We start from the raw sequence: 102,974 nt of genomic DNA, 5'->3' as shown, positions 1-102,974 counted from the left end.
TTTTGTTCATTGATTTCACCTGTGTTTGTTTCTCACCTGGTCTCATCCGCTCCCTATTTAGTTCAGTTCTTTCTGTTTGTATGGTTGTGAGGTGTTGTTTGTTTTTGACTACCTACCTGTGACCATGATTCCTGCCTTCTGCGAAGGCTTAATAAACATCTGCACATCTTTTTCTCCCTGAGTATTCATTACAATTGTGCTGCCACAGAATGAATTTTGAACAAAGCCTCAAAAAAGCTTTATATACCAGAGCTGCAAGAAAAGTTATATATATTATTGAAACAAAGTTGCGATTGTTTGAGAATGCCAACAGGTGTGGTTCCCATGGGGGAAAGATTCTATTGGGGAAAGGTTACATTACATTACATTACATTTAAGTCATTTAGCAGACGCTCTTATCCAGAGCGACTTACAAAAAAAAAGGTTCCCATGGGGGTTGCCATGGAAGCCAAGAAGGGGAGTGAGGTGTGTGTGTGCTCAAACACACATGCACGTGGGGGTCTGGGAAAGGAAGTGTGTCCATCTGATGAATGGGCATGTGCCTGAACTCAATTTTATACACTAATTGTAGTTTCACCCATTCATTTCTAATGACCGGTCAGTTTTGACCGGGAACACCACAGGTGTACAAAGCTACATGGGGCGGCAGGTAGTGTAGTGGTTAGAGCGTTGGGCAAGTAACTGCAAGGCCAATGGTATTCCAAGGTGCATTCTCAGTGCATGCGCAAAACAACTGGTAGGCATATTCACAGTTATTTTCAACCTCTCCTTGTCCTAAGTTGAGTACCATTATTCCTGTTCCCAAGAACTCTAAGGCATCATGCCAAAATGACTACCGCCCTGTAGCACTCACTGTAATCATGGGGCTTTGACAGGCTTGTCGTTGCCACATTAACACCATCATCCCAGACACCCTAGACCCACTCCAATTTGCACACCGTCCCAACAGATCCACAGATGACACAATCTCAATCGTACTCCACACTGCCCTTTCTCACCTGGACAAATGGTACACCTATGTGAGAATGCTGTTCATTGACTACAGCTCAGCGTTCAACACCATAGTGCCCACAAAGCTCATCACTAAGCTAAGGACCCTGGGACTTATTAACACTTCCCTCTGCAACTGAATCCTGGACTTCCTGATGAGCCGCACCAGGTGGTAAGGGCAACAACACATCTGCCATGCTGATCCTCAACACTGGGGCCCCTCGGGGATGCGTGCTTAGTCCCCTCCTGTACTTCCTGTTCAACCACAACTGCGTGGCCAAGCATGACTCCAACAATTTGTGTCGTAAGTTTGCTGACAACGATGAGACAGCCTACAGGGAGGACGTCAGAGACCTGGCAGTGTGGTGCCAGGACAACAACCTCTCCCTCAATGTGAGCAAGACAAAGGAGCTGATCATGAACTATAGGAAAAGGAGGGCCAAACAGGGCCTGATTAACATCAACAGGGCTGAAGTGGAGCGGGTCGACAGTTTAAAGTTCCTTGGTGTCCACCTCAGCAAAGAACTATCATGGTCCAAACACACCAAGACAGTTGTGAAGAGGGCACGACAACACCTTTTCCCACTCACAAGACTGAAAAGATTTGGCATGGGCCCCCAGATCCTCAAAACGTTTTACAGCTGCACCATCGAGAGCATCCTGCTCGGCACCTGACCGTAAGGCGCTACAGAGGGTAGTGCGTACGGCCCAGTACATCACTGGGGCCAAGCTTCCTGACGTCCAGGACCTATATAGGCGGTGTCAGAGGAAAGCCCAAAAAATTGTCACGCCAGTCAACCCTAGTCATAGACTGTTCTCTCTGCTACCGCACGGCAAGCGGTACCGGAGCGCCAAGTCTAGGACCAAAAGGCTCCTTAACAGCCATAAGCAGTAAGACTGCTGAACAATTAATCAAATGGCCACCCGGACTATTTACATTGCCCGTCCCCCCCCCCCCCCCCCCCTTGGTTTTTACACTGCTGCTAGTCGCTGTTTATTTATGCATAGTCACTTTACAAACTAACCTGTACCCCCGCACATTGACACGGTACCGGTACCCCCTGTATATAGCCTCGTTATTGTTATGTAATTTTTACTTGAGTATATTTAGTAAATATTTTCTTAACTCTATTTCTTAAACTGCGTTATTGGTTAAGGGCTTGTAAGTAAGCATTTCACAGTAAGGTTGTTGTATTCTGTTGTATTCGGCGCATGTGACAAATACAATTTGATTTGATTTAACTCCTCAAACCTGCTTAGTAGAATACCCATCAGGTGTGGCCAATTATTAGGTGTGGCCAACACACCTGAACACACTCAAATTGGTCTATGTTCTAGGTTAGTGGTTTTCTATGTTCAGTCTAGTTTTCTACTTCTATGTTTAGGGTTTGTTGATTGACCTTCAATTGGAGGCAGCTGTTCCTCGTTGCCTCTGATTGAAGGTCCTATGTATAGGGGTGTTTTTGTAATGGGATTTGTGGGTAGTTGTTTCCTGTTTTGTGTCTGTGCACATGACAGGACTGTTTAGTGGCGTTCGTTGTTTTGTATACGTGATTTGTTTGTTTGTCCTTCTTTTGATTTAAAGAGGATGAGTATACGCGTTCCCGCTGCACCTTGGTCCAATCCTTACGACGCCCGTTACAGAACTACTGACTGTTGAGAATGAAGTTGATGGTAAATGTATACATATATGGAAAGGTTTGAATAATAAAACACAGTTTTGGGTCCAATTAAAACAAATTTAAAACACACATTTAAAATGTGTAGGTGAAGATGCATTGAATTCAAAGACATGCCATCTTCTTTCTCTCACACACACACACACACACACACACACACACACACACACACACACACACACACACACACACACACACACACACACACACACACACACCACACACACACACAGGCTACATTAGATGGGCATGGCCAGGGAGTGGCAGCAGAAGGTAGAAAAAGCCATAGAGTATACATACTGTAGTAGGCTATAGGCTTGATCCTGGATGTAGTGTGTGACGAACTTTAACATAAAATACAATGACTTCATCATTATTTTACAACCTATGCCTAGTCATCAAATAAGAGGGAATCTGTTTTAATTCCACTATGATTATTAAAGTGCAATTGTTATTTGATACTAGACTAATCAACTCCAAGTGGCTTAGCAACCACCAGATCACCGTCCCTGATTATGTGGCCTGATTACCAAAGCATTTACACCCAAAACTGCTTTCTCTCTCTAATGCTGCTGTCGATGAAACTCATTTAAATTACTCAAGTTGCCCAAGGGCAATCATTAAAAAGGGATTGACTTCCCCCAGGCAGATAGAATGGTGATTTACTGATTTTCTGCACTGAAATGAGGAGTCGTTTATGGAGATGAAAATTGTAGTAACTGTTTTCTGCTTTACAGATTATACATCTTGATTAGTCCTGGAGATCAGAATGCATTCAATGCAGTTTGAGATATTGAATTCCCTCAGAAATATACACTATAGCTCTGGTATTAACGATGACATCCAATCCACTACAGTTTTATTGACCTAAGTTGCTCATGCAATCTCTTGTGATGCCTTTCTATGCTAAACTATAAGTGGTGTATATACAGTACGTACTTGGCTGTAGATTGCATTTGGATTACTGTTACAGTGCTATTTGGGTTGTTAATTGGACTTGTTCTGACATTTCTAGATTTCTTTGTAAAAATAATATATATATATATATATATCACTGTATATATATGTATATATATATATACAGTCCCAGTGAAAGGTTTGGACACACCTACTCATTCAAGGGTTTTTCTTTACTTTTGCTGTTTTCTACATTGTAGAATAATAGCGAAGAAATCCAAACTATGAAATAACACATATGGAATCATGTAGTAACCAAAAAAAGTATTAAACAAATCAAAATATATGTATATTTGAGATTCTTCAAAATAGCTACCTTTTGCCTTGATGACAGCTTTGCACACTCTTGGCATGCTCTCAACCAGCTCCATGAGGTAGTAAAGATACCTTAGTTGAAAATGACTCAAGTAAAAGTGAAAGTCACCCAGTAAAATGTTACTTGAGTAAAAGTCTAAAAGTATTTGGTTTTAAATCTACTTAAGTATCAAAAGTAAATGGAACAGCTAAAATGTACTTAAGTATCAAAAAAAATGTATGGAGTACATTATTTTCTTAGTACAATATGCATAAGACCAACATGCAAGAAATAAAATAATAATATTAACTATTATTATTATTATATTAACACATGCTTATTAAATCAAAAAACAGTTTATTGGTCACTTACACAGTTTAGCAGATATTATAGCGGGAGAAGCAACATGCTTTAGTTACTAGCTCCTAACAATGCAGTAAAATGTCAAATATTTGTGAACTTCCCACTTCAACTCTATATCAATTATCCAACAAGTTAACATACACTTCGGTTGGTGTCATTAAAACTCCTTTTTCAACCACTCAACAAATTCTTGTTAACAAACTATAGTTTTGGCAAGTCGGTGAGGAAATCTACTTTGTGCATGACACAAATCATTTTCCAACAATTGTTTACAGACAGATTATTTCACTTATAATTCACTGTATCACAATTCCAGTGGGTCAGACATTTACATACACTAAGTTGACTGTGCCTTTAAACAGCTTGGAAAATTCCAGAAAATTATGTCATGGCTTTAGAAGCTTCTGACAGGCTAATTTACATACTTTGAGTCAATTGGAGGTGTACCTGTGGATGTATTTCAAGGCCAACCTTCAAACTCAGTGCCTCTTTGCATGACATCATGGGAAAATCAAAACAAATCAGCCAAGAACTCAGAAAAAAATGTGTAGACCTCCACAGGTCTTGTTCATCCTTGGGAGCCGAAGAACACCATCCCAACCGTGAAGCACGGGGGGTTGCAGGATCATGTTGTGGGGGTGCTTTGCTGCAGGAGGGACTGGTGCACTTCACAAAATAGCTGGCATCACGAGGAAGGAAAATTATGTGGATATAATGAAGCAACATCTCAAGACATCAGTCAGGATGTTAAAGCTTGGTCGCAAATGGGTCCTCCAAATGGACAATGACCCCAAGCATACTTCCAAAATTGTGGCAAAAAGGCTTAAGGGCACCAAAGTCAAGGTATTGGAGTGGCCATCACAAAGTCCTGACCTCAAACCTATAGAGAATGTGTGGGAGCAAGGAGGCCTACAAACCTGACTCAGTTACACCAGCTCTGTCAGGAGGAATGGGCCAAAATTCATCCAACTTATCGTGGGAAGCTTGTGGAAGGCTACCCGAAACGTTTGACCCAAGTTGAACAATTTAAAGGCAATGCTACCAAATGCTAATTGAGTGTATGTAAACTTCTGACCCACTGGGAATGTGATGAAAGCTGAAATAAATCATTCTCTCTACTAGTATTCTGACATTTCACATTCTTAAAATAAAGTGGTGATCCTAACTGACCTAAGACAGGGAATTTTTATTAGGATTAAATGTCAGGAATTGAGAAAAACTGAGTTTAAATGTATTTGGCTAAGGTGTATGTAAACTTCAGACTTCAACTGTATTATACCAACCTGGTCTCAGCTATGCAAGTATGATATGTTCTGTTTCGTATGGTATGTATTAGTTTGTAGATGTCCATCACCCATTTAATTTAATATGATGAGAATTACAATTCGTATAATACTATACATTTCAGAAAGTATTCCAACCCCTTGGCTATTTCCACATTTTGTTGCGTTACAGCCTAATTCTAAAATTGATTAAATTGTTTTTTTCTTCATCAATCTACACACAATAGCACATAATGACAAAGTAAAAACTGTTTTTTAGAAATGTCACATTTACATAAGCATTCAGACCCTTTACTCAGCACTTTGGCAGCGATTACAGCCTCAAGTCGTCTTGTGCAGGACGCTACAAGCTTGACACACCTGTATTTGGGGAGTTTCTCCCATTATTTTCTGCAGATCCTCTCAAGCTCTGTCAGGTTGGATGGGGAGTGTTGCTGCACAGCTATTTTCAGGTTTCTCCAGAGATGTTCGATTGGGTTCAAGTCGGAGCTCTGGCTGGGCCACTCAAGGACATTCAAAGTCCTGTCCTGAGGCCACTCCTGCGTTGTCTTGGCTGTGTGCTTTGGGTCGTTGTCCTGTTGGAAGTTGAACCGTTGCCCCTGTCTGACATCCTGAGCGCTTTGGAGCAGGTTTTTATCAAGGATCTCTCTGTACTTTTCTCCGTTCATCTTTCCCTCAATCCAGACTAGTCTCCCTGTCACTGAAAATCATCCCCCCAGCATGATGCTGCCACCACCATGCTTCACCGTAGGGATGATGCCAGGTTTCCTCTAGACGTGACGCTTGGCATTCAGGTTTTTATCAAGGATCTCTCTGTACTTTTCTCTGTTCATCTTTCCCTCAATCCAGACTAGTCTCACTGTCACTGAAAAAATCTCCCCAGCATGATGGTGCCACCACCATGCTTCACCGTAGGGATGGTGCCAGGTTTCCTCCAGACGTGACGCTTGGCATTCAGGCCAAAGAGTTCAATCTTGGTTTCATCAGACCAGAGAATCTTGTTTCTCATGGTGTGATAGTCCATTAAGTCCCTTTTGGCAAACCCCAAGCGGCCTGTCATGTGCCTTTTACTGAGGAGTGGCTTCCATCTGGCCTCTCTATCATAAAGGCCTGATTGGTGGAGTGCTGCAGAGATGGTTGTCCTTCTGGAAGGTTCTCCCATCTCCACAGAGAAACTCTAGAGCTCTGTCAGAGTGACCATCGGGTTCTTGGTCACCTCCTTGACCAAGGCCCTACACCCAATTGCTCAGTTTGGCCAAACGGCCAGCTCTAGGAAGAGTCTTGGTGGTTCCAAACTTCTTCCATTTAAGAATGATGGAGGCCACTGTTCTTGTGGTCCTTCAATGCTGCAGAAATGTTTTAGTACCCTTTCCCAGATCTGTGTCTCGACACAATCCTGTCTCGGAGCTCTACGGACAATTCCTTCGACCTCATGGCTTGGCTTTTGCTCTGACAAGAACTGTCAACTGTGGGACCTTATATAGACAGGTGTGTGCCTTTCCAAATCATGTCAAATCAATTGAATTTACCACAGGTGGACTCCAATCAAGTTGTAGAAACATCTCAAGGATGATCAATGGAAACAGGATGCACCTGAGCTCAATTTGGTGTCTCATAGCAAAGGGTTTGAATACTTAAGTAAATAAGGTATTTTTGTTTTTATTTGTAATATATTTGCACCCACATTTTTTTAAAATAATATTTGATATAATGGGATATTTTGTGTAGACTGATGAGGATTAAATATACACTGCTCAAAAAAATAAAGGGAACACTTAAACAACACAATGTAACTCCAAGTCAATCACACTTCTGTGAAATCAAACTGTCCAGTTAGGAAGCAACACTGATTGACAATAAATTTCACATGCTGTTGTGCAAATGGAATAGACAACAGGTGGAAATTATAGGCAATTAGCAAGACACCCCCAATAAAGGAGTGGTTCTGCAGGTGGGGACCACAGACCACTTCTCAGTTCCTATGCTTCCTGGCTGATGTTTTGGTCACTTTTGAATGCTGGCGGTGCTTTCACTCTAGTGGTAGCATGAGACGGAGTCTACAACCCACACAAGTGGCTCAGGTAGTGCAGCTCATCCAGGATGGCACATCAATGCGAGCTGTGGCAAAAAGGTTTGCTGTGTCTGTCAGAGTAGTGTCCAGAGCATGGAGGCGCACCCAGGAGACAGGCCAGTACATCAGGAGACGTGGAGGAGGCCGTAGGAGGGCAACAACCCAGCAGTAGGACCGCTACCTCCGCCTTTGTGCAAGGAGGAGCAGGAGAAGCACTGCCAGAGCCCTGCAAAATGACCTCCAGCAGGCCACAAATGTGCATGTGTCTGCTCAAACGGTCAGAAACAGACTCCATGAGGGTGGTATGAGGGCCCGACATCCACAGGTGGGGGTTGTGCTTACAGCCCAACACCGTGCAGGACGTTTGGGATTTGCCAGAGAACACCAAGATTGGAAAATTCGCCACTGGCGCCCTGTGCTCTTCACAGATGAAAGCAGGTTCACACTGAGCACGCGACAGACGTGACAGAGTCTGGAGACGCCGTGGAGAACGTTCTGCTGCCTGCAACATCCTCCAGCATGACCGGTTTGGCGGTGGGTCAGTCATGGTGTGGGGTGGCATTTCTTTGAGGGGCCGCACAGCCCTCCATGTGCTCGCCAGAGGTAGCCTGACTGCCATTAGGTACCGAGATGAGATCCTCAGACCCCTTGTGAGACCATATGCTGGTGCGGTTGGCCCTGGGTTCCTCCTAATGCAAGACAATGCTAGACCTCATGTGGCTGGAGTGTGTCAGCAGTTCCTGCAAGAGGAAGGCATTGATGCTATGGACTGGCCCGCCCGTTCCCCAGACCTGAATCCAATTGAGCACATCTGGGACATCATGTCTCGCTCCATCCACCAATGCCACATTGCACCACAGACTGTCCAGGAGTTGGCGGATGCTTTAGTCCAGGTCTGGGAGGAGATCCTTCAGAAGACCATCCGTCACCTCATCAGAAGCATGCCCAGGCGTTGTAGGGAGGTCATACAGGCACGTGGAGGCCACACACACTACTGAGCCTCATTTTGACTTGTTTTAAGGACATTACATCAAAGTTGGATCAGCCTGTAGTGTGGTTTTCCACTTTAATTTTGAGTGTGACTCCAAATCCAGACCTCCATGGGTTGATAAATTGGATTTCCATTGATTATTTTTGTGTGATTTTGTTGTCAGCACATTCAACTATGTAAAGAAAAAAGTATTTAATAAGATTATTTATTTCATTCAGATCTAGGATGTGTTGTTTAATTGTTCCCTTTATTTTTTTGAGCAGTATATATTGTGTATATATATATATATATATATATATATATATATATATTTATATATATAATTATTTTAGATTAAGGCTGTAATAAAATGGCCGTAATAAAAGGCCATAAAAGGCTGTAATAAAATGTGGAAAAAGGAAAGGGGTCTGAATATTTTCCAAATGCACTGTATGTTCCGAATTTGAAAAATATACAATATGTTAGGAATTCTCAAAACGTACTACATGTTACGAATTTGCGAAATGTATGATATGAATTCTAGATAGGTGGCTAGGTGGCTAATGTTAGTTTGCTGGCTAAAGTTAGCTAGGCTAGGGGTTAGGGGCTAGGGTTAAGGTTAAAGTTACATTTAGGAGTTAGGTTAAAGGGTTAAGTTTAGGGGAAGGGTTAGCTAAAACAGTTAAGGTTAGTGTTAGGGGAAGGCTTAGCTAACATGCTAAGTAGTTGCAAAGTAGCAAAAAAGTAGTTAGTAGTTGAAACGTTGCTAATTAGCTAAAATGCTAAAGTTGTCCATGATGAGATTCAAACTCAAATCTTTTGAGTCGTTAGGCGTTCGTGTTATTCACCCACCCATCTACAGCTGTGCTGTCTTAATTTGACCTGTTTCTCACAGCAGGAAAATAATCCTGCAGCAACAGGAAATGTGAGTTATTATGTGCATTGTAATTCATGGAAATTTTTGTATGGGTTGATATATTTTATGTCAGGGCAAATCAAGTCTGACATTTTTAAGTGGAAATTACAAACCTTGGAAGCCTTTTTAAACACTACCTGCACCGCAGAAAAATTATCTGTGACAACAGAGTGATCTAATTACGATAGCAGATTAGTAATTGCACAGACATTGAAGTTGCATTAGGCAGATTGAAAAAGCCTGATTAACAAGAATCACTAAAATGTCCCGGAGTAGCACTTTGCCAAAAAGCTGCCTGTCGCACCATCTGACTGAAATAACGAGGAACAACCAACAGCTTGTTAATTGCATAATCTATAATATTAGTACATGCCAGATGTGACGGGTTACTGGTGTTCCCATCTCTCTCTTGTTTCCAGGCTGACGATTTGCTGCTGCTACACTATTTGCAGACACAATGGGTCATTTTCCATTTGCAATTTTAGAGCTGAAGTGAGTTGACAATCAGTGCGGGGACGGCAGGGCCATGCTTCTCTAGACTAGCTCTGTTTCTACTCAGCGGGTAATGAGGAACTGTGGTTGTAATCGACCCCAGTGACTCCCTGGTACTGAAACCCAACTAGTTCCAAAATAAGGAAGGGAAGTGATTCAGTAGAGTTCTCTCGGCAATGCTTTTGCTCTCGAAAAACAAACAAACAAACCAACAAAACAACGGGAAAAATTATCGCAATAACAAAACAAACTTGAGAGTATTCTGTTGTGAAAGATCAGGTCCATCTGAAAGAGGAAATTGCATCCACAAAAGGTATGATGGGTATTGCACTGGTAATACAGAGGCTTTCCTCAAAGATTAAGTTGTTATAGTGACTAGATAGTGACTATCTGGCATGAAGTATAGTCATGTGAAGTGTACAGTACACCTGCCGATAGAGAATTGACCATTCTACTCAGGTAGTAGTATCTTCTGTCAGATATCGATTCACTGGGAGATGCTGATATGTGGAGTCTCTTGGTAGTTGATACAGTCTCAGACCCACCGGGGACTGCAGAGTCAAAGCTCCCACCCAGAATCTGTCCAGAATAAATTAACATTCAGCAGCTTTGTCCATCCTATACTGTATCTTCCCTGTTATTGTCTGTTGGAGGTTGTGTTGTGTCTACTGCACTGCCTCCCATATAGCTCCTTTTAGTTTGTGTGGCTATCTATCCACATACCGCCTCCTATGCTTTTCTGCTAACCAATGTGTATTCCTATAAAATACCAGATAATACAATATTTACTGTGACATACTGTACTTTTTAAAAATGTTTTACAGGTAACTGGCTGCCAGTAAATTCCCTGAAGAAAAAAAACTGGAATGTGTTACAGTGTAGAATATGACACTTCAGAGTGCTGGACAATGGAGTGAGTGACAAAAATCATGAAGAATATCAAACAGATGCAAGCAGAGCTGCCTATTCCTCTTCTGTATTGTGTCTAGTGCAGCTTGGGCGAGCCGCCGTCTGTCGTTTTACTGTAAAGGAGAGCCTACTTAATTAAAAAACATTTTTTGTTCCACAGACAGCATTTGCTTCCTTTCTGTCACTGTGGTCCCCTAAGCTTGTAATATAATACACTGCTGAAAAAAATAAAGGGAACACTAAAATAACACATCCTAGATCTGAATGAATGAAATAATCTTATTAAATACTTTTTTCTTTACATAGTTGAATGTGCTGACAACAAACTCACACAAAAATAATCAATGGAAATCCAATTTATCAACCCATGGAGGTCTGGATTTGGAGTCACACTCAAAATTAAAGTGGAGAACCACACTACAGGCTGATCCAACGTTGATGTAATGTCCTTAAAACAAGTCAAAATGAGGCTCAGTAGTGTGTGTGGCCTCCACGTGCCTGTATGACCTCCCTACAACGCCTGGGCATGCTCCTGATGAGGTGGCGGTTGGTCTCCTGAGGGATCTCCTCCCAGACCTGGACTAAAGCATCCGCCAACTCCTGGACAGTCTGTGGTGCAACGTGGCGTTGGTGGATGGAGCGAGACATGATGTCCCAGATGTGCTCAATTGGATTCAGGTGTAGGGAACGGGCGGGCCAGTCCATAGCATCAATGCCTTCCTCTTGCAGGAACTGCTGACACACTCCAGCCACATGAGGTCTAGCATTGTCTTGCATTAGGAGGAACCCAGGGCCAACCGCACCAGCATATGGTCTCACAAGGGGTCTGAGGATCTCACCTCGGTACCTAATGGCAGTCAGGCTACCTCTGGCGTGCACATGGAGGGCTGTGCGGCCCCCCAAAGAAATGCCACCACACCATGACTGACCCACCGCCAAACCGGTCATGCTGGAGGATGTTGCAGGCAGCAGAACGTCTCCAGACTCTGTCACGTCTGTCACATGTGCTCAGTGTGAACCTGCTTTCATCTGTGAAGAGCATAGGGCGCCAGTGGCAAATTTGCCAATCTTGGTGTTCTCTGGCAAATGCCAAACGTCCTGCACGGTGTTGGGCTGTAAGCACAACCCCCACCTGTGGACGTCGGGCCCTCATACCACCCTCATGGAGTCTGTTTCTGACCGTTTGAGCAGACACATGCACATTTGTGGCCTGCTGGAGGTCATTTTGCAGGGCTCTGGCAGTGCTCCTCCTGCTCCTCCTTGCACAAAGGCGGAGGTAGCGGTCATGCTGCAGGGTTGTTGCCCTCCTAAAGCCTCCGACACGTCTACTGATGTACTGGCCTGTCTCCTGGTAGCGCCTCCATGCTCTGGACACTATGCTGACAGACACAGCAAACTTTCTTGCCACAGCTCGCATTGATGTGCCATCCTGGATGAGCTGCACTACCTGAGCCACTTGTGTGGGTTGTAGACTCCGTCTCATGCTACCACTAGAGTGAAAGCACCGCCAGCATTCAAAAGTGACCAAAACATCAACCAGGAAGCATAGGAACTGAGAAGTGGTCTGTGGTCCCCACCTGCAGAACCACTCCTTTATTGGTGGTGTCTTGCTAATTGCCTATAATTTCCACCTGTTGTCTATTCCATTTGCGCAACAGCATGTGAAATGTATTGTCAATCAGTGTTGCTTCCTAAGTGGACAGTTTGATTTCACAGAAGTGTGATTGACTTGGAGTTACATTGTGTTGTTTAAGTGTTCCCTTTATTTTTTTGAGCAGTATATATGCCATTTAGCTTGGACACTTCTATCCAAAGCAATTTACAATCATGCACGAATACATTTATTTTAATGTATGGATGGTCCTTGGAATCGAACCCACTACCCTGCCGTTACAAGCGCCATGCTCTACCAGCATAATACCTCAGGAAGCTATCTAATTAAACATACAGTATATACTGTCTGCTGGAAACACTGGGGAATAGTCAGCTAATCCATCCAAGCATGGTCTTTCACTTCAATAAAAAAATAATCAGCCCGTAGTTATACTCTGCATTATCCAACAGTACAGTGAATCGACCTGTCATTAAATAGTCTCCCTAGGCGAACAGGTTGCCCCCCCAACCCCCTATGTAAACAATGTTCCAGCATAGGTCTGGGATTTCCGAGACTAGTCGTTGGCAATCATGAATTCCCTATTTGGTATATATTGTTAGGGATGTGTGTTGTAAAGACAAATATATGATATTGTCACAGTCAGTTTGAAGAATGATGTTGTTTTGCTGCACAAACATGTGAATATGTCAGAGAGAGAGAGAGAGAGAGAGAGAGAGAGAGAGAGAGTGTGTGTGTGTGTGTGTGTGTGTGTGTGTGTGTGTGTGTGTGTGTGTGTGTGTGTGTGTGTGTGTGTGTGTGTGTGTGTGTGTGTGTGTGTGTGTGTGTGTGTGTGTGTGTGTGTGTGTGTGTGTGTTTATCTTCTACTTCACAGCATTGACTGTACTCTTGCCCCATATGACCCTATCAGGGAGATGCAGAGCCAGAAAGCGTAGTGGAATAGAACTGGGAATGCAACCCATTTGAGATCAATAAGCCCAAAGCATGGTCTCTCCCTGTAGATTTTCTTGTGTGCTGCATGTTCATGTGGCCTTGAAGGACCTTGAAACCGGTGTGGTATAATTTATTCCCACCCAATTGAATACAGTGCCTTGCAAAACCCTCCTTGGATTTCTTCACATTTTATTGTGTTACAAAGTGGGATTAATATGAATTGAATTGTAATTTTTTTGTCAACACTCTACACAAAATACTCTGTAATGTGAAAGTGGCAAAAAATAATATTTTTTAAGATTAACCGAAATGTTATAAGTAAAATATAGGCGTTGCATAAGTATTCAGCTCCCTGAGTCAATGCATGTTAGAAAAACCTTTGGCAGCGATCACAGCTGTGAGTCTTCTTGGGTAAGTCTCTACGAGCTTTAAACACCTGGATTGTGCAATATTAGCCCATTATTATTTTCATAATTTGTCAAGCTCTGTCAAGATGTGTCTGTTGGAAAGCAGACTGAACAAGGTTTCCTTTAGGATTTTGTCTGTGCTTAGCTACATCCTGTTTCTTTTTATCCTGAAAAACTCCCCAGTATTTGCCCATGTCAAGCATACCCATACCATGATGCAGCCACCACCATGCTGGACAATAAGAAGGCAGTTACTCAGTGATGTGTTACATTGTGTTAAATTTGCCCCAAACATAAGGCTTTGCATTTAGTCCAAAATGTGTACTCCTTTGCCATCTTTTTTGCAGTATTACTTTAGTGCCTTGTTGCATACAAGATGCATGTCAATCAAGTCATTATTGTGGAGTTACTACAATGTTGTTGATCCATCCTGAGTTTTCTCCCATCACAGCCATTGCTCTGTAATTGTTTTTAAATCACCAATGGCCTCATGGTAACATCCCTGAGCCGTTTCATTCCTGTCCTGCAGCTCAGTTCAGAAGGATGACTGTATCTTTGATGTGTCTGGATGGTTTAATATATAATCCACAGCATAAGTATTAACTTAACCAGGCTTAAAGACATATTCAATGTCTGATTTGTTATTGTTACCCAACTACCAATCACTATCCTTCTTTATGAGGATTTTGAAAATCTCCTTGGTCTTTATAGTTGAATCTGTGCTTAAATTCCAATACTTAACTGATGGTATAGGGGACAGAGGAAAGGTTAGTCATTCAAAAATCATGTCAGCCCCTATTATTTCACACAGAGTGAGTCAATGTCATTTATTATGTGATATGTCAAGCCAAATTTTACCCCCTGAACTAATTTAGGCTTGCCTGAGCAAAGGGGCTGAATACATATGCAATTACTATATTTTAGTTGTCAAATTTTTAGAAATAAAAAATATATATAATTTTTCTTCCACTTTGACATTACAGAGTATTTTGTGTAAATCTAATAAAATCTATTTGAATCCCACTTTGTAACACAATATAATGTAAACAAATCCAAGGAGTATGAATACTTTTGCAAGGCACTGTATGTCCCCACTGGGCACACACTGGTTGAATCAACGTTGTTCCACATCATTTCAATTAAATTACGTTGAACCAACGTGGAATAGACATTGAATTGACGTCTGTGCCCAGGGGGTCAATTGTTGAATTGTTTTCTGATGTGACAGTGTCCCTGTGGCTTGCCAACAGCTAGCCAGGACAATAGCTTTTCACAGGAAGAATGAACAGTATTTTTCACTTCCTGCAGTGACATCTTCTCCATTAACCTCTACCAGTCTCTCTCAGGTCCTATTCATGAGGTTCGTTTTGGGTAATTTTCATGTGCCCTTATACACCCTTTCATCATTAGTCATAGTGGAATGAGTGCAGTGTTAAACCAGTTTGAATTAGCTATGCGTACAACACACTGGAGCCATATCCCTTCCAGACCAAATGTCCTTAGACATATCAAAAGATATGAAATAAAATGAATGTGTGCATGTGAATATAAGACTTTGAATAGTACTAATTACACTAACCCCATGCCGATTACACTAATTAGGGCAATGATATTATTAAAATGTACATCTATAAGCCAAACTGAAAAGAGACCAAACAATGACACACACTTTTACTACTTTAACTTAGGCTAATGCATTGTTTTCTATTGATATTTAAAATGACGTTGTTTGCCAGTGGCACCTCCCTCAAGCTGAAGGCCACTGTATCTTCAAACTTAGGTGAGCAGCTTCAGACTAGAATTCAGCTTCTAGCAAATCTGCTCTCCCATGGGGATCTCTGCTCTGGTTACCACATTTAGATGAGAAGATGGTATGAGGCTATACAAATTAAATGTATTATCATTATTATTGTATTATCATTTATCTATTCACATTGGGGCTCCCAATGTATTTTGCATGGCAACACTTGGCAGGTGACTGGAAATGTGTACTCTTGTTGAGACTACTCACAGACAAGAGGTCAAGACATTTATGGCACAGGTAGTAGTGGACACACAGGTGGTAGTGGACACACAGGTGGTAGTGGACACACAGGTAGTAGTGGACACAGGTGGTAGTGGACACACAGGTGGTAGTGCACACACAGGTGGTAGTGGACACACAGGTGGTAGTGGACACACAGGTGGTAGTACACACACAGGTGGTAGTGGACACACAGGTGGTAGTACACACACAGGTGGTAGTGGACACACAGGTGCTAGTGGACACAGGTGGTAGTGGACACACAGGTGGTAGTGGACACAGGTGGTAGTGGACACACAGGTGGTAGTGGACACACAGGTGGTAGTGGACACACAGGTGGTAGTGGACACACAGGTGGTAGTGGACACGCAGGTGGTACCACAGAGTTGCTAGTTCAAGTCCTGCCCATGGTGCTCTCCCACTACCTTATGCCTTATGGTTACATAATTAAATAAATAAGAATAGCTAGTGTAAAGTATAGTGTACCTATTACCTATTATGAAATAGTATCCCACAATCTGGTTGTTTGGCTATAATATAAAATGAAAATGAATTAAATAAACATGATTCTACATATTTCCATAGCCTATACATTACATACCCTACACCTATTCAATTTCATTATTCATCCTTCTTTAAAACCACTTCATTAACTGTAATTAATAGCACATAAACTCTTTGTTAATACTGACGTTTTTATTTGACCTTTATTTTAGCAGGGAGTCCCATTTATATCAAGGTCTATTTTATAAGGGAGCACTCCATACACAATTTCCAAATACAACATAATACAAATATACAAGATTTCAAACACACTCAAGAGAAACAATCACATTCCTCAGTAAAGAGGTCCCCAATCAATAATTTGAACTATAGGAAATTGTACCATACTTGAACCCTGCGTTCATTATGACCATGCGGAGTTACCGACTGAGCGCTCTGGATTCTGCGAGAGGGAAGAGAAGTGATTACTGTATCAGCGCTAGCGCTAATCCGCTACATTGAGGCATGCGCTCCTTGTCACTGGTAGAAAGTCAGGTATTATTTGGCGCAATCGTGGACGGGCTGCAACGTTTTCAGCAACGTGGATGCTCGGGCTTCTAAACCGTGATGTAAAGTGGACAATTTACTGAGGACATCCACAAAATGAAGACACTAGTGGTAGGTTTTTTTTTAAACTCTTGGAAAGATCGAAGTTAAGGGGAAAATAGACATTTAGCCTACTTCTACAGTATCGTGCTGCTAGTCTTGTCTACTGTACTCTCCTGTTTAAACATTTTCCTGTCTCTCTGTAACAATGGGTTGGATGATGGATTTAAAGATTATAATTTAAAGAGTTCCAGAGTGCACAGCTGTCATTGTTTTTAAATCATAGAGCGCATCTGTTGTTTTGAGTAGGCCTAGTGGATGAGATGAGAAATATGAAATGTAATCACAGAAAGAAGATATATGCTGTTATTTGTCATCACACAACCATTTTTCTAAGCTGTTAACAGAGTTTAAAATGTCTCATTTGTCATTATATTGTACAATAGAAATGCTATAAATAAGTCACTAAAGCTGCGATATGTAGCTTTTTGGGGACCGGACAAAAATGAACATAGAAATATGTGATGGATCTGTCATTCTCTTTCAAAGCAAGTCTAAGAAGTGGTAGAGCTGTTCTGTGTGCACTATTTATATGCATCACGTTCTTAAATTGAGTTATTTTTCGGTTTTCTTTAGGCCTAACAGCTTCAAACAGCTGAAAATACAATATTTTTGGTTATTGAAAATATATTTCACAGCTGTTTAGATGGTACAATGAATCTCTACACTATACATTGACTTGTTTTGTCACATAAACTGAAATTAGGCGAACTAATAGTATAGTGCTTTTTTTTCTTCTTCTTGCAAACCGGTGGAGTACCTCATGATTTTACCAATTCCCTCCATATTATAGTGCCATGGGGTTATCGGCATTATCGTTATTACCATGGGTACCATTCTTATGGTTGTGTACAACAACAGCTTCGCCGACACGTCAGAGTTTCACTCAGAGAAGCCCGGGAAAGCGCAAGCTAAACCACTAAGAGTCCTATCATCAACTCTAGAGGGCTACACTGGACTCATCAATCAACAGGTAAGCAGTAGGCTGACTATTAGGGCTGGGTGATATGGCCAAAATATCATATCACTATATATATATATATATATATATATATATATATATATATATATATATATATATATATATATATATATATATATATATATATATATATATATATATATATATATATATATATATATCTTTTTTTAATTACAGTATTGTGGTATTTGGCAGTATTTTATGTTTTTGAATAATAAAAGTTCTAAATATTCTTTATGAGTAGTTCATGACCCTAGGGTGGAAATTCTAAGTGATTTCAATAGGGCTTTCTCCATCCTGAATGTTTTATATTGTTCAATCCAACTTCAAACCAAAAAAACGTTCAGCATTTCAATACATTTCTGCAGTTCCTGCACTTTTGTTATCATTTCCACACTGTACCCCACAGAGATGCATAATATGGGCAAAACGATCTAGGTTTACTTAATTGGTGAACTATTGGAATCATGGAAATAGAATGTTTAATCTAATTCTATAGTTGGAATATAGTGGGAAGCACCTTAAATACAATGTTTGACATGACAACGAATGAATACACCAGGAAGGAATTATTGACAGTGTCAGAGCTAAAGTGTTGGTCAGTGTTTCCAGGGAAACCTAATTAGATATTATATGACATGTTTTCTTACCTCATGTAGCTAGGTAACATACTCATGCTTCGACTACTCCTCTCTGATTTGGAAGATACCATCGCGCAAAAAAACATGCTTATCTAGGCCTACACCAGCACGGGTACCAGGCTGTATTAGCTAGATACGTTTTCTCTGACTTAGTTCATTTAGCAAGCTAACAATTTATTCTAGACAGAACTTGCTAAGAAAAGACAAACAAGCAGACAGTAGTTTTCAGACAGTAAGATACACAAACGAATAGTGTCATTATAGAACGCTTGTAGAAAGCAGCATCGTTGTCACCAACGTCTTTCTGCATCTGACCATGCAGACGGCAGAATGAATGACAAGAGAGTGCTCTCTCTTTGAGTGACAAGCGGCGGGGCTTGGTGTGGGATGCAAGCGTGCAGCAGGAGAGGGAGAAAGAAGACTCAAGTAACAAACGGAGTAAACCATAAAAACGTCCGTTACATACGCCTGATTTGCATATCACATTTAACAAAACAAACATTGAAATACCGTTATGCAAGGTAAAGTAAAAACCCAAACAGGTTCCTGCATCAATACTGGTATATAGTAAAATAAGGTACACTGCCCAGCCCTACTGACTAATAATGTGGTTTTCTGTAGAAAGAATGTATGGACAACCAATGCTGTCAGCAGACAGAGGTTGTTGCATGTATCATTTATTCCAAAGGCTTTGTAGCCTAGATATTTCAACATTTTCGGTATTCAGTAAATCCTATCTTCCAAAGCACTGTTTACCGCATGATCACTAGACTTTTCAATTCCCTGAGGCCCTTCGTTGCCACACACATCTTCATACAGTCTGTTTAAGGTTCAATCAATTGGTATTGGTGTTTTGGTATTATATTAGGAGTCCGATTAGCTGTTGCAATAGCAGCATCTACTCTTCCTGGGGTCCACACAAAACATGAAACATGAATACAGAACATGAATAGACAAGAACAGCTCAAGGACTGAACTACATACATTTAAAACAAACTAAGACGAGGGCTAATCGATTCCGTGTCTTTTGAGTACAGTTGTTATCTGTGGCCTTACCCGATATGTTGGGCATCAGGCACCTGAGAGGCACATTGATTGCTCTAGTGATGTTGTGCATTTATAATTCATGCTGCTCCCCCTGATATGTATTCAGTTGTCGTTCAGGTAATGCTGGCAGGTCAGCTCACATGAATATGAATAGCCCAGGTACTGTAGGCTACACTTGAAATGGCTTCTTGCTAAAGCTTTGGGGAATTCCCTTGAGCCAGACTGACTGGGTATAGGCCTTTGATAATGGTAACCGTTTGCAGTGTGTTTGAGTTCTGTTTCCAAAGCAGTCAACTAGGATGATTGGTAGTCAGATTAATTGTATTTATTTGTCGTGAAAGCAATGCAATTATAACAGGTTGTAGATTATACAGGGTTTGGTTTGGGGCCAGTTTAGGGGCTGTCAGTGTACTTTGCTGTATTAGTGTACTTTAGGTCTATCTGTCCAATATACTATGTGTCATTTCTTCAACTATTTTCCTTTTTGATGTACAGGTGGAGTATCTTAATTTGGTTAATGTGTTGTCGCTGAGAATTTTTCTGCACTGCAGGAAATTCAAATGAGCCTTGTGATTTACATAAAGTCACTGAAAAGCTGCAGATCTCTTTCTCGCTCGCTTAAACACTAAAGCACAAGAGAGAATAACTGTCATATTACTGTAGATCCTACTTTGACATTACAATGTACAAAAATGTATTTGAAATGCAGCCGTACACATCAACAACCATTGTTTTATATAGCTTTATAACACAAGATAGATATTGATCTCCATTACGACATACAAGTGTACACCTAAACTATAGCCTATTGTAGCCTATCACAACTCATTTCATGTTAGAATAATTACTTTTTTATAATCAAAAACGAAACTGGTCAAATTAAGATCCTACATCTGAACTGTGCACTGTTTTGACCATCAGAATATATTTCAGCTATGCACTTTTTCTTCAATTCAGATGTGAATTACTTACTTTTAGTAGTTGTTATTTGAATTGGGAAACAAATGCATGACAGAACTGAATATATAGTTTTCTTTCTTTATGATAAGTACTTGAGTGTAGTCTAGACAATGTTGTCTCCTATATTACTGCAGTATTCTCTTCGAGCTTGGCCGTATAGGTCTCGACAGGGAAGCCCCATCTCCAAATTCTCTCTGTAGTTTAATACGCTTTCTCCAAATTCATAATTTATGCGTGTGCCTGACATAAAATATTTAATGAGAAAACGTATTTTAAGGAGAAGCATCCTGTGCATAAAAGCTTCCCAAGTAGTCTCATACAAGAGCTAACCTAACCTGTATATCATATACAGTAGCTTTATTCATATACTAGCCTACTTTTCATTTCTCATACTCACAGAGCTATGGCGGAGAACACAGTGTTGACCTTAAAGTGGATCAAAAGGCTCATGATGTGTTTTGGTAACCATCCCCTGTAGGAGAAAGCTATTGCTCCTTTAACTTCAGGCTGTATAACAATCAAGCTGTGTATTGTTCCAAAATATCAAATGAAGCCATTGATAGTGCCTTTCATAATGCTGTCTGATTAAGATGGCATCTGCCCTTTGAACAAACAAACACACACACACCAGCAGACCACACACACACACACACACACACACACACACACACACACACACACACACCCTCTCTCTCTCTCTCTCTCTCTCTCTCTCTCTCTCTCTCTCTCTCTCTCTGACATATTCACATGTTTGTGCAGCAAAACAACATCATTCTTCAAACTGACTGTGACAATATCATATATTTGTCTTTACAACACACATCCCTAACAATATATACCAAATAGAATGTCATTTTATGCCGTAGTTTTAAGATTTCCCTGCACTGGAACTAATGGGCGTAGCCCAAACCATGTAAAACAGCCCCGGGCCATTATTTCTCCTCCACCAAACTTTACAGTTGGCACTATGAATTGGGTCAGATAGTGTTCTCCTGGCATCCGCCAAACCCAGGTTCGTCCGTCGGACTGCCAGATGGTGAAGCATGATTCATCACTCCAGAGAACGCGTTTCCACTGCTCCAGAGTCCACTGTCGGCGAGCTTTACAAGCAAGCATCCCAGAAAAGTGATCAAAATAGCCCACGTTAACATATGTAGCTTAAGAGACAAGGTTCATGAAATTAATAACATGCTAGTAACAAATGACATTCATATTCTGACTATCTCTGAAACTCACTTAGACAATACCTTTGATGATACAGTGGTAGCAATACAAGGTTATAACAGAATGCCAGTGGTGGAGGTGTTGCTGTTTATATTCAGACCCACTTTCCTGTAAAGATTAGAGAGGATCTCATGTTCAATACTGTTGAAGTAATATAATACAGGTTCATCTGCCTCACCTAAAGCCCATTATTGTGGGAAGCTGCTATAAACCTCTAAGTGCTAACAGACAGTATCTGGATAACATGTGTGAAATGCTTGATTATGTATGTGATATCAACAGAGAGGTATATTTTCTTGGTGATTTAAATATTGACTGGCTTTCATCAAGCTGCCCACCTAAGAAAATGCTTCAAACTGTAACCAGTGACTGCAACCTGGTTCAGGTTATCAGTCAACCTACCAGGGTAGTTACAAACAGCACAGGAATGAAATCATTAACATGTATTGATCACATCTTTACTAATGCTGCAGAAATGTGCTTGAAAGCAGTATACAGATCCATTGGTTGTAGTGATGGCAATATAGTAGGAAAACCAATGTTCTAAAGGCTGGGCCTAATATAGTGTGTAAGAGGTCATACAATAAGTTTTGTAGTGATTCCTATGTTGTTGATGTAAATAATATTTGTTGGTCTGTGGTGTGTAATGAGGAGCAAACAGACATTGCACTTGACATGTTTCTGAAATTGCCACTCCTATTTGCTATAACTTCAATTTAAGCCTACTAGAAAGTATGTGCCTTCAGGCCTGGAGGGAAGAGAAAGTCATTCCGCTACCAAAGAATAGTAATGGCTCAAATAGCCGACCAATCAGCCTGTTACCAACCCTTAGTAACATTTTAGAAAAAATTGTGTTTTACCAGATACAAGGATAATTTACAGTAAACAAATTGACAACAGACTTTCAGCACTCTTATAGGGAAGGACTTTCAACAAGCACAGTACTTACACAAATAACTGATGAGTGGCTGAGATAAAATGATGGTAAAAGATTGTGGGGGCTGTTGTGTTAGACTTCAGTGTGGCTTTTGACATTATCGATCATCGTTTGCTGCTGGAAAAACGTATGTGTTATGGCTTTACATCCCCTGCTATATTGTGGATAAAGAGTTACATGTCTAACATAACACAGATGGTGTTTTTTAATGGGAGCCTCTCCAACATAATCCAGGTAGAATCTGGAATTCCCCAGGCTAGCTGTCTAGGCCCCTTACTTTTTTCAATCTTTAATAACGACACGGCTTTGAGTAAAGCTAGTGTGTCTATGTATGCGGATGACTCAACACTATACACATCAGCTACTACAGCGACTGAAATGACTGCAACACTCAACAAAGAGCTGCAGTTCGTTTCAGAATGGGTGGCAAGGAATACATTTGTCCTAAATATTTCAAAAACTAAAAGCATTGTATTTGGTACAAATCATTCGCTAAACCCTAACCTCAACTAAATATTGTAATAAATAATGTGGAGATTGAGCAAGTTGAGGTGACTAAACTGCTTGGAGTAATCCTGGATTGTAAACATGGTCAAAACATATTGATACAACAGTAGCTAAGATTGGGAGAAGTATGTCTATAATAAAGTGTTGTCTACTGTACCTTCTTAGTAGCACTATCAACAAGGCAGGTCCTACAGGCCTTAGTTTTGTCGCACCTGGACCACTGTTCAGTCGTGTGGTCAGGTGCCACAAAGAGGGACTTAGGAAAATTGCAATTGGCTCAGAACAGAGCAGCACGGCTGGCCCTTGGATGTACACAGAGAGCTAATATTAATAATATGCATGTTAATCTCTCCTGGCTCAAAGTGGAGGAGAGATTGACTTCATCACGACTTGTATTTGACATGTTGAAAGCACCGAGCCGTCTGTTTAAACGACTAGCATACAGCTCAGACACGAATGCATACCCCACAAGACATGCCACCAGAGGTCTCTTCACAGTCCCCAAGTCCAGATCAGACTATGGGAGGCGCACAGTACTACATACAGTAGAGCCATGACTACATGGAACTCTATTCCACATCAGGTAACTGATGCAAGCAGTAGAATCAGATTTAAAAAACAGATAAAAATACACCTAATGGAACAGCGGGGACTGTGAAGCAACACAAACATGCACACACACACACATAATAACATACGCACTATACACACACTTACACATGGATTTTGTGTTGTAGATATGGGGTAGTGGATGAGGGGCCTGAGGGCACACACTTAGTGTGTTGTGAAATCTGTTATGAATATATTGTAATGTTTTTACAATTGTTTAACTACCTTAATTTTTCCAGACCCCAGGAAGAGTAGCTGCTGCCTTGGGGATCCATAATAAATACAAGTACACCACTCCAGCCGTCGCTTGGCATTGCGCATGGTGATCTTAGACTTGTATGCGGCTGCTCGGCCATGGAAACCCATTTCATGAAGCTCCTGATGAACAGTTCTTGTGCTGAAGTTGCTTCTAGAGGCAGTTTGGAACTCGGTAGTGAGTGTTGCAACCGAGTAAAGAATTTATTTTGGTGCTACGCGCTTCAGAACTCGGCGGTCCAGTTCTGTGAGCTTGTGTGTTCTACTACTTCCTACCACTGTGAGCAGTTGTTTCTCCTAGACGTTTCCACTTCACAATAACAGCACTTACAGTTGACCGGGGCAGTTCTAGCAGGGCAGGAATTTGATGAAACTGACTTGTTGGAAAGGTGGCATCCTATGACGGTGCCACATTGAAAGTAACTGAGCTCTTCAGTAAGGCATTCTACTGACAATGTTTGTCTATGGAGATTGCATGGTTGTGTGCTCGATTTTATAAATCTGTCAGCAACGAGTTTGGTTGAAATAACCGAATCCACTAATTTGAAGGGGTGTCCATATACTTTTGTAGATACTGTATAGTGTATCATAATGCAGAAAAGATAGGTCTCCTCTGCCTGTCTTCCTGGCTCCCTCAGGGTGTGAGTGATACAGGAGTAGTGAACCACGGCACCGTGAAAGGACACTGCGTCTCTCAGGTGGCGCCGGACAAGGAGAGGCTACAAAGGACAGGAGTTGAGAACAGGATAAAATCAGGAGCTGTGTCTGGAGCTGTTCTGTTCACGGTTGAATGGTTACAAGCTTCAGAGAGTTTTGGCTGCTATTGTACTGTACATGTGCAGCACAACTAAGTCCTCTGTTCTTCCAGCTTCCCAAACTTTTCCAGAAAATCAGAAGCAATTTAAAGTCCACTCCCAGCCAAGAGCTAGAATGTGATGGATGAAAGAATTGAGTAACTTGGACTAAACAGGATAGAAATACGTTTTTGTGTTATATTTGGTCTAAATCCAAGAAAAGACAGCACAGTGAGCACATCTAGTTGTTGTTCTCATTCTCCCCATCTCATAATATTGTGTCTGACACACATGTAGGATCTTCATTTGAGTCAGTGTGCTACAGCAGGAAAAGAATCCCGCAGCAACAGGAAATGTGAATTATTATGTGGATTATATTTTATGGATATTTTTGTAGGGGTTGATACATTTTTCATAAGGGAAAATCAAGTCGGAAATTACAAACTTCAGAAGCCTTTTTTATACATCAAATACCCTACAGGTTTTATATTTCCTGCATTGAAGGAAAGTTCTCCTGCAACAGGGTGATCAAATTAAGATGCAACATCTGTATTTATTATGTATTGAAAAATCTTCCCTTTTGTTGTCCTCTGCCATCCTATTGACAGCTGGCAGTATAGCTGCATGATGTATGCTGTACTTCATCAATCGCGGACTGCCTTATCTCAGAGTCTGCTCTCCCCCTGTGGGGACTCTCAACTTTAGCTCTGTACTGTAGCTTCCATTAGATCCAGAAAATCACTATCTGGACTCAGAGTCTTTGAGCCTGGTATCAATCACTCTCTGCACTCAGAGTCTTTGAGCCTGGTATCAATCACTCTCTGCACTCAGAGTCTTTGAGCCTGGTATCAATCACTCTCTGCACTCAGAGCCATTGAGCATGGTATCAATCACTGTCTGGACTCAGAGTCTTTGAGCCTGGTATCAATCACTCTCTGCACTCAGAGTCTTTGAGCCTGGTATCAATCACTCTCTGCACTCAGAGTCTTTGAGCCTGGTATCAATCACTCTCTGCACTCAGAGTCTTTGAGCCTGGTATCAATCACTCTCTGCACTCAGAGTCTTTGAGCCTGGTATCAATCACTCTCTGGACTCAGAGTCTTTGAGCCTGGTATCAATCACTGTCTGGACTCAGAGTCTTTGAGCCTGGTATCAATCACTCTCTGCACTCAGAGTCTTTGAGCCTGGTATCAATCACTCTCTGCACTCAGAGCCTTTGAGCCTGGTATCAATCACTGTCTGGACTCAGAGTCTTTGAGCCTGGTATCAATCACTCTCTGCACTCAGAGTCTTTGAGCCTGGTATCAATCACTCTCTGCACTCAGAGCCTTTGAGCCTGGTATCAATCACTCTCTGGACTCAGAGTCTTTGAGCCTGGTATCAATCACTCTCTGGACTCAGAGTCTTTGAGCCTGGTATCAATCACTCTCTGCACTCAGAGCCTTTGAGCCTGGTATAAATCTCCAGACCCACCCAGAGACGGTTGGAATGGGCCTCTGCTGCAGGGATTCTTGATCACACACATACACACGCGTGTGGTGTACACAACCCCACAACTAACCCCAATACAGCCCCAGCTGCATGAGACATCTCTTTCAACCTGAGGACAGAGTTATACAGTATTTACTGAAGGAGTCTATTTATGACTCCTTAACTTATGTGCATACCTTCTTTCATTCCACTGAGCTGGGTGGTGGTGGTGGTGGTGTTGGTAATAGTGGTGATGGTGGTGGTTGTGGTGGTGATAGTAGTGGTGGTGGTGGTAGTGGCGATAGTAGTGGTGGTGGTGGTGGTGATAGTGGTGGTGGTGGTGGTGGTGTTGGTAGTAGTGGTGGTGGTAGTGGTGGTGGTGATAGTGGTGGTGATAGTAGTGGTGGTGGTGGTGGTGGTGGTGATAGTAGTGGTGGTGGTATTGGTGGTGGTGGTGGTGATTGTAGTGGTGGTGGTAGTTGGTAGTAGTGGTGGTAGTGGTGGTGGTGGTGGTGACAGTATTGGTGGTGGTAGTGGGGGTGGTGGTGGTGGTGATAGTGGTGGTGGTGGTGGTGGTAGTGGTGATGGATCTGTGAGCTAGGTGGTGGTGGTGGTTGTGGTGGTTGTGGTGGTAGTGGTGGTGGATCTGTGAGCTAGGTGGTGTTGGTGGTTGTGGTGGTGGTGGTTGTAGTGGTGGTGGTAGTGGTGGTGGTGATGGTGGTGGTGATGGTGGTGGATCTGTGAGCTAGGTGTTAGTGGTGGTAGTGGTGATAGTAGTGGTGGTGGTGGTGGTGGTTGTAGTGGTGGTGGTGGTGGTGGTAGTGGTGATAGTAGTGGTGGTGGTGGTGGTGGTGGTAGTGGTGATAGTAGTGGTGGTGGTGGTGGTGGTGGTTGTAGTGGTGGTGGTGGTGGTTGTAGTGGTGGTGGTGGTGGTAGTGGTGATAGTAGTGGTGGTGGTGGTGGTGGTTGTAGTGGTGGTGGTGGTGGTGGTGGTAGTGGTGATAGTAGTGGTGGTGGTGGTGGTGGTTGTAGTGGTGGTGGTGGTGGTGGTAGTGGTGATAGTAGTGGTGGTGGTGGTGGTGGTGGTAGTGGTGATAGTAGTGGTGGTGGTGGTGGGTGGTGGGTGTAGTGGTGGTGGTAGGTGGTGAGTAGGTAGTGGTGGTGGTGGTGTGGTTGTGGTGGTGGTGGTGGTGGTGGTGTTGGATATGTGAGCTCTAGCTTATTTATGTCTGATCCTGGAGGCTGATAAAGGCCACACATATTTTGGTATTTGTTTCATTAGTCCATTGTTAACATAGTTTCAAAATGTTTTCATTTTGCATCTTATGATGCTGCATTTTGCGTCATATGATGCAAAATGCATCAACGGGTATCATTTCTGTAGTTTGAAAGTTATATATCTTGAAAACTCGATTGATGATAAGCAAAACATTTTGGGACTATGTCAACAATGGACTAGTGAAACAAATACCACAAGATTGTTTTTGGGTTGAGTTTTCCTTTAATCATGATGAATAACAGGAGAGGTTATTCCTTTTTACCTCCTACGTACCACGTACCACACAGTTCCTGCCCCACTGTCTGTGCTTTAGAGCTTTAGAAAATGAATATGACGTGTTTCCTCTCTAAGTCCCAGGAAGCTCCGATTCAGACTTCCAATAGACAGCTCTGCAAGCGTTATAACGTCAAAATACGTTCATTACTCACCAAATACAGTATGGAGTTTCGATGAGCAACTATCTTCATTTACTCCCGTTTTGACCGGTATGTACATCCAAAAAAGTTCTAATACACATTTACAAGCTACCGAACAAAAATGCCTATTCAGCACCTCCAGTGTATTGAGCTGTTGTAGACTTCCGACCTGTGTGTGGCAGTAATGAATGATTTACATTGGAGGTGCAGGAATAGGCATCTTTTCAGATGCTTGTACATTTTTATTTCAACCTTTTTTTGGAAGTTCCACCTGGCCGTAACGGGAGTAAGTGAAGATAGTTGCTCATCAAATCTCCATACAAAGGTTGGACCTTAACTTGATCACTCTTTTGTTGCAGAGAATTTTCCTGCTGCTTCAGGAAATTCAAATGAGCCTTGTGAATCCCTGAAAATGAGCAGTTCTCTTTCTCTCCATTTCGGAGCAGTCGAGTCATTGGGATCAGTGCTAGCTATCAAAATAATTTTGTCTATCGCTCGCTCAAATGCTAGGCCTAGGTCCTATTACTGCAACATCCAAATATACAAAAATTCCCGACTCATGTCCGTTACGTACAGTACCAGTCAAAAGTTCGGACACACCTACTCATTCAAGTTATTTAAAAAAAAAAAAAAAATTCTACATTGTAGAATAATAGTGAAGACATCAAAACTATGAAATAAAACATATGGAATCATGTAGTAACCAAAAAAAGTGTTAAATCAAAATATATTTTACATTTGAGATTCTTCAAAGTAGCCAACCTTTGCCTTGCTGACAGCTTTGCACACACTTGTCATTCTGAGAGTCCAGCCCAACTTGAGTTGATTTACAGTGGCGTCCATAATTCAAACCATCAGAAATGAGAACAGGTATGCAACTATCTAATGACTATTTTAGCATTACAGTAATGTACTGTAAAATACGTATGACTGCATAGTATTGCATAAACATTTGTAACTCTAAGCCATCCATTTACTGCACTGCAATGGATGAATGAGGTTGGTTATCAGGCTGTACTACCCTTTTTTGTACATTGTTTACAGTTCCTATGCTGAACACATACTGTGTTTGAATTCTGTACAGAGTGGAAAGGCAAAGACATCATGGAGGACGAGGACGCTTGTTTACAGATGTACAAGAGACTGCAATTATAAATATGGTTTTGGCCAACAATGCAATTAGGATTAGAGTGATAAGAGAGCATATCTTGAATAATGACACCATATTTAACAACATCAATGCTGTAAGCCTGTCGACCATACAACGCATCCTCCAACGGCACCGAGTGACGATGAAACAACTTTACAAGGTGCCATTTGAGAGAAACTCTGACAGAGTCAAGAATATGCGACATGACTTTGTAGAGGTATGTATGCAACACTACTTCCAGTACTTCAGACATACCATATTTACTCATCTGTATATCCTTTTGTCTGTTACAGAGAGTATTGGATCTGGATGCCCATGTAATTCGCCATGAATTTATTTATGTGGATGAGGTTGGCTTCAACCTCACCAAAACCAGGCGCCACGGAAGAAATGTAATAGGACAGAGGGCAATTACCAATGTCCCTGGACAGCGTGGGGGTAATATAACTATGTGTGCTGCCATCACTCAAAACGGGGTCCTCCATCACAATGCCACACTGGGTCCGTACAACACCGGCTATACAGTATGCTCACTTTTCTGGATGCAATTTACACAATGCTTGTCCCTGATCCAGATCAGGAGCCTGCTAGATTTGTGGTTTTATGGGACAATGTTAGTTTTCACCGGGCTGTTCTGGTCCAAAACTGGTTTGCCACCCATCCATAATTTGTAGTTTTGTACCTACCCCCATATTCACCTTTTCTAAATCCCATAGAGGAATTCTTCTCAGCCTGGCGCTGGAAAGTGTATGATCGACAACCCTATGCCCGCATGCCCTTTCTCCAGGCAATGGAGGACGCATGTGTGGACATAGAGGTTGCCTCTGTCCAAGGTTGGATACGCCATGCTAGGAGATACTTCCCTCGATGTTTGGCAAGAGAAAACGTATCTTGTGATGTGGACGAAGTATTGTGGCCAGACCCAGCCCGGAGAAGAGATGAAGCGTAGCTTAGCACTGGTGACTGCCCCCCCCCCCCCCCCACCAATTCCTGGACAGCCCCCCCCCCCGGGACCCCACACACACAATTGAGTTCTTTACTGTATTCTAAAGAATATACTTTTGGTTTACATATGTTTATGGTTTTGTTGTATGCTACTGTATACAACACTAATGTTTGGCCTAATAAATATTTTCTGTTTCTACATTGCATTGGTGTTTACAGTGTACTTGTTACCCCTCTCAGCAGATTACTTTCACTGTAGAACATTGTATTGAAATGTAGATATAAGCCTATGAAAGACCAAAGAGCTTTAGATTTAGAACAACAGTGTTTACATGGTATATCCAAAAATGTACTATTATGAAAGCAGTGTTTGCCATTTGATGCAAATGCTTCATTCTGACATGTGTTTATGGCATTTTGAATGCAGTGTTACATTTTGAAGGAGATGTGAGGCATTTTGCATTTTGTGTGTGCAGTTTTGGGAATTGTGTATAGAGTTTTGAAAAAAGGAGACCAGTTTTGGAAACGTGTGTAAGCAGTTGGAAAAAACTGTAATCAGATGTTATAATTAATCGATGCTCCTCCCATTGTTATTTTTCTCCTCGTTCTCTCTGTTTGTATCTATCATTCTCCTCCACTGCCACAGTGCCTTCTTTTCTGAGAATATCCCTCCCTCTTGCTTTCTCAGCATTGACAATCTGATTATAGCTGCAGAGTATCACACACAAACAAGCATGAACACACACACACACACACACACACACACACACACACACACACACACACACACACACACACACACACCACACACACACACACACACACACACACACACACACACACACACACACACACACACACACACGGTAGACTAGATACATTTAGTGACAACATCACAGTTCCATCCTCTGACTCACCTCTTCTCTCTCCTATCCTCCCTCTCCCCCTCTCCTCCCCTCCCCCTCTCACCCCCCTCTCCCCCCTCTCCCTCCACCACTCCTCTGTTGCTTTGCCTGTTCCTGTTAAAGAGATGTTGACCTTTAAACAGTAGTGAGCAGCATCCATCTGCACTGGCCTTTACACATGGTAATCACAAAACCTGTCTTTTCTGTAAATCTCCCTGCTAACACGTGTGTGTGTGTGTGTGTGTGTGGTGTGTGTGTGTGTGTGTGTGTGTGTGTGTGTGTGTGTGTGTGTGTGTGTGTGTGTGTGTGTGTGTGTGTGTGTGTGTGTGTGTGTGTGTGTGTGTGTGTGTGTGTGTGTGTATGCGAGTCTTTGTGTGTGTGTCTTTGTGAGTCTGTGTGTGTCTTTGTGAGTCTATGTGTGTCCATGTGTGTTTTCGCACGTGTGTGTGCATGTGTGTTTTCACACATGTGTGTGGGTTCATGACTCATTATTCCAGCCTTTTTGAGGCTGTAATTATAAGAACTAGCCAGAAACATGTAGATAACCAAAGAAAACCAGAAGTGACTTATTGTTGAGACTCCCTGTCAGTGATGCCCTTTACCCGTTTTATAGAACGCCAGACAAAACTAGTACATGTAGAATTCCTAACAAAGAGAATCAGTGTATTCCTGCCTAAGATATCAATCTGATATCGTAGCCCTTTCCTGCAGTCAATGACCAAAAGCGCCCTCTTTGGCCTCATGGGTGGAATGTTAATATTTTTCCTTATTTCTTAATTAAAGATTTTAAAGATTATTCGTAAATTAGTAAAGATTATTAGTAAAGATTATTTTTTTAAACCAGACAAAAACCTGGTGTTTCTTTGTCAAACAGTTTTGTTATATTTCAGTCTTCTATGATGTATATAAAGTGTAATATTGGGGTGCAAACTCAAAATGTAAGACATTACAACTCTATGGTACAGGGGTCTTATTTTTTTAAGCCCTTAACCATGTGTGTGAGGTGTATACTTTTGTTTCAAAAGTAAATTTGTTTAAGACTACCAAGAATCACTCTTTGTGACTGTGATTTGGCCCACTGCAGGAAAAGGTTAACCACATAACCTAAAGGTCTAGACAGAGACTAGCTAGATCAATGCTCAACCGAACCACGGCTAACCTTATTGGACATCATCCTCTGGATGTCATTAACACACGTAACCCATTGGTTGTGCTGCTGCTGTACTTCCTCCTCACTGATAGACATTTTTCAAAGGATCCAGTCCTCATTAATCCAAGAGCACCACTTCTTCATGAACTGATAGATAGACGGGGCTGACAGGAAGCTGACAGGAAGCTGACAGGAAGCAATGAATATCATCAATTTATGAGAGGCAACTGTGTTCTCTATCTTGGATCTAAGTGGAAACCTGCAGTTTTTGTTTCAAGTTTTAATATCATGTGCACAAGCAGTGGTGTAAAGTATTTAAGTCATTTTTTGTGTAGCTGTTCTTTACTTGAGTATTTATATTGTTGACAACTTTTACTTTTACTCCACTACATTCCTAAAGAAAATGATGCACTTTTTACTCCATACATTTTCCCTGACAACCAAAAGTACTTTTTGCATGATGAATGCTTAGCAGGACAGGAAAATGGTCCAATTCATGCACTTATCAAAAGAACATCCCTGGTCATCTGATCTGGTGGACTCACTAAACACAAATGCTTTGTTTATGTCTTGGAGAGTGCCCCCGGCTATCCGTAAATTAATAAAAAACAAGAAAATTGTGCCGTCTGGTTTTCTTAATATAAGTAATTTGCAATGATTTATACTTTTACTTTTGATACTTAAGTATATTTTTTCAATTATATTTACTTTCGATACTTAAGTATATTTTTAAAACCAAAGACTTTTAGGCCTTTACTCAAGTAGTTTTTTACTGGGTGACTTTCACTTTTACTTGAGTCGGGAAAGTAAGAAGCTATATACAGGGTCTGTTCCAATACCATATTTACAATGTGTAGGGATGCTGGAGTGATAGAGGCAGATATGTATAGCGCTAAGGTGACTAGGCATCAGGATATATGATAAACAGAGTAGCTGCAGTGTATATGATGATTGAATGTGAGTGAGTGTGTAGACTCAGTATAAATGTGTGTGCATGTAATTAGTGTGTTGGAGTGTCAGTGTGCTTCTGTAGAGTCCTGTGAGTGTGCATTAAAATAAATAATACAATATAGTCTGTGTAGCCATTCTGTTAGCTATTTATCAGTGTTATCACTTGGGGATAGAAGCTGTTCATGAGCCTTTTGGTGTCAGACTTGATGCACCGGTACCGCTTGCCATGCGGAAGCAGAGAGAACAGTCTATGGCTTGGGTGGCTGGAGCCCTTAACAGTTTTCTGGGCCTTCTTTTCTACCGCCTGATATAGAGGTGGCCCCAGTGATGTACTGGGATTTCCCAATCACCCTCTGTAGCGCCATGCAAACGAGGGCAGTGCTGTTGCCATACCAAGCAGTGATGCAGCCAGTGATGCAGCCAGGAAGTACAGGAGGGTACTAGGGAAGACACAGCCGTGATCTGCCCAACGATGTCTTTGTTCCAGGTGAACTTAACGCATTTTATGCACGCTTCGACAATAACAACACCGTACCATACGTGAGGGCCCCCACCGACCCAGAGGACTGGGTGATCTCACTCTCCAAGGTCGACGTGATCAAGTCAACACTTGCAAGGCCGCGTTTTCAGATCATGCGTAGATCAGCTGGCAGGCAAATTGACAGTAATTTTCCCCATCTCCTTGTCACAGTCTGTGATGGCAATTTGAATGCACAGAGATACCGTGACGAGATCCTGAGGCCCATTGTCGTGCCATTCATCCGCAGCCATCACCTCATGATTCAACATGATAATGCACAGCCCCGTGGCGCAAAAATCTGTACACAATTCCTGAAAGCTGAAAATGTCCCAGTTCTTTCATGGCCTGCGTACTGACCAGACATGTCACCCATTGAGTGACATGTTACATTCTAACAACATACATGTGGTGAAGAGACATATTTATAAAAAGTCGAGGACAAAAGGAGTTTTGATTTAAAAATTTGAATTTTAAATGTATATGCAGTCAAAATGACTGCTTCTGTGTTTCTTGTGTTAATGGAGCTTTGAGAATGCATGTGCTTTGATCAAACGTTATGTATTACATTAGATTAGAAGAAACAACTGTATTAACAATTGCCAATCCATCTTAAAGGGACATTACAGTAAAACAATTTTGTTTGTCAGATCTTTTCAAACCTCAAAAGTGGTTTTATGTTGAGAGAAGTCCACGTCCCAGACCATCTGTTTTGTAGATCAAGCAATATTTCACAATAGCAAATTAATGGAAAAGATAAGTACCGTATGATTTCCAATTAAATTTCCCCCCTCAGTGCATTGTCTTCAAAGTCAAACGGCCTTCGCTGTTACACAAGTTCTGAATATTGCTATTTTTCTGAATTTTTCTTAATCTGATCTAAAACATATTGCTTTTTCATTTTTTTATTGAACCTTTATTTATCCAGGTTAGTGTCATTGAGATAACATCTATTTTTCAAGAGAGGCCTGGTCTAACCAAGACAGCAGCATAGCGGGGAACAATGTTTATTAAGACAAATATCAGACATACTGTAACAATTTACTGACAAAGACACCCCCCCCCCCCCACACACACATAAAAAATTATTTGATGTAGACACACATACATTTCAATTACATAAACATATAAGCGTCATAGATCAAACAAATCATAAAGGAAGGGCTCTGTGCTCTTAGTCTCACAAGTCAGACCATTGTTTCTGAAATATTACATGTACCAGAACTGCAAGACTGGAAATTGAGACATCTGTCTACCTCGGGTGCTGTGTATGAGTATTCTTGGAGGTAGCTAACGGTAGCTAGCTAGACAGAAAGAATGAGAGAAGCTTCAGTAAATGGATGGCGTCGTTCTCAAAGCAATTATGACCCTGGTTTCCTGGGTAGAGTAAGCAGGATGATAGTGACCAGTTGCTTTGTGCGTGGTAACTGACTGAGTGCTGTGAGCTCTGTGGTCTATGTATTGTAGCTCAGCTAATCTAATATACTCCACATTAGAGTTATATGAAGTCTGAACCTGCCAACGTCCCACTACCATGCTAACTCTGGGACTGTATCCTAAATGGCTCCCTATTTCCTATGGGACCTGGTCAAAAGTAGTGCACTATATAGGGAATAGGGTGCCATTTGGGACGTACAGTTTGAGTGAAATACGAATCGTTTCCTTTTATGAATGATGGGTGAGACAGACGGTCGTATTAGTCAAGTTCCTACTGCATACTGTAGGTTGGTGTGCTCATATTGAACATCATAGGAGGTTGGTGGCTCCTTCATTTGGGGAGAATGGGCTTGTTCTAGACTGGAGCGAAATAGATGGAATGGTATCAAATACATCAAACACATGGTTTCCAGGTGTTTGATACCATTCCATTTGCTCCATACCGGCCATTATTATGAGCCGTTCTCCCCTCAGCCAATCCTGTGATTGAAATTGGTTCATAATGTAACACATCTAAAACTAACATGTTGAAAATGCATCGATCTGCACAATTCTTATTACTTCCTGTTTAATTTCAAGGCTTCAATCAGGAAACTTCCATAATGATGAATCTATGTAATAACATTTGATTCAATAATGTGATGTTAGGTTCTAATCTTTTATGGTCCTGTGTGGCTCAGTTGGTAGAGCATGGTGCTTCCAATGGCAGGGTTGTAGGTTCATTTCCCACCGGGGACCTGTATGAAGAAAATGTATGTTCTCGCTACTGTAAGTCTCTCTTGATAAGAGTGTCTGCTAAATGATGAAAATGTAATCAGATATAGGTGGAGACTGACAAAACTAAAAACTGGAGTTATTCACCCAGCTGAATAGCAAAGTCACACAGTTCTTCCTATATAAAGGGAAATGGCCCAGGAAGGGCTCTATGGCTCTTCCTCTGCATCCTGATATTTTCACTTTGACGTTGACTGCATTCTCCCCGTTTCGTACAGAAACTGGAACTTGCTGTACAGTAACTCAACCGTGACTTTGACCTGAACCATCCACTTGTGCAAAACATGTTTATACAACCCTTGCAGACATACTGGCACGACAGAGACCATCTCCTTCTGTACTGTCCCATTCGTCTATTTGTAACACATAAGTTCAACCTAGCCCATAACAAGATGACTACTACTGATAAGCTAGTTGTACCGGGAAAAGGGCTTAGCTCACACAGATTCTCAACAGTGTTGTTTGAGAATACTTTTTGATGAGGTTTCCCCTCTTAAAGATTCTCAGTTTCAACCTTTTCCTCAGAGTAAAGGTTGATAAGTCATTGCTATTTCCGCGTAGAATCATTGAGCTGACAGAAGCTCTGGGCATAGACTGTCAAAGACAATTTAGTCTTCCTTGCAAAAACACTTAATACTGGGAGAATTTCCCTGATGCTCCAGGCCACAAGGACGATACATTAATAGAGTTGAATGTTCTTGCTTTTACGTTTAAAAAAATATATAAAAACAATTACATCATGTCAAATCCAAATATCAATCTTATATCTTGACTCGTCAGAGGAGAAATGAATGTGCTGGGAAATGTTGACAGATAAACATACTCAGTTCAGACAAAGACAGCAGCACAGCCTCAGAGATGCGAATAAGCTACCAGGAGAAAACTGTTGCGCTTCATCAGAAGTGACACGCATGTAGACCTACCGACAGTGAGAATAATGGAACTAAACCAACATGAATTGCACGTCTGCCATCATTTTCTTGTATTGCATTGTGCTGCATTAAGTATGGATTAGTAAAAATAGTGGTTTGTCTTGCCATGGGCAGTGTGTGTTCCATATCTGCAGACATTAAGAAGAAAGAAGATATGTCTTCCCTAGTTATTTTCGTAGCATGGCAAGAGATTGGGTAGGCTATAATTGTGTGGCGGGGCGTGTAATTCTTTCTTGTCTACTTGTAGGATGTTTGGCTAGCACAAAGGAACGATACATCCACACTATTGCTAGGAAAAAGGCTATAGTTTGAAGTTTGAAATTAAAATTCACATCCTGTGATGCATGTTACCATGATAGGAGTACCCTGATCACTCATCCGGACACATCGGGACAGAAAAGACAACCTTAGGCTGCAGGGATTTCATTATTATTATGTTTTTTAATATAGTACATTTTTATTATTATTATTATTTTATTTTTTATCGATATACAAACTTATACATACAAACAACAATTTACAGACAAACACAAACAATCACTACATCTCATCTACCCAGACCCACATGCTCATACCCCCATCCCTAATGCCTGCATTATTGTTTGCCACTTGGCCTTAAATTGTATCCATTTGTTTTTATTTGTCGTCCATGCTTTTTAAATATTTTAATAATAAATACTTCGGTGTTTCCATTGTGTTAATGATGGCGGATTGATTGATTTCCACTTTTTTAGTATACGTTTTTTCAAGATGGGTGATGAAGAGAATCATCCAGCCCATTTGGTATCTCACTAAACCTCCATATGCCATGTCTTGAAATATGCAGACAGATGGATTAAAAGTAAGTTTACATTGTAATATTTCTGAAAGCCAACTTTCTGGCTCCGCCCAAAACTTTTTTTCTTCTTCGTTATCTTCTGTCTTCGTTATCTTCTGTCTTCGTTATCTTCTGTCTTCGTTATCTTCTGTCTTCGTTATCTTCTGTCTTCGTTATCTTCTGTCTTCGTTATCTTCTGTCTTCATTATCTTCTGTCTTCGTTATCTTCTGTCTTCATTATCTTCTGTCTTCGTTATCTTCTGTCTTCGTTATCTTCTGTCTTCGTTATCTTCTGTCTTCGTTATCTTCTGTCTTCGTTATCTTCTGTCTTCGTTATCTTCTGTCTTCATTATCTTCTGTCTTCATTATCTTCTGTCTTCATTATCTTCTGTCTTCATTGTCTTCTGTGTCTTCACACACACTTCCCACATCGTGCTCAGGGCCATCTCCATTTCCTCTAAGTTTCCTTGGTAATTAATATGTGTGGAATCACAGCGATTAAAGGAAGAGATGTGTAAACAGTAGAATGGGATCAGGAGGCAGTGAGGCAGTGAAGTCGGTAATCTCACCTGTATGTATACAGTAGTATATGAATGTATGCACAAACCCCACAGCCCCACTCAAGCATGAAGTCCAGAGTACAGCTCTGAATGCCAATGGACCTCTGCATTAAGCCTTAGAATATTTCATGAGAGGGTCTCAGGGTTTTTACTATTAGAGATGGATGCCCTTTTGTCTAGCCTTCTACTCTGTACTGTTGAGGGTATTGATTGTGCTATTGGATTTTGGGAAGTACAGTTTTCCTCTTGGCAGGGAGATTTGAATCTAATGCCATGGATCTCACTCCTCCATGTGTCCATTGACCTCGATGACAGAGAGGGAGGATTGCATTCACTTTTAAACACTTGTAGTTATTTTGTTAAAGGCATAGGAAGATACTCAGGCAAAATGTCCTCAGTGAATATGGTCTCACATTCTATTGAATGATAATGGATTGTGTGATTCCTGTATAAGACCCTTTGTGTTTTGCTCAGCCCCAGAGAGTGCAGATTCTGTTTGAAAGCTTGAGCAATGTGGTGGGTACCGTGCTGTCACTTGTCCAATGGTGTTAGCCACAAAATTTCAGGGCAAGGAAAGAAGGAAGCATGCATTTTTATGTTGTTTAAGGGCCAGTGTAAACCCTGACCTCACTGTACTATACCATCTTTGACCTATTGACCTCCCCCCCAGCCTCTGAGGATGCACTGTAACTGCTGTGCCCTGGTGTCCAGCTCGGGCCATCTTACCGGCAGTAACCGAGGGGACGAAATTGACCGCACCGAATGCGTCATCCGCATGAACAATGCCCCGAACGGAAACAATTTCAAACAGGATGTGGGCTGGCGCACTAGCCTGCGCGTCATCGCCCACTCCAGCGTGCAGAGGGTGCTGCAGAGACGGCAGGAGCTACTCAACGCCAACCAGGACTGTGTCTTCCTCTTCTGGGGACCCACCAGCTCCATGCGGCGCGACGGCAAGGGCAGGGTCTTCAACAACCTGCGTCTGATCAACCAGCTGCTTCCCAAGCTCAAGGTCTACGTCATCTCCCCCCTCAAGATGCTGGAGTTTGACGTGCTCTTCAAAAATGAAACGGGAAAAGACAGGTAGGATTTTGACATTTTGACCATTGGGTCAATAATGTCATTGGGTTTCAACTTTGTGAGTCTGGCTGTCCAATTCTGGTCGAGGATGACATCTGAAGAATGCAGTCATTGTGTTTGAGAACTTGAATCAGGATTTGCCAGGGAAGCCGAATGCATTGTTTTCAGAGCTCTTGAGTATACATATTATAATATACATTTTAATACACATGCATATGCTAATACACATTTCAATACACATACACATTTAATACACATATATATATATATTATAATACACATTTTAATACACATACACATTTTAATACACATATATATATATTATAATGCACATTTTAATACACATGCATATTCTAATACACCATTTAATACACATACATACTCTAATACACATAATAATACACATATATAGTATAATTCATATTTTAATACACATACATATAATAAACATTTTAATACACATACATATAATACACATTTTAATACACATACATATTCTAATGCACATTTTAATGCACATATATATTCTAATACACATACAGTTGAAGTCGGAAGTTTACATACACTTAGGTTGGAGTCATTAAATCTCGTTTTTTCAACCATTCCACAAATTTCTTGTTAACCTGTCTGGGCCAGTGGGACATTTGCGTCCCACCCTAGTCAACAGCCAGTGGAATCGCGTCGCGCGAAATACAAATACCTCATAAATGCTATAACTTCAATTTCTCAAACTCATTACTATTTTACACCATTTTATAGATACACCTCTCCTGAATCGAACCACGTTGTCCGATTTCAAAAAGGCTTTACAGCAAAAGCAAAACATTAGATTATATTAGGAGAGTACCCAGCCAAAAATAATCACACTGCCATTTTCAAAGCAAATAGCATGCATCACAAATACCCAAAACACAGCTAAATGCAGCACTAACCTTTGACAATCTTCATCAGATGACACTCCTAGGACATCATGTTACACAATACATGCATTTTTTGTTCGATAAAGTTCATATTTATATATAAAAACAGCAATTTATATCGGCGCGTGACGTTCAGAAAATATTTTCCCTCAAATGCTTCCGGTGAATCAGCGCTACAATTTACAAAATTACTATTCGAAAACATTTTTAAAATGTAATATTGTCATTCAAAGAATTATAGATTAACATCTCGGGAATGCAACCGCATTGCCAGATTTAACTAACTTTACTGAGAAATCACACTATGCAATAAACAAGATGCTATGCTCAGAAAAATAGGCTAGGCGATACAGGTTAGCGCCATCTTGGAACCATCTAAAATCAAATATACTATTGTAAATATTCCCTTACCTTTGATTATCTTCATCAGAAGGCACTTCCAGGAATCCCAGGTCCACAACAAATGTACTTTTGTTCGAAAAAGTTAATAATTTATGCCCCAATAGCTCCTTCTTGTTAGCGCGTTCCGAAGGCTACTCATAATGTACGAGGCGCGCCGGACTTGCCGTCACGAATGTGCAAAAAAATATATATTTACGTTCGTTCAAACATGTCAAACGTTGTATAACATAAATCTTTAGGGCCTTTTTCAATCAGAGCTTCAATAATATTCAAGGCGGACGATTGCATTGTCTTACTAAACGTTTCGGAACAAAAGGGTACCCATGGGCGCCCGCGTTATAGTAGTAATGGCCCTCCCTCTATGACCAACTTTCCAAGCCTCCCAGGTTCCCAGACAGGCTAAGGACAACAAGGTCAAGGTATTGGAGTGGCCATCACAAAACCCTGACCTCAATCCTATAGGAAATTTGTGGGCAGAACTGAAAAAGCGTGTGCGAGCAAGGAGGCCTACAAACCTGACTCAGTTACACCAGCTCTGTCTGGAGGAATGGGCCAAAATTCACCCAACTTATTGTGGGAAGCTTGTAGAAGGCTAACCGAAATGTTTGACCCATGTTAAACAATTTAAAGGCAATGCTACCAAATACTAATTGAGTGTATGTAAACTTCTGACCCACTGGGAATGTGATGAAAGAAATAAAAGCTGAAATAAATCATTCTCGCTACTATTATTCTGGCATTTTACATTCTTAAAATAAAGTTGTGATCCTAACTGACCTAAGACAGGGAATTTTTACTTGGATTAAATGTCAGAAATTGTGAAAAACTGAGTTTAAATGTATTTGGTTAAGGTGTATGTAAACTTCCGACTTCAACTGTACACATTCTAATTTTAAAGCTGCTGTTGAGCATTTTTGAAGCTCTTAACAAAAGACTAATTAAGAAATCCCAACAACCACCAAACATATCACAGTATCATTAAATGGGATTTAGTTCAAAGCACTCTGAATATATGTTAATACTCAGGAGGATTTACTGTAGAGCCAATGGAATATGAGAGTCCAAATGAAGTGTACGATGCAGCTAGAGAGGGATTCTAAGACTATCTGAATGTACAATAACACTGTCCTGAATATAAAACAGTGGCTGGATCACGTTGGGAATGGAAGAGGTAGAAGAAGAAACAAGAACAACATTGAGACAACCTGTAGAGCCAATGTGCTGTTTTTACCTCAGCACAATGTTGCACACAATGTTGCGAAAAGTTAACAGCTACAGTGCATTGCAAAAGTATTCATACCCTTGGATTTCTTCACATTTTATTGTATTACAAATGGGATTACAAATGATTTAATCGTAATTTTTTGGGTCAACATTCTCCTCTAAATACGCTGTAATGCCACAGTGGAAGTTTATTTTCTATTTTTATTCAAACAAATTTGTTATCTAAAATATAGTGGTTGTTTAGTCAAGCCTAAATTAGTTCAGGAGTAAAATGTGGCTTAACAAATCACATAATAAGTTACATGGTGTCACGCCCTGACCATAGAGAGCCTTTCTATTTCTCTATTTGGTTAGGTCAGGGTGTGATTTGGGTGGGCAATCTAGTTTTCTTATTTCTTTGTTTGGCCGGGTATGGTCCCCAATCAGAGGAGGCTGTCTATCGTTGTCTCTGATTGGGGATCATACTTAGGCAGCCCTTTCCCCACCTGTGATTGTGGGATCTTATCTATGTGTGGTTGCCTGCGAGAACTACGTAGCTTCACGTTTCAGTTTTTTGGTGCTTTTTTGTTTTCTGTGTGTTTCACTTCTCAAATAAAAGATGATGGAACCATACCACGCTGCGCTTTGGTCCGACAATTCTTATATCGGACGTGACACATGGACTCACTCTGTGTAAAATAACAAGGGTTGAAAAAATCATAAAAGCCTGATAAAGAAGAGCAGTGATTGGTAGATGGGTAACAATAACAAATCAGACATTGAATATCTCTTTAAGCCTGGTCAAGTTAATAACTATGCTGTGGATTATGTATTAAACCACCCAGACAGATCAAAGATACAGTCGTCCTCCTGAGCTGAGCTGCAGGACAGGAATGAACTGCTCCATGAGGCCATAGGTCACAGTTACAGAGTTCAATGGCTTTGATGGGAGAAAACTGAGGATGGATCAACAACATTGTAGCGACTCCACAATAATGACTTAAAGGACAGCGTGAAAAGAAGAGTACAAATATACTGAATAGAAATATTACAAAACAAGCATCCTGTGTGCAACAAGGCACCAAAGTAATACTGAAAAAAAAGAAGAAAATAAATTCACTTTTTGGCCTAAGTGCAAAGCCTTATGTTTGTGGTAAATCCTATACAACACATCACTGAGTAATTGTCTCCTTATTTTCAAGTGGCTGCATCATGGTATGGGTTTGCTTGACATCGGCAAATACTGGGGAGATTTTCAGGATAAAATTAAATGGGATGGAGCTAAGCACAGTGAAAATCCTAGAGAAAAACCTGCTTCATCTGCTTTCCAACACACTGGGAGATGAATTCACCTTTCAGCAGAACAATAAACCTTCACACAAAGCCAAATAATCCCTGGAGGTGCTTACCAAGAAGACAGTGAATGTTTCTGAGTGGCGAAGTTACAGTTTTGACTTAAATCTGCTTGAAAATCTATGGCAAGATTTGAAAATTGCTGTCTATCCATGATCCCCAACATCTTGAAGGAGCTTCAAGAATTATGAGAAGAGTAATGGGCTGATACTGCACAGTCCAGGTGTGTAAAGCACTTAGAGACTTATCAAAGAACACTCACTGCTGTAATCGCTGCCAAAGGTGTTTCTAACATGTATTCACTCAGGGAGCTGAATACTTGTGCAACGACTATATTTTAGTTATTTAATTTCTATTCATCTTTAAAAACAAAATAATAATACATTTGAATCCCACATTGCAGCACAATACAATTTGAATACAGTTGAAGTCAGAAGTTTACATACACCTTAGCCAAATACATTTAAACTCAGTTTTTCACAATTCCTGACATTTAATCCTCGTATAAATTCCCTGTCAGTTAGGATCACCACTTTATTTTAAGAATGTGAAATGTCAGAATAATAGTAGAGATAATTATTTATTTCAGCTTTTATTTATTTATTCACTTTCACAGTGGGTCAGAAGTTTACATACACTCAATTAGTATTTGGTAGCATTGCCTTTAAATTGTTTAACATGGGTCAAATGTTTCAGGTAGCCTTCCACAATTTTGGCCCATTCCTCCTGACAGAGCTTGTGTAACTGAGTCAGGTTTGTAGGCCTCCTTGCTCGCACAGATGAACGTGGTACCTTCAGGCGTTTGGAAATTGCTCCCAAGGATGAACCAGACTTGTGGAGGTCTACAATTTATTTTCTGAGTTCTTGGCTGATTTCTTTTGATTTTCCCATGATGTCAAGCAAAGAGGCACTGAGTTTGAAGGTAGGCCTTGAAATACATCCACAGGTACACCTCCAATTAACTCAAATGATGTCAATTAGCCTATCAGAAGATTCTAAAGCCATGACATCATTTTCTGGAATTTTCCAAGCTGTTTAAAGGCACAGTCAACTTAGTGTATGTAAACCTCTGACCCACTGGAATTGTGATACAGTGAATTATAAATGAAATAATGTGTCTGTAAACAATTGTTGGAAAACTTACTTGTGTCATGCACAAAGTAGATGTCCTAACCGACTTGCGAAAACTATAGTTTGTTAACAAGAAATTTGTGGAGTGGTTGAAAAACGAGTTTTAATGACACCAACCTAAGTGTATGTAATCTTCCGACTTCAACTGTACATCCAATTGGTACGAATACACAATGTTGCTCTATATGTTGGGCATGTGCTATTTCAATGTCTGCTCAACTCTCCTCTGGCAAACTGTAGTTAGCTCAGTCAGTCAGATACTGCATCATAAGCTTGTAGCTAGCCTACCGTAAGTGACGCGCTTAAACATTTATGTCATGGGGAGCCAACCCAACGTACTAATCATTAATAGATGCTGACAGATTAGCTCTAGCAATCCAAATTAGCTCCAGCAGCTACATGACAGATACATATGCTGCGATGCTACAAGATAATTGGTGTCTTCATTAACTGTTGACAGGAAGTTACAGAAGCACTACGCTGCCTCACAAGATGATGTCACTGAGTCAGAGTTGGAAGCAGATACCGATTACAGGTCCTACCAGACTCTCACTGGCTGGCACTCACCCTGGCACTCTATCTGGCAGACGTTGCCAACAGCACACAGGATGAGCCCAGACAGGATTGGCTCCGCTGTCATCTGGGATATCCCCCAGTGAGGGGCTGGTATGGCCGGCAGGTGTGGCAGGTCCAGCCCCGATAATCTAGCCTTGACGGCTCAGTAGATGAGAGGGCTCCATATTACAGGGGGCACCGGTTTGATGGCTGTTTATCGGCCTTGAAACCGTCATTTCATGTCAAATCATGTAAATTAGGAATATGGCAGTGTGAAAACTTATGGTATTAAAAATGAACCAATAATTTGAGGGCCTTGGCCAGAACGGATGTCACTGCGAGCACTACATAGGGAGGTTTTGGCATGATTAACATTTAATTCTATTGAATCATGCAATACATTTTGTTGAACATGTCTTTTCTCCATTCACCTTCTCATCCAGGAAGACCTCTAACTCGTGGCTGACCACTGGCTGGTTCACCATGGCCATTGCCCTGGAACTCTGTGACAGGGTCAATGTCTATGGCATGGTGGCTCCGGACTTCTGCAGGTGGGTTGGGTTCTGCGAAGTGCTATCCGACAGCGATTATTACCCCAATTGTACTAAGAGATTATTAATAGGCATATAAGTTTGCAAAGGTAGGGTATATTACTGGAAACTTTCTAAGTTTACCAGCAAACTACCAGAATTTGGCAAACTTAACATTTTCTATTGGTCTTTTTGGGTACTTAAGACTATGACAAGTGGCTGTTATTATCTTTGGCCCTCTGTGTGGCCTTATCCTTAAAATAAACCATCAACTTAGTGAATACCATTGGTGTTTAATATAAGCGTTTCAGCATTAAATATCCTTAATATTTGGGTTACTTATTTTGCTATGTAAATATGTCTTTGTTATTAATGTTTTGGTTCCAAACTGCTGGCAGTTGTGAAAAAAAAGTAATTAATTGGAAGAGTTGCAGAGTTTATTGAAAATAGTGACATTGTTGATTAGATAGAGCACTTTTTTCATTAATTAGGCTATTTTCTCTTGAACAATATGGTCTATCCACTTGAAACTCATGGACAATATGGACACAGATATAAAAAATGAATACTATATACAGTATCAGTCAAAGGTTTGGACACCTACTCAATCAAGGGTTTTTCTATATTTTTACAATTTTCTAGAATAATAGTGAAGACATCAAAACTATGAAATAACACATGGAATCATGTAGTAACTAAAACAGTGTTAAACAAAACAAAATATATTTTATATTTGAGATTCTTCAAAGTAGCCACCATTTTCCTTGATGACAGCTTTGCAAACTCTTGGCATTCTCTCAACCAGCTTCATGAGGTAGTCACCTGTAATGCATTTCAATTAACAGGTGTGCCTTGTTAAAAGTACATTTGTGGAATTTCTTTCCTTCTTAATGCGTTTGAGACATCAGTTGTGTTGTGACAAGGTGGGGGTGGTATACAGAAGATAGCTCTATTTGGTAAAATACAAAGTTCATATTATAGCAAGAACACCTCAAATAAGCAAAGAGAAACGACAGTCCATCATTACTTTAAGACATAAAGGTCAGTCAATACGGAACATTTCAAGAACTACGGAAAGTTTCTTCAAGCGCAGTCGCAAAACCCATCAAGCACTATGATGAAACTGGCTCTCATGAGGACCGACACAGGAAAGGAAGACCCAGAGTTACCTCTGCTGCAGAGGATAAGTTCATTAGAGTTAACCTCTCATGGGTAGGGGCAGTATTTTGACATCCGGGTGAAAAGCGTGCCCAAAGTAAACTGCCTGTTACTCAGGCCCAGAAGATAGGATATATAATTGGTAGATTTGGATAGAAAACACTCTAGTGTTTCTGAAACTGTTAAAATTATGTCTGTGAGTATAACAGAACTGATATGGCAGGCGAAACCCCGAGAACAAACCATCCTCCCCCCCCAAAAAATCAGCCTACCTCTATTTTCAATGGCTATCACTTTAATTATAAGGCCAAGTCCTCCCAGATTGCAGTTCTTAGGGCTTCCACTAGATGTCAACAGTCTTTAGAAAGAGTTTCAGGCTGGTTTTTGGAAAAATGAGCCAGAAATTGTAGTTTCTCTAGGTGGCTCCCATTTTGGCTGTACTTTTTCCAAGCGCGTGGAAGAGAGCGCGTTCTTTGGTATTTTTCTCCGGTAAAGACAATAACGATTCTCCGTCTTAAATTTGATCGTTTATTTACATATTAGGGTACCTAAGGTTTGATTATCAACGTTGTTTGACTTGTTTGGAAAAGTTTATTCGTAACATTTGGGATTCATTTTCTATGCATTTTGATAGATGGAAACTGGGTGGATTATTGACTGAAGCGTGCCAGCTAAACTGAGTTTTTATGGATATAAAGAAGGACATTATCGAACAAAAGGACCATTTGTGATGTAACTGGGACCTTTTGGAGTGCAAACAGAAGAAGATCATCAAAGGTAAGGCATTTTTTATATTGCTATTTCTGACTTTTGTGTCGCACCTGCCGGGTTGAAATATGTTTTTCATGTGTTTGTATGCGGGGCGCTGTCCTCAAATAATTGCATGGTTTGCTTTTGCTGTAAAGCCTTTTTGAAATCTGACACCGCAGCTGGATTAACAAGAAGTTAAGCTTTATTTTGATGTATTACACTTGTGATTTTATGAAAGTTAAATATTTATAATACTGTCGTTTGTATTTCGCGCTCTGCAATTTCACCGGATGTTGGCCAGGTGGGACACTACCGTCCCACCTGCCCATAAGAAGTTTTAACTGCACCTCAGATTGCAGGCCAAATGAATGCTTCATGGAGTTCAAGTAACAGATACATCTCAACATCAACTGTTCAAAGGAGACTGCGTGAATCAAGCCTTCATGGTTGAATTGCTGCAAGGAAACCACTACCAAAGGACACCAATAATAAGAAAAGACTTGCTTGGGCCAAGAAACATGAGCAATGGACATTAGACCAGTGGAAATCTGTCCTTTGGTCTGATGAGTCCAAATTTCAGATTTTTGTTTCCAGCTGCCGTGTCTTTGTGAGACGCAGAGTACATGAACGGATGATCTCCACATGTGTTGTTCCCACCGTGAAGCACGGAGGAGGAAATGTGATGGTTCTTTGCTGGTGACACTGTCAGTGATTTATTTAGATTTCAAGGCACACTTAACAGCATTATGCAGCGATACGCCATCCCATCTGGTTTGCGCTAAGTGGGACTATCATTTGTTTTTCAACAGGACAATGACCCAAAACACACCTCCAGGCTGTGTAGGGGCTGTTTGACCAAGAAGGAGAGTGATGGAGTGCTGCATCAGATGACCTGGCCACAATCACCCGACCTCAACCCAATTGAGATGGTTTGGGATGAGTTGGACCACAGAGTGAAGGAAACGCAGCCAACAAGTGCTCAGCATATGTGGGTACTCCTTCAAAACTGTTGGAACCGCATTCCAGGTGACTACCTCATGGAGCTTCTTGAGAGAATTCCAAGAGTGTGCAAAGCTGTCATCAAGGCAACGTGTGGCTACTTTGAAGAATCTTAAATATAAAATATATTTTCATTAGTTTAACACTTTTTTGGTTACTACGTGATTCCATATGTGTTATTTCATAGTTTTGATGTCTTCACTATTATTCTACAATAAAGGAAAACCCTTGAATGAGTAGGTGTCTCCAAATTTTGACTGGTATTGTATATTCATTAATATTATTTTTTGTTATTTGAGCATTAATTACTAAAATTATGGAACATTCCATAGCTAACTTTTACTACTATTACTATTTTTATAAATGTTTATGTTCTGGCAAATACAATGTACCTGCTTGTGTCCTGAATATCCTGACTAGAAATGTGTTGTTTTACAGGGTCAGCCGTAGTAATACAGCACCCCTGGAGCAAATTAGGTTTAAGTGCCTTGCTCAAGGGTACAGACAGATTTATCACCTTATCGGCTTGGGTATTCGAACCAGTGACCTTTGGTTACTGGCCCAATGTTGCTAGGCTGTCTGCCGCCTGTAGATTGATGGAGGATTACAGTAGCTTCAGATATTAAGCTGATATCCACAGGCAGGTCCATGGGACCATATCAAATGCCTTTGCTGTTTGAATGATTCATGCTGGCTCAAACGCCCCTCTGTCTGCTGGCTCAAACGCCCCTCTGTCTGCTGGCTCAAACGCCCCTCTTGAGGCCCAAGTCTACTGAGTGTAGTACTTTCAGGATCATCACAGGGATCATGGGACTAGCTTTGATGAGCACAGGGCTCTCATGGCTAAGAAATATTTTTATGATATCTCTCTCATCTCTCTGTCTCTCTTTATCCCTCTCTCTCCCTCCCTTGAACACTCCTCTCCCCATTCTTTCATTCTCTCGCTCTCTCTCACTCATGCATGCTCACTTTCCCTTTTTCTCTCTGTTAATTTATCTCTCCATCACTCCCCTGTCCATTCTCACTCTGTCTCCAACCTCTTCCATTTTCTCCCTTCGTATTCCCCTTTCTCCCTCTCTCTTCTCATCCTCTTTTCACAGTACTCCCTCTCATCTCTCGGTGCCGTATCATTACTATGAGCCCTCTGGCCCAGACGAGTGCTCCCTGTATCTCTCCCACGAGCACAACCAGAGCGGCGGCCACCACCGCTTCATCACGGAGAAAACAGTGTTCGCCAACTGGGCCCAGAAGTATGACATCCACTTCTACCAGCCAGACTGGAGCCCGTCCTCCACTCTCAAAGGAAGCAGCTCACACACACCTGCTCCAGCTGTCTCCTGATACCAGACAGACAGTCAGACAGACAGACAGAAAGGTCCACAGGACCAGTGGCGACCCGTCATTCACGGCAGGTGGGGAAGAGCCCCACCTGTTTTGAGCCCCACCTGTTTAGCAAAAAACGATTATAAAAAAAATGTTTTCCCTGTTTTGCATGGCATTAATACGTGTCACATATCAGTTTGTAAACAATCTAAAAAAAAAATCTGTTAATAAAGCCGCATACAAACTCTCTTTTTTGCTTTCTTGAGTCAGGTAGATCCAAAATTCAGGTGTTTCAGACTAGCTTAGTGTTTTCTCTGGTGGTGGGGCAGCCAGCGGAAAATACAGAGCATAGGGGTTGGTAATGTTCTCTAGTTGCACCGTGATTGGCTCAGTGTTCTGTAACTCATGGGGACACTACGTCACCACAAAATCATCTACACGTAGAATTCAAGCCCCTTGGGTGCTGCCATAGAGTTACATTAGAAGTGCCCATCTAAGAAGGCTCAAGGTCATTGGTCACAGATAGAATGACGTCAAATCACGTTATATGTACAGTAGCTTTGATTGGACTGATCATGTCTACATCATACTTTCAAAATCTTAGCTAGCAGTCATCATCATGAATCAAGTCAACAATCTACTGGCAAAACCTTTTTAATCCTTGTCTTATAAAGAGAAATAAGGAAGAGAAATGATAGATAAAATGTATCTGTGCTCATCGGCCATTGGACATAAACATTATACAACACGTTGGAAATCGCAAATTCAACAATGAGTGGTTTGGAAGGAATCGGGGGCTAACTGCAAGCATTGCAAAGTAATCACTAGCCTGCTATTCCGTGGAGTGTGTGTGTGGTCCAAGTCTGGGTTTAAGGATCTCTTTTCCAAGATTAAAATTCTAAACATTCAACATTGGCTATGCTATCAATCCAGCATGACTTCTGCCATGATTAAAACAGCTGGAAACTCGGAACTGGGAAATCTCAGACTTCAAGACAACTGGGAACTCGGGAAAAAACAAGCTCCAGTTTTGAACGGTCATCCGACTTGGAACTTTCTAGAGCTCCGACCTGAAGATCACTGACGTCATCATGATTCAACCTTCTTCTTTTTTCTTCAAGTTTCCCAGTTGTCTTTAAAGTACCATACATCCAGAGAATGCCAGACTTTGATGACAAAGTATGATGGCAAAATATGCCCAAGTGAGCACAGCACAACAAGGTGAGTCCAAAAATGTATTGTATGCTGTTGTGTAAATTATGTAATATTATGTAATATGCCAGGGTATACTGTAGCTAAGAAAGTAATACTAAGTGTATATTGTGTAGTAAGCTGTTAGTAATCCATGTGCCTCACCCTAATAATTTGGTCACTTTCCCCCCCATATTTAGCCTACTGTTCTGACTTGGTGGTGCACATGTAGCCTATAGCCTGTTTTAGAGAAATGTAATCATTGAAAATTGTAAAAGCTTTCATTGTCTGCTTATATGCCCCCTTTATTTATCCTACGGTTCTGACTTGGAGTACAGGGAGAATATTGTAAGAACGGCCCATGTTCTTAATTTTGTCACTGTACATTTCAAAGTGCTGAACAAATAATTATATTGACTACGTCCATCCTAGCTCCCTCATTAATGTCTTAACCTAAATTACGGATTGCCTCTTATCCACTCGTTGTCCCCTTATGCCATAGTTTGTACATCTCAATTGTCAGTAGAAACCACATTTGTTTAAGCAAATCAGCCATATCTGCTATGTGTTTTTAAAAGGCAGTAAATGAGGCTGAATGAACTGTTTTGCTGCCAGACAAGGCTCCGTTGATAGCCAGGTGTAGCAGTGATAAGGTGTTGGAACTGCTGTTGGGACAGCTTTATGTAGGCCCAAACAGTTTGTGGGCACCGTTTGACACCATTATAGTGCAAATAATGCATTATTTAGTGTTGTATTGTGTAGTGGCTTTGCTGGCATACATCAAAAAAAGTTTGCCCCACCAAGATGTACATGCTAAAACCGACACTGCCCAGGCACTGGGGAAGACATGGCTGTGTGTTTGGACTCCAACACTCTGATTTTCCCCATCCTCTCCCTGTGTCCCATATGGGAGTGTCTGGAAGAAGTGGAATGGTACAAGCTTCTGCTGGATAAGTAGACTTCAAGGAAGTGGGTAGCTGCTTTCTTAAGAAGTGGGTAGCTGCAAGTAAGATGAAGCCAACAGACATGGTAGTTCTGCTTATGGCTCCTAAGCAACTTTGCAGTATTTTGTTTTTTGTGTGTTATTTCTTACACTATTAGCCCAGAATGTTTTTTGTGTTATTACATACAGCTGGAAATAACTTTTGGATATTAGAGCGGGGGTAACTCCAGCATTACGACCAGGAATATGACTTTCCCGAATGTAATCCTTTGTTCGCACCCTCCCACGGCAATTTAACTTATCCCAGAGGCTGCTCCAAGACGCCGCTGGTGGAGAAGAGGTATTCAGAGTGGATTTGTAGTCTGACTCAAGAGGCGGGCACACCATCCACCACTTCTGACTATATTACTCGCTTATGTTCAGTCGCTGGACAATAAAGTAGACCAGATCAGGGCGAGGATCTCCTTAAGCAAACTTGAAACCACATATCCTGAGTCTGCATTTATTGTATCTGGGGATTTTAACAAAGCAAATTTTAGGAAAACGCTACTGTAGTTCAACACATCAACACATTGACTATAGTACTCGCTCTGGGAAAACACTCAACCACTGCTATTCTCCCTTCCGGGATGCCTACAAGGCCCTCCCCCGCTCTTCCTTTGGCAAATCAGATCATGACTCCATTTTGCTGCTCCCTTCCTATAGGCAGAAACTCAAACAGGAAGTACCCGTGCTCAGGTCTATTCAACGCTGGACTGACCAATCAGAATCCATGCTTCAAGATTGTTTTGATCACGCAGACTGGGATATGTTCTGGGTAGCCTCTGGTAATATCATTGATGTATACACGGACAATGTGACTGAGTTCATCAGGTAGTGCATAGGGGATGTTTTTCCCACTGTGACTATTAAAACCTAGTCACACCAAAAATCGTGGATAGATGGTAGCATTCGTGCTAAACTGAAAGCATGAACCACCGCATTTAACCATGGCAGGGTGACTGGGAATATGGTCGAATACAAACAGTGTAGTTATTCCCTCAGTAAGGCAATCAAACAGGCAAAACATAGGTACAGAGACAAAGTGGAGTCGCAATTCAACGGAACAGACAGGGGCGGAAATCCCGGGGGGGACGGGGGGGACACGACCCCCCCATCCTGGGAAAAATATGATTTGTCCCCCCCAATATATCACTGAAACATAACTATGTAATTTAAATAATATTAATAATACGCAATGAAAGCAATTGTGCTGATTATAGACACTTAATAGCGCGTTTTTAAGTTTCAAAAGATTGCGACACCCCCACCCTTTGCCTCACAATGGTTTGATCCACTGCCAGTTCCTTAGCTTGCTCCATAACAGAGAGGTCATATCCACTGTCTGAAAGGCACTCAACGAACGTAACTGACGTGAGGTTAATCCAGTCAATCGCGCACACACACTAGCTGAATATGCAGAGCTAACGGGCAAATATTAACTATTAAGCTAGCTAGTACCTATTCCATTTATGTGGCCTCGTCAAATATGGAATATTTGCTATCGTCTATTTATTCCAAGATCAGCATGCAGATGATTTAATTTAGTGCTTCAAAGTCCCTGTGATAAGGTTAGCGATAAACTGAAGTCCAAACTGAACAGAACTACTACTTCTACCATTGTCTTAAATATATTTAATGGTCTCGTTGCAAAAGCTAGATTGTCGCTAGGGAACTTTTATTTATTTATTTTATTTCAACTTTATTTAACCCGGGTAGCAAAGATTATAGCAAACACCACTGAAACGGAATTGGTGCTCGCTAGCTTTGCAAATTCAGCTATTGTTGGAAGCCAGCCAATATGAAACAAACGATTAAAATTACAAAAGGATGCAGCATATGTTGTGTAAATGATGAACTCATACAGTTGTCAACTCTTATCATTTTAATCCGTTTCACATTTGCTAGCTACCTTTTAGATCGAAGTCCATATAGAATGATAGAAGATAAGATGATAGAAGCCCATCTCCTACTGTAAATAACCTACACACTGTGTGTGTGTGTAGCCAGCCAGGTAGAAAAATGGCAGAAAAAAGAAAAAAGACGGACATCAGAGTATTTTTCAGTACACCAAAACGCAAAGTAAGAACCCTAGTAGCCTAATATCTCAAAGACTAGTTGATAAAATGTTCATAAGAAAGAAGTGAAACGCTAATAGAAATGTTTCACATTGATGTCATTAGGCAGAGCAGGCAACAGATGGCACACAGACAGCAGAGTTGGGGACAGATATGCAGGGACAGACTGGCAGAGACAGGGAGTCTCAGGTAAGTTTGAGTCTTTGTTTGGCAACATTATGAAAGGTTCTAATTTTTTTAACTTGTAAAATAGGGACATAATTGGAAAATGCCATAGATACCCACACTCTCAACTTAAACTGGTGACTGAACTAAGATTTGTTTAAGGCAATGGTATTGCTGTTGTGATTAATTGTGTAGTTTTGGGTACCGTAGTTAGGAGTATGGCAAACACCTTATTTCTTTTCTAGGAGACAGACTGTGAGTCAGTGAGGGTGGTGAAAGGGAAAGAGCCAGGGAGAGAGACTTCAGAGGACAGTGTCACAGCCACGGCAGGACCAGGTGTCACCCTTGTTGCCAGCAGCACCAGTATAGGGGACAGTGGCACAGCATTGTCCAGTTACCTCAGTGATGGCACAAAACCATATCAGCCACACCCACAATTTATAGAAGCTCAAACTCTTGCCAACAGAGTGTTGACGTTTCAAGAGAGATGGTTTCGTGATTTCCCCTGGCTTCATTATAACCCATCAGTAAAAGGAGTGTTGTGTTTTCACTGTAGCCAAGGGTTTTCAAGCCAGCCATCTTTTGGCCAAAGAGCAGATGCTGCCTTCATTAGTGCAGGATTTAGGAACTGGAGAAAAGCCATTGAAAAATTCACAGCACATCAAAACTGCCAAACCCACCGCCACTTTGTAACTGTAACAGCACACCAGCTAAATCCAATCAGTGCCCAGTTATCCAGCGCGTGGGGTAAACAGCAGGAGGACGCAAGGCATTGCTTGATGAAAATTGTTAGTTCGGTGCGGCATGTAGTAAGACAGGGACAAGCCTTTAGAGGCCACACGGATGACAGTGGGAATTTATACCAGCTTTTGAAACTTAGGGCAGAAGAGGATGATCCCATTTTACTGAAGTGGTTAACAGAGCGTACCACAATGTACACAGGCCCCAAAGCACAGAATGAAATTCTGAACATCATGGCCAATACAGTCATTCAAGGCATTGCAGCTGAGATTAGGTCTCTTCCGATTGTACAATTTTCAGTAATTGTTGATGGTACTCAAGATGTCTCTGGTGCTGAACAGGAGAGTGTCTGCCTGACTTATGTTGACCATGACCTTGTCCCTCACAAGGAGTTTATTGGGCTATACAGGGTGTCGGAGACAACAGGCGAGGGCATTGCGAAAGTGGCAACTGATGTGTTGTTGAGGCACAATTTGCCCATGTCTGGCTTACGTGGGCATAGTTACAATGGTGCCTCAAACATGGCAGGAAAATACACAGGTGCACAGGCAATTGTGAGGAGGCAGCAGCCATTAGCCCTCTATGTGCATTGTGGAGCACACTGTGTAAATCTGATTACACAGGCTGGCTGCACAGCCTCCCCACTGATCCGGGATTCCCTTTCTTGGGTCCATCAGTTAGGTGTTCTCTATGGCCAGTCAGAAAAGTTTAAGAGCATGTTTGAATCAATTGCCACGTCCAAAGATACAAATCTGACCACCCTGAAACCCCTATGTCCAACGAGGTGGACTGTGCGGAATACTGCTATTAGAGCTGTGCTAGGGCAGTATGAGCGGGTACTAAGCAGCCTAGAGGAGATGGCAAAAACTGCATCCAAGAGCTTCAACTGCCAGTGGCTTATTCGAGCACTTCAGCAAAGGCAAGACTGTGTTGGGCCTCACACTTGCCTCTGCTGTTCTTGGAGAGCTTGAATGTCTAAACATTTCACTGCAGAAGAAAACTCAGACTGTCTCTGGTATGCAGGCTGCAGTCGAGTGTGTGCGGTCATCTCTTAGGGGCAAGAGAAATGACGAAAGCTATCTTGCACTGTATGAGAAAGCAACAACATTGATTGACTCTATTGAATCCATTGAATCCATTGAGACGCACTCAAGACGATTTGCTGGCAAAGCAGTGGATCACTTTAGGGCAGAATTTTTTTGTGTTGGATGGTGTGGAGGTTCAGTTTGGTGACCGTTTTGACCAGGACAGTCTAAACGTCCTGCAAAAGTTGGAAAGAGCGCTTCTCACGGGGGAGTTGGATGAGTCTCTAGATCAGTACCCAGAGCTGAACATAGATTCTCTTTCAGTGCAGATCCCTCTCTTTCACAACAAATACCCCTGTAGCAGCAGTGGAGAGGCAGCAGAGGTCCTCAGGAGGCTTCCAGTGGAGGTGCAGGGGGTTGTTTGACCAAGTTGAGGTGCTGATCAGAATTTTGTTTGTGGTGCCAGTGTCTTCATGTGAGGCTGAGAGGAGTTTCAGTGCACTCCGCAGGTTAAAGACTTGACTACGGGCTAGCATGGGCCAAGAGAGACTGAACGGCGTAGTTGTCTGTAATGTACATAAAGACAGGCTGGACAGTCTCAAGAGGGAAAATATCTGCCAGCAATTTGTTGGATCCATTGAAACCCGCAAACATATGTTCGGTTCTTTTGTTCAGTAGTGTGTATAGCAGTGAGGGGTACTAGAACCCCTGCATATTTTGAGGCAAGGCAGGCAAGGTTTTGAGCGGTCCTCAGGGACCTCCACCCACTCTATATTATATGTAAAGTTACTGGAAACCTTGTGGTACTGAATACGTTCATTACACTTTTTTATTTCACAGACCCCTTGCAATTACACCAGGGACCCCTAGGGCTCCATGGACCCCTGTTTGAGAACCCCTGGTGTATAGTATGATATTTATTATTTTGTTTAGTAGTTTTCAGTTTTTAGTACATGACAGTACACTTACTAATTATTTATTTCATGTTATTTTATTTAAAATTGCATACTTTGTGTGACATACTTGTCCATAGCTGCTGTTTGAAGAGTTGAGACACTGACTGAAGGATATTTTGGTTGATTTATTTGGGTTATTCATTGAAGTTGTCACGTCCTGGCCAGTCTAAGGGTTAATTGGTATTGTAGTTTGGTCAGGACGTGGCAGAGGGTATTTGTTTTATGTGGTTAGGGGTGGTGTGTTTGTTGTAGGGCAGTTGATTTAGGTATTCCGGGGTTTTTGGGCACTGTTTGATTTTCATGTATTCTATGTTGATTCTAGTGTGTCTGTTTCTATGTTTGGGTTCATTGGGGTTGGGACTCTCAATTGAAGGCAGGTGTTGTCTATTTGCCTTTGATTGAGAGTCCCATATATGAGGGTGTGTTTGTGTTTGTCTTTTGTGGGAGATTGATTTTGCACTGCGTTTTATATAGCCTGCAAAACTGTCATTCGTCGTTCTTGTTGTTTTCTTGTTTTCTCGTGTTCAACGTCATTTAATAAATTAAGATGATGAGCACCAACTCTACTGCGTATTGGTCCACGTTCTCAGACGACGATTTCTCTATATCATCGGAAGATGAAGAAAGCTGTGACAGAATCTCCCACCAACAAAGGACCAAGCAGCAGAGAAAAAGGGATGTCGAGTTGGACTGGCGGGAGAGATGGACCTGGGAGGAAGTTCTGGACGGGGCTGGACCTTGGCATCAGGCTGGGGAATACCGTCGCCCACGGGAAGAGATCGAGGAGGCGAAGGCTGAGAGGCGGCGGTTTGAAGCCATGGCGAGGAAGCCGGAGAGGCACCCCCAAGATTTGTTTTGGGGGGGGGCACACGGGTAGTTTGGCTAGGTCTAGGAGGAACCATAAGCCAGCTACCCGTGAGTACATGGTGGAGCGTAGGAGGTGGAGAGCGCCGTGTTTCACGGAGGTGCGCAATATCTCGCCTATACGCACGCACAGCCCAGTCCGCCCTGCACCAGCACCCCACTCGTGCAGGGCTACTAGTCTCATCCAGCCAGGACGGGCTGTGCAGGCGGTGCGATCACGGCCATCTGCGCGCCTCCATGGCCCAGTCTTTCCGGTTCCTGCCTCTCGTGCGGACCCAGAGGTGCGTCAGTCCAGTAAGACTCGTCCTGTTCCCGCTCCCCGCACTAGCCTGGAGGTGCGTGTTCTCAGGCTGATGACCCCAGTACCAGCACCACGCACCAGGCTGACAGTGCGTCGGCCCGTCAGTCAAGAGGCGCCAGAGCTGCCCGCCAGTCAACAGTCACCAGAGCTGCCCGCCAGTCAACAGTCACCAGAGCTGCCCGCCAGTCAACAGTCACCAGAGCTGCCCGCCAGTCGTACGTCACCAGAGCCGCCCGCTAGTCAGGAGCCGCCAGAGCCGCCCGCTAGTCAGAAGCCACCAGAGTGGCCAGACTGCCCGGAACTGCCAGAGTGGCCAGACTGCCCGGAACTGCCAGAGTGGCCAGACTGCCCGGAACTGCCAGAGCGGCCAGACTGCCCGGAACTGCCAGAGCGGCCAGACTGCCCGGAACTGCCAGAGCGGCCAGACTGCCCGGAACTGCCAGAGTGGCCAGACTGCCCGGAACTGCCAGTGGCCAGACTGCCCCGAACTGCCAGAGTGGCCAGACTGCCCCGAGCTGCCAGAGTGGCCCGACTGCCCCGAGCTGCCAGAGTGGCCCGACTGCCCCGAGCTGCCAGAGTGGCCCGACTGCCCCCCGGGTCTGCCAGAGTGGCCCGACTGCCCCCCGGGTCTGCCAGAGTGGCCCGACTGCCCCCCGGGTCTGCCAGAGTGGCCCGATTGCCCCCCGGGTCTGCCAGAGTGGCCCGACTGCCCCCCGGGTCTGCCAGAGTGGCCCGACTTCCCCCCGGGTCTGCCAGAGTGGCCCGACTGCCCCCCGGGTCTGCCAGAGTGGCCCGACTGCCCCCCGGGTCTGCCAGAGTGGCCCGACTGCCCCCCGGGTCTGCCAGAGTGGACCGACTGCCTGGAACGGCCAGAACCGGAGCCACCTCCAGATATAGGTGGGTTGGGGAGGGGGGGTGTAGCACAGTGGCGTCGTTGACGGCAGCCACCCTCCCTTCCCTCCCTTTAGTAGGGGGATTTTTTTTTGGGGGGGGGGGTTGTTGTTTTTCTTAAGGTGCTTCCGGGGTTAGCACCTTTAGGGGGGGTACTGTCACGCCCTGGCCAGTCTAAGGGTTAATTGGTATTGTAGTTTGGTCAGGACGTGGCAGAGGGTATTTGTTTTATGTGGTTAGGGGTGGTGTGTTTGTTGTAGGGCAGTTGATTTAGGTATTCCGGGGTTTTTGGGCACTGTTTGATTTTCATGTATTCTATGTTGAGTCTAGTGTGTCTGTTTCTATGTTTGGGTTCATTGGGGTTGGGACTCTCAATTGAAGGCAGGTGTTGTCTATTTGCCTTTGATTGAGAGTCCCATATATGAGGGTGTGTTTGTGTTTGTCTTTTGTGGGAGATTGATTTTGCACTGCGTTTCATATAGCCTGCAAAACTGTCATTCGTCGTTCTTGTTGTTTTCTTGTTTTCTCGTGTTCAACGTCATTTAATAAATTAAGATGATGAGCCCCAACTCTACTGCATATTGGTCCACGTTCTCAGACGACGATTTCTCTAGATCATCGGAAGATGAAGAAAGCTGTGACAGAAGTAGTTATTTTGCTTTTAGAACTGTACTAATTTTTAGATTTTTGTTCTTGTAAAGCTATTGTAGTAGACTCAGGCCAGTGGCACATATTTAATGACTTTATAAATGTATCAGAAAAAGTAGAATTAAAAGGTCAGTTCAATACGGAGAACAACTTTGTGATGTTACTCAATGGAGATTATTTTAGACGAGATCACACCATGTTCATTGTATTTACGAAAACTGCACCCATACAGTGTACAGTACCATTGCCACCTACTGGCCTTTCTTGGTATTGCTGGTTGTAAATACAAATACCTGCAGACATACTGGACTGATAAGGAACACTGCTATAACTATTATTAGTAGTAGTATTATGATGATTTAAACATTTGAACAAGTTGGGACAACCCTTCTGTTAACTACTGTACCTATCAATTATCCAGTAGTAGTAATTATGGTTCCTCAATATACATTTAACATATTACAACGTAGGCTATGTGTTACAGCACTACTTTTGGTGTCCCCCTCAGGAATTGCTCTTGAGAAAATGTAATGTTATTGTCCCCTCCAAAGTTGATGTCAGATTTTCGCCCCTGGGAACAGACATGAGACGTATGTGGCAGGGTCTCAAGGCAATCACGGATAACAAAGGGAAAACCAGCCACATCGCGGACACCGACGTCTTTCTTCAAGACAAGCTAAACACCTTCTTTGCCCGCTATGCGGATACCACAGTGCCATCGACGTGTCCCACTCCCAAGGACTGTGGGCTCTCATTCTCCGTGGCCGGCGTGAATAAGACATTTAAGAGTGTTAACCCTAGCCGCGTCCTCAGAGCATGTGCAGACCAGCTGGATGGAGTGTTTATGGACATATTCAATCTCCCCCTATCCCAGTCTGCTGTCCCCACTTGCTTCAAGATGTCCACCATTGTTCCTGTACCCAAGAAAGCAAAGGTAACTGAACTAAATGACTATCGCCTCGTAGCACTCACTTCTGTCATCATGAAGTGCTTTGAGAGGCTAGTTAATATCACCTCTACCTTACCTGACACCCTAGATCCACTTCAATTGGCTTACTGCCCCAATAGATCCACAAACGATGCAATCGCCATTGCATTGCACTGCACACTGCCCTATCCCACCTGAACAAGAGGAATACCTATGTAAGAATGCTGTTCATTGTCAATTGCTCAGCCTTCAACCACATAGTACCCTCCAAGCTCATCATCAAGCTCGGGACCTGGGTCTGAACCCTGCCCTGTGCAACTGGGTCCTGGACTTCCTGACAGGCCTCCCCCAGGTGGTGAAGGTAGGAAACAACACCTCCACTTCACTGATCCTCAACACAGGGGCCCCACAAGGGTGCGTACTCAGCCCCCTCCTGTACTCCCTGTTCAACCATGACTGCGTAGTCGCACACATCTCTAACTCAATCATCAAGTTTTCAGATGACACAACCTTAGTAGGCCTGATTACCAACAGCGCCTCTTCAACCTCAGGAGGCTGAAGAAATGTGGCTTGGCCCCTAACACCCTCACAAACTTTTACGGATGCACAATTGAGAGCATCCTGTCGGGCTGTATCACTGCCTGGTACGGCAACTACACCGCCCTCACCCGCAGGGTTCTCCAGAGGGTGGTGCGGTCTGCCCAACGCATCACCGGGGGCACACTGCCTGCCCTCCAGGAAACCTACAGCACTCAATGTCACAGGATGGCCAAAAAGATCATCAAGGACAACAACCACCCGAGCCACAGCCTGTTCACCCCGCTATCATCCAGAAGACCAGGTCAGTACAGGTGCATCAAAGCTGGGACCGAGAGACTGAAAAACAGCTTCTATCTCAAGGCCATCAGACTATTAAATAGCCATCACTAGCCGGCTACCACCCGGTTACTCAACCCTGCACCTTACAGGCTGCTGGTCTATATACATAAACATGGAATCACTGGTCACTTTAATAATGTTTACATACTGCTTTACTCATTTCATATGTATATACTGTATTCTATTCTACTGTATTTTTTTTACAAACATTTATCTATACCCGCAATAACATCTGCTAAATATGTGTGTGTGACCAATACAATTTTATTTGAATTTGACTTAATTTGACTTAATTTGACTTAAGTGTCTCGAAAATGTGTTTAGTATTAGGATGATAATTTGTGTGGTGTTTCATACCAGAACCATTCATTGGATGTTTAAAAAATAGCATGTTGTTACTGTATATTACCCAAAGACTAAAATGTACTGTATGTAAGGATAACATTTATTCATATGAAAATGTTATCTGTTCTATGGCTGCACAGTTTGAACATACTTCTTCTCTGGTTTTCAACGTCTTTTGGACGTCACAATTATAACCTAAAGGCACTTTTTGTATTGTACAAATATGAAAGGTTATTGTATTGTATGCATACATCTCTAGTATATCTCTTCAATATCCTTGTCTAAGGCATTGCAAGAGGCTACACAATTGCTGGGGCTTTTGAAGCAGATGGAGGCTTGAGAGAAGGGCCAAGTAGACCAGCATGGCAGTACTCTAAGCAATGAGTTGTCCTGTTTCTAAAGCCAAACTTCAAAACAAAAAGCCAAAGGCATATTAAAACAGTACAGAGCATTACTAGTTAATGGATGGTACAAATGAGCCGATCAAAGTGTTGAGAGCATACTATTCGATCCCAACCCTGCAGGTTGATTCACAGTAAAGGAGCCGCAGCATGCTATCTGTCCACTCCTCGGGGGTGAAAGAGCACAGTGCTTGTTTTAGAATTCCACCCAGGCCCTCCCGTGGCTCTCCTGTACCAGATGCTGCTGAGAGGATATTGGCCTCCTGCCTGCTCTGCTGTTCATGTTGTCTCTACACCATGAGAGCCAGTGCTGAGGTGGAATCCCAAAAAGGTTGGGGCCACAAAAACGACCCTTCAGATTTCATGCTATGTGCACCGCGTCCTCCTGAGTCCTGGAACATGTGCTCGGCACACCAATGACCATCCCTGGAGTGGAACGGTTGGATTGAAGGGCTTTAAAGGACAAGCTGGGTTTAAACAAGCCTGGTTCTCAATTTGTCCAGTCCCTGTAATCACACTCTCAGGCAACATGGTGATTATGTTTGACCTTACCTGGTCAAATACAGACGATAAACAAAGGTTGGGAAATATGGTGGAAATAAGGTTTTGGGTGATACAAAATACAGTTTGTGATTACAAACTGTATTTACAATCAATTCAGCTCTCTTTGTTCTTGTTGGAAAATGTTAGTATGAGTTTTATAGGACCAAAAGTGCCAAGGTGGTGTACTTGGTTCACAAATAATGAACAGTCTTGTCCTGCATATTTGACTTGGGAATCCTTTCAACAGTGCTGAACTTTCCCCCCTTAGAAAGCCTACAGTTTGTGGATGCGTTACAGTATGTGTCAGGATTTGAAACCTCTTTAAGTTGAGTCGGAGGAGAAACAGCCAATGTTCCATATCATAGTCTGACACTTTAATCTCCTGAGCAGCAATTTCTAGCATGACACAAATCCCCATTACTGACATAGATAAGCTCTGGCGCTAAATTACAGAAATTACAAATGTGGATAGACCCTGGTTGTAGGGGATATGGTTTTAAGATGTTTTGGTGGTGATTCTTAAAAATAACATCATCCTCCAGTGGAACCAAACTGTTTTCTACGATTCAGTATAGGAAAAGATTACATAGCCTACCCACATCCAATACTGAGCCTACCCACATCCAATACTAAGCCTACCCACATCCAATACTGAGCCTACCCACATCCAATACTAAGCCTACCCACATCCAATACTAAGCCTACCCACATCCAATACTGAGCCTACCCACATCCAATACTAAGCCTACCCACATCCAATACTGAGCCTACCCACATCCAATACTAAGCCTACCCACATCCAATACTAAGCCTACCCACATCCAATACTAAGCCTACCCACATCCAATACTAAGCCTACCCACATCCAATACTAAGCCTACCCACATCCAATACTAAGCCTACCCACATCCAATACTAAGCCTACCCACATCCAATACTAAGCCTACCCACATCCAATACTAAGCCTACCCACATCCAATACTGAGCCTACCCACATCCAATACTAAGCCTACCCACATCCAATACTAAGCCTACCCACATCCAATACTAAGCCTACCCACATCCAATACTAAGCCTACCCACATCCAATACTAAGCCTACCCACATCCAATACTGAGCCTACCCACATCCAATACTAAGCCTACCCACATCCAATACTGAGCCTATTGTTGTGGAAAACTCGATCCAAAGACTAAGGCAGACACTATTTAATGATATAATAGAAACATCTTTAATCAAGCAGCTGCAGGGGAGATCTATCTCTGATTTCACAGGGAATAACTCAAAGAGTAAATGGTTCCATGTCCCTTATATAGTGAGAGGTGACAATACAATCATATTGTTACACAACAGTTATTTATACAAGTAACAGTTCCAGAACACAATGGCCTTGTGATAGTGTAACTGGCTCTGTACCGGTACCTCTCTGTGTTGTGTTCTGGTAAGGTGTAGGTGGAAGATAAGGCTCTGGACACAATTCTGCCGGTTGTCTCTCTTTTAATGACTGAATGGAATGGATACAAATACAAGGCAAAAGTTACTGCTGCCGTCTGGACTCCACACAAGTATATTTGCCTCTCCTCATCACACTCTGAGCAAACTGAGTAGTAAAAGCATCAACAACAAAAATACATTGTACAAAATGTACATGTTCATCATTTCAAAAGACACATTTCGTTTTATAAATGTTGTACACCAATACACTAATAATTTGCTAATAAGTGCTTAATATTTCTTAGAGAGTGTACTATTGTACCATTATAACGGACAGGTAACAACATGAACGACAGCTAACTATGCACATTAAACATAAAATACAAATTCGTCACATTTCACAACATACCTGAGTGGAATGGATACTGTAATGAAACAGGCAGGGAGCAGGACTCGAACCCTCGACTGTCACGCCCTGACCTTAGAGAGACGTTCTATTTCCTCTAGTTTGGTTAGGTCAGGGTGTGATGTGGGGTGGGCAATCTAGTTGTTGTATTTCTTTGTGTTTGGCCGAGTATGGTTCCTAATCAGAGGCAGCTGTCTATCGTTGTCTCTGATTAGGAATCATACTTAGGCAGCCCTTTTTCCCACCTTTAGTTGTGGGATCTTGTTTTTGTATAGCTGTTAGAAGCCTGCAAGACTTTTCGTTCGTTCGTGTTGTTTATTGTTTTTTTTCTGGTTCACCTTAAATAAAATTATGATGAACCCAACTCACGCTGTGCCTTGGTCTCCTTAAGACGAACGTTACATCGACCTTCGATGAAAGCGCTATCGACTGTGCCGCAAAAGCATGCTCAAGCGGCAGAGTCGATATCCGCGCTTATAAACTCAGGGTCGTTACACTACTCCCTCTTTTCAAAGAGCGCGTCCTCGCGCTAGCTTGCGACTCTACGTCTTATAGGAACGCGCTCACTGGCCAAGCACACGCACTGTCGTGGATGCAAGGTCTGATCACTTCTGACACCAATGTAATGAAACAGCAGGGAGCAGGTCTCGAACCCTCGACCTTCTAGCCCGAAGTCCAGTGCGCTACTGACTGTGCCCCAAAAGTATGCTCCAGCGGCAGAGTCGATATTCGTGCTTATAAACCCAGGGTCGTTACAATACAAATACAAGGCAAAAGTTACTGCTGCCGTCTGGACTCCCATACAAGTATATTTGCCTGATAAAAGACAGTGCAGAATGCCCGTGAGAAAATCATCAGAAAACTCACGATGTCTGCACCTGAAAGAGACCCTCTCCCCTAACAATGCTAACAGTAGCTGAGCTAGCCTTGTAAAGTTGCACTCGAACATTGTCCCCATTCACATTAATATATATTCCTATAAACAGCAATGCAACACTAAATCAATGACGATATAACTTTTACTTGTCTTTTCCTGTGCATTTGTGAACATGTGCATTCAAAAGACTGGAGCATACATAACACATACCTCTCCTCATCACGCTCTGAGCAAACTGAGGAGTAAGAGCATGGCTCCCGTTGATGACATCACAGCATTAACACAATTTTGAAAATAAATACAATAAAATAGTTCACTCTTGAAAGTAATGTAATATATCTGAAAATAACCTTAAAATAATACATGTAAATAAATATGAAAGATTTTCGGTGAAATACACCAAGTATATTTTACACCTGTTACATTAGGATGTAGATATAACAGGACTATGAAAGGCATAACATCACAGTTCAACACAGAACATATGCCTTAAGAAGTTACAACAGCTCACCCTAAATTCTGCCACCACAATTCCCCATTTGTTGCCATGGAAACCGTAAGCATCACCATACATGATATATCTGAGCTGTTGTCAGACAGAACTTAAAGCTTTCTGGTTTCTGGGAAATTGGCATTGACATTTTACACAGAAAGGAGTGGTCTGAATGGAACTACTGAAGGTAACTTAATTAATAATAATAATCTGTGGAAAAGGGAGGTGCCCAAGAACACGAAGGTAACCTGCCTAAATGACAAGCGACCCATAGCACTCACATCTGTAGCCATGAAGTGCTTTGAAAGGCTGGTCATGACTCACATCAACACCATTATCCCTGAAACTCTAGACCCACTCCAATTTGCATACTGCCCCAACAGATCCACAGATGATGCAATCTCTATTGCACTCCACACTGCCCTTTCCCACCTTGACAAAAGAAACACATGCGTGAGAATGCTATTCATTGACTACAGCTCAGCGTTCAACACCATAGTGCCCTCCAAGCTCATCACTAAGCTAAGGACCCTGAGACTAAACACCTCCCTCCCCCTCAGGAGACTGAAAAGATTTGGCATGCGTCCTCAGATCCTCAAAAAGTTATACAGCTGCACTATCGAAAGCATCCTGACTGGTTGCATCACCATCTCGTATGGCAACTGCTCGGCCTCCGACCACAAGGCACTACAGAGGGTAGTGAGTACGACCCAGTACATCACTGGAGCCAAGCTTCCTACCATCCAGGACCTCCATCCCAGGCGGTGTCAGAGGAAGGCCCTAAAAATTGCCAAAGACTCCAGCCACCCTAGTCATAGACTGTTCACTCTGCTACCGCACGGCAAGCGGTACCGGAGCTCCAAGTCTAGGTCCAAAAGGCTTCTCAACAGCTTCTACCCCCAAGCCATAAGACTCTTGAACAGTTAATCAAATGGCTAACTGGACTATTTACATTGTCCCCACCCCACCCCCATTTTTGCGCTGCTGCCACTCTCTGTTTATTATCCATGCATAGTCACTTTACCTCTAGCTGCATGTACATATTACCTCAATTATCTCAACTAACCAGTGCCCCCTCACATTGACTATACCGGTACCCCCTTCATATAGCCTCGCTACTGTTATTTTATTGTTGCTCCTAATTATTATTATTATTTATTTTTACAAGTTTTTTATAAACTTCTGTTTATTTTAGTAAATGCTTTCTTTACACTTTTTTTCTTAAAACTGCATTGTTGGTTAAGCATTTCACTCTACACCTGTTGTATTCGGCGCATATGACAAATAAAGTTTTATTTTATTTTATTCATAGGGATCGAGGTCATGTCGATGGCAGTTTGCACTGTCATATCCAATAGGGCAATTTGGATCCCCAATAAAGGGTGAAACAGTGGCGAAATCCGTCGGGTCATTCAAGTTTCCTTCTGTGGCCATGACCATCTGAGGAGGAGGAGATACTGCTGTTTCGCATAATCTCCTCACCAATGTCATCAGGCATGAGAACAGACCGAGTGACCAGGGTTAGTAGACCTTGCAACATGAGAGTTCCAATGTTCCCCATGAAAACAGATCTCAACCCCAATCGTTATCTAGATTGTTTACAGTGGCTACCACCTACAGTATCTGATAGTTGCAACAGACTCAGAAACCCCATTGGAGGAATCCAGAATGTAAGTACAACATTCTGTCCCCATCACCACACATACCCCTCCATTATCCGCTAGGAGAATATCCAAAGCCTATCTATTTTGTAAAACCGATGTATGTGTAGCCACAAGTTCAGCAGTTAATTCTTCCAAAGCAGTGGCAGTAGCATTAACCATTCTTTCTACTTGATTGGCTAGTTCTTGAATGGAATCAGTCACAGTTGTCATGCCATAATTTGGAATTAATGCAGAGAAAAAAACATTTTGCAGGGCCAACTACAATGGTCCTTCTATACAATTGAAAGAGAGGGGGATTTGGGGGTACTGGGGTAGCACGCACAGCAGGAACAACATAGGAAGCATAGCAGGACCCTGACTAATTTGTAGGCTGATAATAGTACACTTTCCCCCTACACACATACTGTACATAGTTCCATTTACTGAGGAAGTAGGTTTAGCATACACACTGACATTCTTAAGTTTATAACGTATTCCCAATGACATGTTAGGAGGGAATGTTCCAGTTCTCAACAGTAAGGGCAGGGTTATGTTATTGTAGACAGAAAGGTTATACTTACACTGACTTTCCCCCAACTGGAGACCGGTTCCTTTTGCTATATAACACATAACCTGGGGGAGAGTAGGCCAGGGTGATGGGTTGCTTGGGCAGACAGGTGCGATTATTAAAATCGAATCTTCTCATATTAAAAACCTTATTCTCCACCCAATCAAGTTCTCTGTCTGTAAGATTACCTGCTTTGGTCCACATAAATGTTTCATAAGCACAGAGGGGTATCGATAGTAATGTCATAGTCTCAGCACTGTCTGGTAACAATCCACAAACCCAACAATCTGATGTTATAGTCTCAGCACTGTCTGGTAACAATCCACAACCCCAACAATCTGATGGCATAATCTCAGCACTGTCTGGTAACAATCCACAACCCCAACAATCTGATGTTATAGTCTCAGCACTGTCTGGTAACAATCCACAACGCCAACAATCTGATGTTATAGTCTCAGCACTGTCTGGTAACAATCCACAACCCCAACAATCTGATGTTATAGTCTCAGCACTGTCTGGTAACAATCCACAACCCCAACAATCTGATGTTATAGTCTCAGCACTGTCTGGTAACAATCCACAACCCCAACAATCTGATGTTATAGTCTCAGCACTGTCTGGTAACAATCCACAACCCCAACAATCTGATGTTATAGTCTCAGCACTGTCTGGTAACAATCCACAACGCCAACAATCTGATGTTATAGTCTCAGCACTGTCTGGTAACAATCCACAACGCCAACAATCTGATGTTATAGTCTCAGCACTGTCTGGTAACAATCCACAAACCCAATAATCTGATGTCATAGTCTCAGCACTGTCTGGTAACAATCCACAACGCCAACAATCTGATGTTAAAGTCTCAGCACTGTCTGGTAACAATCCACAACCCCAACAATCTGATGGCTTAATCTCAGCACTGTCTGGTAACAATCCACAAACCCAACAATCTGATGTTATAGTCTCAGCACTGTCTGGTAACAATCCACAAACCCAACAATCTGATGTTATAGTCTCAGCACTGTCTGGTAACAATCCACAACCCCAACAATCTGATGGCATAATCTCAGCACTGTCTGGTAACAATCCACAAACCCCACAATCTGATGTTATAGTCTCAGCACTGTCTGGTAACAATCCACATATCCAACAATCTGATGGCATAATCTTAGCACTGTCTGGTAACAATCCACAACCCCAACAATCTGATGTTATAGTCTCAGCACTGTCTGGTAACAATCCACAACGCCAACAATCTGATGTTATAGTCTCAGCACTGTCTGGTAACAATCCACAAATCCAACAATCTGATGTTAAAGTCTCAGCACTGTCTGGTAACAATCCACAACCCCAACAATCTGATGTTATAGTCTCAGCACTGTCTGGTAACAATCCACAACCCCAACAATCTGATGGCATAATCTCAGCACTGTCTGGTAACAATCCACAACCCCAACAATCTGATGTTATAGTCTCAGCACTGTCTGGTAACAATCCACAACCCCAACAATCTGATGTTATAGTCTCAGCACTGTCTGGTAACAATCCACAACCCCAACAATCTGATGTTATAGTCTCAGCACTGTCTGGTAACAATCCACAACCCCAACAATCTGATGTCATAGTCTCAGCACTGTCTGGTAACAATCCACAACCCCAACAATCTGATGTTAAAGTCTCAGCACTGTCTGGTAACAATCCACAACCCCAACAATCTGATGTTATAGTCTCAGCACTGTCTGGTAACAATCCACAACCCCAACAATCTGATGTCATAATCTCACCACTGTCTGGTAACAATCCACAAACCCAACAATCTGATGTTATAGTCTCAGCACTGTCTGGTAACAATCCACAAACCCAACAATCTGATGTTATAGTCTCAGCACTGTCTGGTAACAATCCACAACCCCAACAATCTGATACATTCTGTAGTACAGAGACATTACTAGCTAATTGTAATAAAGTGTTTGACACTGGGGGAAACCCCGTAATGTTCATTTCCTCTTTTTCTTCTCTTCAGGTAGGCGGGGTCACCAGGGTGCAGGTTCAGGTCAGTGTGGTCATCCCCCTGAGGAAACCAGTTCTCGTTGGAGCAGAGAGGTCGGGGAGAGTTTACAAGTATGTTCAGCTTACTAGTACGTTCTTGCTCAAAGTCTGCTACCACCCAGAGGATGCCCACAGCCCCAATGGTTGAGAGTCCTACGGTAAGCAGAGTACCCCTACTGGGTTGTAGGAGGTCCCAGGGTAAGCAGAGTACCCCTACTGGGTTGTAGGAGGTCCCAGGGTAAGCAGAGTACCCCTACTGGGTTGTAGGAGGTCCCAGGGTAAGCAGAGTACCCCTACTGGGTTCTATGAGGTCTCAGGGTACGCAGAGTGCCCCTACTGGGTTGCAGGAGGTCCCAGGGTATGCAAAGTGCCCCTACTGGGTTGTAGGAGGTCTCAGGGTAAACAGAGCGCCACTACTGGGCTGTGGGAGGTCCCAGGGTAAGCAGAGAGCCCGTACTGGGCTGTAGGAGGTCCCAGGGAAAGCAAAGAGCCCGTACTGGGCTGTTGGAGGACCCAGGGTAAGCAGAGAGCCCCTACTGGGCTGTAGGGGGTCCCAGGGTAAGCAAAAATCCCGTACTGGGGCTCTTTCTTCTGGCTCTGCTACTTGCTTATAGTGGGAGGCGTGGATCCAGGTGTCTTTCCCTAAGCACTTTACCACCGTTAGGGTGGTGAGGGCGATCTGATGTGGTCCTTTCCACCTTGGTTTTAAAGGTTTACCTCTGTCGTGCCTTGCTGGAGATGGTGATGTGGACGGTCGTCTGGGGGAGTTTGGGCAGCAGAGACCTGTGAGTGAACAGCTGGAATACAGTTAGTCAGAGCTATACTGTACTTCATCACAGTGTTATCTAACAGATGCAGATCTGGCACTGCAGCTGGTGGTGACGTGGGGGTCCTAATGGGATGGGCCATCAGTACCTCATGTGGACTACTGAGGCCAGTTTTCCTGACTGGGTAGAAACGCGTTGAAAACAAGGCGATGGGTAGCACATCCATCCAGGTAAATCCTGTTTGAGCACATATTTTTGCCATTTTATTTTTCAGATCTCCATTATAGTGTTCCACAAGTCCAGAACTTTCCGGGTGAAACGGTACATGCAAATTTCTCTTAACTTGCATCATGTCACAATACACTGTAGTTATTTCATTATCTTCAAACTTTGTGGTACACCGAATCGTGTAACAATGTCTTGTAACAAGCACTTAGCCACATTCTTTGCTTCCTCATTTGATGTGGGGAAGGCTTCAATACATTTCTAGTAGCTGTCAACCACTACCAACATATCTTTTTTTCTTTTACAGGCAGGCATGTGAACAAAATCAATTTACATATTTATTAAAGGTTCCCAGGGGACTGGTAGGCTAGACAAAGAGGTCAGTACTTGCTTTCATGCATTGTGGTCTTGACAAATTAGACATTGGGCACAGATTTGTGTGGCAATCATAGTACATTTGATTGCATACTATTCTTTTACTACAACCACTTACCATTCCCCCTTTGGACAATTTTTTTTTTTTACCTTTACTTAACTAGGCAAGTCATTTAAGAACAAATTATTATTTTCAATGACAGCCTAGGAACAGTGGGTTAACTGCCTTGTTCAGGGGCAGAACAACAGATTTTTACCTTGTCAGCTCGGGGATTTGATCTTGCAACCATTTCAGTTACTAGTCCAATGCTCTAACCACTAGGCTACCTTTCACCCCAATGTATTCCTCCAAAAAAAACACTGCCAGTGAAATAAAAATAAGCTAAATCTGAATAACAAATACAATTAGAATTACAACCCTTGATAACTCCATAAGGAAATCATTTTATACCATAAGGGAATTCAAGGAACCTTTGTACTTTCTTCAGGGGTAGCACCCTGTCTCTCTCCTTCTCGCAAATGATTTTGTTTGTGTGCCCTTTAAGGTGTGTCCTTTCTAACCGTGAAGAACCTACTAAACCCAAAGAGAAAAACCCCACACGATAAATCAGGCATGGTATTAACACCACTAACAAATATTCATATATATAGATGAGGGGGTTGTGTGTGTGTATGTTGTTGTGTGTGTGGTAAAAATGAAAGGGCAAAAACAAAGAAATGGCCAGGCCTTACTTATTTTGGGTGCTCCTGTAACAGCCAAGTACTGCAGAGTTTTACTAACTGCTCTCCCAAGGCACCTGCCTCAGGAAGAATTTCAAAGGGAGAGACAGAATCATTGTTAAACTCATCAGAAAACATGGTAGTGGACCATGAAGAAAACTTACTTATTCAGTCCTAAAAATGCAATATTCGGTCCTACTACGCCTATATTATAATCTTTCAAATTACTAAGATACTGCATTATTAGAGTGCTATCTGAAAGCCACTAATAACATATTACCATTCGCATACTGTCAGCACACATTCAATTTGATGACTGATAGTACCATGAATCGTTCAACTTGACTGTCTTTATCACTGTCTTTCAATGTTGCCTACTCACAAATTGGTTTAGAACTTAATCGTTGGGGATATCAATGAAAACTCTATCGGGAGTACAATAAGTTGTAGCCTTAAGTTTAGTTAACAAGTCTTTCCCTAGCAAGTTAAATGGCTGAGTGGGTGAATATAGAAAATCATGTTCAACATTCATTGGTCCTATTGAACAGGGCTTGTGTTTGTTTCAAAATGTATTGCTGAGGTTTGAGGAAACCCCATAAGCGTTTATAGTTTTGTTGGTTAGGGGTAGGTCAAGTCCTGTAACTTTACCAAACGTGGATGTAGTGGCTCCCGTATCTACCAACATCGGAATTTCTTTCCCTTGTATTTTTACCATAATGTTTGGGCCATATTGGTCTTCTTTTATCTGTGGGTATTGCTGTATTAAAGATGTTGTTTCCCCTGAGGGGCGTCCCTGTTCTGATCTGTGTCCTCGTCTTTGCGGTTCCAATCTCCTTGGACACTCATTTTTCCAGTGGGTGGGGTTGTGACAAAAGAAACAGCCCTCATTATCTCTACTCCTATTATCCCTACTCCTATCCCCTCTGGCTGCTCCGTTGTCACCACCCCAGTCACTCCGCCCGTGCCCACGACCCCTGGAGCGGCCACCAGGTTGAAAAGCCCCTGCCGTGTAAACCTGCAGCTGACCTGCCTGTAAACCACAGTAAATATTGGTGGATTTATCCTTAATAGTTTCTATCCAATGCTGAGCTAGGATAGCAATTCCAGTAGGATTTTAGCCTGTCAACCTGAAGTAATTTGTTTGAGTAGCTCAAAGGCCTTCTTTGGTAACCCACACACATATACTGATACCAGGGGGCAGTTAACTCCCTCTGCATCAGACGCCATTCCAGTGTGCTTGAACAATAAGTCATTCTGCTCGAGAAACCATGGGCATCTAAACCATCAGTCATAACACGGGATGTAATTTTGGTCTAATCTACTCAAGCAGGGTAGCGGTGTAACACTGCTGTTAGGGCTTGTATTTTCAGTGGAGGATACAAAACCACTGGTGGTGGGGGTTGAGGCTGTGTAGGAGGAGCTGGGGGAGGGGACGGTTTATCTGTACTCTCCGAGGGTTTACCACCCATCATTTCAAATTGTTTTCTTAGTCCCGTATTATTACACCGAATTACTTCAACTTTTTTGGCTTTCTCAGTTTTTTGATTGTTACTTTATCAAAACTCTAGTAAACCATTATATACACCTTTATCACTTAATCTCTCTTTATCCAACTACGTTTCTCAACCGACACAATTCTACCTGACCACTGGTCAATCACTTTCTCTCTATAATCAACACGTCTTAATACAAACCAAGCAATTACAGTAACATGCCTGTAATTACCTTCAACCTTCTCACTTACTTCTACCAACTTCATTAAACATGCTCAATCCTTCAATTCACTTCCTCTCATGTGTGCAAATTGGTTATACAGTAATATACATTTTACATTTTAGTCATTTAGCAGACGCTCTTATCCAGAGCGACTTACAGTAGTGAATGCATACATTTCATACATGTTTTTTATTTTATTTTCTGTGCTGGCCCCCCGTGGGAATCGAACCCACAACCCTGGCATTGCAAACACCATGCTCTACCAACTGAGCTACAGGGAAGGCTATATATTGTGCTTGTATTTAATTATATACATATTATGACTAGCATTTCATGTAAATCCGTTTCCTTAGATTTACTCCCTGGATCAATTTCCTTAGATTCCCCCGAACCAGTTTCCTTAGGTTTTACTCCCATTGATCAATGTCAACCCTGGATCAATTTCCTTAGATCCCCTGAACCAATTTCCCTAGGTTCTACACTTGATTTTAGGTCAATTCTGGATCAATTTCTTTAGATCCTACTGTTCACCGGTCAGATTCATTATTATAGGGAAATAGTTTTGCCAAATTGAACCCCAACATTTTGTGGATGAGGAGGACAAGAGATCTTTCACCATTAAGGCTTGGCTGGAAAACATACAGTCCCTCACAGAGATTTTTGAATAAGGTCTCTTAACTCTTACCTCACGACACCAAATGTTGTGGAAAACTCGATCCAAAGATTAAGGCAGACACTATTTAATGATATAATAGAAACATCTTTAATCAAGCAGCTGCAGGGGAGATCTATCTCTGATTTCATAGGGAAGAACTCAAAGAGTAACAGTTCTGGAACATAATGGCCTTGTGTTAGGGTGCAGACATAACAGGAGTCCATGAAATTCATTATATCACAGTCCAACACAGAATATATTCCTTGAGAAATTACAACAGCTCACCTCAAATTCTTCCACCACACTACCTACATCCAATACTGAGCCTAACCACATCCCAATACTGAGCCTACCCACATCCAATACTGAGCCTACCCACATCCAATACTGAGCCTACCCACATCCAATACTGAGCCTACTGTCATATCTTTGACATCATTAAAAGTGAAGACTGTTATTTTATCAAATCAATTCTCTGTAATTATTATGTGATTAAACTAATCATGTAAATGTAATTAATTAGGATGTCGGGGCACCAAGGAAAATCTTCAGATTACAAAGTTATAATTTTCAGAATATAACTCGATCAATTAGTTTTCTATTAATGAATTGTTCTTTACCTCACGTTGATCTCATTCCAAACGTTGTAAATCATTGGTTATCTGCACGAATCCAGCCTTTACTATAAATCATCCATACACCAATTGGCTTAATCATTTATTTACTAACTAACTAAATAATCACAGAAATGCATAAACAAACAAACAGTAGATTTTGGTTACTAACAATGATAGGGAAGATTCTCTAGTGGGCTAAACTGATATGACGGCTTGGTGGACAAAAGGAAGTTGGTGTGGACTGAGAAAGCGCGGGGAAGACAAAATGGATTCATTGCACAGTTTATAATTATATACATTGAAATGTTAATCCTTCGCACATAAACGGCCACTCATTCGAGAATATATTTACGGTGTATGTCATTGTGGTTTTCTCTGTTGGAATCCGGTCCGTCTGCTGGAGAGTTCATCCGAGTCTCTCTCTCTCTCTCTCTGATTCCCTGAAGATCAAAGTATTTCGTGGTTAGAATGGATACTTCAGAGTACCATTCAGAAATGTACAGTACTTCGTACCTAAGATTTGGTCTTATTCTGTAGGGATCGATAGTCTCAGAGTTTAACCATTTCCAGCCGTGTAGCCAAGGCTCCACGTGGTATGGTTAGGAATTCAATAACTTTTCACAATCACAGCTCACGCTGTGGGTTTGCTTAGTCTTGGTACTCAAACCTGTGCCACCTCAGTTTCCACCGAGGTACACATGGTCTGAAGAGGATTTCCTCAGGAGGGGTTTTTATTCGTAACAGTAGAAAGGGTGGTTCTATGACGCCTGATCATGTCTGTGCTCACGGGGGCGGGCAATGACTTAGTTAAACTTTAAAGGGAATACAATTCTCTCAAAATTAAAGGTTAACATCACGTTGCATCATTTCACAAATAGTTTCATCTTTACTTATTCATTTTATACAAGAATTAGATGCAAACACCATAATTGAGAAATGTACACACCCAGAGATGTAGTTATGTGTGTTTCCTGTCCTTCATGAGGTCACCAAATGAAACACACTCAACATAACTGTCCCTTAAGTGTCCACGGACCCTTCCCACAAGTGGACATATAGTTTCACTTTCCAATTTTGGGGATTTAAGAGTTCGGCCACGTGAAATCTGTGGTCTCTCTCTGCATGAAAACGGGGAGAGTCTACGCCAGGAATTTACGACCTGAGATAACAGAACCTGGGTATAGGAGAAAGTGAGGGAGGGGCAAGCCAAAATCTACACCCAGAAGGGCCACGTCATGACACTACCCACATCCAATACTGAGCCTACCTACATCCAATACTGAGCAGGTGCTGGAGATCAAATCATATCAAATCAAATTATTGTCTCCTTTTAAATGGAAGTTTATGAGGAGTGTTAGGAGATATTACTGTTGGTTTGCCCTGACACATAGTGGCCATTTGTGTCCTTCATCTGATGGGACTGGGGTCTGTGAGTTTGGGAGAAAGTTGAACAGTGACTATTTACATTTGATAAGATTGTGAGCAGGGACGGTCTGGGACGACAATCTTTTTCCTTGAGGCACCCACACCGGCTAATTTTTTCCCTTGAGGCCCCCATGATTATCCAGATAGTATTTGTGCAAAATACCCAAATGAGACAGTGTCATAACGTGGCCCTTTCTGGGCATAGATTGTGGCTTACCCCTCTCTCTCACTCTCTCCTACACCCAGGTTATGTTATCTCAGGCAATAAATTCCTGGCAGAGACTCTCTCCCCCTGGTCATGCAGCGAGAAAGACACAGAGAGTACAAAGGATTTCATGTGGTGAACTCCTAAATCCCCAAAATGGGAATATGAAAGAAAATGTCCACTTGTGAGAAGGTGGGAATGGTCCGTGGACACTTAAGGGACGGGTATGACAAGTGTGCTTCATTTGGTGACCTCAGAGAGGACAGGAAACACACATAACTATATTTCTGAATGTGTACATTTCTCAGTTATGGTGTTTGCATCTAAATCTTGTATAAAATTAATGAGTAAAAATGAAACTATTTGTGAAATGATGTAATGTGATGTTAAACCTTAAATGTGAGAGAATTGTACTTCCTTTAAAGTTTAACTAAGTCATTGGCCCGGCCCTGTGAGCACAGACATGATCAGGCGTCATAGAACCACCCTTTCTACTGTTACGAATAAATACCCCTCCTGAGGAAATACCCCTCTTCAGACCATGTATACCTCGGGGGAAACTGAGGTGGCACAGGTTTGAGTACCAAGACTAAGCAAACCCACAGTGTGAGCTGTGATTGTGAAAAGTTATTGAATTCCTAACCATACCACATGGAGCCTTGGCTACGCGGCTGGAAATGGTTAAACTCTGAGACCATCAATCCCTACAGAATAAGAGCAAATCTTAGATACTAATTACTAGTCTGCAGCTACAAATGATGTAAACCTGGAATGCGAATACCGACAACCGCCGAAACATCTATTCTATGTGAACATTTCTGAATGGTACTCTGAAGTATCCATCTAACCACGAAATACTATGATCTTCAGGGAATCAGAGAGAGAAAAAGAGACTTGGATGAACTGACTCTCCAGCAGATGGACCGGATTCCAACAGAGATCATGATGACACCTGGGCGTAAATATATATTGATTGCAATTATTCCCGAATGAGTGAGCGTTATGTGCAAAGGATTAGCATTTCATTTAATATAATTATCAACTGTGGGTAGTGACCCCTTTTGCATTTCCCGCTCTTGCTCAGTCCACACCCTCTTCCCTTTGTCCACCAAGCCATCATATCGTCTTAGCCCAGTAGGGAAGCTTCCCTATCCTTGTTAGTAACATATCTACTGTTTGTTTGTTTACGCATTTCTGTGATTTTTTTGTTAGTTAGTAAATAAATGATTAAGCCAATTGGTGTATGGATGATTCATAGTAAAGGCTGGGTTTGTGCAGATAACCAACAATTTACGTCGTTTGGAATGAGACTAACGTGAGCTAAAGAATAATTAATTATTAAGAAGACTAATTGATCAGATATTAAAATATCTGAAGAGGTATATTCGGAAAATTATAACTTTGTAATCTGAAGATTTGGTGCCCCGACTTCCTAGTTAATTACATTTACATGATTAGTTTAATCACGTAATAATAATTACAGAGAATTGATTTGATAAAATAACAGTCTTCACTTTTAATGATGCAAAAGACACGACAACAGGCCCACCTGCCAGATGGACAGTCCACCCCTGATTGTTGGCATAGTGGGACATTTTGCAGTGTGTGGGTGATCTATGGCCAACAATAGTTCCAAGTGCACCGGGAAAATGACTCCTTAATGATCAGTCAGTCGGCCAATCGCCTGTCGGCTAAGCAGTGGAAGGAGACCTCGTGCTTCCTCGGCAGGGGAGGCTACAGAGATGAAAGAGGAAGCGAGACATCTCACTCGCTCCTTTTGTCTGGTTTCATATAGTCAATGACTATTTTCTTCAATGGTAAACGGCCTGAGTGGGCCATCTTAATTTATCCACCATGTTTAGAGGCTATTGAGTTGAGGAGGACACTCTTCCGTTCACCTTTTAACGAATTGACACTGTCCTACACATGGCAGCCACTTTTCGGTTTCTGGGTCATGGAGGAGAGGAGGACGGAGGAGTCAAGGAGAGGACAGACTTTTTCCCAATTGAGAATCTTCCAATAGCTCATGGTGACAGTAGTACTTCCAAAGATGGTGGATAAATTAAGATAGTTCACTCAGGCCGTTTACCATTGGAAAAAAGGTAGGTCCCGGTCTACTTAACTGGTTGTGTCTCCCATAGATGCTAGAGCTCTGCTACCCGACCCCAGCCTGACAGGCCCCGACATTATATGTACAATGCGTTTCGACCAGGTAGGGCCCGTTTCTGCCATAGACCCTACTGTAGTGGTGATAACCGTGCTGTGTTCTCTGTTCATCAACAATAAAGGTATATTTTCAATCACCTAGTCTTTGTAATTTAGCCAGCCTACTGAGTGATGTTGATCTGTTTAGAAATGGCATCATATGGAACCGAATAAAATGTACATGAATAGATTTTTCCCATATGGGACAATGTCTCTGCAATTACATTTCAGAAGGATATGCATCCTTTTTTAATTAGTCCCCAAACAACTGGAGTGGAGATTGACACAAGCCTTTAGAGATAACTGGTTGAAGTGTGCTTCTTAAACCAGAAGATGGAGATGTTGTCCCAACCTTGAGAAAAACTCCCATAGACAGTTTGAAATGCTGGAAGCCCCGTACTTGAATTTACACCGACCTGTTTTTCCTCCCTTTTTTGAGTCGTTATTGGGTTTGACCAAATGGGAAGGAATCCTTGGAGAAGACAGAGCACATCATGTGGCTTACCACACCAGGGTCATGCTACAGACCATGCTTCACATAGTTATTTCACGAAAATTGCCCCTAGGTCCTGATCCTGCATTGACCACTAATGAACACACAATCTCAATGAATCTTATAATAACGGCAGGCGGGTGTGTCATGCAGTGGTGATTTCAGCATGAAAATCTTGGTGGGGCAAATAAAATGTGGGATGCATGCCAGCAAAGCCACTATACAACACAACACTAAACAATACATTAATTGCACTATAACGGTGACAAACAGTGCCCACAACCTGTTAGTGCCTACATTTTCATTTTTTATTTTTATTTAACCTTTATTTTAACAAGGAGTCACACTGAGATTAAAAATCTCTTTTACAAGGGAGTCCTGTACACATTCAAATAAAAACAGAATATTAAAACAACACACATGTCTATAAAACAATATAATTCAACACAATAAAAAATTTACATTTAATAAAAGCAATCACATTCAACTACATAGAGGTCCTCAATCAATAATGTAAACTGCCTGAGTGACACCAGCACATCTAACTGCAGTGAACTCTGCAGATTGTTCCACAAATTAGGGGCATAAAAACATAACGCAGACTTTCCCAAATCTGTGGAGACTGGAGGGATCTGTAGTGTTATCCATTCCTGTTTGGTAACTTCTGATTCTAATCTTAGTTAATGATGTTACATATAGAGTTTCTGTCAGATTGCTTTGTAAATAAATAAAAGAGAATGCAGCTCTTTTCTTACAGACAGAGAGGTCCATCCCACATTTTATACAGACTACAATGATGAGTCCTAAAATTGTCCCCCGTGATAAAACGTATTGCTGAATGGTAGACTGCGTCCAAGGGTTTTAAAACAGAGGCTGCCGCATGCACGTAAACAATATCCCCAAAATCCAATACAGGGAGAAGACTTGTTTGAACAATCTTTCTCCTATTTTTAATACTAAGTCATGATTTATTTCGATATAAAAAAAACAATCTAGGATCAGATTTTTTATATGCGTTACGAAGGACAACTTGTCATTAATCCAGACACCCAGGTTGTGAGGACAGACGCTGGGAGACGAGAAGTAAATACAGGGACTGTATAAATAACCGACATAAAACAAATAAGGACAGCGTCTGGACAGGGGAAACTTAACGACAATAATACTAACACAGGGATCAATTGAGGAACAGACAGATATAGGAGAGGCAATCAACAAAGTAATGGAGTCCATGTGAGTCCAAAGAAGCGCTGATGCGCTTAACGATGGTGACAGGTGTGCGTAGTGATGGGCAGCCTGGCACCATCGAGAGCTAAGGAGGGGGAGTGGGAGCAGGCGTGACACAGGCACTTATATTGAGAAACAAGCTCAATTTGGGCTCCATTTATAACGCAAATATGCAGGTCCTCAGGGTCAACATTTAGTGACCTAGAGAACAGCATGAGCTTGGTTTCACTTGTATTTAACACTAATTTAAGATCTGTAAGTGATTTCTGAATTGAATCACGGTCATGCTGAAGTTCACAAATGGCCTGCAGCACTGAGGTGGCACAGGAATACAGAACTGTGTCATCTGCATAGAGATGAATGTTATAAGTATTAACAGTGTTTCCTATGTCATTAATATACAAAGTGAACAATAATGGACCCAAAATCGAACGCTGAGCAACACCTTTTACCATCTATAAAGATGATCTGAGTTCTGTCACAAAGATCATTCTGAAACCATAAACAGGCTGTATATCCCAGGCCTACTCTTGATGATTTCTTCAGCAAAACAGAATGCTCAACAGTGTCGAAGACCTTTGACAGATCAATGAACAAGGCAGCACAGTTCTTTTTAGCATCCAAGGCATTGACAAGATCATGAACAACTAGCGTGGTTGCTGTGGTAGTACTATGCCCAGGTCTACAACCTGATTGATTATATTAAGAATAAAATGATCAGATAAAAAAGGAACAAAGTTGTACATTAAGCAAGGATTCAAGAATCTTAGCTAAACAAGGCAGTCTTGAAATGATGCGATAGTTGTCAAGATCATTTGTATCCCCACCCTTATGGAGTGGCAGCACATATGCGGATTTCCATGCGTTTGGACTTAAGCAGACCAGGCTCCAAATGATCAGCCCTTGTGGATTTTCTTTTTGTCTAATGTTAACAAAGCATCCAGGACTTCTTTATCAGTGAGTTTCCTAAAAGGAAACTCCTGACCAGCATTTTCAGTATCATTCAATAGATTTTCACCATCTACATCCAAACTACTCTTCTCAAGAGCTGGCTTTGAAATACATTCAAATATAAAGCCTGCAGAGATAAAATGGTGACTAAATGCATTAATGATATAAATGATGTCGGTAATAGGGCCAGCATCGAAATACATTTATTGGGGGAGAGAAGAGGAGACACAACCCTACATAAAGTTATCCCGACAGCAGAGTCCGAACAGCAGTCCCAACACCTTACCACTGCTGCACCTGGCTATCAGCTGAGCCTTGTCTGGCAGCGAAACAGTTCATTCAGCCTCATTTACTGCCTTAAAGGAGGAAGGTGGCGAGGCGGTCTTTTGTGGGCAAATTTTGTCATCAAACTTTGTCATCAAAGTCTGGGAATCTCTGGATTGATGGTGGGAACTCGGGGAAAAAACACACAGCCACTGAATAGCAGTCTACTGGTTGCTTTGCAATGCTTGCAGATAGCCGCTGATACCTTCCAAACCACTCATTGTTAAATTTACAATTTACAACTTGTTGTGTAATGTTTATGGCCGATGAGCATCGATACGTTTTATCTATAATTTCTCTTCATTATTTATCTTCATATGACAAGGATTAAAAAGGCATTACCAGTAGATTGTCAACTTGATTCATGATAATGACTGCTAGCTAAGATTTTGAAAATATGATGTTGACATGATCAGTCCAATCAAAGCTACTGTACATATAACGCGATTTGACGTCATTTTATCTGTGGCCAATGACCTTGAGCCTTCTTGGAAGGGCTATTCTAATGTAATTCTATGGCAGGACCAAAGGGCTTAAATGTTTGATGTCTACCCTTCCTAAGGACTGAGCCAATCTACCCTTCCTAAACACTGAGCCAATCAAGGTGCAATGCTCCGTATTTTCAACTGGCTTGCCCCACCACCACAGAAAGCACTGAGCTAGGCTGAAACACCTGCATTATGGAGCTGCCTTACTCAAGAAAACAAAAAAGAGACCATGTTTGTATGTGGTTTTATTAACTACATTGTTTGTTTTTTTACATTGTTTGCAAACTGATATGTGACACGTATTAATGCCAAAATAACATGCAAAATAGGTAATAAATATATGTATTTATTTATTTTTGCTAAAAATGTGGGGCTCAAAACAGGTCAGCACTGGTGTCACGTCAAGTATAGCTCTTTAAACCTATGTGAGTGAGTGCCCTCTCCCAACACTGACAGAAGCAGTGTAGGCTAGGTCCCTGTGCACTGTTTCTGCAATGTCCCTGTAATGTTTCTGCAATGTCCCTGTAATGTTTCTGCAATGTCCCTGTAATGTTTCTGCAATGTCCCTGTAATGTTTCTGCAATGTCCCTGTAATGTTTCTGAAATGTCCCTGTAATGTTTCTGCAATGTCCCTGTAATGTTTCTGCAATGTCCCTGTAATGTTTCTGAAATGTCCCTGTAATGTTTCTTGTTACTTATAACCATGTCCCCTTAACAAAAGATTGAAATCAGCATGTTTGCTTTTCTCCGAGGATCAGTCTGTTCCCTGTTAACGTTTTATAAACTCCTGACTGTTCTGACAGGTTAATGCGCAGCCTGCTGATACGGAGGTGGAACCACTGTGTACTTTGTGTGCTGTCTTCTATGTTTCTAACTGCAGCCATAGCTTCAACCGACAAATGTTGGAGTAGTTAACTAACTTTAAGGTTGGAATAGGTAGTCAAAACCAACATCGTTCAAGGTCGCAGCAGAGCATGATACCAGCAGAGAGGGGTATTTTTGACGACTTTTCTCCATCGATTTATTCTCTGCATAAAGATGGAAATGCATGCACCAATCTCATATATCATTCACCTAGCAGTCCTTCACCTGCTCTCTTTCTCAGTCTGATCATGTACACTGATAGGTTGACATAACCCGATCTGCTAGTCTCATTGACCTAGCTAAGTGCAGCCTGTGATATGAACATTTGCCTCTCTCAGTCCGCAAATTACCCCTTTCAAAGCAGTGGCATTATGGGAGAACAGGTGGGGTATTCGGGGTTCCCTGTGCGACAGTGGCAGCCTCTGTAGGCGAAAAAAGTGCCCTGGAGAGCATGGTGAGAGAACACAGGAGGAGAGGGGTGTGTTAGAGATGGGGGGTGGTTTGGATGGGAGTAGAGAGATGGAGGGAGGGGAGGATGGTGATAAAGAGATGAGGAAGGATGGAGGAGAGCACGTTGGAGCTGGAGATATGGTGTGAAAAGGGTGATGGGGACAGAGAGGTTTGGAGGGAGGGGAAGCTCAGACTGCCACTGGCGGGAACTCAACACTCCGTAATAGAGCCAGTAAAAACTGTTCTGATGCAGCCCGTCGAGACATGAGTGGCAAAGAGCTCGCATTACGGGCCATTTCCCAATTTCTCTCAATCCACTACAGTCTCCCAACCAGCTCTGAGTAGTCAGTATATTACAGCAGGCCCATTTGTTGGTTGGTGCAGGAGGAAAGCGAGTGTGATTAGCTTCCCTGTGAAGCTACCATGGCCACTGCTGATCCTGTGTTCTCACCGCACAGAGACAGAATGGCCTGCCTAGGCGCTGCTGCACATCATTACTTGCTGTTCACACCAGAGAAGCCCTCCGCTGCATCCCAAATGGCACCCTATTCCCTATATAGTGCACTACTTTTGACCAGAGCCCTATACCTGATCCAAAGTTTGGGCTCTGGTCAAAAGTAGTGCACTATATAGGGAATGGGGTGCCATATGAGACGTAGCCCATGCCTCTCTAAGGTGTCATGTCACTTATTCAGGTGTTATTAAGAGTCTGCTGCTGAGGAGGAGGAGGGAATACATCCGTCGCCCCACTGCACAGGATGTACAGAAGCTAGACTAGAGACTTGCTTTTGTACCCTGGTGATGACTGTCAAAACGTACTGTCCGTAATTTTACAACTTCTTATGGACTTTCAATACCTGCCGCATGCAGTTCGTCATGAGTCCAATGTCACACTAGTTGTCAACATTGATTTGTGATTAACGCAAAGGGTTTATAGACTATGTCAAAGGGTGTAGGCATTCATTATGGGGAAGAACATGGACCCAAAATTAGTGGTTTCATTATTGACTCATCTCTTCAGTAGGTCCTATAATTGAGTGTAGTCTTGCCCAGGGGTGCAAAGGTGAACGAAGGCACTGAAGTGACAAACCGCCCTCGCTGTCTCCGCCTGGCCGGCTCCCCTCTCTCCACTGGGATTCTCTGCCTCTGACCATATTACGGAGGCTGAGTCACTGGATTACTGGTGCTCATCCATGCCATCCCTAGGAGGGGTGCGTCACGTCGTGCCAGGCTTTTTCCCCCGCTATACTCGACTTGAGTGGGTTGAGTCACAGACGTCTTGCGCCCCCTCGGGCCCATGCGGTGGAGGATATCTTCGTGGGCTATACTCAGCCAGGGTAGTAAGTTGGTGGTCTGTTGATATCCCTCTAGTGGTGTGGGGGCTGTGCTTTGGCAAAGTGGGTGGGGTTATATCCTGTCTGGTTGGCCCTGTCTAAAAGTATCATCGGACAGGGCCACAGTGTCCCCCGAACCCCGTCTCAGCCTCCAGTATGTGTGCTGGGTCAATCTGTCTTACCTAGTGAAATTCTTCTGTCTTATCTGGTGTCCTGTTTGAACTTAAGTATTCTCCCTCTAATCCACAACCCCCCCCCCCCCCAGAGGACCTGAGCCCTAGTCCACCTGGTCATGCTGTGCTGATCCAGTTCTGCTGATCCAGTTCTGCTGATCCAGTTCTGCTGATCCAGTTGGGGGTCAGAGTTCTGCTGATCCAGTTGGTGGTCAGAGTTCTGCTGATCCAGTTGGGGGTCAGAGTTCTGCTGATCCAGTTGGGGGTCAGAGTTCTGCTGATCCAGTGGGGGTCAGAGTTCTGCTGATCCAGTTGGTGGTCAGAGTTCTGCTGATCCAGTTCTGCTGATCCAGTTGGGGGTCAGAGTTCTGCTGATCGAGTTGGTGGTCAGAGTTCTGCTGATCCAGTTGGGGGTCAGAGTTCTGCTGATCCAGTTCTGCTGATCCAGTTCTGCTGATCCGAGTTCTGCTGATCCAGTTGGGGGTCAGAGTTCTGCTGATCCAGTTGGTGGTCAGAGTTCTGCTGATCCAGTTGGGGGTCAGAGTTCTGCTGATCCAGTTCTGCTGATCCAGTTGGGGGTCAGAGTTCTGCTGATCGAGTTGGGGGTCAGAGTTCTGCTGATCCAGTTGGGGGTCAGAGTTCTGCTGATCCAGTTGGGGGTCAGAGTTCTGCTGATCCAGTTCTGCTGATCCAGTTCTGCTGATCCAGTTGGTGGTCAGAGTTCTGCTGTTATTTGGATTTTTACGAATTATCTTTGAAAGACAGGGTCCTGAAAAAGGGACGTTTCTTTTTGCTGAGTTTATATACATTTTACGGACACAGTCTAGTTTACATTAGTTATCTTTTGTTTGTTTTTAGTGCCGTCCTCAACCCCTCCCATCTATCTCTGAAGATCATCCAGTTTTGATTTCTAACTGCAATATATATTTCAACTGTGCTGTGATGTTTCACAAAAGTTCTGAACCTATTGACATTTTACGGACACAGTATATTTTACATTAGTTATCTTTTTAAAAATATATATTTTAAGTCCCACCCTTCAGTTCCCTTCAACCCCTCCCATCTATCTCTGAACACCATCCAGTTTTGATTACTATTTCTATTTACCGCTGGAAATCTGTCCTTTGGTTTGATGAGTCCAAATGTAACATTTTTGGTTCCAACCGCTGTGTCTTTGTGAGACGCAGAGAAAGGTGAACATATGATCTCCGCATGTGTGGTTCCCACCGATGAAGCACGGAGGAGGAGGTGTGATGGTGTGGGGGTGGTTTGCTGGTGACACTGTCGGTGATGTATTTAGAATTCAAGGCACAGTTAACCAGCATGGCTACCACAGTATTCTGCAGCGACATGCCATCCCATCTGGTTTGCGCAACTATCATTAGTTTTTCAACAGGACAATGACCCAAAACACACCTCCAGGCTGTGTAAGGGCTAGTTGACCAAGAAGGAGAGTGATGGAGTGTTGCATCATGATAATTGAGTGTCCATTTAGCTGTGCCATGATATTTGCACTGCTACTGAGTAAACCTCCAATTGTTCTCCACTATTCCACCCACTAAACCTCCCCCCATCCCAAGTTGGGTTGTCGTCCCAGTGACTGGCAGACCACCCCTGTCCACCTGGATCCCGTGTATGATGGTTGACAATGGCTGTGTCCCCAGTAGTCCCCGTGCATGATCGTTGACATTGGCTGTGTCCTCAAATGGCACCATATTCCTCTTTAGATTGCACTACTTTTGACCTGGACCCTGGTCTACAGGGCATTGGTACTCAACTACTATTTGAAACGGACCGGTCACGCAAATTTCCTAGGTGGCAGAGGTCCAGATGGATATTGTCATGTATCAGCGTAGTAAAGCTAATTTCCTGCAATTCTACACTTTCTGCCATGGGGCAGAGAGAAGTAAACCAAATTGCTGCAATTTTATATATTTGCAATGTCGAATGTGTGTTCATATGATATAGGTGAAAATCAATGAAGGCCCCCTGGGGGTCAAGGCACCTGGGCACGTAATCCAGTCATGATAACTACAAGATTTAGATAGCTGGTTAAATTACCTATCTAGCTAACATGGGCTAATAGTTGATCAACTGGAAATTTCTGACAGGTTGTAAATAGCTCTAAGTCTGTCAGTGAATGACATAACAAGAGGATAACTGCTCATGCACTACCAAATCTCAAAATTGCACCTTGTGCATTCTACCGATCATAACTCTCAATGGCAATAAATTGACAGCCCAACTGAGTTCCAGTTGAGTATGGCTGCTATAGAATAGAAATGGGGAATATACACTGAGTATACAAAAAATTAAGTACGCCTACTCTTTCAATGATAGACTCACCAGGTGAATCCAGGTGAAAGCTATGATCCCTTATTGATATCACTTGTTAAATCCTCTTTAATCAGTGTAGATGAAGGGGAGGAGACAGGTTAAAGAAGGATTTTTAAGCCTTAAGACAACTGAGACATGGATTGTGTATGTGTGCCATTCAGAGAGTGAATGGGCAAGACTAAAGGTGTAAGTGCCTTTGGATGGGTTATCGTAGTAGGTGGCAGGCGTAGGGATGTTGCGGTTTTTATGAAATCATTTTTAATCATAGCTAAAGTTTTTATTTCTATAGATTCCACAACACAGTTAGCTTTTACGGCTAGGACCTCAAGTTTGTGTTCTGGATACTTGTTAAGTAGCAGTTAGCTGCTAGCCATCATGAAAACTGAGCTGGCTAACAGTAGCAGTGCTAGCCCACCAGTGTTTTCTCCACGGCTGGGCACAAATGTTTTAGGTGGGAGATGATTTCCACACACTTACAAGATGAAGATAAGGTGGAACTGAACAATGGACAGGGATTTGTCTGCCCTAAATGAACCAGCATCAAGTAGCTTAGGGAAGAGATCCTCCGGTTGCAAGCTTGGCTGAAGGGATAACCTGCTTTCTAAGTACACCGGCATTGCTGTTGCCTAGGCAAACCGAATATCAGTTCTAAATGCCGCCCACAGCAAAGCTGTCGATGAGTCGGGCGGCGTTGATCTGTACCAATCCAACGGAAAGATGTTAAGCTCAACCCCTGGGAGACAGGACACTCACAAAGTTTAGGAGATTGGGGAGGCCGTCTGGCCCCCCTTTATCTAGCCGAGAAGATACAACCCAGCTCCAATATTGACACCATGGTCACTCACGTAGGTTTTAACGTCGTTAGCTTTAGGCGACCCTTGCTAGCACAAGGAAGAGAATAATTATCTCTGGCCCCCTCCCGTGGTATCGAAGGGTTTCAGAACATTTTAGCCAACTCGTTGCCGTAAACGAGTACCTGAAGAAACTTTGCCATGACAGCAATGTCTCTTTTTGTGACAACTTTGATTTGCTGTGGGAGCAACCAGCACTTTTTAAAAGATACAGGATTCACCCTAACCGCAGGGGTTCCATGATTATTTCCAGCAACATCGCAAACTGTTTTCGAATCTGACGGACAGGGTCTGATAGTGCTTCAGTCCTCCCTGTCATAAGCAACAGAGGATTTGGAAACCATAATCAACTTCTGTAGAAATGGCACTATGGTTATTGTGATTAACCTAATTTATGTTCCTCTAACTATACAAACTGTCATATCCTACCATTCTGATAGATTGAAGACTGTCAGAAAACCTGGCTGTAACATTCATAATTTGGTTGTTATTCTATTGGTTACTTTGAGGCAGATACCCCAGGAGCAGAGTGGCCCACACTCATTGAATAATAATAATTCACTTTAAAAAATGTGCGCAATCACTAGTAAAACCTTTCTCGTGAATGAGTGCAAGGTTGATTGCATGTTTCTCTCTGAAACATGGCTGTCTTCAGACTGTAGTGTTGCTCTTATTGAAGCCTCACCCCCAGACTACAGCTTTTCATACTCTATCAGAAAATTGGGAAAAAGAAAAAGGTGTGGGGGGGGGGGGGGCAGCCTCAATTTTTACTATTGCACTCAGCTGTAAGTACATTTCATTCAGCGACTTTGGGTCTTTTGAGCATCATGTTACTGTGTAAATGTCAGCCACCAGTGCTGGCTATAACACTGTATAGGCCACCAAAGCACTGCCCCACTTTCTTTACTGATCTCTCTGAAATATTGTCTATTGTTGAGAACTATGATAAAATCATTGTGTTGGGTGATTTTAATATTCATGTTGACAAAGAGACGGACTCCAAGGCCATTGAATTTATGAGTCTTCTGAGCTCTATGGACTTCATCCAACATGTTACTGGGCCCACCCATAACCACAGCCATACTTTGGACCTGGTTATACCAAAGGGGGTTCTATTGACATATCCCCTTTTGTTGATGTTGCTTTATCTGATCACCACTGTGAATGTTTTACTACCTTGTTACCCATAGTCAGTGTATGAACAATACACATCACCTATTCTCCCTTCCTCTTGTGCTGATTTAGTTAATAACTTTTATAGCAAATTAAGGGTAACCATTGCTCCAGTAAAGTTGAAAAAGGCCACATCCAAATGGAGAGCCCCTTGGATGAGTGAGGAAAAAAATCAATTAGAGACATTGCAGAAAGGCAGAGCGGAAGTGGATAAAGTCAAAATTGCAGGTCCATTAAGATATTCTGAGAGAGCAACTTGGCAGTTAGGCTAATTTTTCTAACTTGATCACTAATAATCAGAATTATTATGAGTGCTCTTCTCGACCATTGATGGCTTAATAAATCGTACCCCCGCAAACCTATGTGAACTTTCCTCTTCAGCTAAATGTGATGAGTTTGCGGCATATTTCAGAGATAAGATAACAAACCTTAGGCTAGGCATCAGTCAAGCAAGACCTGATGAGAAGCTTGATGATATGTGCCCTAGCCTACCATGCAAAGGCACTATAGAGTAATTTTCCCTGGTTGACACAGACATGCTCAGCAAAGTGATATAGCAACTTAAGCCTTCTACCTGTCATCTTCCTCCTATCCCCAACACCTTCTTCAAAACAGATTTTAATAGCATATATGAAGAAGTGCAGGCTATTGTTGATCACTCCCTATTCACAGGCAATTTCCCCACTGCACTAAAAACTGCTATGGTGAAACCACTTCTGAAGAAAAATCATCTAGATTCTTCATCTCTTAGTCATTTTTGGCCAATCTCAAACCTTCGATTCTTAAGCACAATTATGGAGAAATTGGTTTTCAAACAGCTAAATAGTATTTTAAGTGTCAACTGTATTTAAAGAAAAATCCAATCTGGTTTTCATGCCCACCACAGCACAGAGGCAGCCTTGGTTAAAGTAGTAAATTATATTAGAGCCAACACAGATGCCAAACAGCTCTCTGTCCTTGTACTCTAAAATTGAAGTGCTGCATTCAACACTGTTGACCATGATGTCCTTCTGCACAGACTGGAGAGGTGGGTTGGCCTCTCCAGTCCAGTCCAGTTCTAAGTTGGTTTAAGACCTATTTAATTGGTAGAGAGTTTGTCACCCTTGGTAAACATAACTCAGAGAAAATAGATATCACACGTGGCGTTCCACACGGTTTGATTTTGGGTCATGTACTGTTCCGTTTGTATATGTTACCCCTTGGCAGTGTTATCAGAAAGCATGGCATTGATTTCCATTGCTACGCAGACGATACAACTTTTCATTTCTGTGTCACCAGAGGATTTTAGCTCCACAGATAAATGATTAGACTGTATTAGTGATTTAAATACTTGGATGGCTCACAACTGTCTTTTTACTGTTGTTTTATTTCTTTACCTACCTATTGTTCACCTAATACCTTTTTTGCACTATTGATTAGAGCCTGTAAGTAAGCATTTTACTGTAAGGTCTACACCTGTTGTATTCAGCGCACGTGACAAATAAACTTTGATTTGATCTTCCTCCAGCTAAATCAAGAAAAGACTGAGGTACTTGTTATTCGAGCCAACGCACAGAGAGAGAATCTGGCTGCAATAATGGCAATAATGATAAAACACCAGGTACAAAATCTAGGTGTCATTTTAGACTCTATAGCTTTTTACCACCTGAGGAACATTGCCAAGGTGCAGCCGTTTCTATCTAAGACTGATACAGAGTCACGGTAATCTTCTCTTATGCACTCTGGACATGCTTTGGCAGTACCCAACTTGCTGATGACCATCAGGTCCTAATGGCCTCGTACTCAGGGCTCTATTGTCTCTCTAACCACTCTGACATCAATGCAAATGCAATTGAAAATCACATCAAACACATTATCCAAACAGTATAATGGGCTTTTATAAGTCACCTCACTGTGATGATCAATTTAAAGAAAGAAGTTCAACAGCAGGTTGAAACTGAGTGTAAAACATGGTCATTGTGGTTTTTGGTATTTTTTTGTTGGTATTTTATTAGGATCCCCATTAGCTATTGCAACCACAGCAGCTACACTTCCTGGGGTCCACACAAAACATGAAACATAAGACAGAATGACATAATACAGAACATCACTAGACAAGAACAGGTCAAGGACAGCTCATGCACACAAACTATCTAGGTCAAATAGGGGAGAGGCGTTGTGCCACAAGGTGTTGCTTTTTCTGTTTTTTTTAAACCAGGTTTGCTGTTTATTTGAGCAATATGAGATGGAAGGAGGTTCCATGCAATAAGGGCTCTATATAATACTGTACTCTTTCTTGAATTTGTTCTGGATTTGGGGACTGTGAAAAGATCCCTGGTGGCATGTCTGGTGGGATAAGTGTGTGTGTCAGAGCTGTGTGTAAGTTGACTATGCAAACAATTTGGGATTTTCAACACATGAATGTTTCTTATAAAAATAAGAAGTGATGCAGTCAGTCTCTCCTCAACTCTTAGCCAAGAGAGACTGGTATGCATAGTATTTATATCAGCCCTCTGATTACAATTAAGAGCAAAACGTGCTGCTCTGTTCTGGGCCAGCTGCAGCTTAACTAGGTCTTTCCTTGAAGCACAGGACCACACAACTGGACAATAATCAAGACTAGACAAAACTAGAGCCTTCAGAATGTGCTTTTGGCAGTGTGGTGTCAAAAAAGCAGAACATCTCTTTTTTAGCCAGACCTCTCCCCCATCTTTACAACCATTGAATCTATATGTTTTGACCATGACAGTTCACAATCTAAGGTAACGCCAAGTAATTTAGTCTCCTCAACTTGGCCAACAGGAACACCACTCATTACCAGATTCAGCTGAGGTTTAGAACTTAAGGAATGATTTGTACCAAATACAATGCTCTTAGTTTTAGAGATGTTCAGGACCAGTTTATTACTGGCCACCCATTCCAAAACAGACTGCAACTCTTTGTTAAGGGTTTCAGTGACTTCATTAGCTGTGGTTGCTGATGCGTATATGGTTGAATCATCAGCATACACTGACACACATGCTTTGTTTAATGCCAGTGGCAGGTCATTGGTAAAAATAGAAAAGAGTAGAGGGCCTAGAGAGCTGCCCTATGGTACACCACACTTTACATGTTTGACATTAGTGAAGCATCCATTAAAGAAAACCCTGAGTTCTATTAGATAGATAGCTCTGAATCCACAATATGGCAGAGGTTGAAAAGCCATAACACATACCGGTAGGTTTTCTCAACAACAGGTTACGGTCAATAATATCAAAGGCTGCACTGAAATCTAACAGTACAGCTCCCACAATCTTCTTCTTATTAATTTATTTCAACCAATCGTCAGTCATTTGTGTCAGTGCAGTACATGTTGAGTGCCCTTCTCTATAAGCATGGTGAAAGTCTGTTGTTAATTTGTTTACAGAGAAATAGCATTGTATTTGGTCAAACAACATTTTTCACAACAGTTTGTTAAGACCTGGCAGGGCGCTTATAGGTCTGCTGTTAGAACCAGTAAAGTTTGCTCTACCACTCTTGGGTAGAGGAATTACTTTTGCTACCCTCCAGACCTGAGTACAAAGCTGTTGTTTCAAAGCCTAACACAATGAAATGGACAGCTCTTTCTTAAGTGATGATGAATTCAAAACACCCATACACATTTTAGAGCTTATGCATATGCATAGGCTAATGAAGCCCAAGACCAAAGAAAGAAAACTGAATTAAAATTAGGATTGTGCTTTTATACAATACATAGTCTACTGCATATTATGCATTGCAGAAAAACAAAAAACAAACTGATTTAAGATGTCTTTGGAACATAATTGGTCTAGCCTATACTCCAACATTAAACAAATTAGAGCAATCGCCTTGGAGTGTGCACTACATAGCCAAGGGAGGTAGGGGTGCTGAGGGAAAAATAACATTTTTTATTTATTTTTTCCCCCCACAAAAGTAGTGCACTGGGCCTGTATTAGTGGATATATCCATCTGCATCACCAGCGCATATCTGCATCGCCAGCGCAGGCAAAATTATTTGTTGGTTCATTGATTGTGCAGGGAGGCTTACAGTTAGCCTCCAATTATAGCGAATTGAATAGCCTAGTAATATGGCATTTTTTATATTTTCATAATTAAATTGGGTGACACATTACCTTTAGCTATACAGAATATCTCACCAACGTGTTTCCATCTCCTCCTCTCTCTCTCTCTCTCTCTCTCTCTCTCTCTCTTTCATTCCTTTCTAGAGCGCGCAGAAGGGCTGTCCACAGTTTAGTGAAATATGTTTTGTTGTTAAAATGTGTTACTATTGATGTTTCCGAACAGATTTCACTTGGTTTCCGCAAATTAAGCACTGGGTAGCTGCAGTAACAGGTTTGGAGAGCCCATGGCATACAGAATTTGGCCAGAATATCACCTGTCGCGCAGCGAGAGCATGCTCCTCAAACAGTGGTTGACGCATGGAGTGAAATAAGTGTTAATATATTTATTTCTCAGCTGCTCTTTTTTAAGCACAGCTCCGCTATAAAACCGAAGTAGCCTACCCAGTATCATTTAGAAACTGACTGATGGGAAAGCCCACGGCCTCCATTCGATATTCGAGTGCATACAGATGACATGTATTTTTCCACCGTTCCTACCCATTTAATAATGGGCTATTCTAAATTGAAACAAATTGTACATATTAGTGAAGACAAGATGCAGTTGAGAATAGTCTGATGGGTGAAAATATGCTCACTTGACGAGAGAACAGCGTGTGCAGCCTGAAGCAAGGAACAGAGCGCAAGCTTTTTTTGGTGACTTTCTGAAATCATCAAGAGCCTATAGTCGCATCATGCAGCCCATATAGGTTTTAATTTTAAGGTTTGTGCCATTCATAATTAAAGTTGCCAAATAACTCAAAATCTAGCTTGTAGGACCTGTTTCAAACAATCACTTTTACGCTCAACATAGCCACTTCATATGCGCATTCGCTCCAGAATGGGAAATATATTCTTTCTAAATTATTCAGCTAAGTTCAATTATATTCTTCTTACTATAAAATCAAAGAGTATAATATAATGACATGGGACTTATAAGCATATCTTGTCAGCTAAATGAACAAGCCTATGGCATGGAGCATAGCCAGATAACATATAGTAAGCCGACTCATATTCTGTTTTTCTGAAATACATTTTCTTCATATCATAATTTTTCTTTAGACCTGACTAAAATAAATAATGGATTTATTGTGATGGTGTATATTAAATTGATTTATTATACTTTGTTTTAAATGTAGACATTCCAAAGGCACATATTAGTGGCCTGTATGCAGCTTTTATGTGTGGAGCCTGGAGGTGCTAAACATGTTTAAATAAATTAACGGTCAATTACGGTGAGACCGGCAGGCTTTTGCATGACAATAACAGGCTGACAAAATGTCATGACCGTCACAACCCTAGCCAGGCGCACAGGTTTGTGTCAAGAGCTGCAACACTGCTTGTCACATGTGTCGAAATGAGTAGAGCGTGGAATATGTTCATCTTGAGTTTAATACGGAAAAATGAACACTTTACAAATAAACAAAAATGACAGCAGACAGTTCCGTCAGGTACTCACAAAGAAACGGAAAACAACTACCCACAAATCCCAAAGGAAAAACAGGCTGCCTAAGTATGGCTTCCAATCAGAGACAACGATAGACACCTGCCTCTGATTGGAAACCATACCCGGCCAAAACATAGAAAACAAAACATAGAAATAGAAATCTAGAAAAAGCCCACATATAAACAGAAAACCCCAAACCACCCAAAACAACCACCTGTCACGCCCTGACCACTCTACTATGGAAAATGACCTCTTACAATGGTCAGGACGTGACACTGCTTGGGGTTTTTCCTGTGTGTATCAAGAATGGTCCACAATGCAAAGAGCATCCAGCTAACTTGACTGAACTGTGGAAAGCATTGGAGTCAACATGGACCAGCATCCCTGTGGAACGCTTTCGACACCTTGTAGAGTCCATGCCCCGACAAATTGAGGCTGTTCTGAGGGTAAAAGGGGGATGCAACTCAATATTAGGAAGGCATTCCTATTGTTTGGTCTACTCAGTGTAGTTAGGGAATAAATAGGGTGTCATTTGGGACACAGAAAAGGCACTCCTGATCATTCTGTCTCCATGAATCCATTGCCATCGAGTGGCTCTGTGGCCAGACAGGGGTCAGATGAGTGTTATGATGAACCAGACAGGGGTCAGATGGGTGTTATGATGAACCAGACAGGCGTCTGATGGGTGTTATGATGAACCACACAGGGGTCTGATGGGTGTTATGATGAACCAGACAGGGGTCAGATGGGTGTTATGATGAACCACACAGGGGTCAGATGGGTGTTATGATGAACCAGACAGGCGTCTGATGGGTGTTATGATGAACCACACAGGGGTCAGATGGGTGTTATGATGAACCAGACAGGGGTCTGATGGGTGTTATGATGAACCAGACAGGGGTCTGATGGGTGTTATGATGAACCAGACAGGGGTCAGATGAGTGTTATGATGAACCAGACAGGGGTCTGATGAGTGTTATGATGAACCAGACAGGGGTCTGATGGGTGTTATGATGAACCACACAGGGGTCAGATGGGTGTTATGATGAACCAGACAGGGGTCTGATGGGTGTTATGATGAACCAGACAGGGGTCAGATGAGTGTTATGATGAACCAGACAGGGGTCTGATGGGTGTTATGATGAACCAGACAGGGGTCAGATGAGTGTTATGATGAACCAGACAGGGGTCTGATGAGTGTTATGATGAACCAGACAGGGGTCTGATGGGTGTTATGATGAACCAGACAGGGGTCTGATGCTTGTAATGATTATGATATGAACCAGACTGGACAGAGAATCAATATCACCAATAATGACCTAATTGATTAGGATGCTGGGAGCTCCACTATTGACATCAGGCACAGCATCCCAGACCTCTGAATATGGATTATGAGTTTGTGTGTGGAAAAGGACATTATTCAAAACAGAAATGAGAAGATAATCAATTATGGGACTGTGTTATTAGGAGACAAAGTATATATTATGCAGTAATACATGTGACTCATTCATATTTCATAGCTTACAAAGCCAATTAGTAGAGAGGAAATTCCTTTGAGCTCACATTTCTCCCCTATTTTGTCATTGTATAAAATGCAATGAAACTGAAAGCGCTACAGCTCTCAAACGCTTCTTGTGTCAGATGCCCTGATTAGTGAGTGAGCCAGTGATAGGATCCTCTTAGATGTCTCACTAGTCCCTACTGAATCAGACTAATGACCTGATACTAAACATCCAGTCTAGAATACCTGTGTAATGTCAACTTTAAAACAAGCAGTAGAGGATCCAAAATGTTTCTCTCACCCTTTCATTCTTAAAAATCAGAGGAGAGAAGAAAATAAATAAATCACCTTTGTTTTGCGCATTCGTCACAAATTTAGCCAAACTCTGGAGTTATGAATAAGGTATTTATGATCTAGTATCAACGTTAAGGAATGCTACCTCTCATTTGGTATTTTACAGGGACACGCAGTGCTGTGCAAAGAAGTGAAGGAACATAAGGGCAGTGTTATTACTCAGAGAATAAGCACCCTGGAATGTAAGGGAGAGCGTTGACTCAATCCCGTCAGGAACAAGCCAACAGAACACAGAACTCCTGAAGACATGGCACCCTATTCCCTATATAGTGCACTACTTTTGACCAGATCCTATATGGCTCTTGTCAAAAGTAGTGCACTTTGTAGGTTATAGGGCGCCATTTGGGATGCACAACATGTTCCACAGGTTCACTGAAAACATAGTTATCAGACACTTCTTCGGGCTTGTGGTAAATCACTGCTATTTGATACATCTGTAAGTTTGTGTTAACAATGCCTCAATTTCTGATGATAAAACATGTAGATAGATAATTTAGATAGAGCAGTATGTACTGTACACTTTGCTGGAACATGTAATAGCAAAATAGGAACAATTAAAGTGTATTTTTTCAGAACATATTTAAACAGCGGAATTTTTTTTTACCATCAAGAATTTTGAGATAAAAAATATATTGTGAAAGGGTTTGGTATCAATGCATTATTAATAAACACATTTGTTAGGTTGGCACAAAGTTGCCCTTAGTTTACCCTTTGATCCCAAAATATATGACGACATTCCCTTTACAAGCTGTGAGTGTCATATGGCCACTACTCTCGTTTGTGTGGTAGTGCTACAGAGTTCATGATGCCAAGGACCATATCTCTAAGCCAGCCTTGCCAGGGCTGACACAGAGGTCGAACCACTGTGTACTTGAGTGGTTATTGCTAATAGAAACATCTTCAATGTTTCTATTAGCAATAACTTATTTGTAGAACTTAATTCTAGATTGATGTTGCGCTGTTCACAGAGCGCACTGTACACAGAAATATTGATCGGAACCAGTCCAGAACTGCTCAAGGACTTGAGTGGTTCTGGACTGGTTCCGACCGATATTTCTGTGTACAGCAGGTTCTGTGAACGGCGCAACATCAATTGCTTTACCCCTTAAATGCGCTGGTTGTTCCGATTCATATGCGCTATCGCAAGCAGAGCTGTGAGGTTCACACACAGAAAATCATATATTTGATTAAGGAGCAACACGTCACATTTTCTGGCCTATCCAGACAAAGGAATGATTTCCTGTGCCAGTGAACCTTCAGGTTTTCACTCCTCCCTTGTGATTGATGATTCGTTAGAAAATAACTCCCCTCACCTGGTTGTCTAGATCTTAGTAAGGAACTCCCCTCACCTGGTTGTCTAGGTCTCAGTAAGGAACTCCCCTCACCTGGTTGTCTAGATCTTAGTAAGGAACTCCCCTCACCTGGTTGTCTAGATCTCAGTAAGGAACTCCTCTCACCTGGTTATCTAGGTCTTAGTAAGGAACTCCTCTCACCTGGTTGTCTAGGTCTCAGTAAGGAACTCCCCTCACCTGGTTGTCTAGGTCTTAGTAAGGAACTCCCCACACCTGGTTGTCTAGATCTCAGTAAGGAACTCCTCTCACCTGGTTATCTAGGTCTTAGTAAGGAACTCCCCTCACCTGGTTGTCTAGATCTTAGTAAGGAACTCCCCTCACCTGGTTGTCTAGGTCTCAGTAAGGAACTCCCCTCACCTGGTTGACTAGGTCTTAATTGAAAGGAAAAAACAAAAACCTGCAGATACTAGGCCCTCCTTGGAATGAGTTGGAGGCCCCTGGTCCAGATACTAGGCCCTCCTTGGAATGAGTTGGAGGCCCCTGGTCCAGATACTAGAACCTCCTTGGAATGAGTTGGAGGCACCTGGTTCAGCGGATCCAACAAAAGCTGAAGTTGTAACAAGTCTGCATACATTTCATTGCCATCTCTCTGTCACTCAGTGGACGTTTGGCAGAACGGCATCAGTTGTCAGTTATATGAAATGTTGTCAACATTTTACTGTCATAAAGTATGATCTTATTTATTTTACAGTTATAAGAAAGGTTTAAGAAGAGGGCGCCGACAGACACTGTCACCCTGTTTCGAGCTACTAGCCAACATTGCTGTATTTTTTTGTTGTTGTGTTATTTCCTACATGATTTGCTCAGAATGTTTTTAGTATCATTACTTAAAATAACTTTTGGACATTAGATCAGCAGTCACTCACCAGAAATTCGAGTTCCTCAACCTGGATCCTTTGTTTGCACTTCCAGAGCATCTCCCATTCATCCGGAATGCTACACCAAAACATTGCCGCCGGAGAAGAGGGAGGAGAAGTGGGGTTCTATTCAGGCACAGGTGGCAAGCAAACCATCCATCGCTTCAGAGTGTATTACTCGCTAACGTTCAGTACCTGGACAATAAAGTAGACAAGCTCAGGGCGAGAATCTCCTTTCCAAAATTCTATCAACACATATCCTGTACTACACACGGAGAGAACATGCTTGACAATTGTTACTCTCCCTTTCGGGAAGGCTACAAGGCCCTCGCCTGCTCTCCCTTTGACAAATCAGATCACGGCTCCATCCTGCTCCTCCTTGCCTATAGTCAGAAACTTAATTAGGAAGTAACCGTGGTAAGGACTGTTCAACGTTGGGCTGACCAATCAGAATCTATTGTTCAAGACTGTTTTCATCACGCGGACTGGGCAATGTTCCGGGTCGCCTCTGGGAATAGTTTCGACGTATACACTGACTCTGTGACTGGGTTCATCAGGAAGTTCATAGAATACGTTGTTCCTACTGTGACAATTACAGTACTTATCCAAACCAAAAACAGTTGATAGATGGCAGTATTCACACAAAACTGAAAGCACGAACCACCGCATTTAAATACAGCAAGGTGACTGTGAACATGGATGTGTACAACCAGACCAGCTATGATGTCCGTAAGCAATCAAAGAGGCAAAACGACAGTACAGGGACAAAGTGGAGTTGCTATTCAATGGCTCAGACATGAGACGCATTTAAAAATATATATATATATTTCACCTTTATTTAACCAGGTAGGCTAGTTGAGAACAAGTTCTCATTTGCAACTGTGACCTGGCCAAGATAAAGCATAGTGTCACGTCCTGACCAATATTTAGGTATTAGTTGTATTATATTTGGTCAGGACGTGGCAGAGGTATATTTGTTTTGTATTATGGGGTTTTGTGTGTGGTGTAGTGGGGTGTGTTAGTGGTTGGTATAGGTTCTAGGGTTGTTTTTCTATGTATAGTTAATTGGGGTTGGACTCCCAATTGAAGGCAGGTGTGTTGAGTTGCCTTTGATTGGGAGTCCTATATAGTAGGGTGTGTTTGTCTTTGTGTTTCGTGGGTAGTTGTATTTTGCACTGCGTTTATTTATGCCTGTAAAACTGTCACTAGTCTTATTTCGTTTTCTTGTTTTCCCTCCGTGTTCACATTCTTTTAATAAATTAAGATGATGAGCACTAACTCCTCTGCGTATTGGTCCACGTTCTCCGACGACGATTTCGCTATATCGTCTGACGATGAAGAAATCTGTGACACATAGCAATTCGACACATACAACAACACAGAGTTACACATGGAATAAACAAAACATACACAAAGATAATTGTGTAGTTTAGAGTAATTAGAGTAAATATCGAGGCTAGCTATCTTCGTCATCCTAACGTAGTCAACACTGCTAGCTGCTAGCTAGCTAGTCATCACTGCTAGCTAGCCAACTTCTACCGACTAGCAGCACTGCAGAAACTATTACATTACAACGTAACGACTTGATTAGTGTGGTGTTAGTGTTAGTTAGCCAGCTACATAGTTGTCTTTGCTGTCTCTGTATCTAAGATAATTGTGTAGTTTGAGTAATTATCGAGGTGAGCTAGCCAGCCGCGACGCGGCGCCAGACGTAGTCAACACACCTAGTCATCATTAACCCACTGCTAGCTAGCCAACCGTTACCGACTAGCAGCACTGTAGATACTAATACTTTACAACGGAACGATTTGACTAGTGCAGTGTTAGCTAGCTAGCTACTTAGTTGTCTTTGTCATAGCTTGATAATTGTGTAGTTTAGTAATTACCGAGGTTAGCTAGCCAGCCATCGAGGTCAGCTAGCCAGCTATTTCCGTCCCCCGCGACGCCATTTTTCCTAACCCAGCCAACTATTACCGACGAGCAGCATTGTAGAAACTAAATACATTACAAGGAACGTCTTGATTAGTGTTATGTTAGCTAGCTAGCTACAAAGTTGCTTTGTATCATGACAAGGGGTAGTACTGAAACTATCGAGGTTACCTAGCCAGCTACACGTTCAAAGTCAACAACGCAGCCACTGCTAGCTAGTCTACTCCACCAGCCAGCAGTACTGTATCATTTTCGTCATTTTAGTCAATAAGATTTTTGCAACGTAAGCTTAACTTTCTGAACATTCGAGACGTGTAGTCCACTTGTCATTCCAATCTCCTTTGCATTAGCGTAGCCTCTTCTGTAGCTTGTCTACTATGTGTCTGTCTATCCCTGTTCTCTCCCCTCTGCACAGGCCATACAAACGCTCCACACCGCGTGGCCGCTGCCACTCTAACCTGGTGGTCCCAGCGCGCACGACCCACGTGGAGTTCCAGGTTTCCTGCAGCCTCTGGAACTGCCGGTCTGCGGCCAACAAGGCTGAGTTCATCTCAGCCTATGCTACCCTCCAGTCCCTAGACTTCCTGGCGCTGACGGAAACATGGATTACCACAGAGAACACTGCTACTCCTACTGCTCTCTCCTCGTCTGCCTACGTGTTCTCGCATACCCCTAGAGCATCGAGCCAGCGGGGTGGTGGCACTGGAATCCTCATCTCTCCCAAGTGGACATTCTCTCTTTCTCCCCTGACCCATCTGTCTATCTCCTCATTTGAATTCCATGCTGTCACAGTTACCAGCCCTTTCAAGCTTAACATCCTTATCATTTATCGCCCTCCAGGTTCCCTTGGAGAGTTCATCAATGAGCTTGACGCCTTGATAAGTTCCTTTCCTGAGGATGGCTCACCTCTCACAGTTCTGGGTGACTTTAACCTCCCCACGTCTACCTTTGACTCATTCCTCTCTGCCTCCTTCTTTCCACTCCTCTCCTCTTTTGACCTCACCCTCTCACCTTCCCCCCCTACTCACAAGGCAGGCAATACGCTTGACCTCATCTTTACTAGATGCTGTTCTTCCACTAATCTCATTGCAACTCCCCTCCAAGTCTCCGACCACTACCTTGTATCCTTTTCCCTCTCGCTCTCATCCAACACTTCTCACTCTGCCCCTACTCGGATGGTATTGCGCCGTCCCAACCTTCGCTCTCTCTCTCCCGCTACTCTCTCCTCTTCCATCCTATCATCTCTTCGCTCTGCTCAAACCTTCTCCAACCTATCTCCTGATTCTGCCTCCTCAACCCTCCTCTCCTCCCTCTCTGCATCCTTTGATTTCCTCTGTCCCCTATCCTCCAGGCCGGCTCGGTCCTCCCCTCCTGCTCCGTGGCTCGACGACTCACTGCGAGCTCACAGAACAGGGCTCCGGGCAGCCGAGCGGAAATGGAGGAAAACTCGCCTCCCTGCGGACCTGGCATCCTTTCACTCCCTCCTCTCTACATTTTCCTCTTCTGTCTCTGCTGCTAAAGCCACTTTCTACCACTCTAAACTCCAAGCATCTGCCTCTAACCCTAGGAAGCTCTTTGCTACCTTCTCCTGCCTCCTGAATCCTCCTCCCCCTCCCCCCCCTCCTCCCTCTCTGCGGATGACTTCGTCAACCATTTTGAAAAGAAGGTTGACGACATCCGATCCTCGTTTGCTAAGTCAAACGACACCGCTGGTCCTGCTCACACTGCCCTACCCTGTGCTT

General features: G+C 42.3%; 1 protein-coding gene across 1 annotated transcript; it reads left to right on the top strand.

The window, feature by feature from the left end:
- The first annotated feature begins 16,891 nt into the window (after window positions 1-16,891).
- LOC106574022 (alpha-N-acetylgalactosaminide alpha-2,6-sialyltransferase 5) lies at window positions 16,892-49,959 on the top strand. The gene is made up of 5 exons (XM_014149532.3): window positions 16,892-17,061; window positions 17,843-18,022; window positions 38,979-39,391; window positions 45,396-45,503; window positions 49,490-49,959. Exons 1-5 carry the CDS (start codon window positions 17,047-17,049, stop codon window positions 49,728-49,730), a joined length of 957 nt encoding a protein of 318 aa, XP_014005007.1. The 5' UTR covers window positions 16,892-17,046; the 3' UTR covers window positions 49,731-49,959.
- The last annotated feature ends 53,015 nt before the right edge of the window (window positions 49,960-102,974 follow it).

Source organism: Salmo salar, chromosome 16 (assembly GCF_965601325.2).
Source record: "Salmo salar chromosome 16, fSalSal1, whole genome shotgun sequence".
Lineage (NCBI taxonomy): Eukaryota > Metazoa > Chordata > Actinopteri > Salmoniformes > Salmonidae > Salmo > Salmo salar.
Note: the sequence above shows the minus strand (reverse complement) of the source record. Positions and strands in the feature narration are given on the sequence as shown.

What these genes read in the sequence shown, in the direction of transcription:
- LOC106574022 (XM_014149532.3), top strand. An exon ending in AATGAAACGGGAAAAGACAG is followed by an intron (nt 39,392 to 45,395) that starts GTAGGATTTTGA and finishes CTTCTCATCCAG; the next exon opens with GAAGACCTCTAACTCGTGGC. An exon ending in GTGGCTCCGGACTTCTGCAG is followed by an intron (nt 45,504 to 49,489) that starts GTGGGTTGGGTT and finishes CTCTTTTCACAG; the next exon opens with TACTCCCTCTCATCTCTCGG.